This window comes from Periophthalmus magnuspinnatus, chromosome 6 (genome assembly GCF_009829125.3).
Source record: "Periophthalmus magnuspinnatus isolate fPerMag1 chromosome 6, fPerMag1.2.pri, whole genome shotgun sequence".
Lineage (NCBI taxonomy): Eukaryota > Metazoa > Chordata > Actinopteri > Gobiiformes > Gobiidae > Periophthalmus > Periophthalmus magnuspinnatus.
The window spans coordinates 9,964,754-10,107,455 of record NC_047131.1 but is presented as its reverse complement, the minus strand read 5'-3'; the positions used below and the strand labels follow the sequence as shown (position 1 = coordinate 10,107,455).

The 142,702-nt window shown below is 41.4% G+C and overlaps 7 protein-coding genes and 1 gene segment (V, D, J or C); 2 read left to right on the top strand and 6 right to left on the bottom strand.

Moving 5' to 3' along the window:
- Positions 1 to 1,867: 1,867 nt before the first annotated feature.
- Positions 1,868 to 3,233, bottom strand: LOC117372533 (Ig kappa-b4 chain C region-like; the record flags this gene model as incomplete). The annotated part of the segment is given in 2 exon segments: positions 1,868 to 2,268; positions 3,077 to 3,233. Coding segments are annotated over 2 exon segments (486 nt in total), but the record flags the coding sequence as incomplete, so codon positions are not given.
- Positions 3,234 to 6,219: 2,986 nt separating this feature from the next.
- LOC117372532 (high choriolytic enzyme 1-like) lies at positions 6,220 to 11,440 on the bottom strand. Its single transcript, XM_055222654.1, has 8 exons — positions 11,369 to 11,440; positions 10,415 to 10,457; positions 9,416 to 9,568; positions 9,163 to 9,280; positions 8,367 to 8,545; positions 7,915 to 7,996; positions 6,706 to 6,859; positions 6,220 to 6,287 (listed from the first exon to the last, which is right to left on the bottom strand). Exons 1-7 carry the CDS (start codon positions 11,438 to 11,440, stop codon positions 6,733 to 6,735), a joined length of 774 nt encoding a protein of 257 aa, XP_055078629.1. The 3' UTR covers positions 6,220 to 6,287; positions 6,706 to 6,732.
- Positions 11,441 to 12,315: 875 nt separating this feature from the next.
- nup160 (nucleoporin 160) lies at positions 12,316 to 33,779 on the top strand. Its single transcript, XM_033967869.2, has 34 exons — positions 12,316 to 12,423; positions 14,328 to 14,433; positions 15,329 to 15,539; positions 15,991 to 16,213; positions 16,667 to 16,854; positions 17,386 to 17,622; positions 17,846 to 17,943; positions 18,014 to 18,098; positions 18,599 to 18,667; positions 18,796 to 18,879; positions 19,218 to 19,388; positions 19,960 to 20,059; positions 21,014 to 21,179; positions 21,712 to 21,842; positions 22,098 to 22,255; positions 23,324 to 23,457; positions 23,757 to 23,827; positions 25,115 to 25,268; positions 25,777 to 25,846; positions 26,279 to 26,377; positions 26,578 to 26,697; positions 26,942 to 27,037; positions 27,196 to 27,290; positions 27,993 to 28,089; positions 28,168 to 28,273; positions 29,165 to 29,325; positions 29,667 to 29,727; positions 30,064 to 30,174; positions 30,261 to 30,384; positions 30,861 to 30,962; positions 32,081 to 32,219; positions 32,736 to 32,861; positions 33,091 to 33,186; positions 33,475 to 33,779. The coding sequence occupies exons 1-34, from the start codon at positions 12,333 to 12,335 to the stop codon at positions 33,586 to 33,588; spliced, it is 4,194 nt and encodes a 1,397-aa protein (XP_033823760.1). The 5' UTR covers positions 12,316 to 12,332; the 3' UTR covers positions 33,589 to 33,779.
- Positions 33,780 to 36,753: 2,974 nt separating this feature from the next.
- Positions 36,754 to 49,121, bottom strand: LOC117372400 (fibroblast growth factor receptor substrate 2-like). Its single transcript, XM_055222644.1, has 7 exons — positions 48,720 to 49,121; positions 47,416 to 47,505; positions 45,475 to 45,565; positions 42,609 to 42,795; positions 40,397 to 40,540; positions 39,982 to 40,142; positions 36,754 to 38,348 (listed from the first exon to the last, which is right to left on the bottom strand). Exons 3-7 carry the CDS (start codon positions 45,538 to 45,540, stop codon positions 37,305 to 37,307), a joined length of 1,602 nt encoding a protein of 533 aa, XP_055078619.1. The 5' UTR covers positions 45,541 to 45,565; positions 47,416 to 47,505; positions 48,720 to 49,121; the 3' UTR covers positions 36,754 to 37,304.
- Positions 49,122 to 52,945: 3,824 nt separating this feature from the next.
- Positions 52,946 to 89,010, bottom strand: LOC117372525 (receptor-type tyrosine-protein phosphatase beta-like). The gene is made up of 32 exons (XM_033968343.2): positions 88,851 to 89,010; positions 84,818 to 86,322; positions 81,248 to 81,617; positions 80,622 to 80,903; positions 79,878 to 80,147; positions 78,974 to 79,086; positions 77,948 to 78,095; positions 76,758 to 77,024; positions 74,901 to 75,164; positions 73,677 to 73,940; positions 72,764 to 73,027; positions 72,069 to 72,332; positions 71,494 to 71,763; positions 70,570 to 70,833; positions 69,996 to 70,262; positions 68,808 to 69,098; positions 67,993 to 68,271; positions 67,327 to 67,473; positions 66,312 to 66,615; positions 65,861 to 65,961; positions 64,707 to 64,812; positions 64,050 to 64,127; positions 59,497 to 59,514; positions 59,085 to 59,166; positions 58,391 to 58,481; positions 57,737 to 57,813; positions 57,258 to 57,392; positions 54,972 to 55,094; positions 54,178 to 54,341; positions 53,962 to 54,097; positions 53,321 to 53,438; positions 52,946 to 53,193 (listed from the first exon to the last, which is right to left on the bottom strand). The coding sequence occupies exons 1-32, from the start codon at positions 88,900 to 88,902 to the stop codon at positions 53,171 to 53,173; spliced, it is 7,137 nt and encodes a 2,378-aa protein (XP_033824234.2). The 5' UTR covers positions 88,903 to 89,010; the 3' UTR covers positions 52,946 to 53,170.
- A 5,065-nt stretch (positions 89,011 to 94,075) lies between these two features.
- On the top strand, positions 94,076 to 96,165 carry LOC117372524 (hatching enzyme 1.2-like). The gene is made up of 4 exons (XM_033968342.2): positions 94,076 to 94,179; positions 95,061 to 95,239; positions 95,768 to 95,849; positions 95,991 to 96,165. The coding sequence occupies exons 1-4, from the start codon at positions 94,076 to 94,078 to the stop codon at positions 96,112 to 96,114; spliced, it is 489 nt and encodes a 162-aa protein (XP_033824233.1). The 3' UTR covers positions 96,115 to 96,165.
- Positions 96,166 to 101,693: 5,528 nt separating this feature from the next.
- alx1 (ALX homeobox 1) lies at positions 101,694 to 107,165 on the bottom strand. The gene is made up of 4 exons (XM_055222653.1): positions 106,967 to 107,165; positions 105,020 to 105,306; positions 103,818 to 103,937; positions 101,694 to 102,106 (listed from the first exon to the last, which is right to left on the bottom strand). The coding sequence occupies exons 1-4, from the start codon at positions 107,145 to 107,147 to the stop codon at positions 101,744 to 101,746; spliced, it is 951 nt and encodes a 316-aa protein (XP_055078628.1). The 5' UTR covers positions 107,148 to 107,165; the 3' UTR covers positions 101,694 to 101,743.
- A 2,281-nt stretch (positions 107,166 to 109,446) lies between these two features.
- Positions 109,447 to 125,141, bottom strand: lrriq1 (leucine-rich repeats and IQ motif containing 1). Its single transcript, XM_055222566.1, has 11 exons — positions 125,077 to 125,141; positions 123,469 to 123,550; positions 122,100 to 122,225; positions 120,896 to 120,979; positions 119,537 to 119,643; positions 119,072 to 119,143; positions 117,928 to 118,028; positions 112,932 to 112,974; positions 112,165 to 112,225; positions 111,947 to 112,013; positions 109,447 to 109,635 (listed from the first exon to the last, which is right to left on the bottom strand). The coding sequence occupies exons 1-11, from the start codon at positions 125,139 to 125,141 to the stop codon at positions 109,493 to 109,495; spliced, it is 951 nt and encodes a 316-aa protein (XP_055078541.1). The 3' UTR covers positions 109,447 to 109,492.
- Between the last annotated feature and the right edge of the window lie 17,561 nt (positions 125,142 to 142,702).

Below are 142,702 nucleotides of genomic sequence, written 5' to 3'. Positions count from 1 at the left end.
AAAAAAATAGCAACAGAATAAAATAAAATTTTAGATGCAGCTCATTAGTGAGTTGTGCTATTTTTAGAACCGGTCTGTGGGCGACTCATGTGGGGCTTGGGGGCGACATGGCGCCCGCGGGCACAGTGTTGGGGACCCCTGCTCTAAAGTGTCCTGTACAACACTGTATTCTCAGCTGCTGAAAGGCAACAATGCAAAAAGCAGTAGGTGAAAACATATAGTCTTCTGGTAGTCTAAGGTTAAATCCAGAAGGGTAATAGTTTTGTTTTGTTTGTTTTTTTAAAAGATAAAATATTGAATAATGCATAAAAAGTGGTATTTTCAAATGACAGACCACAAAAATAGCACAACGAAATCATATCTTAAAGAGTACTGCAAGAAACACAAATGTTCAAATAATGTAGTACTGTCAACAAAAGCTTGTAATCTTACTCACAGTGAGAAGATAAAGTAGCCAAAACTTTCACTCAAGTAAGAGTACTGTTACTTCAATAATAGGTAAAGTAAAAGTAAAAGTATGCTACTAGAAAAGCACTGTGAAATAACTACCCCGAACGTGAATGTGGAAAGTCACAAACCTCACGTTTTTTTCTCCCAGAAGTCTTGTAGTCTAGAAGTCTAGGTGAAAATGTTCAGAAGTGTAGGTGAAAATGTTCAGAAGTGTAGGTGAAAATGTTCAAAAGTTATCTCTCTTTCCGAAGAAAATGTCGAAAAAAGTTCGTAAAAACAGTTTTCTGGTTGCAGCCGGTTTGCAATGTTTGCATAGATACGAGAGTGTTAGAAACACGTGCTTGGCAACAACAACACGCATGTGCGCACTGACGTCAGCACGCGCGCATCTTTGCGTCATCTATAACAGCCTGTAAAATATGATCTAGCGATTTAGCGGTTTTTGTTTTTTTTAACCAAACTAAGATTTCATTTAGTTATCACAGGATTACTGTCACTACTAACTGCTTCTAGTCCACTTTCATCTAGACTACTGCTCTTTGCTCCAGTAGGCCCAAGTGAAAGTGGCGCAGATACATGCCCTAGAATGGAATAAATATAATAAGGATAATAAATAAACATAAATCAGGAATAATAGTACCATAGAGTGAATGATAAGAGGATTAGAGCTGTGACCACTGTTCCCTCTAAACTGCGCGCGTGCGCAATGGCGCACTGCTGACACGGTCTCCTCGCACAGAAAATCTGTGCTGCGCACAAACAAATCGAACCGGAATTGAAAATAAAATAAACACACAACGATTCATTCTGCGCTATTTTTAAATGTGATTCAGTGAGTGTGACCGGGGACGAGCTGCTCCAGCCAATTATGTGATTCACATACGTATTTGCGCAGCTTATCCACGTCATTGACAGGCTCCTCATGTCCCGCTACCAGAGTTTTAGCCGATGTGGAGTGAAGACTCGCTAATGATGCTAATGATGCTAAGTGTTTATCCCCTTAAAACGCACACTCCAGGTCCCATGTGTGCAGTGTGCGTTCAAAATAAATTACAAGCCTATTTATTTATTTATTTATTTTGTAGTTGTAGTTGCGTAATACCTTTATAAATGTTAGATCTGCACTGCTCGGGGCTACAACGAAAAAATCTCTTATAAATCTATTGATAGGTTTATTCACAGCATTCAGGATTTTGTAAATACACATATGAACCAAGTAAATGAAAAGTCAACCCTCATAACCTGACTTCAAACCTACATTTATTTAAAAGACTAAAGTCTGTGATAGAAAAAATGAACAATTACAGTAAAATAATGTAAAGACACAAACATGCTTTTGATGCACAGCTCTTTATTTACAGCAGAAGCTCCAGTTGGTCCAGTTGGGACAGAGGGCTGTCTGCTGTGCTGCAGGAAGTGAAGTGTAGCAGTGGCTGTAGAGGCGTGAGCTAACAGCAGAGGGCGCTCTGTAGGCTGATCCCAGTGACTGTCAGTCCTGAAGACACTGCAGTGTGCTCAGTGTGTGGGACACTGGACTCTGGGAGCCCTGGCTGGCCTCACAGCTCACAGCCACGCCCCCCTCCCTCCACTGCTGTGCGGGGAGCGTCAGGCTGCTGCTCCAGCTGTAGTGGCCGTCCTTTTGAGGCACCGCGGGGCTCTGGCTTTGCTCCCCGCCCACACCGCCACCGGACACCTTCCAGGACACTCTCCAGTCTGAAGGAAAGCCCTTGTCGGCCAGGCACATGAGAATGGCCTTCCCCTGGGCCAGCTCCTCTCTGGAGGGAGGCAGCACCCAGAGGCTGGGCTCCACTCGGCCCACTGTGGACACACAGCACAAACACACACTTACACACACATACTGAAGGTTATACTTTTAATCATACTTCACTGGCTCTATGTAACTTTTTCTGAACGCAATTATCCAGAAATTGACAAAAAGCTGACTCCACCAAACCCAGTGTTTTATTGTCAAGAAAAACTGAATAAAGATAAATATGTTTAAATCACACTGTGGAACATTCCAGGCAAAGCAATAACATTTTCAGGTGACAAGCCTCACACCAGAAATCTTGGACTTGGCGAGTCAACAAACATATAAATATATGTATTGTTCTAACATATTAACCACAAAGAAAATAAAATCTTGTTTTCACATCAGTAGAAACTGAAATGACTGAAAACAGAACTGAGAGGCTCCACTGAAGCTGAACGACAGAAACGTTTCAGAGCCAAAGATAAACTTTTACAAAATCCCCAGAGTTTAACTTAAAAAAAAAAGATTTCCATTTATATTTTCAAATATCGATACAAATATTGAAATGAAATAATTGAAAGAAATGGTAATTGATTTATGTAAAAAAAAAAAAAAAAAGAAAGAAAAAAAAGAAAAGAAAAGAAAAGCATGAATAAAAAAAGAAAAATTGTTTTTCTAAAAACCTTAAACCTCAAAAAGTCAGATGTGAATAAAATATTCAGGGGATGAAAAGAAGACATTGCTCACCCAAAACTACAAACAATATAACAAAAAAGAATACAATAAAATGACCTCAGGCTTCAGAAATATAAACAGACAAATGACAAACAAAACAAAAGTATAATTTAAAATAAACATAAAGAGAGGACTTACAGTTGAGCTCCAGTCTGGTTCCTCCACCGAACGTCCACCACAGTGATACAAAGTCATGGAGTGGTCGTGCAAAAACCTGCAGCCGTTCAGAGACCGCGACAAAACCATTCAGCTGTACAGAGACTGATAAACAACTGAGAAACAGCTCACATTTATATATTTAAACTGGACACACTGTTCAGAAGGACAATGAGCTCACCAGGAAAGAGGACAATTAATCATTAATTTTATTAATCAAAATACATTTACAACATAATAATAAGACCAACATACTAATACATAAAGATTGAATTATTAAAGAAAAACTAGGAAATACAATATACTAGGAAAATTTATCAAATTTTGCATTTAATTTTAAATACAACAGAGGAGAAAACACTTCCCTGGGGTCTTTCAAGAAACAGTTAAAATGTAACCCTAAAGTGGAGACAGTGTTATTCTGATTCTGATGATGCAGACCCTGCAGTTCAGTCTGCTCCATGTCTCTGTGGGAGTCTCATTTCCATAGACACACTTTGCATGAACTGCTGCATGGTACAGTGGGACACTTTATAGTCCTGAGAGGTGCACTCTGGAGCACTGGCAGCTGTCCTTCATGACAACACAAGCCACATACAGCCTCCTCATCACCAACATGATTTGGTGTGCGTCCTCATTTGGACTGTCCTCTGCTGCTGCTTCACAGGTAAAGTCCAAAGAGTCCCACTGCTGTCCTCTGTCCACATTCGTCCCTCTGAGACCAACCAGACTAAACCATCAGGTGTTTTGTGTTTGTGTGTTCAGAGTCCAGAGGACAGGTGACAGTGAGGTAGGCTGGAGCAGTGAGAGCCGCCCTGGGGGACACCGCCAATATACGCTGTACTGTCAGCCAGAATGTGTACTATCAAAGGAGATATGGGCACTACTTCAACTGGTACCAACAGAGAGGTGGAGAGCCTCCTAAAGCTCTTATATATTATACGTCTACTCGAGCCTCAGGTGTCCCCAGTCATTTTTCAGGCAGTGGATCTGGGTCTGACTTCACTCTGAGCATCAGTGGAGTTCAGCCTGAAGATTACACTGTGTATTACTGTATGAGTGTTCATGTCATTAACAGTCAGGATGTGATCACATGGTGAAAAAGACTCGTACAAAAACCTCCTCTGAAACTGACTCACTTCAGTGAACCCAGACTGCACAGATAAAATATGACTGGATAAAGCTGTGCACATTTTCTCAATTAATTATTTTAGCACATTTTTTAGCAGAAACAAAACGTAGTATAACAAATTCAGATTTAAAGTAATATAATATGATATATTTGATTTAAGAGTGGAACAAAACAGAATATATATATATATATATATATATATATATATATATATATATATATATATATATATATATATATATATATATATATATATATATATATATATATATATATATATTATTAAAGGAGCAAAACACTTACTTGGGGTACCCCACAGGAAACATGTGATCCTCAATCAGTTACAGTGTTGGTCTGCTGCTGTGCTTAGTTAAATGTATTTTTAAAAGACAGATTTTATTATCTTTCAGAATTTTTTGTTGTACATGAGAAAATGATTACCGGTAATATTCATAACAAAGTCTGTATTTGACCTCATTTGGTTTAGTCAGACATTCATAATTAAACAAACTGTATACAGACAAGAATATCTTCAGCTATGTTTATTTTTCACTGTATATTTGTATTTATTTTGTTTACATTAACTTACAAGTTTTTACTAAAACTCAAAACTAAAAGGCCTAAATCTAAAACTACTGTTTTCAACTCATTATCATGCATATAACATATAGTTTGGTTTAATGTGGATTTGATTGGTAATATTATTGGTAATGTATGTGAGTACAATTGGTACTCACATGAATGTAATTCAAAGTGCTTTACAGAATAAGAAAGACATTAAAATCCCAATACAGACAAATCAAAACATAAATAATCATCATAAAATTAACATTAAAACAGAAGGGTGCAGAATCAAAACCTTTCAGTCATATGCACAGCTAAACAGAACTGTTTTGAGCCTGGATTTGAAGATTGTTCCTGGTTTTAGCTGCATAAAACTTCCCCATTTTAGTCCTGACTCTGGGCACCAGCAGTCCATTATTATCCCTAGATTTCTAGCCTGATTTGAAGGTTTTAGTGAGAGAGACTGGAGATGTCTGCTGACACTTTCGCTATGTTTTATGACTTCAGTCTTATCTAAGTTTAGCTGAAGAAAGTTGTTTTGCATCCACACACTGACCTGTTGGATGCAGAGTGAATCCATTGGTCCATATTTACCTGCTGCAGTGAGACATAGATCTAAGTGTCATCTGTATAATTGTGGAAAACAATCTGTTGCACCTTGTGATGTCATATGATAACACAGGAAGTGAATCAAACAAAACATAACTCCAGGTATGTTTTGAAGAGGTAACAACATTATATCATGGCTTAATGCTCACAAGAGTCAGTTTTGTGTAATATAGGGCGATTAAAGCACATTGTGTCATCCCTTTACTTTTGTGAGATGCTAGAACGGCGTGTGGGAGCTTTCTTTTTCTACAGTGCTCATCATCCCCAAACCCCAGTTTGGGAACTATTACTATTATACATCAGCTTCATTTGTACAGCAGTTTTTTTCAGCACTTCAAACAAACGCCAAGACAGTGTGAATTAAAAATAATAAGAATAAATGAACAGTAGCTAAATGCTGTACTCAAAGCTACGTTTTTTACACTGTCAGGGACAAACTGAAAAGTGCTTAGGAGTAGCAGTAGTAATATTTGCCTTTTTGGATGTTGGACGCTGGTCTGTCTGATCTGCACTATATGTGGGTGTAGTAGTAGTAGTAGTAGTACTAGTAGTAATAATAGTAGTAGTAGTAGTAGGAGTAGAAGTAGAAGTAGCAGTAGTAGTAGTATCACCGATTAAGAAAATAAAACTGGAGTGTGTATGTGGGCGTGTACCAGTGAAGGGGAAAACCGGGGTTGATCTCAAAATGCAATCCACTTGATTTGGCAGAATAGGTCTGATTTAACATTTGAGTGTCACATGGTCAGAGGTGGTGTATTTTCAAATTATCATATTTATAACAAACAGAAGAGTCTCTCACATAAATGGGTTCAAATAGTTTATTCAGGACAAGTTACATTCATAAGTTTGTGATGAACCTTTGAAATCTCCAGACCTGGCTGTTGTTTGCTGTAAAAAAATAAAAAATAAAAATAAATAAATAAAGACTTAATTAATAATGACTTCAGTGCAAAGACCTCCATTTGAGATAAGATAAGCTAGCCCTGGTTTAGTTCTGGTTTAGTCCTGGTTTAGATCCGGTTTAGTCTGTGCTCAATGGTGATTTTGGATTAGGCCTAGATAAATTCTTGTTTAGTCTGGGTTTGGTACCAGTGCAGTCAGTCTAGACCTGATTGAGTCCATATCTAGAATCAATTAATTCCAGGCTCAGTCCTGGCTCAGTCCTGGCTCAGTCCTGGCTCAGTCCTGGCTCAGTCCTGGCTCAGTCCTGGCTCAGTCCTGGCTCAGTCCTGGCTCAGTCCTGGCTCAGTCCTGGCTCAGTCCTGGCTCAGTCCTGGCTCAGTCCTGGTTTAGTCCTGATTTGTACCTGATCCAGGTCTGACCCAGTCCTGCTCTAGCACTTGTAGAGGCGGTTGACCCTCAGGATGTCGTTCTTGCTCATCTGGGAGGCTTTTCCGAAGCTCACATTGGCGTTTGGAATGGGCTGCATGGTGGGCTGGTTATTTCCACTGAACGCATATCTGCAACAGATAAACCATCTGAAACTGCGGACCCCACAAATATATCACATGAGAAAAAGCACATAAGCAGTTGTAATGCTTATGCTGCCACACCCATTTTTTCACACTGGGAGGATTTTTACTATTGCATTTGCACAAATAATGGCTTTGATCATTTACATTATTTCAGCTTTTTCATAATTGTATATAAGATCTTTTGGGGGAGGGGGATATGCATAGTCTGTATAAAGAAGTGGACTAAGGGAGTGTGATGTCACCCATAGTGTGCTCCAAATGAAATATAGGGGCGAATTTGGAGACGTGTTACATATTTGGAATTCCAACCATGAGTATCACAGCAACCAAAGAGCCAATCCAGAGCCAGGCTGTTGAAGGTAATGCCTCTTCCCTCCCGCACCGCTGGTTTGTTAGGAAGAGGATGCTTAACAGCGCTGTCAGTCAAACCTGTTGCTAATGCTAGCAGGAGCAACCTTGGTGAAAGAAGATTCCTGATTTATCAGTTTTTAACATTCATATCTCGAGCTACAGACACAATAGCAAAATTTAAAAAAAAAACAGAATCATGTAGAGTTAACGTTTTAAGTGAATTGGAGTGAGTTGATGGAGCCAGAAGCACGCCCACGCTCACTAACAGGTTAGCTATGTCCATTTATATATGCAGTCTATGGGGATGTGCCATAAAAATTCATATGGCAATTTTTTTAGAGCCAGATTATGATTTTGATTTGATCACAATTCATGTTTTGTCACTTTCTTATAAATAGGAAACTAAAGCTGCATCAGTTTACTCTGATCTGATTGACAGATAGTCTAATGAATAACCCAGTCAAAAAATGATGTATTAATCACTTGATAAAACAAATGTTAACTGCAGCCCTAAAGTAAAAGTACTCACTTTGATTTGGTACTGCCTAAAGTAAAAGTACCCACTTTGATTTGGTACTGCCTAAAGTAAAAGTACTCACTTGTAGTAGTAATAGTAGTAAAAGTACTCCCTTTTGGAACTGGCTTAAGTAAAAGTACTCACTTGTAGTACTAATAGTAAAAGTACTCACTTGTGGTACTGCATGACAGAGTTGTAGTCATACGGTGTGTCCTGGTTCAGAGTGTTCATCTTATCGAAAGCGTACTCCCAGCCTGAGAAATCAACAGGGGCAGTCTTGGTTTAGTCTTGGTTTAGTCTTGGTTTAGTCTTGGTTTAGTCTGATTTAGTCCTGGTGTATTCCATGTTTAGTTCTGGCTTAGTCTTGGTTTAGTCCTGGTTTAGTCTTGGTTAGTCCTGGTTTAGTCTTGGTTTAGTCTTGGTTTAGTCCTGGTTTAGTCTTGGTTTAGTCTTGGTTTAGTCTTGGTTAGTCCTGGTTTAGTCCTGGTTTAGTCTTGGTTTAGTCCTGATTTAGTCCTGGTGTAGTCCTGGTTTAGTCCTTGGTTCGTCCTGGTTTATTTCTGGTTTCTTTAGTATTAGCAGTAGTAGTAGGAGGAGCAGCAGTAATATTTGCAGTACTAGTACCTTTCTGGATGTTGTGCCAGAGGATCTTGATGTGGTTGTCTCTGTCAGATCTGCACTGCTCGTGATTGAAGCCGAGTGCGTGGAGCAGCTCGTGTTGGACTGTGCTGTGGTAGAGACAGCCGCTTTTGGCCAGAGAGAGGTTCTGACCATTACCACGACGACCCACAAACGAGTAACATCTGTGGAAAGAGGAAAGACCAAAGTTAGACCTGGCAGAGTAGTTTTGTCCTTGTTTAGTCCTGCTTTAGTCTTGATTTACTCCCCATTTAGAGCTTCAGTCCTGGTTTAGCTTTGGTTTAGTCCTGGTTCAGTGCTGGTTCAGTCCTGGTTTAGTCCTGGTTTAGTCTTGGTTTAGGCTTGGTTTATCCCTGGTTTTGTCCTGGTTTAGTCCTGCTTTAGTCCTGCTTTAGTCCTGCTTTAGTCCTGCTTTAGACCTGGTTTAGCCCTGGTTTAGTCCTGGTTTAGTCCTGGTTTAGTCTTGGTTTAGACTGTTTAGTCCAGGTTTAGTTTTGGTTTAGAATTTGTTTAGTCCTGGTTTAGTCCTGGTTTAGTCTTGGTTTAGTCCTGGTTTTGTCATGGTTTAGACTTTCTTTAGTCCTGGTTTAGTCTTGGTTTAGTCTTGGTTTAGACTTTGTTTAGTCCTGGTTTAGTCTTGATTTAGTCTTGGTTTAGTCTTGGTTTAGACTTTGTTTAGTCCTGGTTTAGTCCTGGTTTAGTCCTGGTTTAGTCCTGGTTTAGTCTTGGTTTAGTCTTGGTTTAGACTTTGTTTAGTCCTGGTTTAGTCTTGGTTTAGTACCCATTGTCAGACTTGATGTAGACGTAGTCCCTTTGGTTCTTTCTCTTGATGAAGCGGATGCAGGTTGTCTCTGAGAAAGAGTTCAGTCCACGCTCAATGATAGAGCGCTCCCTAGAGGCTGCACACAGAATTACAAAAAACTACTTAGAAAGAGGATGCACAGGAGCGGGTGCAATGGTGAAGAGGATAGAGGGAAGAGTCAGAGGAGGACAGGAGCCAAGGAGAGAGTCAGATGGTGCAGAGGAGGACACACAGTAGTGACTGGCGATGCTGTAGGGCACATAGACTTTTCCGTCAGAGGACTTGGGCCATAAACAGCCTCTGGAGGTGCAGGAATCGGCATTTCTCTCGGACTCAGAATCATATGCGATGTCATCAATCACCAACGGCTCATCCTCCCTGTGAACTGAACACACAAGATAAACACAATGTAAACACAATCTTAACACAATATAAACACAACATAAGCACAAGATAAATGCAAGATAAACAATATAAACACAATATAAATGGAATATAAAAGCAATATAAATATGATATAAAGAAAATATAAACACAATATAATCACAACATAAACAAAATATAAACACAATACAAACACAATATAAACACAATATAAATGCAATATAAACACGGTATAAACACAATATGATTAACATAAACAAAATATAAACACAAGACAAACACAATATAAATGCAATATAAACACAACATAAACACAATATAAACGATATAAACACTATATAAATACAATAAAAACACTATATAAACATGATATAAGCGCAATATGGTTTATGGTTATTATCTCTGTAATTACTAGGCCTATTCACATCAAACAAAAACTGGCACAAAGTTCAGTGTCTTCTCTGTCAGTTTAAATAAACAAAAGTCAAATGATTTTTTTTTTTTTCACAATATCTTCAGGAAGCCCAAAGGACTTCTGGAGCAGAGGTTTAGAGATTTATTTCAAAAAGAGTGTATCTCCCATAGAGTTATATAGAGTTATATAGGACCCTGCATAACATCTGAAATTATGATATTGTTTTCATCAGTTTATTTAAACTGACAGAGAAGAAGCTGAACGTTGTGCCAGTTTTTGTTTCATGTGGATTAGTAATTACGGAGTTATCAGTAATTACAGAGATATAATCCTGGTCCACACATCTGCAGTCACCTGTTTCCAGCTCAGGTTAAACTACAGGGATTCTCCAATGTGCTGATGTCATGTAAAAGTAAAAATGTAAAAACTCACCCACATCCTTATTGGCCTTCCACAGCAGTTCAGACACAGAGAGCTCCAAAGAAAAAAAAGAGACAAACCAAACATGTGAGCAGGGCTGTGCAATGTATCAACTCTGATTATGATGAGAGTCAGTCCTAAAAGTCAGTCATCAGCTCTTTGTAATAGAGATCTGCAGAGGTCTACAGCCAGTCCTTGTGTGGTTTGGAGCAGATGCAGGACTGAAGGTTTAGCCATGGTTTAGTCCTGGTTTGGACTTGGTTTAGTCCTGTTTCAGTCCTGGTTTAGTCCTGGTTTAGTCCTGGTTTAGTCCTGGTTTAGTCCTGGTTTGGACCTGGTTTAGCCCTGGTTTAATCCTGCTTTCGGACTCACTCCTGACCCTAACCACTTTATTAAGTAGTTACTAAAGCCTGAATCATTCTCAATAAACTGTTTGTTCATAATAGTATAGTGCATTTATGCTTGATCAAGGCTGCAACAAGTTAGTGTTTAACCTAATTAACATAATTAAAACATGACCTCAATATTAATATTTTTAATGTTTAGAGAAATAAAAAAAATACATGTAATTATAAGACATAGGCTGCATTAGAATTGTTAACTAATCAATACTAAAACTAGTATTGAAACTAGATACCAAAAAAGTCCCATTCACAAGACAGAAATGAACCTTTCCTGAATAGCTTTAGAATGATTTTGAGCTGAATCTTAACAAGTATAAGACACATAGACTAGTATATGCCTGTCGACCACTATGGGAACTACCTGGGCCACTGAGGGATTACACAGATATAATGACAGATGGAAACAGAAAAGAAAGTACTGCCATTTAATGCTGAAAATCACATTTTATCTAAATAAAGAGAATTATCATCGTGGTACTGGAATTGGTATTGACTAGCGAGTCTATTCATTACTATCGAAATCGAGTTTGACAAGTTTTTTTTTTTTTTTATTCTCTCTCACCTCTGCATCCTCTTCAGCCCAGGAGCCCACAGTGAAGAGCAGGAGCAGGCACACACACCTGAGGGTGGCCATTTTGGATCAAGTTGCACAGCCCTGCCCCTCTTCATTTTATAAGCTCCAGTGACTGTGCTTCACAGAGACAGATAAGACAGGAGGCCTTGAAAACATCCTGTCTGTTCCCACCAAAACTTAAATTATAACTCAGAAAAAACAAAGCGCTGACGGAGCAGAGGAGGGCAGTATACAGGCTATAGATCTGAGAACGAGGCAGGTGTTTCAATGTTTCCTATAGGAAATGCTGTTTCCACTATGTTTATTCATCATCTCACATACATCTGCCCCTAATCTATATATTTACTTTTACAATTTATTTTAGATTTCCTGACCATACAAGGATTTGCAGTTCTTTTGCAGTCCTCTGGCTCCTTATTCATGATTTTAAGGATTTCTGCATAATCAATGAGAGAAGCACTAAACTCTGTTCATCTGAGTTGATTGGAGTTTGGACAGTCATGTTTGGCTCTGGCTCGAGACGCGACTGAGGGAGTGAGGACACAAAGCAGTCTGGATTTGCCAAGCAAAGTTACAGGCTTTTTCATCCAAACAACAAATTAATCGATAGAATATTTGCCAGATTCATTGATTACCAAAGATAATTGTCAGTTAATAGCAGCCATGATCTAGAGACAGGTTAAATTTGGACAGTTGAACTAATTAAGATTATTTAAGAAAAACATACTTTTGTTTTTGAGTTTCCTGTTTAGCCCAACAAGCCTCACATTTCATAAACAAATATGGATATTTACATTTTGACTTTGAGGTCAGGACTCTCCTGTTAATCTCGGACGTCATTTATTCTGCTTGTTAAAAATCCCTTTTTCTTTAAAAGTTTGAAAGTGGACCCCGCGCGTGTCTCTGCGCTCCTCTGACGTCACCGCGCACGCACTTCCATGAGGAGGGCAAGATGGCGGCGGCTCTGGAGAGGAGCTTCATCGAGATCTGCGGCTTTGAGAGAGAAACGCAGCGCCGCTACCGAGAAGTAACAGTGAACCTGGGTACGAGACAAAACTGCCGCTGTCAAACTGTCCATCCGTGATGTTAGCTCAGAGACAGGTGGAAAAATAAGAAATATACAGGCTAAAGTAGGTTTTGGCGGCTAACCGGGAGCTAACACGCTTTTAGCCGCTAGCTGTAAACTCTAATGTCTCATCAGGTGTCAGTCAAAGCATGTTATAAACAAAACACAAACACTGCTTAGTTTATGTTTCAAATCTAAATAATAATAATTCTGTAGTTATTTGTTGGAGCGGAGATGTTCACGTTTAGCCTTCATTTTGTATTGCGTACAGTCTGTTTAACTGTCAAAGTTGTTCTCACCTTTACAAAGTTGTTTTAAACTCTGGCACTGTTTTTAGTGTCAGAGTTTGGGATTGTTGTTCCAAGGAAAGCCAATAATTACAGAGCAGTGTTTCCCATAAATTTGTTAAGACTCTTTCGACACAATTGCTTTCTCTATTAAGAAGTTTCATTCATATTTGTTTCAATGGCACTTATTGTCTATATTTCATATTTAAGCAGTCTTTTTGAACAATGTAGTTACTTTTTATGTTAATGACAATACAAGGAGCAACAAAGTAGGAATGGGACAAAAACAAATAATATCGTTTATCGTGATAAAAAGGGTCGACAATAATCATTCGTGCGATTTTATATAATCTTGATAATCGCCAACAAATATAATCGTCATTACATCTTCAGAATGTGCAGAAAAAGCTACTTCTCGCTGATTATTTCTTCTAGAGCATTGTATTACTGCATTATGCAATTTTCTGAACTATGTTATAATGTTGTTTCCTCATCACAAACAGACCTGGAGTTGTGTTTCATTTCAGTCACACATGTTTAAGGTTTGAAGTGGAAGGGCACACTTCAGTAAAAGCTCTATCACTTTTGCCACCATAATCTGGATCCTCAAAAGCATGTGTGTGTGCACGTGTGTGTGTTGTATGTTGTCCTGTGTCGTCCTGTGTCCATCTGTCCTTTTGTATCAATGTACTCTTTAGAAAGTATTTGTGAAAAAGAATTTCCCCTTTGGAATAAAGGTCTATTTATCTACCTTAACACAAATTAAGTCAAATCCTGCATTCTTCTCTCAAACAGAAAACACTGTTCCACCTGGTCATGTCACACAGTAAGTGGTAATGCAAGAAGTGTTTTCAGACTCTGTACAGCTTCACTAAAATCATTTGGATCTCTACTGGACTTAAAATAAAAGATAGCTGTTAACTTGAAAACTACCGCTTCATGACATCACTAGGTGGAACAAAGCATTTTGAGCTTTGGAGATGTAGACAGACTAATAATAAAGTGTTACTCAAACATTTGTAAATGAAACAAAACACAACTCCAGGTGTGTTTTTGAGGAGGTAACAACATTACAACTTGACTGAAAGCTCACAAGAGTCAATTTTGCGTAATATAGGACCTTTAATCTGAGGACTTCAGGGACTGGCCTCCTGCTGGTGCCTAGAGTCAGGACTAAACGTGGGTAATCAGTGTTTCAGTTTTATGCAGCTAAAACCTGGAACAGTCTTCCTGAAGATGTAAGACAGGCCTCTACTTTGACAATATTCAAATCCAGGCTCAAAACGGTTCTGTTTAGCTGTGTATATGACTGAAAGGTTTGTGTTCAGCACTCTTCTCTTTTAATGTTAACATTATTTATGTTTTGATTTGCTGCATTGTGATTTTAATGTCTTTCTTATTCTGTGAAGCACTTTGAATTACTTTGTGTATGAATTGTGCTATACAAATAAAGTTGCCTTAATCTGACCAGCATACATAAATAGTCTATGAGAGAAATTGTTATGATTTTTAGCCTGTGTTTTGCTGTAATTGATCCTCTGATCCATAGAAGTACAGATCTCCACACTGAACCGTGTATCCTGTCTCTGTTCAGGTCTGAATCCTCTTCCTGGTGGTAAATTCTCAGACAGCGCCGGAGCGTTTCACTACGAAGAGAGCGGAAAACTCCTGTCAGTCACAAGCAACAGGTTCATTCACTGGTGAGTCACTTTTAAACACATTTACACAGAAACCAGGTAGAGAGGCTGATGGGACAGAAGGTAGGTCACGTATCTATCAGGCTGCCCCAGGGCGACTGTGGCACTGAAGTATCTCACCTCCAGAGAATGACCCAGAAGTGGAGCAAGAATTAACCACACTGTGAAAAACAATATAAACCTGAGTCATTTTTACCATTCTCACATTTTAGAAGAATTTAAAGCTGCAATATGTAACTTTCTGGAGGTGGCATGTCATCCCACTGCTCCAGACCTTTTTCCCAAGAATACAGTAGCCCCTGACTGATGTATTTTAGGGCTGAAAAAAGCCACTTGCTCAGATACCAAAATTAGGTGCTAAATGTGAGCACTTGGTCACAGTCTGGAGCCCTGTATGTTTCCATGGAAACAAATGGTTAAACCAAACTTCAGAATGTTATCCATGGAGATAGATACATTTTATACCTTACCTTGGAATATTATAGCCAAAGAAACAACATTTCCATGGAAACCAGCTGTATCAGTGCAATAAACATACGAACATCATGCTTTCTTGTTAAAAAGTTACACTATGGGGCTTCAATTCTGATTTAAAGGTTTTAAAAGGATTTATGATCTGAATGGCTGCTCTTTGTTTAGTTTATGCATTTGTTTGGGACATACAGCTTAAAAAAACATTGAACTATACAAAAGAGGAAATATGTTCGTACCAGGTTATAGCCAAATTGGTAATTTCCGCCTGCAACTGTATGGGGTCTTTTGTGTTAAAACTGCCAACCCTGTAGTTTAGACCTCTGCAAACATGTTTTGAAATACATGGGTCTCTTGGATTAATTTAAAGCTCAGATTTTAACCAATATATAAAAGTCAAAAAATGTACCTTTCTCTGTGTCTTTAGGTCGACATGTGGAGACAGCGTGCAGTTCGTGGAGCTGTCTCTGGATATGAACCTCCTGAACAATGGGGTAAAACTCAAGTTCAGTCACTGCTCTGTGCTGCCAGGAGGGGTCGCTGTCCTGGAAACGCTCCACAACGTCGTCATCCTCATCTGCACCAATCAGAGTGTCCATAGACTGGTCCTGCCCCACCCCACACGCATGTACCGCAGTGTGAGTGCACATGCACCAAAACATGGCTCATCTACTTTAAATCATAGGGCAAAAAACAATCTGCAGATTAATCTGTTTATCATAAGGACATTACATTTAAAGATGCAGTGTGTAACTTTCATTTCAGTCACTTCTTTGTCTCCATGGAGATGTTATTGCTTTGCCTTAAATGATGCACATTATGGCATTACTCTTGTTTGTTTTGTATTTATTCAATTGAACAGGTGTAATCATTGCCAAGGGGAAAAAAATGCATTCTTACTGAGCGGGCTTGCCTCTTCTGCAGATCTTACCTGTAACTTGACCTGAGGAAGATGTGAGGGCAGGTCATCTGACACACAGGAATACAGCAGGATGGGAGGGCATCTGACACACAGGGATATAGGATCATGAGTGGGCATGCGGATACAGGATATGAAAGGGCATCTGGCTTAAATCTGGTCTCTTTCAGGAGCTGGTGACCGAGCTCCACATGCAGTCCATCTTCACAGATGTGGGTAAACTTAGCCTCCAGGAGGGACCTCACAGCGCCCCCATCCCCAACGCAGTGAACTACACCTCCAGTCCCAGCAGCGCCACCTGTTGGATCAGCCACACAGGAGAGGCTCACTATGCCCTGGCCTCTCCAGCAGGGGGCATCACAGTGGTCACTCTGCCGCCACACGACGTACAAGGTAGAGGCAAGCGACACATCCAAGCACCCTACTGGTATTAAAGGGGACATCAACTTTTTTCATCATGTTATAGTTGTTCATGCATGTTTGAGTAATCTTGATACTCCTGAATAGCTCAGAAAATCTCAGTTTTGCTTAAAGAGGGGCTAAAGAGGGGTTATTTATAATATTGTTTCCTCATCAAAAACACCACCACCACAAGCCTACGTCACCCATGGTCCCACACACAAATTCTCCATAAATAAACAAAAATATGATACAAAATTACACAGCAACTTAGCAAACCTGATGTGATGTACAGTTTAATTAGTGGGATGTACGCTGATTGTGTTGTGATAGCGCTCTGAAGGGGGATTGACTTAGTGTTAGGGTAGACTCGAACCATCAAAAACGAAACAAGTAAACGTGAAAATGGACTTTCTTTTTACCTCTCTTGTCTCTGTCTCTCTGTAGGTTCCCTCTCTGTGGTGGACCTCAAACGGTCCTCCATGATGCGTCGTATCTCTGGCTGGATGCCCTCGGCCATCAGAGGAGAGCAGCCCTCAGACCTGGTGCTGAGTCTGGCTGTGCGCGAGCTGGAGGACGACTGCTTCATCTATGCTCTGTGCCAAGACCATAAGCTGCGCATGTGGTCATTCAGGGTTAGGAGAATTTTATGTCATTTTAATGCACCTGATGTTATCAACATTCCCTAGGGGTGTGATGCCAACAGTAGGCACTGCTCTGTCTGAGGCATTGTTACACTTTAATCTGATCTTTGTTTTAACACAATTTGACCATAAAGAACTGACTTAGTTGAAACTACAATAGGTGAGCTGATTTGTGCTGTTAAACAAGTCCCTCTCAAATGGCATTACAGTCACAAGCTAGCTAGCATAAGCGATTTCAGTTAGTCTCTCTCACCTTTTTGTTGAAAATCAAACTCCTAAACAGGACCATGAAAGGTCGAATTGATCAGTCTCCAGAAAATGTGCTGTTTGAATCTATTGTATTTTGTGAGTTTTTGTATCTGCTAAAAACAGATCAGGCTTTGTTGGGCTGTGTCACCATGGTAACTGCTGAACTTTCCACCATACACATACTTGCAGAACACCCCTAGCTTGATGTCACTGTAAAATATTAATGTCACTGTTGTTCCTTCTCTATATTTCTGACCCCTCTCTTGTTTCCAGGATCAGCTGTGTTTGCTGGAGGCGGACATGTTGGAGTATGTCCCTGCGCGTAGAGGAGTGAAGCGCCTGTCAGGACAGGGGCACAGGGTGCGACAGGTGTTCTGCCCCAGCACAGGGGTGTGCCTCTGTGTTTACCTGGCCTTCCCTCAGAGCGGACAATTCACCGTACTACAGCTCGTTGCCACCGACAACCAGCGATACAGCCTCGACCACATCTCCACTGTCTTCTCCACTCAGGTTAGGCCCGCGGACTGGCCCATGGACAGGCCCATAATAAATTGAAAAGTGGTGTTGGGCTGGGTTTGGTTCCAGTGTCCAGAGCCGTGTGTGCTCCTCTATCACATTCTTACAGATGATTGACAGCTGACATCAGCCTTCACTGTGTTCTTGTTTACTCAGTACATTATATTGAATATAGGATGTTATTGTTAATTTGAAATGTGTTTCTGGTGTTTTTCAGGAGACTTTGGTGGACTTCACTCTGACCCCCACAGAGGTCTGGGGTCTGTGGCTCGACGACACAAATTCTACTATTGTCAAATACATCAACTTTGAACAGTAAGTTAAATCACAACCTCAAACAGTAAACATTATAAACATTATAAACATGTAAACTCTCTCTGAGCAGTAACTCAGCTGGACAGTGGAACCAGGTCTTCACTCATCCTTCGCCTGAAGATGAAGTCCACATTGGCATTGACCAGGACCCGCGGGTAAAGAAATGATCCAAACATTATCACATCAACTGATTTAAAGCTCAAATACAAAACTTTTGCCCCCATTGAGTAAACTGTAAAAGCAGCAGTTCTATACAAAGAATTACCTGCTCTAGTCTGCGCATTAAGATTTGTGTTTGTGTACGTGCAGTGTAAGGGAGGTTTTTAGAGGGTTTGATGGCACAGATTGGCAGTATGGTTTTAACCATTGTGCCAGAGCAGCTGTGGCTACAGTAACTCACTTTCTCCAAGTGTGGGAAGTGAATACATGTAAAATGAAAATAAGACAGAGGCTGTCTTAAATGCAGGCCAAAAGTCTGATTATATAAATGTAAACAGTTCTATCTGATGTGTGTAATCTGATCTTTCTGACACATCTCCTGGGAAAGTAAAGACAGATGCATTACTGGGTTATTAGATTTTTCAAGTTATGGTATTTTTTATTTATTTATTTTACTGGCACTATTGTTGTTAATTTATTTTCATCTTTACCACAGGAGACGTACCTGGATGTGCTGTTCTCTCCTCTGTGCTTCACGGCAACAGCAATCGTCAAAGCTCTGCAGGTCAGACTGTGTTGAGCTCTAATTCTGATTGTTGATCTCAAACTGTGACTCATAAGCATTACTCTGTATAGTCCATGTAAAAGTTAAACTTTAAACGTACATTTACTTTTTTTTTTTTTTGTTGCCAGATTTTCAGACGAGGCTCTGAGAGGATCACAGACCTGAGCTGGGAGTCTTTGAAGAGAGAGGTGACTGTAGCTGTGGAGACAGAGGTGATTATTAAAGATAATATGTGGGGAGTTAGGACCCTCACTTATGTAATAGTCCTCTGGTTCAGATGTAAACTACAGGCCTGTAGAATGTTATGTTTTCTATACAGTCCCAGGTCCAGACTAAACTGACTGTGGGTCCATTTGAGTTTCAAAGAGGTGCAAAAGCCATAGTCTTCTGAGTGTCATTATTTTACCTGCTTCAAATGAGAGACCTGGGCCTTTTTCTATATCGTAATATCAAAGTCTTAGACATTCTGATTTTACACTTGAATATGATTAAAGTGTTTTCTACTTGGAAAAATTAAATTGGTTTATACGTTTGAACCCTGTTGTCTCAGCTCCAGAGCAGTGTGACAGAGTTGGAGTTCTCTCAGGAGGAGTATCGTCAGCTCCTGGTGGAGTTCTGGTCTCGGTTCTACGCCTGTGTGTTGCAGTACCAGGAGGCTCTGTCCATGCCTCTGGGGTTGAGCGTGGACCCTCACACCGGGATGGGCTGTCTGCTCAAGAAGGTGCCTCCATCCTCCTCCACCCATTGCCTCCACCCACATACAGATTCATACAGAGAAGTAGGACTGTATTCGACTCAAAAATATGAACATTATAAGACCAAAATAACAAGGCTCACTGCAACAATTCAATGTAAAGTGAACTGTAGCCAGAGTCAGTGGAGCTGTGCCATGATCACTTCCTATTTGGAATACAAGTGGCTAGCGCTTTGGCTATGTCCATTTACATATACAGTCTCCATCTGACCCAAACTGCATTCACAAGACTACACCTGCAGAGGGGGCTACCATTAATGCAGAAAAAAAGTACTAGGACATAGTATTTACATAAAGACAGATTAAACTTCACTCACTCCTCCTTTCTGCTGTTGTCCCATATAAATTCTTATCTAAATAACCACAGCTCTACAGAGAAGGACCTGCTCCATGATGCATGTACTAAACTCCACCCATTCGTAGGCTTACACATAGGAACCCACTGATTTGGATCTTATTGACTGTTTACATAAAGCTGTGGTCGATGTACAGAAGAATGGCACTTTCAAAATGATAATCTTTATTCTAAATTTCCCAGGGTTTTGTGTCGTTCTTGTTGCCCTGTTTCGCTGTGGATCATCTGTATCTGTCCTATGATAAATACATGTCCATCGAGGAGGAGACGCCCATCGCAGAGGGTCAGTGAATCTTTAGAAAACTTTTTAGTCTTTTACCCTCAGAATACCTGGGGAAAAAGACGAAGTTTAAATCTGTCAACTGGACAAATGGTTTTAGGAATGAAGATGTTTCGCTGCTCATCTGTTTGTCCAGTTGACAGATTTAAACTTCGTCTTTTGCTCTGAATCAGACCTGGACGACCGAGAGATTACATGGACATCTTCTCAGAGTAACTAGCAACTTAATATAGGCAGTGATGGATGAAGTACTCAATTTTGTTACTTAAGTAAAAGCATGGATAGAGGTAAAAAGTAAAAGTATCAGATGAAAAAAACTACTAAAAGTATGAAAGTGCCTTTTTTTAAATATACTTTAAGAGTAAAAAGTAGTATACATATTTGTAGCAGCACAAATCATTTTCTTCATCTTTCTTATGAATTTTGTGTATTTATTTTGGTTTGCTCAAAACCAAAGCTGAACTCGAAAACTTAGTCAGGATGTTACCACGAACATGGTAAAAATAGCCTTTCAAATCATATGAAAAGTACTTTTTACTTTTCAGTCCTCGTCAAAAATGTAGTGGAGTAGAAAGTACAGATACCTAATATCAAATGTAGTGAAGTAAAAGTAAAAAGTATCCACTGTAAAAAGTACTCAAGTAAAGTACAGATCCCTAAAATATTTACTTAAGTACAGTACTTTACTACTTGTACTTTGTTACCTTCCACCACTGAATATAGGAGAACCTTTTCTTCTTTCTTGACTTCAGACTGAATATTTAGTTATTTCTCCTCTCTTTTCCCTCAGGCTCTTAAACAAAATACTACAATTACTTTAACATTTATACATGTCTCCTTTCCTCAGATCCTTTTTAAAAGTATTTCATTTGTAAACCCCTGTACCTGTCTCTCCTTGGACCCTTTAAAAAAAAAAAAAGAAAGGTACACGTGTTTAGAAATACTATCTCTTCTCAGACCCTGACGTGGCCCGGGACGTGCTCACCATCGCTCAGTGTCTGCGTTTGGTCAGTGACATCGTTTCAGGAGAGATGTCATACGAGATGGAGAAGGCTCTGGACCAGCTTGAGTCTCCAGAAAGAGCCGCCGAGCTAGTGCTGGACAACATGCTCTCCAACGACAGGTGAGAACAGCGACAGGTGCGACCGGGGCTAGAGGGCATAGAACATGGGTTAGTCCTGGATACTAAGTTCATATTATACGGCTAAACCAGGGTTAACTTGAAAGTGCCTTGTACTGGACCAGACAATACAAGGCACTGGTTTAGAGTTTTAGTCCTGGTTCAGTTCCCATGTAGTCCGGGTTTGGTAAATCAAAAATATTCAAACATGTTTAGTTCCATGTACAGTCAAAGGATGATATTTTTTCAGCAATGTCTCTTGACGAGAATGTGGTGCACTAGCTTTATTTTGCTGAGCACTTTGACTTGAACATATAAGACACATAACTGGAAATACAGTGGTTTATCACAAGATCGTTTCAGTGTTTGCTCTCTCCTGTCCAATCATTTGTCTGTGGTATGTGTCTCCTCACGTGTAGACCTCAGACCCTCAAACAGCTTGTGCACTTTAGACAGTGGAAACGGACTGAGCGGGTCTGCCCTGTATCGAGCTTATGGAAAGTGGGTTATAAGTGATTGAGATGTTTATTTTCAGTGATAATGTGATCGAGGACATCCAGAACAAACTTCAGGACGTGAGGAGCCCTGTGTCGGCCATCAACATGCTTCTGAGAGAGATGGACCTGGAGACGGACACGGAGACATCAGAGAACCCCCTCAGCTCAGGTACAAAACGGTTTGCAGCGGTCAAAAGTTATTCCTCACTTTCCTAATGCATTTCAAGTATTCTGTTCACAACGATGAGAACGGAGTTTTGCTGTTGCATAGAAAAAACTGAAACAGCCACTTTAATTTGTTGGAGAGAGAGAAGGATCATCAGCCAAATTCTGTCTCTCTCTTTCTCTCCCTCTTTCCGTCTCTCCTCTTGTCTTCTCCTCTGTCCTCTTTCTCTCTCCCTCTCCCTCTCCCTCTCCCTCCTAGCCCAATCCCTTCAGACTCGCCTGAGCCTCTCTCAGCTCTACGGCAGCTCCACGGCCGTTGCCATGGTTTCCCAGGCCCTGACGACCATTGCCATGACGAGGGCTCACTTCTGTCGAGACCTGCTCATCCTCCAGAAACTCTACCTGCGCTTTGGCGACGTGAGTACACCTGTCACAATAATATGATTACAAGTGCGATCTACACGATCTAAAGGCAAAGGTTTGGACACACATTTAAAATCATCCCTATTGTGCTTGTGTCTGCTCTATAGTTACAATCTCTGACACCCGTCGATCATTATATTGTAATTTGCACATTTTAAATCACAATATTCATCTAAAACAACAGGTCTGTTGATTTCTTGCGTCAGAAAACTGCGGTGCCCAATGGGAAGTGACGTAGCCGTAAATGTCATCACAACAAAGCGGTGCATGCTGTCGGCGCCCCTTATGGGTAGGTGCACATAACACTAGCGAGCCCTTTTTTTCTACTTGTCATCAAAATGACTATGCGACACTGCCGAATCCTACGAGTATCACCGATTAAGAAAATAAAACTGGAACAGGAGGTGTGTACGTCACAGTGGGCGTGTACAGATGGGGGTAGAAACTGGTAGTCGACAAAATGGCGGCTTGATAATAAGCGATTAAAGATTATTCAGACATGAATCACTCCAAATACAACTTCAGATGAGTAAAAATGGTGAGAAGGAAACAACTATAACATACTTAAAGGCTCTGAAAAATCAGTTTTGCAGAATACGTTTTACGATTTAAAATGTCAAATTTATTACATAATGATTCAGGCATGGCATAGATATAACTATGATACACAAGCACAATAGGGCTGATTTAATTGAATGTTCGTGGTTTTGTGATGTTTCATTGCAGTTATAAAATGACTCAGATCAAAACTTAAAATACTTGTTAAAGGGGGACATAAAACTTTGTCCTTCCTTTGACAAAATGTTTGCCATAAAATTATTTAATGTTGCAATTAATATATTCTAGACCATTTTATTAAATAAAACATGAGACGAATGTCCTGTAATAAAGTGATTCATTTGTTTAATCAAAAATCAGGAGATCTGCAACTTCGCCGTTTTTGGACAAATGAAGGTTTTCTTGTCTTATTAGGATTTAATTAATTATATATTTCTCCGGTATCTTCTTGCTCTTTTCTCTCACCCTCTCTCCTTCCACCATCTCTCCTCCTCTCTTTCTCAGGTGTTTGGGGGTGGAGCCTGGTTGTTGCAGTTACAGCAGGACTTGATTCCACGCAGTTCTCACCTGTTGTCGTCATATCACCTTTTGAAGAACATCTCCCAGACTCTGGCTTCTGCCGTCCCTGTGGACATCATGTACGTACTACTACTACTAGTAATAATACTGCTACTGCTATTACTATTAATACTACCACTGCTGCTACTTCTACTACTAGTACTACCTTACATATTACTATGACTACTTCTTCTTGCACTACTGCTGCTACTATTACTGTAACTAATACTACTACTATTACTGTTACTGCTATGACTACGGTCACTACTACTACTAATTAGCACTATCATACTACCACTGCTAATGTTAACATGTTACAAGAATAGGTCAGCCTAGTTAAAGACATAATGTCCTTATTTAAGTTTCATTTTGTCCTCAGAGATGCAAATCTGCAGCACCTCACAGTCCTGGAGCTGTCGGATGCTCCAGCGCTCTCCTCCAACAGAACAGGTCTGAACACAACACAGCATCTATGAACTACAAAATATACGTTTTTATTCATTATTTAAACTCTCTGTACCTGATTTTTACTGTTTTAAAAAGGTGAAAAACATTTATTATTTATTTTAAACAGGTTGCAGTGGTCCAAAGTCATTCCTCACATAACTTATGCATTCTGAACATCCTAGTTATTCACCACGAGGAGTTTATAAGCTCTTTTCACAACATTACACAGTAATGCTTACAAACATTACCATGTCAACAGTGACCTGCCTGGTTTTCAGAGGATTAAAAAGCTTTCCATTTAGATGCAGACCGCACTCAGTGGACTTGTTTCTACTAAAAACTAGTTTTACTACATAGACAAAAAGATGTTTTCTGATGTATCAGTAAAATGTGTCTTGATTCTGTACAGATATAAGCAGCTCTTGAAGACAATCTGGATGTGCATTGTTAACATGCTAGATGTTGTTAGCATTACCATAATGGCAAAGCTCTGCTCTTTTCTCTGAGAGTTGTGAAAAGGGCTTATAAACTCATCATGGTGAATAATTAGGATGTTCAGAATGCATAAGGTAAGTGAGGAATAACTTTAGACCACTGCAAACCATTTAAAATGAACTAGTTCTGTTTTTAAGACAGTAAGACGGAGTCAGGTACAGCGCCTTTAAATCTTGAATATTTGAATCTCTTATTTACTGTCCAAGGTTAAACTGCAGAGGAAGAACAGAAATGTCTCACCTCTGTTTTTGAGTATTGTTTTAGTGATTCATGTTTAAACTTCTATATTACACGAAATTGACTGTTGTGAGCTATAAGTCATGTTATAATGCTGTTAGCCCCTCAAAAACATATGTGGATGTTTGACCAACCCTTTATTTATGTTTTTTTTCTACAAAGTTGAAAATGCTCAGTTCCACCTTGTGATGTCATGAAGTGGTAGTTTTCAAGTTAACAGCTCCTTTTACCTTTAGTTCAGTAGAGATTGGCATTGCCAGGGCTAATATCACCCAAATGATTCTAGTGAAGGTGTGTGGAGTTTAAAAACACAATGGAGCACTTCCTGTATTACCACATGACATCACGCAGTGGAACAGTGGGTTTTCTGTTTGAGAGAGGAACTCAGCCTAAATATGCAGGGTTTGTGTGTTAAACATGTGTGAATGAAACAAAACACAACTCCGGGTCTGTTTGTGATGAGGAAACAATATTATAACAGATCAGAAAAGTGTAATATGGGGACTTTAACAGATGACACATATTTATAGAAAACTTTATATCTTTCTTTCTGTCCAGTCCTGAGCCCGCAGACAGTGGTGGAGCTGTTCTATCAGACCACGGCTCGTAAAAACATAATTTCTCAGATTTATTCTCAGAGAAACAGTGAGGCGGAGCTGCTGCAGTGGAGCCACATGGTGTCCAGTGTGGTGCACCTGCTGGGACAGATCCTGTATCCTTCAACATAAAACAAACCTTTATCATTTAACCTTCAAAATAAGAGACTGTATAATGAACACACAAGCTGGGACAGAGCCTGTATTCTTCACAATAAAACACACACAATCATAAACATTGAACCTTCAAAATAAGACACTATAACAATCACACCTTCTTGAACAGAGCCTGTATCCTTCAAAATAAAAGTAATACTTAAAAAATGCACATGAGGTTTAGTGGTCTGGATCCTTCTCAATAAAACACCCCCCCTTTTATTATAATTGTAATTAGTCAGTATCCTTCAAAAGAAATCACGCAATATTTAATCATAAACATTTATCCTTTTGAGTAAAAGTTTATAATGAACACACAAGCCGGGACAGAGCCTGTAGCCTTCAAAATAACACAAAAATTAAACCTACAAAATAGGAGTCTATTATGAACACGAGCTACAGGCGGCTGGATCATTCAAAATAAAACACTCAATACACCTGAGCGTTCTTCCTGATCCAGTTTCCCAGTTGGCCCAGTAACCCTGGATTCCAGTTCCCAGAGTGTCTGATGGCCAACTGTCAGTATACACAGTTACAGGTGAGTTTCACTTTAAAGCTACAGTATGTCACTTTCTGTACCAACTCTTAATATATTGGAATATTTATAAATGAGATGTGAGATTTTCCACCAGCAGCTGTATCCCTCAGTTTTGCTCTGGTTCTCCTCAGGCTCTATCCTTTCCTCTGTCCATTTGTCTTTTTCTTTCCATCCCTCTCTGAGTTTGTCTCTTTTTCTGAGCCTCTATCTTCCTGAACCTCTCGATCTCCTCCTCTCCTCCTCTGAGTTCCTCTCTTCTCCTCAGCTCTAGTTCTGTCTCTCCTTCCTTTCTCTGGATCCTTCATTCTCTTTCTCTCCCTCCTCCCCTCTCTATCCTCCCTCCCTCTTTTTCTCTTCCCCTCTCACCCCCCTCTCTCTCCTCCCTCTCTTCCACTTGTCTCCACTCACCTCTCTTCTCTCCCTCTCTCTCAGGAGTACGTGCGTCTGGTTGGTCCCTGGTGTCAGGTGAACATCGGTTCCTGCAGGTTCATGCTGGGACAGTGCTACCTCGCCACGGGAGAAGGACAGAAGGTACTACGGGAAGGCATCTGACACAAGCTGAAGCACAGGGAGGGCACCTGAAACAGTCTGAAACATAAAGAGGGATTCTGACACACAGATATATAAAACAGATGGAAGGGCGTCTAACAAATGGTGTACAACAGGATGGAAGGGCATCTGACTGTTTTGTGTGGCAGGCTGGGAGGGCAACTGACACTTTTTTCTCGTAGGCTCTGCAGTGCTTTCAGGAAGCGGCCAATGAGGTGGAGAAAGAGGAGTTTTTGATGAAGCTCACGGGGACAGAGGATGAAGAGGCGGCTCCAACGGCCAGACTGCAGTACTACAACAAGGTACTTATACTACTACTGCTACTACTGCTATTGTAGTATTACAACAAGGTGCTATTAATACTACTGCTACAGCTTTTACGCCAACGACTGTTATTGGACCGCAGTACTACTACTGTTACTTCAACTATTACTACTACTAATATTATTGCTTCTCCTTTTACTCTACCCTTTTTCCTTCTGTACTTTTGTATTTGTGTGAATTAAGTTTTCTTAATATTTAATTTCATTGTTTTATTTCTTGCAGGTTTTGCGTTTACTGGAGGACGTGGGACTTCCTGAACTGGTTATTCAACTCTCCACTTTGGCCATCACTGAAGCCGCCACTGATGCAACCTCTCAGGTCAAAACAATAAAAACAAAATGCAACTCTAGTGTTTGGACTTTGACAGTGGACATATAAAGTAAATGTTTAATAATGAATCTCTGGACTCAACTAAAGCTGATGTGTTATCTCAATATATGATCTGATCTAACTGTAGTTCTGCTGTTCCCCTACAGGCGGCGCTGTGGACCCGTATCTTCAAACATCACCTGGACCTGGGTCATAACAGTGAGGCGTACGAGGCTCTAACACAGAACCCTGACGCAAGCATGTACGGGATAAACTATACACATATATATACTGTTCTGTATACTATATGACTATAATCGAGCTTTAAACTGTAGAAATATCAAGTTTGAGTTGAGTCTTGACAAATGTGGACATAGTTTTACACCTCAGAGTTTTGAGTGATCGGCCCGAGTTCTGGGGCACTAGCTTAGCCTGTAGCAACTCGGCACTGCTCCCTCAGAGTAGCTAGAGTGGAAGCTAAGAAAAAGTTTATGATCAGAAAAAAAGGAAAAAATATGACCTTTGTTAAAGGTGTCGGCCGAACATGAGCAGTTTGTGTTTAAAATCTTTTCTGCTGCAGAGGATGTTTCACTGTCCCTCTTCTCTCTCCTCATCCCTCTCCTCGTCTCTCTTCTCTCTCCTCGTCCCTCTTCTCTCTCCTTGTCCCTCTTCTCTCTCCTCGTCCCTCTTCTCTTTCCTCGTCCCTCTTCTCTCTCCTCGTCCCTCTTCTCTCTCCTCGTCCCTCTTCTCTCTCCTCGTCCCTCTTCTCTCTCCTCGTCCCTCTTCTCTCTCCTCGTCCCTCTTCTCTCTCCTCGTCCCTCTCGTCCCTCTTCTCGTCCCTCTTCTCTCTCCTCGTCCCTCTTCTCGTCCCTCTTCTCTCTCCTCGTCCCTCTTCTCTCTCCTCGTCCCTCTTGTCCCTCTTCTCTCTCCTCATCCCTCTTGTCCCTCTTCTCTCTCCCTGCAGGCAGCTGGATTGCCTGCGTCAGCTGGTGGTGGTCCTGTGTGAGCGTTCTCAGCTTCAGGACCTGGTGCAGTTTTCCTATGTGAACCTTCATGATGAGGTGCGGACTCCTCTTTACTTTCAAACATGTTCTCTTTCTCTTGTTTTTAAGTTTATTTTATATTTTTGTGTTTTCCAGTTGGTGAACATCATTGAGTCTCGCGCTCGCAGTCTGGATCTTCTGTCTCATAATTATTACGAGCTGCTTTACGCCTTTCACATCCAGAGGCACAACTACAGGAAAGGTACACAGTCCGCACAAAATACACAGAGACGCAACGTTTGCTTTTACATGTTAAATCCAGATACCTTTGAAACTTTAACTTAAACTGTCATGTTTCCAAGTATTCCTATTCCTATTTGAACCATCCCTACAGTCAGCTGTAAGATTTGTCAGCTGACTGAAGCCTATGTCACTCCATGTGCCCACACAACAATTCTCCATAAATATACAAAAATGTGATACAAAACTGTACAAAACAACTTGACAAACCTGATGTGATGTGCAGTAGTTTCATTAACACAGACTGTAATGTGATAGCTCTGTGAAGGGAAGAGACTTTTGACTCAGGGCATCAAAAACAAAAATGAAACTTGTAAAACATGTCAAAACTTGTTTTTAGGCGAATATAGCATTTTCAAAACAATACAATGTAACATAGTGATCTAAATATGCTATGTGTTGCAGTTAATACCCCATAGAAGTAAAATATCCCCTCTTTAATACCCCAGAGAAATAAAATACCTCACAAAAGTAAATACCCCCCCTTTAAAGAATAGTTTTGACTCACATGATCTTTGTCTGGTTTTATGGGGCACCACCCAACAAATGTTTATTCAGTTAATTAATGTGAAGTCGGGAATTCTTGTACCAAGACATTGACATGCTTTTTGTTTTGTTGCTTTTTGCCTACCCAAAAAATGTCTTTTGTAAATGTACAGGATTTTTTATTTTTTTTAATACCACTAAACTTGTTATTGCTGGCCACTTTCTGAAAGCTGAGTGGGGAGAATCATGGCAAAAATCCAAAGGGGGGGGACATTACAATAATCTGACTGAGCGATGTCATGATTCTGTTGTTAACCTACTTTTAAGTCTTTTCTTGTGCTCACCATGTTTTCATCTTCATTCTCAGCGGGCACAGTGATGTTCGAGCTGGGCATGCGTTTGGGCCGGGAGGTGCGGTCAAGGGCGGGGCTCCAGCGACAGGTGAACTGTTACCTGTCGGCTCTGAACTGCCTCCGTCTGATCCGCCCTGAGTACGCCTGGATTGTCCAGCCGGCCGCCGGAGCCACGGTAGGGGCCAGATTCAGGCCTGATTTATTCTGGACTAAAACTGCTTATTAATAGAAACTGGTTCATTTACTGCTTGTTCAAAATTGTAGAACTTAAAGCCCCCCCCTGAGCTGAGCTGTAGCAGCAGATTTTTATTTATACATTCATATTGTTTAAAAGGTTAAGTGGCATTTTATAACCCCGCACGTATCAGCAGCAGTCTTGAGTTTTTACAATGTTCTTAAGTACAGAGCAGGGGGTGGGGCTAGGGGGTAGGTGAAATTATTCTATTCAGAGCACATTCAAAGTCTCAAATGCAGAACAATAAAAGATTACTCAATCAAACCTCTGTTGTATTTCAGTACGAGCGTCCGGGAGCATCTCCAAAGAGGAACTCTGATGGAGAGTTTACCCCTGAACCAGGTACGAGCAGAGCACAGAACACGACAGGTTTACAAGATTTAATACAACTTAGAATAATAATGTTCATAATGTAATCTTTTCTCCTCTCACTCCTCTCCCCCTCTTTCCCTCTTTCTCTTACTCTCCTTCCCCTCATTTCCTCTCTCTCTCCCTTTCTCTCTCTATTCCCCCCTTTCTTCTCTTTACCTTTTTCTTTCTTTTCTTTTCTCTTCCCTTCCCTCTTCCTTCAACCTCTCACCCCCCCACTCCTACACTCTTTTTTCCTTTTCCTTCCCCCCTTCTCTCCACCTCTCTCCTCCTCCTCTTCCTCTCCTCCTCCCCCCTTCTCTCTCTCAGTGCGTCGGCAGGTAGACATCTTGGAGCTGCGTGACTTGGAGAGAGAGTACATTTTGTCTAGTAGCCGTCTCACTCTTGCTCAGCACCACCCTCCATCTGCTGCCATAGCCGGTACCGTCCTTTGCCCTGTAACCACGAGCTGTGCAGATCCGGTCCTGATCTGTCACTTCTTGTTCCCTGCTTTGTGTTTCCTGTAGGCAATGCTTCGGCCGTAGAGATGGTGGCCCTGTTGGTTCAAACTGGACTTTTTGACACGGCTCTCTGTGTGTGCGAGACGTTTAACCTGCCGCTGACCCCGGTGTTTGAGGGACTGGCCTTTAAGTGAGTCAAATCTATCGTCTTTTTTGTCATGTTTTTAAATGTGATAATGGCTGCCTGAGTGTCCACACAATTCCCTACAGGGGGAACAGTTTAAGGGTCACACCATTTTTAGTAGTGTCCGAATGACCAATGACTGAAGAAGTAGTGCACTCAAAATTTCCCATAATGCACTTTGAAAAACAGTGGGAGTCTGAAAGAGTTTTTTATTATTATCGTGGTATCAGAATCAGTATCAAGTCTGTTCGAGTTTGACATTTTAGTATCTTGACAACATTGATGTGCTGCCCCTCCTGGCTCTTCAAGATACTTAAACTAGAAGTAAAACTACCAGACACTCATTTGAATATTGGTGTTGCATTGTGAGACGGAAACACGGGCCTATTTTTTGTTTTTATTCTTCTAGAGATATTTTCTTGTTTGTCCCTGTTTAATGCCTCAAATAGAAAGTATTTTTCATTAATTCTCTTCTTTCTCAGATGTATAAAGCTGCAGTTTGGAGGAGAGGAGGTTCAGAATGAAGCCTGGAGCTGGTTGGCTGCAAATCAGCTCTCAACGGTTGTCAACACCAAAGAATCCAGGTGAGGGAGGAAGAATCCAGGTGAGGGAGGGGTTAATGCAAAGAGGGAGGGGCCAAAACAGGTGTCCAAACGTCTGCTCCACAAATGTTGAACCTTCTCATTATTTTGGGATTGGTTCTACAAACGTGTCATTAATCTTATGGCTTAAAGTCCTTTCAGATGTCAACAATCAATTGGGGTTGAATAATGGCTCCACTTTCACTTTTTTTTATTTAAACTGACCGAGAAGATACTGAACACTGTGCCAGTTTTTCTGGGAACCTCAAATACTTTTTGACATCTAAAATCAAGATAACACTGAATATATTTTTTTCACGCTTTGTATAAACAACTATAGTGTGTTGCCTATGAAATCTATGAAGTGCTACAGAGAAAATACAATTTTATTTATGTAATGAACACATTTAAAAAAAATTAAAAAAAACACGCCAAGTTGAAGGTAAATATTAAATATAAATATTAGCTAAATATCTGCATAAATATTTATTGTACCTGGTTAATGGGACTTCTGTGCCTGAACCTCTGCACACAGCATCTGCAAATCGAGGCTGTATAAGTCACTTTCATCTTTACACAGGACTGTGAGTGCTCGTCTGTAAAAAACAAACACTGCTCACGCCTCACATAGTTCATGGTGGAGAATAGCAGCTCACATACCTATGTGGATCCAAAGATCAACAGCATATTTCTTCATGTTTATGTCAGTGTCTGAGATGACATTCTGTTTTTTAAACACGAGTTTGTCCGGTCTTGGAAGGTTCTAAATATCACTCCAATTCTGAACAAGAGTGGCCTTTTGATGGGCAACATCTTCAAGATCCTCTGTCAAGCGTTTGAATTTGGACACCCACATATCTTTGTCAGCCAGCTTCAGATCAGGTTGACTTACACCTGCAAATATGTTTTGGCGTTTTATACCAGCTTACGGGAGTGTGGCGCTTATTTTAAGTGATGAAATATTAAAACGATATTTTATAATTTTTCAAGATCACAATAATCTTCTAATTTAGAACTACAATTCGACAACCCTCCGGAGCTGTGAGTTGCCGACCCCTGAACTAGAGGGACTCTAGAGTGTTGTGATTGTGATTAACCTTTTGTTTACCTCTCTCTCTCAGTGCCACAGATGAGGCGTGGCGGCTCTTGGCTTCGTACCTCGACAGATTTTCGGGTCAGGGGCAGCACCACAAACATGTCATTACCAAACTACTGTCCCACGGAGTCCCTCTACCAGACTGGATCACCGCTGCATACAAGGTACTAACACCTCAAACACTTTGAGGGTTAGCAAAAGTACAAAATTAACATAAAGGTACTAAGATTAGCAAAAGTACTAAACACACATAGTCACTGGTACTAATACTGACAAGTCCAGAATATCTGTCTGTATTTTATCTGGTCACCACACCCTCCTACAACTGTCCAATCAGATTTGTTTTAGTGAGCTCACTGGTCACCATCGTTTTGAACAAAATTACATTTCTCTCTCAGATGAACTTTTTTTTTCCTCATAAGCATATTTGTTTTGTATTGATATTAATGCACCATGCATGTTCCTGCTGATCCACCTGTCAATCATCTGAACTCTGTGAAGATGTGAGTCTTTTGAATCTCCCAAAGTATTAGACAAGTGTATTCTGGATCCCAGGCAAACTATAACTAATATTGATTTGAAAATTATCACAAAAAAAAACATTGTGATATCACTACGTTCTGTTTACCCAGAATGCCTTTTGTTATAGTCTATATTTTTACTCATAATGCCTCTTGTAGTCAGTAGACGCAGCCTCTCTGCTCCGGCTGTACCTGAACTTTGACCTCCTGGAGTCTGCGGCGGAGCTGGTTCTGGAGTATGTCGACGCAGTACTGGGGAAAGGACACCAGTACTTTGGCATTCAGGTAAGACTAATTTGTCAGATTTCCCTTTTCCTGTTATGTTGTCAAATATAACTGACAGTTTAACAGTACTCAAGTACTTTTACTTTAATAAAGTTTAAAAAGTTGCTCATGTTAAAGTGCTGGTCACTACTGCCTCGGATCAGGCCGTTTTAAATCAGATCAAATGATAAACGCATAATAATAATTTATAATCAAACCTAACCTGTGGCTTCCTGTATGTTTTTCACAGAAGCCGCTCTCTGCGACCGGGCCTCTGGTGTGGCTGCCGTACACCGCCATCGACCAACTTCTGCAGACTCTGAGCTCCACACAGACCAACACTAATGTGAGTGCACTGACACCAGGGGGCGCTAGAGGGTTACAACTACTGCCTCTGAAAATGTCAGTTTTTGGCCTATTTTCTCACTTAAAACAGTATATGGATGTAAAATTTTAAATGAGCTTTACATTGTATTTTCATTATAAAAATCCACAGTTCAATTTGTACAGATGTTGAACCTGATTATTCACTGTCAAACCACAAACTGTCAGTCGAGGGGCAGAGGAGGAGAGGAGTAGAGGATTTCCTGTGGACTGTGTAAAATGCTATTACTAAAAAACTATCTTTTTTCAGATTTATAACAAACTTCGGGACAAATTGGACGATTATCAGAAGACTGTAGAACAGGCAACGAAACGCAGACTTTTGACACGAACGAGCGCTTTTCCAAACCTTGGCTCCAGCTAACAATCTACACCTCATTTAAATTGACTCTGAACAGGAACATGCTCTTAAAGGAACACCAGGTGGTGCTGTTTTGACCTGTACATACTTGATAATGACTGCTCTGTGTGAATGGGAGTTTATGTAATGTCGTCCTTTGTACTTTTTGTTTTTGTATCAAGTTTATGTAAATGTAATAAAGTCTTTTTCTCAGACCAGTTTCAATTAACTCATTTTTTATGATAGTGCTTTTAATGCTGCAGTGTCTGCCATTATAATAATAATATAATGAAAACTACTGTTCTCTTTGAGCACCAATCATATAATAAATAATATATAATAATAATATAATAAACAGAGGGATTAGTCTGGTCCATAAACTGTACAAAGTACATACAGTTAGGTCTGGTCTCCACTCCTGTCACGTCTCAAGCCAGAACCAAATATGATCGTTCAGTCAGATTTGTTTATTTCAGTGATGCATGTGAAATGAAGCAGCTCATTGGTCACCATCGTTTTGAACACATTTCCCTCTCCTCAGATGAACAGTTTAGTGCTTTGCTCTTTGATTCTGCAGAAGTCCTACATGTTTTTCAGTTCTGTGATATTTTTGTCCTTTGTTCTTTGTTAGTCCTAAGCAGCCATATTTGTTTTTATACAGACGGACCATGTGTGTCCCTGATTGGCTGATCCGCTGCCTATCTGAACCAGACTCACAGCTTCACTAAGTATTGGAGAAGTGTGTGTGCTGGATATCAGGCAAACTATAACTAATATTTAAAGTAGATACTGACTTGAAAATACATCAATATTGTGACATCACTACATGGTACTGGATAGCAAGTGCACTTGTCTCACAGCAAGAAAGTTCCAGGTTCGAATCTCAAGCAGATCTTTGTAAAGCACTTAAGTTTTTATTCTGGATCCCAGGTGAACAGGGATCAGTGATATCGAAAATTTTGCCTATATTTGGCACAGATTTTTTCTTTAACAGACTCTTGAGCAAAGATGTGGCTTTATGTTTTCAATACCATGCTAATTCATTTCTGTGTAAACTGAACATCTGACAGCACGACAGGTGTGGTGCTAGAACAAAGGCACTTGACTGAAAGGTTTTAAGAAGACTCCCGCTCACTGTCTCTGAGATCACTTTCATTAGTACAATGTTTCAGTCTCACCTGAAAGAGGTCAGAGGGACCAAAACATTGCTAATAAAAATGAGCTCAGAGTGAGACATTGTACGGGAGTCTTCTTGAAACACCTTTGTTGTTAAGTTGTGAACTTTACTATAACTTATTTCAAATCTTTTGTTACACTAATAAATGTTTATTCAGTTTTTATGCTTTCAGTCTCTACAGTGTAAATAATAAAAACATTTAAGATTCTAATAACTCAAAATTGACAACTGTGAACTTTAATCCGTGTTATGTTCCCGCCTCAAAAACAAATGGAGTTGTTTTGTTTCATTCACATGTTTGAGTATCTCTTTATTATTAGTCTGTCTACATCTCCCAAACTCAAAATATTCTGTTCCACTTTGTGATGTCATGAAGTGGTAGTTTTCAAGTTAACAGCTCCTTTTACCTTTAGTTCAGTAGAGTTAGGGAATTCCAGTACTGAAATCATCCAAATGATTCTAGTGAAGGTGTGTGGAGTTTAAAAACACAGTGGAGCACTTCCTCCACATGACCTCACAAGGTGAAACAAGGTGTTTTATGTTTGAGAGAAGAACTTAGCCTAAATATGCAGGGTTTATGTGTTAAACATTGTGAATGAAACAAAATACAACTCCAGATATATTTGTGATGAGGAAACAACATAACATAGATCAGAGAAGCGTGTAATATGAACCTTTATGAGTCCATGAACTGATTGAAGCATGTACAGAGAGCCGTTCATAATGCTCAAAACTGAAACTATATTATTCTGGGCGTTCATCTGCCATTTCATAACTTCAAATGATGTCACTACTGATGTCAATTTTCAATCAATAATTCTCTGAATTTGGGCTGAACTAAACCAGGTCTAAAAGAGGCCTAACACTGAACTAAATTAGGTCCAAACACTAGAATACACCTATTTTAAATAATCACATCTCATAACAGATAAAAACAGTACCACGCCCTCTGCTGGTAAGAGTGAAAATGAACCATGAAATAAATGGTTAAGATGCTTCTGTATTTCACCCAATCTACAGCATCACCTCTACATTTGACCCAACCTACAGCATCACCTCTGCATTTGACCCATCTTTCAGTGTCTGTGGAGGAGTGCAGCACCTGGAGACCCATTTCCAGATCAGGAAGACCTTGTTTTGGGTTGATGGAGAACACCAGGATGACAATAAAAATACTGTATTTAGACAATGGGGTCATCTATGTGGAAAACGGTTATTCAACAAAATTGATACTATATGCAGTGACATCTTGCTGGGGGGTTCTGCATGTATGTCTATGGAGGAATGTTCAGCAGTTACAGTAGATACAAAATGGATTTAAATAGCACATTTTCAGGAGCCTGTGATCAATCCGAGCATTCATGGTCCTGTTTAGGAGTTTGATTTTCAATAAAAAGGTGAGAGTGACTAACTGAAAAGCTAATGCTCGCTTGTGACCGTAATGTTATTTGAGAGGAACTTGTTTAACAGCACAGATCAGTTCACCTGTTGTAGTTTCAGTTAAGTCAGCTCTTTATGTTCAGAGTGTGTTCAAATAAAACTCAAATTAAAGTCTAACTTGAGCAACAGAATTAATACCATTATCATCCAAAGAGGGCACCTGGACATATTACCATTTAATTTGCAGAAACAATGTTTTTGATAACCTCACCCAGTTTGGGAACCAATGCTGCAATTTTAAAAAGGTTTTACAATCACAAATGAACCTGGGTTGAGCCTTAACCTGCAGATCAAGCACACATTTATGGAAAACTGTCCTGTGGGAGCACAGTTTAGTGCCCAGGAGAGATCGTTAGATTACTCAAACATGCATGGTGATGTCTAAAAACCTCTTCAGGAATTTTGATGAGGGAACATTATAACAGGTTAGAAAGCTCCAAAGAGTCAATTTGGCAGAATACCCTCTTTTCAAAATCAGGTACTGGCCCTTTAAGAAATAAATCACCATACACAGACACCAACCCCAGTCACTGCGTCACACAAATAAAGACAAAAGTGATTTTTTTTTTTCATTTTTTCCGAAGTACAAATAAAAATGAGCATTTATTGTGGCGAGTTTTACAGTTGTACCGTGACACAGCAGCGTGAGTATAAAAGATATAACTGGAATGATCATTATTATTAATACTGTCGAGTACCTTTCACCTTTGACCCCAAAACATGAACCTAAAATCAGAGAAAACGTCCGAGGAGGTGGAGTCCGGCGCTCCGAGAGTCCGAGGAGCGAGCAGCACCCAAACACGATTGGACACTTCATAGAGGGGGAGGGAGAGAAAGAAGAGGGGGCAGGAGAGAGAGGAGGTGAGAGAGGAGGAGAGAGAGGAGGAAAAGGCACATTTCTGAAGAGTCCTGTTTTTTGGAGCATCGTCGTTTTTGTACCAAACTCATGATTTACTCTGCTGCCCCCTGGAGGTGACGTTGTGCTTCGTTTTACATCGTACTGCCCCCTGCAGATGAAGTGTCCAAACTGCAGTGCTGCCATAGTGCTCTTGGTCCCACCCCCATGTCCTTAGGCCACACCCCCCGCAGAGACTGAGACCTGGCCTATACCTGTGGTCTAGCCTCAGGCCGTGGCCTTTGTGGGCAGCTCGGTGCTGTTGTGCCGAGTCTTCCTTGCGGTGCCGTCGTCCTTGGGGCGGGCCTTCTGCAAAGACGACATGGCGGCCGTTCGCTGGATGTCGATGAGGGCATACAGCTCGGTTCTGCGAGTGGGCGTGCCAGGGGCGGGGGAGGTGGGTGTGCGCGGCGTGGGCGGGCTGTGGTTTGTGTCCGTCTCCACCTCCACGTAGTTGAGGGTCTGTCCCTCCAGGGGGCGTCTGATGTCAAAGTTAAAGACGGTGGGAGCGTCAGCTGCACGACGCGAACGCAGAGCCACGTGAGCACTCAGAGGAGCCGTCACGTTCTCCGTGTTCACGTAACAGTGTGCGCTGTGCGACACCGCACTGAGTGGCGCTGGACTGTAGAGGGCGCTGTGCGGTGCGCAGCTGAAGCCGTTGAGGGCGGAGGGCGGCTCCTCCGGCCGAGCTCGAGCCTCCCACACCGGAGGTAGAGGAGGCAGATTCTCATAGTCCAACAGCGCCGTGCGCCGCAAAGCCGAGTTATTCACGTTTGGGTCAGGGGTTAGGGGCGGTGGCCTGTGGCGCCGAGAGGCGGGGCCACAGGAGGCGGAGCCGTTGGGCTGAGTCCCCGCCTCCTCTACCATACCAGCCTCCGATTGGTCCTTGTCCAGTTTGTCTGTCTCTGATTGGTCCTTTTGTCTCTGCTGCTCCATCTGCTGCCGCTGCACTGGCGTAGGCCCCAGGACGAAGCGGACGGCTGCGCCCTCCATCTGCACCACGGGCTCCGGGGCGGGCACAGGCGTGGGTACGGTGGGCACAGAGGCGGGTACAGCCATGGGTACAGAGGCGGGCACATCCATGGGTACAGAGGCAGGCACAGCCATGGGTACAGGAGGGGGAGAGGAGGGAGTGGGGGGCACAGGAGGTGCTCGGGGCGGGGGAGGAGGTGTTGGGGGACAGGAGGGAGACGTGGGACTCTCCAGGTGAGTGATGACGGTCAGGGGACTGGACGTCTCCTCCAGCCCCGCCGTGTTCACATATGTGTGCACCTGCAAACGGAGAGGGGAGAGTTAGTACAGATAGAACAGATACTACAAACACTAATACCACTACTAAGAACACCAACTACTTACTATACACCGCGTTCCAAATTATTATGCAAATTGTGTTTAAATGTCATTAAGGTACAAATGTTTTGTTTTCCAGTGAAACTCATGGATTGTATTGTGTCTCAGGGCTCTTTGGGTCAGTGAAATCGATCTCAGACACCTGTGCCAGTTAGCCAGGAAGTCCAATTAAAGGAAAAACTACCGTACTTCAGAAAGATGTTCCACATTATCAAACAAAACACCATTATCAAGCAATATGGGAAAGAAAAAGTATTTCTAGTGGCAAAAATCGTAAAATAGTTGAATATCTTGGACAAGGTATGAGAACTTTAGATATTTCATAAAAACTTAAGCATGATCATCGTACTATTAACAGATTTGTAGCTGATTCAGAACACACACGGATTCATGCAGATAAAAGCACAATGAGGAAGGTTTCTGCCAGACAAATACATCGGATTAAGAGCAGCTGCTAAAATTCCATTACAAAGGAGAAAATAGGTATTTAAAGCTGCTGGAGCCTCTGGACTCCCACGAACATCAAGGTGTAGGATCCTCCAGGGGCTTACAGTTATGCATAAACCCTCAATTTGGCCACCCTTAACCAAGGCTCACAAGCAGAAATGGCTCCAGTGGGCCCAAAAATACAGGAAGACAAATTTTCAAACAGTCTTGTTCACTGATGAGAGCCGGGCAACCCTGAATGGTACAGATGGATGGAGTGGTGGATGGTGACCATGACCATGCCCCAACAAGGCTGCAACGTCAGCAAGGAGGTGGAAGAGTCATATTTTTGGCCAGAGAGAGAGCTGGTCGGCCCCTTTAGGGTCCCTGAAGGTGTGAAAATGACCTGTGTAAAGTATGTGGAGTTTCTGACTGACCATGTTCTTCCATGGTACAAAAAGAAGAACTGTGCTTTCTGTAGCAAAATCATCTTCATGCCTGACAATGCACCATCTCATGCTGTAAGGAACACCTCTGCATCATTGGCTACTATGGGCAGAAAAGAAGAGAAACTCATGGTATGTCCCTCATCCTCCGCTGACCTCAACCCTATTGAGAAGCTTTGGAGCATCCTCAAGTGAAAGATCTATGAGGGCAGGAGGCAGCTCACATCCAAACAGCAGCTCTGGGAGGCTATTCTGACATACTGCAAAAAAAATTCAAGCAGAAACTGCACAAACTCATAAGTTCAAAAAATTGTGAAGCTCCTATCAAATAATGGGCTCTATGATAAAATGTAACTTAAGCTATTTCAACCAAAACAGCTTAAGAGCTCTTGATTTCAGTGATATGGTAATGCCATTTTCAGCTGTTTACAACAACACGGTTTGAAACTCTAATAAATTGGAACAGTGCATTTTAAGTGTTTTATTGCAGAAAAAATACTGCTATCATTGGGATGTTTGTTGAATAACATTCAAATTGTACTCTAAAGGGTGATGACTTGAAAATTATGATGACTTATTTATATTGCCAATTTGGGAAAATCTGAGAAAAATATAATTTGCATAATAATAAGGAGGGGTAGTGACTAACACTACAAAAGTATAAAGAGTACAGTAGGATGTACCTGGTCGTCGGACACGAGGAGAGGGTGTGTGGACTCCTCGCCCACAGAGGGCAGACGGGTGCTGGCCACAGACGGGTGCCGCGTCGACGGGTGAGACGTGTCACCCACCGATGGGAGACGGGTGACACCATTAGGCACTGTGGGCACAGAGTATCCTGGAGCTGAGAGAGACACAGGGGGGAGAAAGAGAGAGGAAGACACAGAGAGAGAGAGAGAGAGAGAGAGAGAGAAAGAGAGAGGGGGGGGTTAGAAACATATTACTGTTCCTCTATCAGTGAGGTCCAATCTACAACCACACCACAACATCTGCAGATTAACAAGAGACATTGGACCTGCCCCAGCTCAGTCTAATATTACAGGAATAAAGGATGGGAGGGCATCTGACACACAGGACAGGGACACAGTAGTGCTGTACCTGCTGGAGTGTTGGTGTGCAGCGCCCCCTGGTGGGTGGGCTCCAGTACTGCCTCCTCCACCACACTGATGCTGTGGCTGTGCATCACCTCCTGCAGCAGGTTAAAGATCTCCTCGGCTCGGGCGCATTTGAACGCAAAGATCCCTGAAGAAAACAGATAGAGGTCAGTGAGGAGGGTCAGAGGTCAAAGAACTGAGAAACACATTTCTCAATCTTAGACACAAGTTTAGAGGAAAGAGCAAACTCACATCTTATTTCTAGTTTTATTATTTCTTGTATGTTATATTCTTATTTTCTTTTACTTATTTCTATTTTCAAACTTTCAGGGCTCACTGTGTAACCAGGAAAACTTTCCATTAATTTTTATCATAGACTTTTCCACATTTCAAATATTAAGAGTCTGAAAGCTACGACAGAATAATCAGCTGTGTGGATACTACTGTCCATAAGGCAGATCCAAAAAATATATCAAATAGTGAAATATTTTAATAACTTGGCATTTTATGAAGTTTCAAAAACAGTTTAAAACCAATGATGATATGTTATTTATCAATAATTCAAATACTACGGTCCAGTACACTGTATGAAATGCAATTAAATTTTTAAATCGTGAGAACTGTAAATATTACAAATAGATGTTTTGTAAAAAACATATGATCAGGTCAGAAGATCACACACCAATGAGCTCAGGCCACTGAAATTAACATGACGCCTCTTGGACCCATTTCGGGGCTCATTTTGGGCTCATCTACAGACCTGAGTGCACTGCCATGGTGAATGGTCACTGTTGAGCTCCACATTTCTCACTGAGAAAAGCTGCACTCAAACATATGATCGTCCCCTGGTGGAGAGACCAAGGCTGTGCAGGTCTGACAGTAACTGCAGTGTGTTTTAAACCCACTGCTGCTTAACTCCTCACTCCCTGTTCAGAGAGGGTCAGAGGGAAGGACACGAGACACAGGACAGACCAGACGAACACATCTGGACCAGACGGGGGACTTAAACATGGATTAGAACCAGGACTACAACCAGGATTAGTTACTTTGGTGTCACATCACACTAGTCACTTACCATCCAGAGTCATCGTCAGAAGCACAAACAGAGATACATTTTAAACAGAAATAGAACAGAAACATCAACAGCGTTCGTTAATGCCGTGGTTGCCATGGTTGTGGTTGGCTCCTCCTGTGGCTGACTGGCACGCAGTTGTTGTTTTGTTTTTTATCTTAAATTTTTAACTTAACATTTGGGGATTTTGGCCAACGAAGAAGTGCAGCATGTGCAGTTGCAGGAATACAAGTTCAAGACTATTGAATTATGTATTTTGAGCAGTTCTAAATCCATGACGATGCTGTTTGAAGCTAGCTATGCTAACCAGTTAGCTCTGATATGCGACAGACTTTCTACACTAAATATGGCAGAAGATGTGATGTCACATCTCATCACCGACCAAAACAACAGACCCTGGCGCCCTCTGGAGGCTGCTGTGATACTGCAGGACACAAGGGAGGAACACTTTTGTCCTGAGGGCTGTTACTCACCTCAAACTGCCCTGATGACTTGACCTGTTTAGCTGTGTTGACTTTTGTTTGAGCTCTTCTGCTAACTGCACTCACAAGACAACACCTGCAGGGAAGTTCATGCAAACTCTACTATTTATGCAGAACAAAAGTACTAGGAAACAATGTATTTATATAAAGACAGATTAACCCTTTAAGGACTGAGCACACTATGGGCCAGTATAGCTTACCTAGACCTAGACTTTTATTCTTTTTTTAGCCATAAAAATCATCTTAAACGAAGTATCAGAATTTACTGCATTTTTTCACACAACTACTTCTATTTTACTCATCCATCCGTATTTTTTCTTTTACGCATTGAATAAATGACTGGGAAAATCCCCGCAGCCCCCGCGCTCTCATTCGTCACCTTCGAGGGACAACAGAGGCAGATTACAGTAATGACGGTAAAATATTTATATAGCCCCATGTCTCCGCTTTGAGACGCCGTTTGAATTTACATGAGAGCACGACTGGGTGCGGAGTTACGGTGCTGGAAAGTCCGCAACCGCGCTCTATCGGCGACGATAGGATCCGACGCTATAGGGTTAAGACTCCATCAACCAATTAATTGACTTAAAGACCACAGCTCTAGATCACTGTATTGTTTTGTATTTTATTAATAACTAGGTAAATATTAGAACAGTTTTTACCTTGCCCGGTCTGACAACGGCGTCCTGATTCGAAGCTGAACAGGTTGGAGTCGTATCCATAACGACGCAGGCACAGATACGGCCACCGCACGTCATCGCGGCGATGAGTATGCAGCACAAGCTCCGCCTCAGTCAGCTCCATCACACCACACCCGAGCTCGTTCCCATCGTCGTCCACGTTTATCACCTGAAAACAAAACACGCATGTAAACAACCTGTATGTAAACAACCTATATGTAAACAAACAAACACCACACATTCACATTATCACACAAAGTAAGTTAATTATAATCACATTTTAATCGAAATTCAGTCCTGACCAATGGTGAAAGATCAGCTTGGGTGTTATTTGTTTGTTTTGTGTGTCTCCGTGTGTGTTTCTGTGCGTGCGCATGTATCTGTGCGTGTCTCTAAAGCATGTTGAAGTTGATGAAAGAAATAGAGAGTGAGAAGGGTGAACTCACGTGAAAAAATGAACAAAGGAGATATGAAGATAAAATTTTAAATAATAGTGAAAAAAGTGCAACGTGTTTTTAAAGGAGAAGTCCACAGCCATTTAAAGGAGAGGTCCACAGCCTGTCCTGTGTTAGTAAAGGAGCAGATTAAAAATAATTAAATCTATATTCATGTTTTGTTTTTTTTAATCAAATTGAAAATCATGACTGATCAATATGACCAAAATCAATTTTAGAGACGGACTTATATACCGGGCCAATATTCAGACTCTTTTGCGTATAGGGTATCGGTAATCTCCATCACAGGCCTATATTTTGGTTTAGGCAATCTGGTGCCTAGAACACACACAAGGCTTAATTTTAACACTTAAATACAAAGAGAACTGCATTAAATGTGACACACAGCTCTCTAGGGATTTGTGGTTAAAAAAAAAGGCTGTGGGTCAGTTTGTTGTTTAAATGACATCAGTTGGGGACAAGAATCAATATCCGTCCAACATACCAACAAAGCTCATTGGCCATCAGCTGCTCTGTATTCTAAACAATCAGTATCAGCCATAAAAAAAAAACGTATCAGTTGATCTCTAATCAATATGCCCTAAAAAAATAAGTCAACAAACACTACATAGGGGAGGGTATCATTAAGAAGTTACGATATGATATCTGGATACTGTGCACTTTCAATTCGATACGGTTCAGTTAAAAATAAAGTCTTTGTTAAACCACAACCTGTGCACAGTTGTTTCTGCTGTTTATTTACTTGAGCAGAATGATTTTTAACAATATTGTAGAATTTGAATAGTTTTTGTGGTTTAAATCTGCTCTTGGGTTTTTGTGTCAGAGGCTTAAATTTGTTTCAATATTATCGTCATCTATATTTACGAAACATCAAACTTCGTGGGGCAACAGTGGCTCAGTGGTTAGAGTGTTGGTTCCCCAACCCGAAGGTCGGAGGATTGAGTCCCGCTCGGACCAAGTTCTGTCGTTGTGTCCTTAGGCAAGACACTTCACCCAGTATGCAAAGTATTGCCTAGTATGAAAGTGGTGTGTGCGTGAATGATAGGTGGTCAGTCAGTCAGCCCCAGGGCAGCTGTGGCTGCTATAGTAGCTCACCATCAAGTGTGAAAATGAATGAATAATGACTATAGTGTAGCGCTTTGACAAGCCTGTAAAGCGCATTACAAGTGTAAGCCATTATTATTATTAAAAAAGTACTCAAAACAGCGGCTCATGATATCGATACTCTATCATCAAATTCAACATACACATGACATATTCATGTCAAACACCACAAACAGGGCTGGATGTCTGAAATCATAGCACAGACATTTTTCCGATTAGACTTAAATATTACACAATTTTTCAATCTATTTTACAATGTTTGGCCAGCTTGACTGTTGTAAAGTGCTCTATAAATAAACGTTGATTGATTGATTGATTTTGTTTCGTCATCACAAACATACCTGGAATTTCCCATCTCTACTGAACTAAAGGTAAAAGCTGTTAACTTGAAAACTACCACTTCATGACATCACAAAGCGGACAGAATAATAAAGACTTACTCAACCATGTGAATGAAACAAAACAGAACTCCAGGTATGTTTCTGAGGAGGTAACACCATTATAACATGGCTTAAAGCTCACAAAGTCAGTTTTGTGCAATATAGGACCTTTAACCAACACTGATCAGAGTTTTGCGCGGGCACAAACTTTGGTCACATCTTTTTGGCTAAAATCTGCCTGACAAAATGGCCCCAAAATATCACTTAGATCTGGTCCCCTGCTCCTCACAGGTTTAACCTAAGCCAGGATCCTGATCAGGACTACTCATCTGGACCATAGAGTGACAACTAATTTAATCTTGTTCAGTGTCCTGGGTGTTTTGAAAGGCGCTTATAAATAAAATGCATTATTATTATTATTATTATTATTATAAATGGACATGGAATATGAATGGACCGCCATGTTCAAAATAGGAAGTGAGCATGAGCGTGCTTCCGGCTCCATTGACTCAGTTTAAATGGAAAACTGTAACCTCTCTCTCTATAACTGCTGCTGTCAGGCTTCTCATTTTGGTCTTAAATATTCATGTTTGTATAATAACAGACAAATCAGGTGGCTTCTTTCCCCAAGGTCACTCCTGCTAGCATTAGCAACAGACTTGATTGACAGCATTGCTAAATGCCTGCTCCCTGCCAAACAAGCAGTGCATTACCTTCAACAGCCTCGCTCCAGATTGGCTCTTTAGTTGCTATGATACTTGTGGTCAGAATTCCTAATATGCAACTCGGCTCCAAATTTGCTCCTATAACTGCTAGCTTCAATGAGCTTCAATTCACTGGAGCCGAACTCTATGGGTGACGTCACACTCACTTAGTTCACTTCTTTTTATCTGGACCTTATGAACTTACCTTGAATTTGCTCTGATGATTATCTGGGATGGACTCTTTCTCTGGACAGCTTAAACAGCCACCCATGGTTCTTCACAGCACCATCTGATGTCTGCAAATAGCAAGAGAAACTGTTAGGCACAAAACAAGAACAAGAATGTTTCTGTTTTATTTTCAAATCATATCCCGTATTTTCTGGACTATAAGTTACACTTTTTTCATAGTTTGTCTGGGGGTGCAACTTATACTCAGACGCGACTTATATGTGAAATTATTAAAATATATCATTTCACATCTTCATTATGGTCACACCTGCGTGAGGGCACTCTAGGCTTGTGTACCAGTATAACAGCCACGAGTAAGCGGCTGTCATACTGTCATACTTCATCTACTTCCAGAAGAGACGGAGTTGTTCAGAAGCGACACCGAGGATGAAGAATTCAATAGATTTAGTGATTTGGAGTGAGATCGAGAGTAAACTTGTTAGCTTGTTTTTTATGCTTTAGTTATTGGATTAACTGTTAATATCTTATGTTAACATACCAGACATGTATTCAGTTTGCTGTCTATGCTTTATGTACGCGTATATGAATGTGTTAGGGATCAGTTGATTATACATGTTACAGTTCACTTGTTTGACCATTAGATGGCGGTGGTGTATTTGTAATACCTGTAAAAAAATGTATTTGACTTATTTTCTTTAATACATTTCATATTTAATTTCCACCTTATTGATTTCCCCTTCATTTATAAGACCATAAAGGTGATAATTTTTCATTTGGAACAATATTGTAAATGTTCAGTTTATCCTAAGTCTAGTTAAAGGTTAAGAAAAATATGTCCCGTTTTCCGGTTCAGCCTTTTAGATTAATGTGAAGTCTTACCCGACAGAGCACTATTTAAGAAACAATTGAGAAATAAAATATTAAGTTTTCGGTTCACCGGTTTGTTTACTAGCAGGCCAAAGTGGTGTGTATATTTTCCATTCATTCATATGCAGTTTTGTGTGTATATGTAATATGAGCCAGCGCTTATTTTATATTTGATGTGTTTGCTAGTTCTAAGGTTTGAACTGTGATGAAGAAGTAAGACCACAGTAAACATCAGTGAAAAGAACCCACATCTCTCGTGTTTGTGGACAAGCTGGCATATGTTACATTAGTGTAGCGTATCTGATTAACTGTTAATATCTTACGGAAACATACCAGACACATATTCAGTTCGTTGTCTATGTGTTATGTTAGTTACTGCTATTCAGCCTGTTGTTCTCTATTTTGTTATTACTATAACTTGCCTTTAAAGATAAAATGTTTGTTCTTTATCTTGGATTTTGTAAAATAAATTTCCCCAAAAACATGCAACTTATACATGTTTTTTTTCTTCATTATTACAATTTTTTTTTGCTGGTGCGACGTACTCCAGAACAAGGTATAGTCTGGAAAATACGGTGTGTGTCTGTGTGCATATAGTTATATATATATATAATTATATATTAGCGCAACATTTTTTTCTTTGTAAACGTGGCATCAGTGGAAGAAATTAGTTTCAATATCATTGTTTATGGTCTATATTTACTTCAGCAATATATATCAAACTTTAAATGTGTTATTGTGATACTGGGAAATTCAGGGTAATTTTTGGTCTATATGATCATACATAAGCCGTAAAAGTTTAAATTAATAACTTGTCTGACTCATTACAGACGCGAACTAATGACTTAAGTGTTTCATTCGGATGTTTATTTATTGCAGCTCGTGATTTTTAACAAAATTATTTTTTGTAGTTTAAATTTGCTCTTGGGTTTTTGCGTCAGTGGCATAAATTAGCTTCAATATTATCGATTACCGTCTATATTTATTACAGCAATTCTAGATTTATTGTCATGCCAGGCCTACTGAACACAAAGACATTACAGATGGTGACGTCTTTATTTAAAGTGCTCTGGACAGTTGTTGTTCAGACCTAAATCGAGCCTCCAGTTGCTCCGGTTCCATCTTCAGAGTCGCACAGAACGACATTATTTTGGTCCAAACTCATCAACGGCTCTTCGGTCTGAGGAGAGAGACAAGACATGTCATGTTCATAAAATCAACACCTTTTTGATTTTGAACAAAAATTGTATTAAAAATTGAGAAAAAAATCAGGATCATATTTTTGTCTTACTGATCAGCCCTACTTCTATTCTCGTATAGATTAAAAGGTCCTATATCACGTAAAACTGACTCTTGTGAGCTTTAAGCCAAGTTATGTTACCTCCTCAAAAACATACCTGGAGTTTTGTGTGTTTCATTCACATATGATTGAGTAACCCTTTATTATTAATCTGTACATCTCCAAAGCTCCAATGCTCTGTTCCACCTTGTGATGTCATGAAGTGGCAGTTTAAGTTAACAGCTCCTTTTACCTTTAGTTCAGTAGAGGTTGGCAATTCCAGAGCTAAAATCATCCAAATAATTCTAGTGAACGTATACAGAGTTTAAAAACATAGTGGAGCACTTCTTGTATTACCACATGACATCACAAGGTGGAAGAGGGTGTTTTCTGTTTGAGAGAAGAACTCTGTCTGAATATCCAGGGTTTGTGTGTTAAACATGTGTACATAAAACAAAACACAACTTCAGGTATGTTTGTGATGAGGAAACATTATAAGATAGATTAGAAAATAGAGCAAAATGGGCCATTTAAAGAAACAAAATGACAAACATCAAACTAAAAAATAAATCTAAGCAATAGATGGATATGACATATTATTACGATGAGACTATAATTACAATCACTATTCCGCCTAGACTAAATCAGGAAAACGAGTTAAAGTTGTAAAAATATAAAATACTATTGTTTATTTACTATCCTGGCGCTTAAAAAATATGTAAACACGACTAAAATACCCACAAAGAATGTTACGAATACTGTATGAGCCTAGTTTTAGATCATTTTAGTCAGTGTTTTTTGATCCAAGGCGAAACCAGGAATTGTGAACCAAGTTTTGAACCAGAACTAAACCAGGATTGAACTATAGAATCAACAGAACTTTAACACAAGCTTTAAACTTAAAAAAAACTTAGATTTGAAGCAGAATTTGTGCGTTTGTATCGCGTTAAAGCGGAGAAAAGTGTTGGATCCGTGTTGATTGGCTGAGTTTGGGGCTGAGAGTGTAATGGCAGCTGACCTCTCGCTAACTTGAATAAGCTAACTGTGATTTGGCTCTCTAATTAGCTTTCACCGCATTCCCATAGGACTCTTGGCTCCCACCGCGTCTCAAATACCTCCACAACTGTCCTCACGCGTCTGCGCTGGTGTCCCCGATCCAAATGTCCAAGTCTCCGCGCATTCACACACTTTTTCAGCTCCTGGTGGGTGAAAGTAAACCCAAAGCGATCCACAGCTAGCCGCAGTTAGCTACAGCAGCCGAGGCTCCACCATCTTTCCGCGGCGCCAAAAAAAACAATTCTTTCAAAGGTGTTCACGGCTCATTTTCGCTCAAATAAAGCCACAAGTCGCAGTTAAAATCCATGAACAGTCATTTCTGCTTGTGTACGTGCTGAAACGTGGCGTCCGTGTGTGTTTTTAAGGCCGAAAATCAAAGTTTGAAGCGCTTTTCTGCCGCTAGTCTCCGAGAGTTACGACCAGCGTTTTGCCACTACCCGATTTGCGTCAAAAGTTGTGTGCGCATGCGTAGTTTCGGCTGCCATATTGACAACGGAAACTCTACACGGACAAATGTTGTTGAAACGTTGTTTGATATATTTATTTTATTAATACATTTGCAGTGTAGTTGAAAATGTTGACTTTATTTTTGACGTGAATAAACAACAATGTATTATAGAGACAAGCATATTAAGACTAAACGAAGTAAAGTATAAAGAAAAGCATTATTAAAAGCGGTGTGTATAGGAATCTATGGGAATTTTCGCATAGCTTCGCATAGCTTCGCATCCGCATTGGACAAACGTTGGAAATACAGCTTTATTTGTTGTTATTTAGAAAACGCCTTCCTTATACATCAAATAAGAGTTTAAGTAAAGATGAGACGCCATCTGGGGGTTTGTTTTGTATTGTTTGGAGAAAAAAGAGCAGTGAGACGCATCAGGCAGCAACTTTTCTTTCCAATGTGGTAAAAGCTGCAGGGAGGAAGGGCGCATGCGCAGGACGTGTGGTTTGGGAGGGACATGAGTAACAAAAGTAATGGTATGTCAGTCATCCTAAAAGCTTAAAATTAAATCTTTTATTGAGACATCCGCAGAAATGAGTCATATTCTAAAGGCTTAAGGGGCAAAACAGTGAAACTCTAAACCAAACCTGGATACAATCAGGCCCAATATCATTTATTAAAAGAGACTTACATTACACCAAATACTAAACTTCAAACACTACTACTACTACAATAACTACTACTACTTCTAAATGTTCTTCAAACTTTTTGCTACTTCTAATACTACTACTACTACTACTACTACTACTACTACTACTACTACTACTACTTCTACTACTACTATTATTACTACTAGTAGTACAACTGGTAGTATTACTGCTGCTGCCTCCTTCACTGTTATACAGAGTATTAAAGTATAATTACTTCCCTGTAATTATAAATATTCTCATAGAAATTAACAAAATGTACATGCTTCTTTCTCTTATGCCTATTTAGATTCTGATGATAATCCATTTGATCTGTAATAGTTTTTAAATGTAATGTTTTAGGCAGTAACCAAGTCATTAGTCCTGGTTTAGTCCTAGTTCATACCCGGTTTAGTGCTGGTTTAGCCCTGGTTTAGTCCTAGTTCAGTCCTGCTTTGGTCCTAGTTTAGCCCTGATTCAGTCCTAGTTTAGTCCTGCTTTATTCTTGGTTTAGCCCTGGTTTAGTACTGGTTCAATCTTGGTTCATTCCTGGTTCATTCCTGGTTTTGTCCTGGTTTAGTTCTGGTTTACCCTTGGTTCTGTCCTGGTTTAGTCCTGTTTTTCCCTTTTCCAATTATTGATATTCTTTTGCTGTTGTGTTCATTTTAATCATTTCTTTTACACAGTGGTTTAGTAAAAGTGTGTACTGTGAGTAAGTTCTTGTAGTAAACCTATAATAAGCCTGTAGAAAACTGTAGTAAAGCCTGTAGCTTGGTTTAGATTTGGTTTAGTCCTGGTTTGTAGCCTGTAGTAAACCTGTAGTAAGCATGTAGTAAACCTGTAGTAAGCATGTAGTAAACCTGTAGTAAACCTGTAGTAAACCTGTAGTAAACCTATAGTGAAGGTGTAGTAAATGTGTAGTCAATGTGTTGAAACATGTAAAAATATTGTACATAAACGTATAAGTGTGTAGTAAACCAGTACTAAACATATAGTAAACCTGTAGTAACTCCATGGTAATGCTGTAGTAAATATGTAGTAAATCTGTAGTAAACATATAGTAAACCTGTAGTAAACTTGTAATAAACCTACAGTAAACATATAGAATAAGTGTAGTAGGCCTGTAGTAAACTTGTAGTAAACCCATAGTGAACGTGTAGTAAACGTGTAGTAAACATTTAGTAAATGTATAGTAAAGGTTGTGCTGACTCAGCCCTGAGCGTCTTGTGAAATAACAGTCAAACATGCTTTTGTTGCGACTCCCACACGAATGAGTCAGGCTCAGACAGAAGGGAGAGTCCACAGTCTGAGCTCTTACCAGTACTCTTGTTTCTAATGTTTCAGATCTGTCGCTCACAAACTATTTGAACTTTTAAATGCCCTATATTACATGAAAATGACTCTTGTGAGCTTTATGCAGCATTATAATCATGTTATAATGCTGTTTCCTCACCCAAAACATACCTGGAGTTGTGTTTTGTTTCATTCACACATGTTTGAGAAACCCATTATTATTAGTCTGTCTACATCTCCCAAGCTCAGAATGCTCTCTTTCCCCTTGTGATGTCATGTAGTGGTAGTTTTCAAGTTAACAGCTCCTTTAAGCTTTAGTTCAATAAAGATTGGCAATTCCAGAGCCAATCATCCAAATGATTCTATTGAAAGTGTATGGAGTTTAAAAACACAGTGGAGCACTTGTATTACGTGACATTGCAAGGTGGAACAGAGATTTTGTTCAGTTTGAGAGAAGAACTCAGCCTAAATATGCAAACATGCAACATGTGTGAATGAAACAAAACGCAACTCCAGGTATGTTTGTGATGACAACATTATAACAGAGTTGTTGTTTGTTTTTTTAAGTGAATATGGACCCTGATCTAATGTAGTTTCTTCATCAAAAACTATCTGGAATTGTGTTTTGTTTAGTAATCCTGTAAGACCTTCCCATATCCCCCATGTGTTAGATGCCCTTCTATCCTAACATATTTGGCTTGCCTCTAGTGCTCAAAACACTCTGTTCCACTCTGTGACATCATAAAGGTCTAGTCTAGCTTTAGTCTTGGTTTAGTCCTGGTTTAGTCCCAGCTTAGTCCATTCCTTGTGACTGAAGTTTTGTGACAGCTCTCTCTGGTGGTGATCAGAGGTGGTTGCAGATATTTAAGCCTGGTTTAGTCCCGTTTAGTCTTGGTTCAATCCTGGTTCAGTCCTGGTTTACACCTGGTTTAAGATAAGATATGCCTTTATTAGTCCCACAGTGGGGAAATTCCAAAAACAGCTGTTCTCGCCCGGTTTTTAACCTGGGACCTTTCGCGTGTGAGGCGAACATATTAACCACTACACTAACAGACCTACTCCTGATGTTAAGTCTTAGTGTAGTTCTTCCTGGCCTGATAAGTTTTGACCGGTTTAGTCCTTGTTTAGATCTTCTTTAGTTCTGGTTTAGATCTTCTTTAGTCCTGGTTTAGATCTTCTTTAGTCTCGGTGTAGTCCTGGTTTAGTGCCCATTTAGTCCTGGTATAGTCCTGGTTCTGTCCTGGTTTAGTGCCCATTTAGTCCTGATTCAGTGCTGGTTTAGTCCTGGTTAAATCTTGATTCAGTCCTGGTCTTAAGTCTTAGTTAAGTTCTTGCTGGCCTGATTAGTCCTTGTCCCATTTAGTCCTTGCTTAGATCTTCTTTGGTCCTGGTTTAGATCTTGTTTAGTCCTGGTTTAGTCCTGGTGTAGTCCTGCTGTAGTCCTGGGTTTAGATCTTGTTTAGTCTTGGTTTAGTCCTGGTATAGTCCTTGTTTATTCCTGGTTTAGATCTTGTTTAGTCCTGGTTTAGATTTGGTTTAGTCCTGATTTAGATCTTGTTTATTCCTGGTTTAGATTTTGTTTAGCCCTTGTTTAGTCTTGGTTTAGACCTTGTTTAGACCTGGTTTAGATTTGGTTTAGATCTGGTTTATTCCTGGTTTAGATCTTGTTTATTCCTGGTTTAGATTTTGTTTAGCCCTTGTTTAGTCTTGGTTTAGACCTTGTTTAGACCTGGTTTAGATTTGGTTTAGATCTGGTTTATTCCTGGTTTAGATCTTGTTTAGTCCTGGTTTAGATCTGGTTTAGTCCTTTAATCTTGGTTTAGTCTTGAGTCTGGTCATTCATTTACATAGAGGCAGTTTTGATTTAATACTGTATTTGTCCAACATACAAAATGATAATATAAATACATTTACATAAATATATATATATAAGACAAATTATTTACAAGATACTTCAGTGCTTTGGCTGTTTGTACAATTCTGGAACAATATCTGTAACATAAATATTATAATGTATTTTGCATTTAGATAAAAATGAAATGTAAAAAGATCCCATGTGTTTCCATGTGGTGGTGGCAGCAAGTCTCTAGCGTCTAGTACAAAGCATTTCTGTGGAGAAAAAGACCATTTTTAGACCTGGTTTACTCCTGGTTCAGTCTTGTTATAGTCCTGGTTTAGTCCTGGTCTAGTTCTGTTATGGCCCTGTTATAGTCCTGGTATAGTTCTAGTTCAGTACCTCTGTGGGGGCTGTAGTGCACGTTCTCATAGATCGGACACAGAACATTTTCCTGCTCTCTAAGTTTTCGAGCTCGGAGAACATCGCGGACGCACTGGTGCAGGTACGAGTACTGGACCTGAGACAGGGCAGAAGACAGGGGTCAGACTGGAGACAGGGGTCAGACTGGAGACAGGGGGTAAGCTCCTATTGCAGTCACAGCTGCCCTGTGGCAGACTGACAGAAGTGAGACTGACAATCTGCACCTTTGGCCCCTCCCACCACACACATTCATAGAAGGCAACGTGGGTGAAGTGTCTTGCCAATGGACACAATGACAATTTACACTAGAGCCACTGTGCTGTTCCCAGTGGTCTCCCATCCAGATCCTGACCATTCCCAGCCCTGGTTAGTAAAACAGACTGACTAGATCAGGCAACAAAAAGGATCTTTGGCCACATAGGAAACAGTAATGAAACTAGTACAGGTTTATCTGGAATGACAAATAAATCTGAATTCAAATAAAGGTGCATTATTTAACATTTATGTTGGGGGGGATCTGCCATCTTCTTGGAAATGTTATTGCTTAGCTTGCCTAGCAGTAGTAACAGTAGTAGTAGTAGTAGTAGTAGTTCTAATAGAATCAATACTTGTAGTAGTACCTCAGTCTGGACCATGTACCCTCTGTGTAGCCTCAGGTCAAACACACAGCCATAGATGTCCACACATTCTGTGGAGTCAAGCTGCTGCAGAACTCTGTCCAGAACAATGAAGGTCCCAGTGCGACCCACTCCAGCACTGTACAAGAGAAAAGATACTATTACTACTACATCTACAATTAATACCGCACTGTAGGCAGAGAAAAGAGTTCTTCTCACCTGCAGTGTACCACTGTAGGTCCAGACCCAGGGCTCCGGTTCACGTAGTCCCTGACAGTCCGGACAAATTGGACCAGGCTCTGCGTGGTCTCTGGGACCCCATGATCCGGCCACACGGTATAATGAAACTGCCTCACGACCCGAGAAGATCCCAGCTGGTCCTCCTGAAGAGTAAGGTTCAGGTTAATGTACATTTTACTGTTCTTGTAGGGAAATGTGTCATGGGTATTTGACCCATCCTTCAGTGTCTCTGGGTTAAACCTGTCAGGAGCTTTGGGACCGATCAGAGTTAGTCTCAGTCAGGACTACATTAGCTGGAGGAGTTAACCTGTTTTGCATGTTTTGGGTTGATGAGGGAAACCAGAGGAAACCCACTCAGACACAGAGTGAACATACAAATTCAACAGAGAGAACATGCAAACTCCACACAGACACAGAGAGAACATGCAAACTCCACGCAGACACAGAAAGAACATGCAAACTCCACACAGACACAGAGAGAACATGCAAACTCCGCACACACACATTAAGAACATGCAAACTCCACACAGAAATACCCAGGAGTCAAACCTGGAACCTGCTTGTTGTGAAGCATTAGTGCTAACCACAGCCCCCATGCTACCAGCGACAGACAAGACAAAAAACAGGATTAAACCAGAACTATACCAGGATTAAACCAGAACTAAACCAGGACTAAACCAGGACTGAACCAGGAAAATGAGTTCACATATGAGAATCCATCTAAATCCCTCAGGTTAGGACATAGATCAGGACTAAAGCAGGTGTGGTCTTACACTGCAGATCCTGAACTCTCGGATGGTCCATTCTGGCAGCACAGACTCGGAGCTCATCTGGACGATCAGGTCTCCATAGTACAGAGGCTCCTGGTCCCGTGGCCAGTAGAGGTCACACTTCACCTGCACACAGAGATAATACAGGGAGTCTTCTTTAGAACACAGTGCTACAGCTGCTAAACATCCATCCATCCATATTCTTCCGCTTTATCTGGGGTTGGGGAGGCAGTAGTTTCAGCAGGGAGACCCACACTTCCCTCTCCACACAACACTTCTTCCAGCTCTTCTGGGAGGATCCTGAGGCATTCCCAGGCCAGCCGAGAGACACAGTCCCTCCAGTGTGCCTCTCCACCTCTCCAGGGAGGTGCCCAGGGGACATCCGGAATAGATGCACGAGCCACCTCAGCTGGCTGCTCTCGATGTGGAGGAGCAGGAGAGATATTTGAACACCTCCACTTGAGGCAGGGACTCTCCACCCACCCGGAGAGGGCAAACCACCTTTTTTCTGTTGAGGCTTCGGATTTGGAAGAGCTGATTTTCATCCCAGCTGCTACACACTTGGCTGTAAACTGCTCCAGTGTCTACTGCAGGTCCTGGATTGATGAAGCCATCAGGACAACATCATCTGCAAACAGCAGAGATGAGATCCTGTGGTCTCCACACCAAACAAACCCTGGCCCATGGTTGTGCCTAGAAATTCTGTCCATAAAAACAATGAACAGAATCAGTGACAAAGGGCAGCCCTGGCGGAGTCCAAAATGCACTAGGAACAGTGCATGTCTGGTCATACAGAGACCGAACAGCTCTTAGCAAACCCTGTGCTCACAGAGCACCTCTCACAGGACACCACAAGCGACACGGTCTAATGCTTCCTCCAAATCCACAAAGCACATGTGGACTGGCTGGGCAAACTCCCATGAGTCCGATGGAGAGTATAGAGCTGGTCCAGTGTTCTACAACCGGGACAAAAACCACACTGCTCCTCCTGAATCTGAGGTTCGACTATCGGTCAAATTCTCCTCTCCAGTACCCTGGAATAGACCTTACTGGGAAGGCTGAGGAGTGTGATTTATTTATTTTGCCTCTGCGACTGTACAGGCTGTGGCATGCTTTGCCTGATGGTACCTGTCAGCTGCCTCAAGAGTCCCAAGAGTCAAGCCAACAGGGCCTAATAGGACTCCTTCAGCCTAAAGGAGTCCACTACTGGGTTCGAGGATTGCCACTGCGACTGGCACCAGAGACCTTCTGACCACAGCTATGAGTGGCCGCATCGACAATGGAAGTGGAGAACATAGCCCGCTCGGACTCCATGTCCCCAACCTCCCCCACGATGCGGTACAAGCTCTCTCGGATGCATGAGTTGAAGACCCTATGCTTGGGTCTGTTGGGTCTGACATGATGACAAACTCAATCATCGAAATCCGGCCTAGGGTGTCCTGGTGCCACGTTCACTGATGGACAGCCTTGTGCTCGAACATGGTGTGGACAAACTGTGACTAGCCCAGAAGTCCAATAAAAAAAACACCACTCGGGTTCAGATCAGGGAGGCCGTTCTTTCTGATCATCCTTCTCCAGGTGTCACTGGTTATCCACGTGGGTGATGAAGTCCCCCAGTAGAACAATGGAGTCCTCGGTTGGTGAACTGTCTAGTTCCCCTCCAAGAGACTCCAAGAAGACCAGGTACTCTGCACTCCTGTTTGGCCCATAGGCCGACACAACAGTGAGAGACCTGCCCCCAACCCGAAGGCGCATAGACGCGACCCTCTTGTTCACCGGTGTGAACTCCAACATGTGATGGCTGAGCTGTAGGGCTATAAGCAAGCCCACACAAGCTTGCCGCCTCGCCCCATGTGAAATGCCAGGAAAGTGGAGGGTCCAAACCCTCCCAAGAAGTTGGATATCAGAGCTGTGCATGGAGGTGAGCCTGACTATATAGCTGGTACCTCTCAACCTCCTGCACGAGCTCAGGCTCCTTCCCCCCAGCGAGGTAAACATTCCACGTCGCTACAGCTAGATGCTGTGCTGTGGACTGCATTGTCGAGACACCCGTCCTCGACTGCTGCCCAGTCCTCTGCACCCCCGAAACCTATGAAATGGAAGGGGCGGACCCACCCTTTTGGGATGAGCCTGGCCGAGCCCCGTGGGCAAAGGCCTGGCCATCAGGCGCTTGTGTGTGAGCCCCAGCCCCAGGCCATGCCGGGTGACATCACGGTCCTTGTTTTATTTCTTGTCATAGGGGTATTGCTAAACATTCACTTCAAAATAAACTAAAACTCAAATACTGACCCTGCCCTTCTCCACACACTGTGTCACCATAACAATGTTGTGAACGTTCTGCTCCCAGACCATCCTCCAGAAGTCGTCTTTAGTCCCAGGCAGAGGCCCCTGAGTTGCTATGTACTCACGACGGAAGTTATAACCCTGAAAACATACACCATTTATATTATCTATCAATCAACCGCAATCCCACCTTTACTTCCTCCCAACCACCCCCATAACTACCTGAACCCACACAACCATACACATGCACAGTCTAGCACATGCACACATATGGACACGTACACACACAACCATGCACAGTCTCACCCCCATGTACACACTCTCGCTCTCTCACACAAACACACACACAATGCTACGTATAGTAAAAGATGAGGCTGGACTAGGACTAAAACACAACTGAACCAGGACTAAACCAGGACTAAACCAGAACTAAACCAGGACTGAACCAGGACTAAACCAGGTGTTCTTAATGGACAGAGACTTACGGGGATGTAGCTGGCATTGATGTAGTCAGAACTTGGGTCATCGTCTGTGTGGGACAGTTTCACACGCGTTGAGTCATCTGGAAATAAAACAAAAATAAAAATTAAACTCACTGAAATTCATTGATAAAATATTGGTAAAAATACTGGTTTGAGTTTTTCAAACCAGGAGGGTTTAAAAATGAACATACATATATGGTATCATGTTTTATCAGTGGTGGAAGCTCTTATAAAGCTTCAGATGTAATGATTTTGATAAAGATTTGTGCTGAATTTGGTTCAACAAAAACAACTGAATTTTTTAATTCAAATTATGATCTTGATAAAAATAAACCCTCAGCCTTTTCAGCGGGTCTCAAACTATAATAAAAAATACTTACTTTTCAGTTCAGTTCAAAAATAGAAAGTAGAAAGTACCTGCTCTCATAGGTAGTGGAGTAAAAGTAAAAAAAAAACAAAAATCCACTGTAAAATGCACAGTGAAATACAGAATGTATACTTAAGTACAGTACGTTCCTACTTTTACTTGGTTAGGTTCATCCAGTGAGTCGTATAGAGCAGCCGTTGCCCACATGTCCATATAATAATAATAATAATAATAATAATAATAATAATAATAATAATAATAATAATAATACACACTGTAAAGATACTAACAGGGCAGGATGTTGTTGTACCGGTTCTTCCCTCTGTTCTCTGGCAGTAGAGCAGTGTCCAGAGGCTGGTTCCTCCCCACGTCCTTCAGGTCCTGCACTCACCACACGGGGGCAGAGTGGTCACATATCAACAGCTACAGTACAAAACACCTGATATTCATTTTTATATTAATAATTTGTTCTACATGTATTTCTATGGCAGAATGTTCAGCAGTTACCATGGTGACACAATGCACACACTAGCAAATGCAGCCAAAAAAGTTTCAAGATAATCTAAAACTAAATACATTTAAAGAGAACATTTTCAGGAGCCTGTGAACAATCCGAGCATTCATGGTCCTGTTTAGGAATTTGATTTTACACAAAAAGATGAGAGAGACTAACTGAAAAACTGTTGGCTAATGCTAGCGAGCTTGTGTTATTTGAGACGGACTTGTTTAACAGCACAAATCAGCTCACCTGTTGTAGTTCCAGCAAAGTGCGTTCTTTATGGTCAGACTGTGTTTAAACAAAGCTCAGAGTAAAGTCTAACAAAGCCTCAAACAGAGCAGTGCCTTCAGTTATTTTTCACTATATTTTCAGAAAATTGGAACCATCCCATAGAGTTCTATAGAGCCCTGTATAATATATCTATGTTATATGGTGCCATTATGAGGACTTTTTTTCCCCTAATTGCAGTTACATGGCTGTTTTACCTCATATTCCTCGGACAGCAGGTAGTGGGAGTCAGCCTGGAGCTTCACCAGGTGAGTCTCGAAGTTCATGATCTTTATCGGACTGAGAAACAAAACAAAAAAACAATACAATACTATCAGATAAAACTGTAGTAGTAGTAATAGTAGTAGTAGAAGCTGCAGTATTATTAGTAGCAGCAGCAGTCACAGTAGCAGTAGTAGAAGTAGTTTTAGCAGTTTAAGAAGTAGTATCAGTTATAATAGTAGCCACAGCTCCAGTAGTACAAGTAACAGTAGCAGCAGTAGTAGCATTAGAAGTAGAACTTTTAAATCCACTATATGTCATTTAAATATAAATACTCTCTGCTTGTTTTAATTAAAAATATGTGAAATGATGAAAGGGTGCATTTATTCAAAGAGGGCGAGGCATTACCTGGAGATGCGTCTGTGTCTGTGGAGAGAAGGCGACACCTATTAGAATGAATCTGCTTATATGAGGCTCACCAGCTAATCAGAGCACTCAGTTTAGTCACATGACACACAGATGACCATAAGAGACAGGTGAGGTATTACCAGGATGGAAGAACAGAACACAAAGAACGAAAAGAGAGAGGAGGAGGAGGGAGGGAGGAAAGTCTAGGACAGAGAGAAAGGAGAGGGAGCGTTTGGTGTTTGGCTGTGGTCCAGGGACATGCTTTTGGATCAGCTGATCACAAAACACACTGACTCAACAGGAAGTGATGCTGTTTGAAAACAAAGCACAACATGGAGAAGTGGAGGTGTGTTTCATTAAGAGTTAAAACACTGACCTGTATTCATTGTATTTATTTAAGCAAGAAAAGTTCCACACCGCAAAAAAGTACCAATTTAAAGATAATGAGTTTGAATAGTTATCTTAATGTGAGAGCCTTACACTGAGATTTGCCAACAGAACAGCCATAACATGTCTTTTGTTTTACCTAAAATAAAAGTTGAAATGAGGACACATGTTACTGCACTTGAGAAAGGAAAATACTATAGTCAAATACACATCAAGATTACTACGACTTATCAAGCAGTTATTATCTTATGAAATCAGCCCTGTTGTGTTTGTGTTTTAATCGCTGACACCCCTGGATCATTACGTTATAATTTACACATTTTAAATCACAATATTAACCTAAAATGACTTAATAAAAGAAACAAATCCGCTGACTTCCATGTTAGAAAACTGTGGTGTCCAATGAGAGCTGACGTTGCTGTAAAAGTCATCACAAGTGTGCTGTGATGTTGTCGTGCGCACACACTAGAACAGCCCTTTTTTTTAACATTTGTACCAAAATGACCAAGAGACACTGCCGAATCCTACAAGTGCCCACGATTAAGAAAATAAAACAAGGAAGTGTGTATGGCACAGTGGGCGTGTACCGATGGAGATAAAAACAGGGGTAGATCGGCAAAATGGTGTCTTGAAAATAAGCGATTAAAGATACTCAAACATGAATCATTCCAAATACAATTTCAGAAGCTCAATGAGAAGAAACAATTATAATATGGATAAAAGCTCTGAAAAGTTCTGGTTGCAGATTGTATTAAGACCTCCTATTCGTATAAAAATATCCCAAGCTGTCATTCTCCACCACAGCATCACAATAGAAGTAGAATTAAAAACAATAAAAATCTAACTATGTTTTATAGAACACTTTTCCAACTTCAAGGCACTCAGAGCTCTTTAAATCAAGGAACCACTCACTCATTCACACATACATTCACACACACACTGGGGATGAGGTGGGTTAAGTGTCTTGCCCAATGACACAACAACAGCATTCATCTGTGGGAGCCGGGATCGCACCGCCAACCAGTGGATCTGATTGCTCTACCGATGATATCTATGTCGAGAGCAGGATTCAGCCAACCTTCAGATCAGAGGATTAACGCTCTACAAACTGAGCCACTGCGGTCCCCTGTTTAACGTGGAACTGTGGAGTGTGATATATTTGAATGAAAAAATGGGAGAGTGCATGTTTGGAAGTAAATAGGTGAATATTTGAGTGTATTTTAATTGTCTGCTAACCTGCCCAGTGCCTGCACATGGAAATGAGCTTTATCTAACGCTGGTGTAAAGCATCTTTTCTGTACTACAACTAAAAACAAATATATATATATATATATATATATATATATATATATATATATATATATATATATATATATATATATATATATATATATATATATATGCATGAAAGGTTTATATCCTATAGACCTTATAATGTTGGTTTATTCTTTCTATTTCAAACTATCAAACTGGAGGAAGTCTAAGGAATAGACTCAATAATACCACAATGATAATAAAAACACTCTTTCTTTAGACAATAGAATGTGATTTTCCACATTAAATGGCAGTACTTTCTTTTCTATTCCCATATGGCCTTATATCTGTGTAATCCCTCCCGTCGACTGGCTCCAATTCACTTTACATTGAAAAACTTTCGCCCCTCTCTCTGTAACTGCTGCTGTCAGGCTCCTGATTTTGGTCTTAAAATGTTTGTATTAAACCACGCTACATGATCCTTTTATTTATCCATTTTATTTCATGATTTTGTATGAACATTAATTAAGGTGCCTGATTTGTCATGTATGAACATGACAAATCAGGCTAGGTCGCTCCCACTAGCCTTAGCAACAGTTTGACAGTTTTACTAATCTATGTGTCTTATACTTGTTCTGATGCAGCTCAAGATCATTCTAAAGCTGTTCAGGAAAAGTTTCAGTTGACAACCCTTCCCACAGTGCATGTTTTATAATACTAAAATGTCATTATTTCATTGTTCAGACCAGATGCCCTTCACACATTCTGTTATAATGACTGTCCCCATGGTTTGTTTATATCCTGCCTCTAGTGAAGATCCAGGGCACGAACCATTTTAATGTTTTACTAATCCTTTATAAATGTGCTGTCCTGTGTGCTCACGTCAGTTACGGTGCAGAAGGGGGTGTGGACATGTGTTCTTCGCACATAAGGGGGCGTGGCCATCATTATTTAGTATTAGGTGTGTAATTATAGTATTACTAATCCTGTGTGACCCCGATCTGACCACATAGTTTAAATTGCTTTGGTGGACTGAACAAAACAGTGACAGGACAAAGTTTACGTAAGACCAGAACTGGTTTAGAAAAATAAACAGGTGCCAAACAAGGAGCTGTCTGGGTTTAAAATGGCGTCACGACATTAAATAGATCTATGATCATTAACAGAAATAAAGGGTAAAGTCTAATTACTATTGTTCAAACTTTAAAAGTTGCTTATTTTTTCCTCCTCCAGGTGTGACAATATTCAAAACAATATTATTAAGTCAACTGGATTTTTTTAAGCTACAGTGTGTAACTTTTTGGAGGTGGCATGTCACAAAGTTAAAACCATACATTCTCCATGGAGATAAATACATTTTATGCTATACTGTGGAAGATCATAGTCAAAGGAATTACCTTTCCATGGAAACAAGCAGGAAGAGGACCTCCTCCAGGCCAAATAAGAGTCAGGTTTGTGGAGATACAAGCCCCCCGTGACAGTTGTTCTTATACATTTTTCAGGGCAATAAACCCAACCATATTGCATACTGTGGCTTTAATATGACAAGTTTGTGAAGTCAATCCAAAACTAACAATAAGACGGTTCAACATTTGTGGATCAGAAGTTTGGAGATTTCTTTCAGAAACAGTGAATCTCCCATAGAGTTATATAGAGTTATATAGAGTTATATAGAGTTATATTGAGTTATAAAGGCTCCGCCCTCTGTGTGACCTAATTCCTGAACATCATGAACTAATGAGGTATTGTTTGTGAGCAAGTTGGTTCCTTTGAACGATTCCTTAAGGTGAATGGTCAGAAAATCTTTGTCTTTATGTTTTGTATGCACTTTTACACTTAAACATGTTTTATTGTGACTTGGCTCTGTGTTTTTTTTTCCCCCAATGAAACAAAAGCATTTATCATTTATGCACCAATATTAATAAGAAGTTACAGCTTTGTCTGGAACTTTCCACAGTATGGCATTAAATTTGGTTGGTTTTTATTTAGTCTTGTCAAGACATAATTTGTAAAACATAATCTGATAATTTTGCATAGCATTTCTTAGATAATAACTATAGACTGTATGAAGAAGTGGACGAAGTGAGTGTGACGTCATCCACAGTGTTCGGCTCCAGTCAAATGAAGCTCATTGAGGCTAGAGCAGTTATAGGGGCCAATTTGGAGCCAAGTTCCAACCATGAGTGTCAAAACAACCAAAGAGCCAATCCACAGCCAGGCTATTGAAGGAGTCACCCCTTCCCACCCACACCGCTGGTTTAGCTGGGGGTGGGTGCTTAGCAATGCTGTCAATTAAACCTGTTGGTAACATTGGCAGGAGCAAACCTGATGATTTGTCTTTTATTAATGTTCATATCTTGATTTACGAGAAATGCTAAGACCGTGTAGAGCGGGTTAATACAAGCATTTTAAGATCAAAATGACAAGCCTGACAACAACGTTTAGAGAGAGGTTTTCCAATATAAAGTGTATTGGAATCGTAGAAGCTGGTAGCGCCCATGCTCACTTCTTGTTTGGAACACAAAGGCTAGCAGGTTAGCTGTGTCCATTAATGTATACAGTCTATGGTAATTAATTAACACAGAAGCTCCATTCAATCATGTGCATTGCTATTCTCTGTCATGGTGCATTTTCAAGAGCAACAAAAAAGCAAAACGTAAGAAAGTAGTAAAGATTTGAGACTACATACATTTTATATATTTTATATATTTTATATATATATATATATATATATATATATATATATATATATATATATATATATATATATATATATATATATATATATATATATATATATATATATATATATATATATATATATATATATATATATATATATATATATATATATATATTAAGCATTAAGCATTGAACATTGTCTCTTAGTTAAGTCTTAAGTTAAGTCTTACCCTCTGACCCCGAGGTGGACCGCAGATGTGGGCCTCTCTCTCCTTGAGTTCCTGCGTACGATCGGAGTCTCCTCGATTCTGGACAGACAAAGACCCAAAGTTTGATTCAAAAATATGATCTGATGACTATTATTCCCCAAAATATATATATTTTTTTTTAAATTTTATTTTATTTTTGTGTATTTTTATTTGTTTCCATCAGCCCTACTCCACCCCGGTTTGGAGCATTTCCACTGGCCATTCTTAACTGGTACCAGGTATTATTTTAGTTCCTGCTCAGCCCATGCTCTAACCAGGCCAAGCAGGTTCTAAACTATTCTGTCTCTGATTGTGCTGGTGGTACTCATTGTTAGCACAGTGTTTCTATCAATATTTAATTGTTGTGGGCAGTTTTCATGGACCAGATTCAACTGCATAATGGAAACACTACAAGGCCCAGCAGGACTGAGTAGAGTCGAGTAGGGCTGGTGTTAAAGGGGACTGTAGTTAAAGGTGCACCATATAAACTTGATCAAGAATGTGGCACAGTTGTGCATTACTGGCATTACAAATGTCATTTTCTCCATAGTGATCAGAAGACACACCCTCCATCAGTTCCATCAGTGCATCTTTAATAGTCCCCATTAGCCTGGAGTAAACCATTTTAGTGTCTCTTACACTTTAGAGGCTTTGAGTCGACACACAAGCAGAGCCGTGACTCCGCCCAAAACAACCACGAGGAACAGAGCAGCGCCAATGCCCTCCACCACACCACTGTACGGCTCTAAATACGCAGAGATACATACAAAAACATTATATAAACACTCCACGGTTCTATAAACAGAACCATACAATATAAAACATAAAAAACCCCATTACAGAACAGATATTATACTAGCATATTTTGTTGTTGGCCTTTAACCAAGGACTCAACAACAGCCTTCATCCTTAAGAGCTGGAATCGCACTGCCAATCAGTGGGTCAGTGGATCTGATCGCTCAACCAGTGATGTTTATGTCGAGAGCTATTTTGGATTATGCCAGCAGAAATTCTTTGAACAAGTCTTATTTATAGACATTAAAACTGAACAAGGTTTTCTACCTGTGATGCAACAATCGTGGGACATTTCAAACTGTATATTTGATGAGGCTCAGAGGCAAAGGACGTTTAACAGAGGATTACAAAAAACAGTGTGAATGAAATTAAATACAACTCCAGGTTTGTTTGTGGTGAAGGGAACAAAATTATGACTTGGCTAAAAGGTACGGATATATCCACTCCACTGTACATACCACTGTACGGCTCTAATAAATACTAACAAATAATAAATACTATAAATACTAACAAAACTATAATAAATACTAAAATCTATAATAAATACTAACAAAACATATGAAAAACATGAAAATAGAGCTGGGTTTTGAAACAGCTGGAAGTGTCAGGGCCATAGTACTTTAGAACACTCAACTCACTGTTTCTAAAATGTTGTTTAAAGCTGCACTACAGAAACTTTGTCTACAGATGTTGCACAATATGTCATTAAATATATCTGTCTCTATGGAAACAAGCAGGTGAAGCCCTGAGACCATATTACAGGTCAGATCTGTGGAGAGCCGAGCCTGCATGTAGTAAGATAGCATGTATTTCTATATAAAGCAACTGTAATTAAATCAATGTTTGACAGATACGTTTAATGACATATTTTGGAACATTCCATGCAAAGCATCAGAAACGTTACGCAGTGCATCTTTAAGGACAGTAACAGTTTTATTTCACTGTGGCTATCTGCGTCATGTGAACATGTTTGAGCAGAATCCATGGCAGAACCTCACCAGCCTCAGTGAGAACAGGAAGAGACAGGAACGTGTCCGAGAACAGAGAAGAAGAACCTGAGTCCTCCGCCGACAGGTGAGTGAACGCTCGAATACTGACCCTGCAACAAAATACAACCATCAGGCGTCCTCTGCTCCGTCTGCTCATCCTCTGCTCTGTCTGCTCATCTTCTGCATACTCTGCTCATCCTTTGCTCTGTCTGCTCATCTTCTGAATACTCTGCCCCCTCTGCTCATCCTCTGCTCCCTCTGCTCATCCTCTGCATCTTCTGCTCCATCTGACCCTCTTCTCTGCATCCTCTGCTCCATCTACTCCTCTGCATCCTTTACTTCATATGAACCTCTCCTCTGCATCCTCTGCTCCTCTGCTCCTCTGTCCCTCTCCTCGTCTTGTCCACTGCTCCTCCTCTGCTTCTTCTCTGCTCTATATTACAAGGTTGGTTGCTGTTACCTGTATGCAGTCTTTGCTTTGAGCGGTCCATCGCAGTAGATCTCTGTACTTTCTGAGCAGGGTCCTCCGAGCAAACCCATCCCAGTCCCCAGGCTAATGTTGAACCCCTCTCCAGACCGGTCCAAAACCTGGTCCAGACCCAGGTCCAGACCCAGGTCTAAACCCAGGTCTGGTCTTGGGTTCAGACCTCCGGAGCATACACTGGGGAAGTAGCCGGTCTGGTAGGAGCGCACGGAGCTGTTTGAGATATAGTCCCTGTAGGAGGCCAGAGGGTGGCGCTGCTCTGGGTGCACACTGGTCACGTCTGAGGAGAGTGCGAATAGTTATCACATTTATAATTTGTATAAACTTTGTAATGAATAAAATCATGTTATGTAATTTTAAAATATGAATGTGGCCCTATTAACGGAGTCTGGATCAGTGAACCAGGTCTGAACCAGAATGTTTGTATAAAACACATAAGATTTAAATATGAATGCTTCATATAATTGAATTTTCTTTTTGATGTTTAGAAGTTTTGTTTATGTTTCTATTCTATGAACGCGACCAGTCAAAAGTCACACCCTCTCCTTCAGTGTATTTCTTTCTTTACTACTTTCTACATTTATATACCACAAAAGACATCAAATATATAAAGTAAGATATATGGAGTTGTAGTTGGAGTGTAGTAAAGAAAAAAAGTGAAATAACTAAACACGTTTTATATATCATATTCAGATCCTCTCTTTGCTTTTTTGGACAGCTCAAACCCTTGTGCTTCTCTCAGTGAGCTTCATGATAGTCCCTGAAATGATTTTCACTTCACTCCTGAGCCTCAGGGTCAAGAAATGACAAAAGACCAAAACAGGGTCAAAGTAAAGGGTAAAGGATATTTAAAAAAAATCTAAAACAAGTTATTTTGAAAATGTTTTTGTTCACTACATTCATATGTGTCATTCATAGTTTTGATGCTTCAGTGAGAATCTACAGTGTGAATAAACAAGAAACCTTAGCAGCAGTACTGTAGTAAAAGTACCATCAGACTCTGAGACCACCACAGTGAAGAACCTCACAGCTCCATTCACATCACTGAACCAGCTGCAGTTAAACCCAAACAAAATGGAGGACGTGGAGACTTGAGAGACTTCAGTGACCCGAGTGGAGAGGGGAGGGACAGGAGGACCTGAGGAGAGAAGGGAGGTACATCTATAAAGACCCAGGACTAAAGCAGGACTAAACCAGGACTAAATGTGTCTAAACCAGCACCTGAGTGGAGAGGGGAAGGACGGGGGGCCTGGGGAGAGAGAGGAGGTACATCTATACAGAACTAGGATTAAACCGGAGACTAAACCAGGCCTAAACCAGGAGTAGGTCAGGAATGAACAAGAACTGAACCAGGACAGAACCAGGATTAAATCAGGGCTAAACTAAATGTGTCTAAACCAGGAGTCAAGTGGAGAGGGGAGGGACAGGGGGACCTCAGGAGAAAGGGGAGAGGTTTCAGATCTGGGTTAGTCCTGGTTTAGTTCTGGTTTAGTCCTAGTCTAGACCTGATCTATAGTCCTGGTCTCTAGTCCTGGTCCAGCCCTGGTTTAGTCCTGGTTTAGTTCTGCGTCAGTCTTAGTTCAGTCCTGATCTAGTTCTGGTGTAGTCCTGATTTAGTCCTGGTTCAGTCCCGGTCTAGTCCTGGCTCTGTACTCACGGTCGATCATGGTGACCACACTGTCTCTGGCTGGCTCACTGGTCATCCTATCAGATATGACCTTCACTGTGACGGTGTAGCGTCGGTGTGGTTCCAGACCGGATATCAGGTAGAAGCCGGACTCGGGACCAGTCCTTCGGGAATAGACCAGGATTTGTGCCTCCTGCAGGACGCACTCAACTGTGTAGGAGTCGTAGTCGGCCTCTGGGGGTACCCACGAGCAGGAAATGGAGGTGGAGCTCTGAGGGCGGCAGTGAAGAGAGTGGACACGGCCAGGCTCTGAGAGAGAAGAGAGAAGAGACAGGTAGGAGAGAGGGCGAAAGAGAGAGTGGAGAGAGGAGAGATAGAACAGAGAGGGAGGGAGAGGGAAGAGAGAGAGGAGAGAGTGAGAGGGAAAAGAGAGAGACAGAGGCAAGAGAAGAGAGGGAGAGAGACAGAGGTAAGAGGAAAGAGGGAGGAGAGAGAAAGGCAGAAGAAAGATAAGAGAGATAGAGCGAGAGAGCAAGATAGAGAGGGGAGAGAGAGGGGAGAGGGAGAAAGTTTGGAAATTCACAGGTCACATTTTAAACCCGTCCAAGAGCGTTCACATCTGAGACAAACTGAAATCTGAACTTTAAACTCGTCCCAGAATCCCATGCGTTTCAGAACATGTTTATAGAGGTCTAAACTACAGGGTTAGGAGCTTTTACACAGAAGAAGACCCCATGGACACATTTGCAAAAACAATACTATTTAAACAGGGCCTGAATCCAGAACAAATCCTGGCTAAAAAATCTAATAAAAATAGTAGTTGTAGTGAGTGGTTGTGGACTCACTGGTCCTGATGCTCCTCGTGATGCTCTGGCTGTATGTCCTGTGGCCCTCTCCCTCCAGGGCCCCGCTTACTGTGCTCAGCCTGAAATGGTACAGCCTCCCTGGGTACATGCCCCGGAGGATCCTGCTGCCGGAGGTCCTGCTGTGGTAAGGGTTAATGACGGACAGCGGGTCCTGTGGTATCCACTGCAGGTCAAAGTCATCATAGTCACAGTGAGTGGGCACGGTCCAGGTCAGCTCCAGAGACGTGTTTGTGATGCCGCCGAAGAGGAGGGAGGAGGGGGGCAGGGGCGCTGAGGAGACAAGATATAGATTTAAAAAAACTTTTTTAAAGATGAGATATTTAATTCTATGGGTTGTTAAAGAGGGGGTATTTTACTGCTATAGGCTGTAATACATATCCATGTTGCCTTTTATTGTTATGAAAATGCTGTATTCACCCAAAACAACGTACTAACGTGTTCAGTTTTGTTTCTGACGCTCTGACTCTCCCTTACCTTTGCTCTTCAGTCACACCACCTTCAGAGTGCTATCACAACACAATAATAAAACTACTGCACGTTGCATCAGGTTTGTCGAGTTTCTGTGTGCAGTTTTGTATCATGTTTTTGTATATTTATGGAGAATTGTGGTGTGTGAGTATGGATGATGTAGGCTTGTGGGCGGAGCCTTGTTCAGAATCTTACAGCTAACCATAAGGAGGGTTTGAACAAGGCCCAGGGGAGATTGCTAAAATACTCAAACATGCATAGGTGACATTAAAAACCTCTTCAGGTATGTTTTTGATGAGAAATCAACATTATAACATGGAAGAAGGCTATAAAAAGTGCATTTTGCAGAATACCCCTCTTTAAAACTGCACTATGTAACTTTTCTAGTAAGGGGTCTTGCACCTGTTTGTCTCTATAAGATAAGTTGGCTGGAATGTTCCCCAGTATAGTGAGGCATTAAATGTATCAATCTCCACAGAGACAAACACGTGATGCAAATCAGGCCAAGTTACAGGCCAGATCTGTGGAAAAGCGATCTTGTCCAAATATTAAAAAGGATATTGTTAAACCTTTCCTGTTGTATTTGTTTGAGTCCTGGATTAGTACTAGTTCAGCCCTGGTGTCCTAGAGTTCTAGTCAACTTTTTCCACACAAACTAAGTCAGAATTAGAAATATGCAGTTTAAATCATAAGTCATACCGGTGCGGGCCTGTATGGTGGCGCTGTTTCGGAGCTCTCCGCTCTTGCTGGTGACCACAGCTGTGTACTTCCTGCCTGGTGTGAGCTGAGAGAAGGTGACCTGGGTCTGGTCTGGTCCAGTCTCCTGCTCTGATCTCATAGTCCCGTTTGGTTCCAACAGAACCAGAGTGAACCCGCTCAGGTCTCCCTCAGGCCGAGTCCAGGTCAGATCCAGTGAGTCTGTAAGGTTCGAGCTGTGAGCCGTGAGAGCGCCCACTACAGCTGGGACTGAGGAAAGACAGGGGCAGAGGTCAGATAATGAAACACTATGATGGCACTGGGCCAACCTTATACAGTAGAGTTTGGGAGAATGTTCTTTTAAGATATTTTACATCTGACTGACTTCTATAAATGTTTTCATAATTATATGCTCATCATGAGCAATAAAAGAAAATAAACCACAAGCGGCATCAAACAACCCTCAGTTTTCCTCTGCATATAATCATGTTCCTCTCGTCCTTTTCTCTCCTCCTCGCCTCTTTCCTTTTTCCTCCCTCGTCCACCTCTACCCCCTCCTCCTCCCCCTCCTCTGTACCTGTTCTAGCCCAGATGGAGGTTTGGTTGCTCCTATCTCCGCTCTGCGTCTCCAGCACCAGTTTGTACACAGCTCCAGGTCTCAGCTCAGAGAAGGTGCAGAGGAAGACCGTACTGCCTCCTCTGCGTTGCTCTTGCACAGACTCATCCTCTCGGTACAAACGCATCTCAAAGCCCTCGAACACGCCCTCCGGCGGCGTCCAGGAGAAGGACAGGCTGGAGGACGAGGCGGAGCGGAGGGCCAGGTCTGAGACTGCAGCTGGACCTGAGACACATAGAGACTCAGAATATCACTGTCAACTTTTATAATATCAAATTATATACACCCCTTGTGTCTAAAATGCAATGTTTTGCTCTAAAAATCTTTTGTGTAGAAATTATATTAATAACTTTGCTGAACTGCCTCACATATAAATAGTTATCACCAGTGAAGAATTGGCTACTATCCCTAACCAGTGGTGTGTTTAGCAATCAAACCTGTTGCTAATGCTAGCAGGAGCGACCTCATGGAAAGAAGGCGCCTGATTTGTCTGTTATCAATGTTCATATCTTGACACAAGACAACAGTGAAATAAAAACACCAGGATCATGTAAAGTGAGTCAATACAAACATTTTTAGACCAAAATGACAAGCTTGATAGCAGCAGTTATAGAGAGAGGGGCCACAGATTTTCAATAGAAAGTGAAATGTCGAGTCGATAGAGCCAGAAGCACGCCCATGATCACTTCCAATTTGGAAAGCAGTGGCTTGCAGGTTAGCAATGCATGTTCATATGTACAGACTGTGGTCCCCCCATAAACACTGGTAGCTTCACTCCTCTTTCCTCTGTTCTGTTCTATATATTGTTTTATATTAAGTGTCTCTATTCCTGTATGTTTTAGATATTATCTTATATAAAGTGGCTCTATATAAAGTCTTTCTTACTTGTCCTTCCTTGGACGCTGGTGGCTTCACTCCTCTCTCCTCCACTCTGGGTTTGGACCAGGATTGTGTACCTCTTTCCCGGACTCAGCTCTTCAAACCTGTGCTGCGTCTGGGAGCTCGGGACAGAGGCATTCATCACTGCAGTACCTCCGTCATCCTGTAGGGTGAGACTGTACCCGTCTGCCACGCCCAGTACCCTTTCCCAGGACACCTCTAGAGAACGCCACAACGGAAGAGGAGAGACCCGGAGCCCAGAGACACAAGAGGGGACTGAGGGGACAAAAGAACAAAATGTTTTATATATTCTCATCTGATCTGATCCCTAAAGATGAATGTAAACTGGTGGAGGAGTTGACGGAGGTTGAGCTGTCCAAACTTTAGAGTGTGATATTTAATAAACATTGTTAAATGGGCAGAAACAACTGTCATGTTTAAAGCTAACTTTATTTCCATAGCACAGTTTGGCATTAAATGTATCCGTCTCACGTTTCTCACCTGTCTTAGTCCTTTCTCACCTGTCTTAGTCCTGTCTCACCTGTCTGAGTCATGTCTCACCTGTCTGAGTCATGTCTCACCTGTCCTGCCGGTGGCTGTGCAGTTGTTGTCTCTCTCTCCGCTCAGAGTCTGCACTACCAGGTTGTAGGTCTGGCCTGGCTGGAGGGACTGGAACTGGACCTGGGTCTGGTCTTTGGGGACCGGTCTAGAGTCCAAGAGCCGGGACTGTCTGAAGAGGTAGACCCAATAACTGTCCACGTCCCCCAGAGCCGAGGACCAGGACACACGGAGACTGCTGCTGTCTCCTCCATTAGACACGTGCACATTCCTCACCTGCCCAGGGACTGAAGAAAGCAGAGTCAGATGCCCTCCCAGAGCCCTTATATATGTGTGCCAGATGTCCTCCCATCCTCCTATAGCCCTGTGTGTTAGATGCCCTGCCATGCTGTTACTGTATATTCAAATGAGTCAGATGCCCTCCCTGTGTGTCAGATGCCCTCCCAGCTTTATATATCCTTTTACATTATTGCTGCCCTTCAAAGCCAGTTTCTGGTTTAATCCCTGGTTTAGTCTTGGTCTAGTCCTGGTTTAGTTTGGGTTTAGTCCTGGTCTAGCCCTGGTTAGTCCTGGTTTAGTCCTGGTCTAGTCCTGGTTTAGTTTGGGATTAGTCCTGGTCTAGTCCTGGTCTAGTCCTGGTCTAGTCCTGGTTAGTGCTGGTCTAATCCTGGTCTAGTCCTAGATTAGTTCTAGTTTACTCCTGGTTTAGTTCTGGTACCTGTGCGTGCTTCAATGTAGACTGCTCTCTGGTTTGGGCCACTGAACGTGGACACCAGAATCTTGTAGCGCCGCCCTGGTGTTAGCGAGGAGAGGGTGCAGTGGTCGACGGCGCCCCCCAGAGTCTGAGGAGGGAACACTTTTATGTCGTTATACACAAGCTGAACCTCGTAGTGATCCACCTCCCCTGGAGCTGAGAGCCAAGAGACCGAAAGTGAGTCTGAGGAGGAGGAGGAAAGGGAGAGGGAGCGCACCGGAGCTGGGACTGTGAAGAGAGGGACAGGATGGAGGGAGAGAGGGAAGGAGAGATGGTGGGTATTACACTTAGCATTACATTAAGACAATTAACCTGAATTCTAGGCATTTATCTGGAACTGCTCTCACTGAAAGTGGTTAGGAAAAGGTGGAACGCCATGATAAATATTTGAATCTGATTGGTCAAAGCATCAGAACAATGACATAATATGCACATTAGCAAACACTGTCAAAAAGTTTTAAGGTAATCTGAAAACAAAAAACAGAAAAAAAACAAAATGGATTTAAACAGCAAATTTTCAGGAGTCTGTGATCAATCTGAGCATTCATGGTGCTGATTAGGAGTTTGATTATACACAAAAAGGTGAGAGTGACTAACTGAAAAACTATTGGCTAATGCTAGCTTGTGACTGTTTTTGAGAAGGACTTGTTTAACAGCACAACAGGTGAACTGTTGCAGCTGCAACTCCAACAGCTCACCTGTTGTACTTCCAGTTAAGTCAGTTCTTCATGGTCAGATTGTGCTAAAATAAAGCTCAGGTTAAAGTCTAATTTCAGTAACAGAGCTTCAGACAGAGCAGTGCTTAAAGTTAGCATCACACCCCCAGCGAATGTTGATGACATAAGCTGTGTGTTGTATGTGTGTGTATTAGACTCACGAGTGCGTCCATGTGTGGAGGCACTGGTCTCGTAGTCCCCACTCCGTGTGTTTACCAGGACGGTGTAGAGTCTGCCAGGCTCCAGTCTCTCAAACACACATTCGCTCAGGTCTGGGGGCACAGACATGTTGAGCACAGACTGGGAGCTGTGTTGGATCGACACCTCGTAGGAGTCACGGTCTCCGTGGGCATGGCTCCAGTAAACCTTCAGGTACTTGTCCCGTGCTGCATGCGTCGCCGTGAGCAACTGCACTGGAGCCGGCTCTGTGGAGGGGCAGATACAGTTTAAGGACAGAGATTTATAATTCACTGACTCAAGTTCATAGATAAATTAACTCACTGTGTCCCCAAATATCAGGTAAATATGTTCAAATCAAATATGACTTTTACTGATAACTACTGTAATGCTAATTTATTCTTAATTACAAAAACATTGGACATGATGGGGACCTTGTTTATGTTATAATTTGGTGTTTTGGTTCAAGACGATTATCCAATCAGATATCAGAATGACCCTCACATGACTCTCATTTTAGTTGCCAGTTCCAATGTTGAAATCGAGGTGGTTTAAACCTTACAGAACTCTCTCTGATCTGAATGGTCACTCCCTAAACATCAGCACCTGCAGCTGATCAAGAATCGTGCTAGTGCAGCCTCTGTAGCTCAGTGAGTGAATTCTAGAGGTTCTGAGCACATGAGGTCTGTCCATAAACTGAGAAAGAGACACATTTGTATGTGTCTCTATCTGAATATATAAGTGTAAGGGCCAATTTGGAGTGTAGTTCCATATTAGGAATTCTGAGTGTAAATACCATAGCAAACAATGAGCCAATCCAGTGCGAGGCTATTGAAGGTAACACCCCTTTCGCCCGCACCATTAGTTTAGCAGGTCCGGCAGCAACACTGTCAAGCCTGTTGCTCACGCTAGTGGGAGTGACCTCAGGGAAAGAAGGCACCTGATTTGTCTGTTATTAATATATCTTGATTTACGGACACAATAGAGAAATAAAAACACCAGGATCATGTAGAGCGGGTTAATATGAACATTTAAGACCAAAATGATGAGTCTGACAGCAGCAGTTACAGACAGAGGAGCCACAGTTTTCCAATATAAAGTGAACTGGAGCCAGAGTCGATAGACCCAAAGTTCACCCATGATCACTTTGCGGCGGGTAGCAGGTCAGCCATGTCCATTTATATATACAGTCTATGGTTCATACTCACGTGTCCTCCCCTGTACTCTGGTGCTGTTGTGGTATGCTCCGCTCCTGCTGCTGATGGTGATGTCATACAAACGTCCCGGAACCAGAGACTTAAAGACGCACTCAGGACTGGACCTGGACTGGACCAGAGTGTGGACAGTCCTCTGACGGTCTTTGAGCACCACCATGTAACTGTCCACATCCCCCACGGGAGGGCGCCACGACACGCTCAGGAAGTCCATACGGCCATTATTACTGACAGAGACCTCACCCACTGCAGCCGGGACTGAGGTGGGCAGGGGGAGAGAGGGGGAGACAGAGAAAGGACAGAAAGTGAGAGAGGAGGGGAAGAGAAAGAGAGAGAAAGAGAGGGGAGGAAAGAAATGAGACAAAGTATCGAGAGAGGAAAAGAGAGAGAGAGGAATGGAGGAGAGAAGGAAGAGATTAATGAACTGAATGAACTGTACTAAAGACTCTAATCACAACAAGAGGCTGAGGAGACGTCTGCTCCTGTCGCTCTCTGTCCTGCACCTGCCATTTTGTGTTACTCGTCCCACTGAAAATCATGTGCTTTTATTTCAATTACCTACTACTACTACTACTACTATTACTACTACTGTTGCTGCTAATACTACTACTACTACTAGTACCACTACCACTAATACTACTACTGCTGCGACTGCTACTAGTCTACCTGATTTTTTCCATGTATTTCTGCAAAATGTGTCTTGACCCAGTACAGATATATTGCATAAACGATTCTTGAGGTTAAAATAAGTCTGCTGCGTATTGTCTGCATCTAAATATAAAGCATTTTATTATCTAGTAATCAGGAAGTGCCATTAGCTTGCTAGTTGTTCTTAGCTTTATTGTGAGAGATGTGAAAAGCGCTTATAAACTCATCATGTTGAATAATTAGGATGATCTGAATGCATAAGTTAAGTGAGGAATAACTTTGGACCACTGCAAACTGTTTAAAATGAACTAGTTCTGTTTTTTGTGTTTTTAAAGCAGTAAAAACCAGGTCCATCTCCTTTAGGTCCTTATATATTCTCTTAAACTTGTGTAACCCTCCTCATCTCTTCCGTAGCCTATTTTTTCTTTAAACTTTCATTCCTCCTGGTGAGTATTTCCACTTCCTGGCCAAACAGGAAGTGTGTGGACGCGATGTTGTGGTGCGTTCGAGTGCTTCCTGTACATTCCAGCGTTGTCCAATCAGATAAAAGCAGGTACATCCTCCGTTTGTCTCAGGTCACAATGGCCTGTCCCTGTGTTTATCATCGCTTATATAACCAATGCCAAAGGTTTCCAAGAACTGAAGCAGCTGTGGAAATGAAGCAGATGTGGAACTCATCTCTCCTCAAAATATCACGTTTTGTTTAATATTTCTATATATTTTCAGAGCCACTCACATTAAGTTAGTGCATGAGACTATATTCTACCTATTCATTAGTTGCCAGGTCAAAGGCTCGTCCATCCTTTGTCCCTAACAAAAGGCACTGACTCACGCTGCTAGGGTAACGGGTTTGGTTGGCGTTAGTTACACTGATGTCACCCAAACATGACAGATATGTAATGCACTGGGTTTGGCGGCATAATGCACTGAAATATAAGCTTATCCAGACTTGGTGCCATCACTGGAAATACAGCAGTTTGTCACATGATCAAGTCAGTATCTGGTGACTCAGGTCTGGTCTCACCTGTCTGCCCCTCCCTCAAGGCCGTCAACACAGCCCTGAAGTGTACTCTCCTCGCTCCTCTCCCTCTCCTCCTTATGTCCTCCCTCTCTCGCTCTCCTCTCTCCCCTTCCTCTTCTCTCTCTCCTCCCTCTCCTCTCCTCCTTATGCCCCCCCCATCCCCCCCCGGTGTGGTCACTCACCTGTGCGCCCCTCCCCCACACTCTGCCTGCCCTCCCTCCCCTCCCTCACGGCCGTCAACACTGCTCTGTACTCGGCGCCAGGCCTCAGTGCGGTGAACGTGAGCCTCGTGGTGTTAAACGGGACGCTCTGGTTCTTGATGATGGTGCTGCCCTGGACCAAAAGCACCTGGTACCAGTCCACGCTTCCCAATGGCGCCTCCCACTGGGCCAGCAGAGACTCAGTGCTGCCCTCGTTGGACAGGAGGAGGGAGGACACCTGGGCCGGAGCTGGGAGACAGAGCATAAAAGAGGAGACTCAAGTTTAGGACATTCTAAAATATAATGTCATAATCCCAGATGGAGAGCAGGGGACTATCTATAGAAAGTGATGAAAATTAACAATTAACAATTCAAATCTAATTGTCAAATGAATGGCCTGTCATATGCACTTTATGGTTGTTTTAATGATGTCTGTGTAATCTCTCATTTGTCCAGATCTAATCCATAGTAAAAGAGAAATTCATATCTGTCAACTGAGCAAAAAATTGTAGGATTGAAGACATTACGCTGCTCATTCAAGACGTTTTTTCAGTTTTGGTTAGATGACTGGTGGACACTGTCTTATATCTATCTGAAGGGGGGAGCTAGCTACACTGAAACTAACACATGTATTGCTTACAGTTTCTGTTTGTTGGCTAGGTCTATTGAGCTACACTAAGGTTAAACTGTGCCTGAGTCATATTTAGCTAAATCATTCATGTCCCTAATGGTTGCTCTGGTGTGCCGTATTGTTTTCTTTGTTTTGATTTGGGTCTGAGGATGGAGTTATAAATAGGAGATAGATGATGTCTAAGGCTCCCATTCTTATTCAAGAATAGATTGTCTTTCTTAACAAAAACTTAACAAAAGTCTCTTTAACACCTCTCTCAAACCATGTATTTTCTTTGGCTAAGATCTGTACGTCACTATCTTCAAAGGAGTGGTTGGTGGCTTTGAGATGAAGATGTACGGCAGATTGAGGTCCTGAGCTGCTCTCTCTGTTTTCTTTCAGTTCTTTTGGGCCCAGTCCTTTCCCAGTGCATAGTGGTCTACTCTACGTCACCCCTGGACATTACTTTTCAAGGTGCATTGTGAGAATTTTGCTGGACATTCAGACCCCTAAATAGTGCCCTAAGAAGAGAATAGTGTGACGTTGGTGTAATAAAATTGACCTGTTCTAGCTGCCACTTTGGCAGAGCAGCTCTGGTTCCCCCTGGTGGTGATCACAGACACTTCGTAGGCCTGTCCCGGGGTCAGAGAGGTGAAGGAGACGGAGGAGGAGTCTGGAGAAAGAGTCTTCTGTGAAACTACAACGTCTCGCTGGAAAAAAACATCACAGATAATCACCACCCAATGTACGGGAGGGTATCAGAGTCAAGCAACAGTATCATGGTCATAACTATAACACAAGCTTTCATATAATACTTTTCAAATCTGTAAGTAACTGATGCTACGTGCAGATCACAACAAATGCCTCTAGTTGGAGCCTAGACGAGCACCCTCCATAGACTTTACATGTAAACACCACGGTCTGATCACAGTGCTAAAGGTGCACTGTGAAACTTTTCTGGACGAGGGAGGGCACATCATTACAGCAAATGTAAACGTTTAAAACCTCATTCAAGAAGCTTCTTCAGTTCTGACAGGATTCTGTAAGTCACTGCCTTATATCTGTGTGACGAGAGGAGCTGAGTACTGTACACCAAAACTAACACACCTCAGAGGTTTGCAGTATCTCTTATTAGTCCACTGAACAACTCTATGGTGTGAACCACAAGTATTTCCTCTTTTTTCTCTGTAGATTTCTGTACACAGCAGCACCCTAGCTAGCTCACTGTGTCTCAAAACTAATAGTCACTTTTATTAAACTCTGAAAACATAAAATAAACAACATATTAACATTAAAATTAATTAAAATAAAGACTAACCAGTTATTTTTATATGTAGAACATTTTATTTGTGATGTTTTAATACTTGTTATGCCTCAAAATTAGCATTAGCGTTAGCACTGAGAGACAAACATCTCTCCTTCTAAACTGTTTTCTTTTTATTTGTGTAGCGTTTAACGTGCTGTATTCATTTTAGCATGATTTGGCAAAAATAAAACTGAACAAGATGTAGTGATGCTAACAGTGAGGTTGAGGTCGCTGTTGTGCACAGACCCTATTTATTTACTGTATTTAGTTGAATATTCAAACCTGAGACAGAACAGCTGTGAGGAGGTCCCACTCTCCATCAGGACGACTCCACGACACGCTCAGAGACGCTTCACCACTGTGACGAACAGAGAGAGACTGAACCGGAGCAGGAGCTGAGGGAGAGAGAGAGAGAGAGGGATGAGTATACAGGTATGAAAGAGGAGAAAGAGCAGGATGAGTATACAGATATGAAAGAGAGAAGAGAGGGGGTAGTGAGAAAGAAAGGGAGAGAGAGACTAGAAAAATAGTGAAGGAGGGAGGGAGAGAGGGAGAGTAAAGAACAAAAGAGGGAGGAGAAGAAACAGAGGAACTAAAGGGGGAGAGATTTTTTTGTGATTTCTTGTAACTTACGTTGATTTCAGCAGTGATAAGAAGGAGATTTTTTCACTGAGAGATCAAACTAATGCAGTCTAAGTTTTGTCTTGCATGGGATCAAGATCAAAGTTCTCTAATACTTTATGAAGATGTTTCTGGTCACCGCTAAATCTCCTAGAGTTCAGATGGGCGTGATTGACAGGTGGATTAGCTAATCAGAGCAAAAAGCAAATATGGCTGCTTACGAGGAAAAAAAGAAAGGACAAAATAATAAACTCTGTTCATCTGAGGAGAGGGAAATGTGACTTTGTTCAAAATTATGTTGACTAATGAGCTCCTTTGTTTCACATGAATCACTGAAATAAACAAATCTGATTGGATGATTATGGTTTCCACAGAGGGAGTGGAAACCAGACTGATCAATTTATATTAAAAATAAAGATAGAGATAAGAGTGAAGTTTCCTGGCAACCTGGTCTAGTCTTTGCTAGAAACAAAACTTTTCAAAAATGTATTTGGACCAAAATTAGATGCTAAACCTGATTATACTTGTAAGTCGTAGTTGTCTAGTTCTGTCTGCAGTGTCTGACCTGTTTGTCCGAAGCAGAGGCGTGTGTTTCCCAGAATGCCGCTGTGCACCGTGACCTTTGCCCTGTAGATTCTTCCTGGTCGGAGGCGGAGCGTGGAGGTTGTGAAGAGGTGCTGAGTCCAGAGCTTCGTCACAGTCTCGTTCACTAAAATAGATGAAGAGTTCCACAGAGACACGGTGTAGTACTGCCAGTCTCCACCAGGGGGAGTCCAGCGCAGCAGCAGACCTCCATCCACAGGAGAGAGAGAGAGGGAGGACACGGGCTCTGGCACTGAGGAGAGAGAGGCAGAGAGAGAAAGAGAAAGGGAAAGAGTGGGAAATATGAGTTAGAATGTACATTGTATTTCATATTATTTATTATTCATTTATACAGTGGATCAGAGCAGTTGGACCAATCACAGGGCAGCATTGTGGCTAGGGCGGAGCCAAAGGTGAAGCATCCAAATAAACTAAAACAAATATGGGTGCCGATGGATGTAAATAGGCTTCTACCATCCACTGCAAATGGACATAGCATATTCACTTTCTACTGAAAAACTGTGGCCCCTCTCTATGTAATTGCTGCTGTCAGACTCATCATTTTGGTCTTAAAATGTTCGTATTAACCTGCTCTACATGATCCTGTTTTGTAAATCAAAATATGAACATTAATAACAGAAAAATCGGACGTCCTCTTTGCCCAAGGTTGCTCTCACTAGCGTTAGCAACAACTTTCTTCCGCTTGATTCTGCAGATTTCCCCTCACCTGTCTGTCCTGTGGTACTGGTCTCATTGCTCTGGTCTCCTGCTCGCGTTTGGACTTTCAGCTTGTAAACTCTTCCCGGGATCAAACCGTCAAACCGCGCCCGAGTGATGACATCGGTGACATCATCAGTGGGGAGGAGCTTCTTCACCTGAGAGAGCGTGCCCAGTGCGGATAGCGTGAGCTCGTAACTCTCTACTCCTCCTGCAGGACGCTCCCAGGACACACCCAGAGAGTCACAGCTGCCATTTGAGTCGAGTCTGAGGTTTGACACCGCGGCCGGGACTGAGCACAGGGACACAAAGGGTTAACATAGAACACACAGTATGTTCAAACCCCATATGACAAAACTTTGATAGAACCAATATGGCACCACTGCCTCAATATCCGTGACTGTCCTGTGTGATGTTATTGGGCAAAACGCTATTCTTTTCCACAGACTCACTGAGCTCGAATTTTATAACCATGAGCAGCGCCATTCGCATCATGATGCAGGATTCATTTACCTTTTCTCATTTATTATTTGCCTCATTATTATTAAGAACTATATATTTTTTTTATTTTTTTTTTACTAAGTTTTTGACTCCAAAGAGTAGTGTAGTTTAGTCCTTCAGCAAACTGCTCCTCACCAGTGTGCAGTTGTCCTCGACTCCTCTCTCCGTCCTTCCCTGACACCACCGTAAAATTGTACCGGGTCCCAGGCTCCAGCCCAGAGAGGAGACAGCGGTACCGGACTAGAGGAGGTCCTCCAGGGGGTTCTCCACAGGCTCTCCCAGGGGATCCAGAGTCCTCAAAGCCTAGAGGGAGGTGAGGGAGGCCTGGGTCCAGCTCACACCTGTGCCCCTGGCTGTGGTCCTCCTCCGGTCTGCCCTCTGCACTGAAGAAGAGGGTGAAGTTACAGAGACTGGACTTGGACTGGACTAGAACCAGATCGGACTCGGATTCACTGTGGACCACAGAGAGGTTTGAGGAGCAGGGCACGGCTCTGGTGGTCAGGATCTGGAATCAGAAAACACAGGGGAGGTTTGGTTCAGTTACAATAAAGAAATAACATAAATGTATGATGCCTTGTCTGATCGGCTGAAAACTGAAAAGCTTAAGGTCCATGTTATTATCCTCATCCTCTGCATTTTATCCACCTTCAGTGTCTCTGGATTAAACCTGCATTTGACCCATCCTTCAGTGTCTCTGGGTTAAACCTGTCAGGAGCTTGAGCTAGTCTTGGTCAGGACTACCTCAGCTGGAGGATTTGACCTACTGTGCATGTTTTATTTCACTATTTTGTCCCTAAATCAAGATATGAACATTAATAACAGACCAATCAGGTGCTCCAACCTTTACTATGCTATGGGATGGGCTGAGTAAAGTAAACAAATGACTGCATGGAACTAAATACCTTTAAAAACCTGATTGTGTTTTACCTGTTGTAAAATGGAGCACCAGGAAAGAATGAAAAAGCAGATGGAGCATTTCAGCATCTCTGAGGATCCAACGGTTTAAAGTGATGGAAACAAAACATCCTCCAAACAAACTCTGTTCTCTCCACTTTAAGAAGAACGACTGGAGCCTCAAACAACAGTGCTAATCCACAGCAGAGGGACAGGGCGCAGGGTCAGTATTCACATTTGACATCTCGCTGGTCACTTTGGGCCAGTTGAATTTTAACTAAGCCATATTAGATCCTTATCCAGACAATATAAAATCGATTTAATATTACCTTATATATATTGCAAATTCAGTCAGATGTGGCAAATTAAACCCTGTATTTATTTATTTTAGGGAGAGAGCATCCCCTAAACAAGTCCACTTTGAATTCTCATTAAACCCTTATAATAATTGAAGAAAAAAAATAAAAAATCCACATTGATTTATAATGTGTTTTTGTAATCCAGCATTAAATCTTCATAAAAAAGGCTGAAAAACATATTGCTCCATTTTCATTTCTTCAAATGAGTTCAATACTTAAGCAAAAAACAGCCCCTTTCCTGTTCTTGAATCCAGTTCCGTGCTAAAGGATGGCCATCTTTGTCATCATGTCAAATCTCCTCTTCATTTCATTTTAAAATCTTCAAAAATGAGGTTAAAAATGCTAAAATTCTGTTTTTTCAGTGCAAAAATTGAATCAAGCTCAAAAATGATCAGATATTTTGAATCTCTTTCCTAAAAAATATTCCACAAATAAATCTCAAAAGAAACTGAAAATGTCTGCTCAAAACATGGCAGACATTTTGAGAATTTCCACTATAAATTATTCTACAAATATTCATAAGGTTTTTTAAAATCTCTAATGAGGTTTAAAAAAACAAAACAAAACAACAACAAACAAATACAAAAACAAACAAACAAACAGTTAAAGAATGTAAGGTCAAAATCTCTATGATGGATAAAAAAAATAATAAAAAAATATTTTGGGACAATTTGAATCTTTATCCAAATTATTCCACAAATATTTACAAGGTCCTTTTGCAATGCAGGTTTTAATCTCTGATAAGGTCAAATAAAATAAAACAAAAACACACAAACACACACAAAAACAACACAAAAAAACACAAATCAAACAAAACAAAGAAAAACACGAAACAGCTAAAAAATGTAAGCACAAAAACTGGCAGACATTTTGAATTTTTCCACAGTAAGTGAATCTTAAGGTTCTTTTGCGGTTTTAAAGTGTCTATGATGATGTTAAAAAAATATTCCTTTGTTGGACATTTTGATTCTTCCCTGATTTTTTTCAAAACTTCCAGTGTTAAAGTCCTCTCAGTTGGACCGACCCGTGTCCAGTCTCCAGACCGCTGGACCTTCTTTTCCTCCCCCTCCCTCCACCTCTTCCTCCCCTCTTCCTCCCCCTCCCTCCCTTTCCTTCCTTTGGCCTCTGAGTCCTCACAATCACACTACCGCAAAATAAAGCATTGTTGGTCTTCAGTGAGAGTGCCCCCACAGGACAGAGAGGGGATACCGGCCTAAATATAGACTCATCTGTCTAAGAATATAAATTTTACCATTTATACTTTGCAGTGACATCGCACTGGGGGTGTTCTACATATATGTCTATGGTGGAATGTTTAGCAGTTATCATGAAGATACACTGTAAAAAAAAAGTTTTAAAATTAAAATGCAGGTTTAACCCAGACACACTGAAGGATGGGTCAGATACAGTGGATGCATTATTAGAATGGTACACAAAGCAAATATATATATATATATATATATATATATATATATATATATATATATATATATATATATATATATATATATATATATATATATATATATATATATATATATATATATATATATATATGCACACACACCCCCACACACCCCACACACACACACACACAGTGATATACAAGTGAACAGCATTACAGGCAGATTAAATTGTAAAGTCTCTTAAACTCCAGATAAGTCACTCCCTGTATTAGCTGTGAGTAGAACTGGTCAATCAACATTTTGTTAAACTAAGACGTCTTCCATAGATGAATCTACTAAATGACGTAAATGGCATTTGACAAGACAGACAGCAGCTCACATAATCAGATTTAAGATTTGACTCAAACATACTTCTACATGTTACCTAGCAACCACAGGCCAAAACCAAGTTACACAACAGTTATGATTAAACTAATATTTATTTATTTAGTTTTAGTGTCTTTATTTAGTTAAATGAAGATTTAAAATGTCAGAAAAATGTCCCTCCAGAGGATTTCATTTGGCTGTGAGGTGGTGCTGAAGTTTCAAAAATTTTACAGTGAAAAGACTGTAAAATGCCTGTTTTAGTTGTTTCGTTCTGTTTCAACATCCAAACACTAAGTAAAGACCAGCACATTTCCTCTTCAGTTCAGAGTTTATATTTGTTCCAAAATAAAAATAGTGGCCTTATAGATCACACTTTACAATGCCATGTAATCACTTTCTTTCTACATTAATGTCCTGTACATAAAGAGGAAGACTTAAAGTAGTTCAATCACTTCCTCCAAATTCTGAACTCTGCTCCAAACCACAGCTTTTACTGACAGAAGATTGACTGTACAGATGCACTATGTCATTTTTCTGTTGAAGGGTCTGCCACCTGCTTGTCTCCATGGATACATTATGGTTTTGCTTGGATTTCCCACAGTATGGCATTAAACATGTCAGTGGAGACAAGTTACATATAGCGCAACTTTAACACGCAGTAGCTTCACAGCCATACTCACAGGAGGTGCTGTTGTCGTCACCGCTGTCGTCGTAGCCGCCATCTTTGTAGTTTTTAGCACTTCTCCCTTTGTTGTAGCTTTAGCCGTGCTGGTCCAATCTTTTGTCAAACTAAATGCAGGTGTAGTGTTGGTATTTTCAGTCGTAAAAGCCTCTGTAGTCTCTTTGGTGCGAGATACTGAAATTTTTGTTGAAGATTTTAACATTGTTGTGATGTTGGGCGTTGATGTTGCAGGACTAAAGACAGGTGAAACTGTGGACGAACTTGGAATCACAGGTGGTTTGTATGTAATTGTTGGCATAGTTGGATTATCTGTGGTGGTTGCACTAGCTAACGTAGTTGGATTAGCGAACGTAGTTGGATTAGCTAATGTAGTTAGATTAGCTAATGTATTTGGATTAGTTGTCATATTTGGATTAGCTAACATAGTTGGATTAGCTAATGTAGTTGTATTAGCTGTCGTATTTGGATTAGTTAGTGTAGTTGGATTAGCTAACATAGTTGGATTAGCTAATGTAGTTGGATTAGTTAGCATAGTTGGATTAGCTACCATAGTTGGATTAGCTGTGGCAGTTGGATTAGCTAAAGTAGTTCTATTAGCTAGCATAGTTGGATTATCTGTCATAGTTTCTCCCATCGATGTTTTTTCTATAAAATTTGAATGTGTGGCACTATTTGCAAATTCTGTTCCAGCCGTAGACCCTTGTGTCGTCGGCTGATCAGTCTTGAAATGGGTTGTTTCAAAATTAGAAATTGATTCATTTTCAGTAGAAGGGTTAAAACGATCGCTTCTAGTTTGCACTGTCCAATCATCGCTAACGTTTGTATGTTCATTTAAATAAGTGCTAATCTCAGGGATGCTAGTGCTACTTGTGAATCCTGATATTTCAGTTGTGTTTTCCAGTGTTGAAGTTTGAAAATTAGCTGTAGTAAGAACTTCTGTAGCTTCAATGTCATATTTATTAGTTTGTTTATTCAAAAATGTGCTCATTTCTGTGCTGTTTATAATATCTGTGGTCATATCTGATTCAAAATTGTTAGCCAAATTTTCGCTAGTAAAGATTTCACTATCAGTTGGTATTGAAGTTGCTTCAGACACAAAACTGGTAGAATTCTTAGTTATAAATTTAGTAGAATTCTGTAAAATTTCTGTATTTTCAATCAAATTTGCTGCCTGTGTTAAACTGTTTGGCTCTGTTGAGGTTGTATCAGATTCAGTTTTCCATTCAAATCTTGTTAATTTCTCTTTTTCAGTTGAATGTTTGGAAAAATGTGGAGAGGATCTGGAAACTGGCTGAGTGGTAGATCCAAAATGACCGCCGTCGGTGAAAACAGGAAGTTCTGTGTTCCTGGAGGCATCGTCTCCGTTGGTTCCTGTTCGTTGTTGTGATTTAGTGAGTTTATTTGTCGTATCGTGCGACGTTTGGGTGAACATTTGGTTTAAATTTGTTGTAGAAATGTCTTCGGTTGTGGAGGAAAGGAGCGGCCGCTGAGTGGAGGAGGAGTCTGCAAAGAAGAAATATACATCAGAAAACTATATATTATGTCAGATGCCCTCCCAGTGTCTCCATGGGGTTTTATTCTATGTAAAAAGCTGTCGACCTTGTAGTTAAAAACTCTACAAATATGTTCTGCAACATCCCTGTGTATCAGATGCGCTACCTGTGTGTCAGATGCCCTCCCTGTGTCTCCATGGGATCTTATTCTGTGTAAAAGCTGCTGTCCCTGTACTTTAGACTTTTTTTTTACATGTTTTACAAACATGTTCTGAAATGTCCCTGTGTGTGTCAGATGTCCTCCTAATGTGTCAGATGCCCTCCCTGTGTGTCAGATGCCCTCCCTATGTGTCTGATGTCCTCCCTGTGTGTCAGATGCCCTCCCTATGTGTCTGATGTCCTCCCTGTGTGTCAGATGTCCTCCCTGTGTGTCCAGTGTCCTCCCTGTGTGTCAGATGTCCTCCCTATGTGTCACATGTCCTCCCTATGTGTCACATGTCCTCCCTGTGTGTCACATGTCCTCCCTGTGTGTCCAGTGTCCTCCCTATGTGTCAGATGCCCTCCCTGTGTGTCAGATGTCCTCCATGTGTGTCCAGTGTCCTCCCTATGTGTCAGATGCCCTCCCTGTGTGTCAGATGCCCTCCCTGTGTGTCAGATGTCCTCACTATGTGTCAGATGCCCTCCCTGTGTGTCCAGTGTCCTCCCTATGTGTCTTATGTTCTCCCTGTGTGTCCGACGTCCTCCCTGTGTGTCAGATGCCCTCCCTGTCTCTCCATGGGGTCTTATTCTGTGTAAAAGCTGCTAACACTGTAGTTTAGACTCTACAAACATGTTCTGAAATACATGATTCAATGTTTAGATTTCAGTCTTTCACATGTGAATACTCCTGGACGGTTTCAAAATATGACCTCAAAATTGAATCCTAATTTTAAAATATAAATCCCAAATTTAACCACAATTGTGTAGTTGCTAGAAAAATGTTAATGAAATATTTTCCCTTCAGTCCTGTGTGGACATGTCCAGGACCATAGACCCAGTGCAGTCCTGCTCAAAGTGTAAGACCACTGCACTGGGGATGTTAGAGTCTAGTCCTGGTTTGGTTCAAAGTCATAGTTTAGACCCGGGTCCTGGTTGGATCTTCAGTCCTGTCGGGAAGTACACTGCTGACGTACTTCCTGTTTGGAGTGATGATGTCGTTAACAGGTTTTTCCTGTGTCAGTCTCAAGGACAGAAAGTGAATGAGACTCTGCTGCTCCAATAAAACTCAAACTGTTTTATGAAAAACTGTGGGTACTGTTACTACTACTACTATTATTACTACTACTACTGCTACTACTGCTACTATTACTACTACTTCTACTGCTTCTGCTACTAGTAATGGACTAGTTGTAGGGGTGGCAGAAGCTCAGTTGGTAGAGTGTTCGTCCACTGATCTGAATCCCATTCTCGACATAAACATCATTGGTTGAGCGGTTGGTGGTGTGATTCCAGCTCTCACAGATGATGCTGCCATTGTGTCCTTGGGCAAGACATTTAACCCACCTCGCCCCCAGTGTCTGTGTACTGTGGTGTATGAATGTGTGTGTGAATGGGTCAGTGGTTCCTTGATGTAAAGCGCATTGAGAGTCTTGAAGGTGATCATTTACTACTACTGCTACGAGTACGTCTGCTGTCACATACTACTTTTACTCCTGCCACTACTGCTACTACTATTACCTCTGCTGTGAAACTACTGCTACTAGGACTACTGCTACTGCTACCACTATTACCTCTCATATTACAGCTACAATTGCAGTAGTTGTTGTAATCACTATCACTTGTTTATATAGGTAACAGTAATCATCACAATAAAATCTAAATTGCCATTTGAATGGTTAAATCCCAATCCAGACAATCCACACAACACATTTAGTTATTAGCAAATGTCTTGCTCAAGGACACAAAGACAGTATGCACATCAGACCTTATATAAACTCAACATCCAGGAGACAAGACTGCTGCTGTGTGATGTGTGAGACGGGTCGTACAGACTGATTCACTTTCAGATCAAAATGATAAAAGTCTGCAGAATCCCACATCCACGTTTATGTTTTGTCAGTTGATTACATAGCTCTAGTTAATGTCATCTCTCATGTTATAATACAAAAAAATACAGAAATGCAAAACATAAAATAAAAATACATCTTATTTTTATTACAGAAAAAAAAGTTTTGTCACTTGAGAAATATTTTCAACTTTTGTCTTTACTCTGATTCCAACAATTATTTGGATCATAACTTTTTCCTTGTACTTGAGTAATACTGTTTGAAAGTACTATTACTTCAGTCAAACTGTTAAACACTTTATTCCTCTGATCATTTTAAATAAAAAATATTATATATATATATATATATATATATATATATATATATATATATATATATATATATATATATATATATATATATATATATATATATATATATATATATATATATATATATATATATATATATATGTTGTTGAGAAATGGGATAATATTGAAACTGAAGCACTCACAGACAGAGCAGGAGGTGAGCAGCAGAACCAGGGTCCTCCAGTGTATATCCATGTTTAGAGAGAGAAGATGTGGAATAGACCATAGACCAGGACTAAACCAGGACTTGACCAGGACTTGACCAAGACTAAACCAGGACTAGAGCAGAACTAGACCAGGACTGTGGCGGTCCCTGTCTCTAAGTGTGAGAGATGTCCGTGTGTATGAGATTAGCAGGAAGTGGGACTCACTCTTGTTTCCTGGTCCATTGTTTCGGTTCAGTCCAGATCTGAACCAGGAACTCTCCCAAATACCTCCAGTCCAGATGGTCTAGTCCTGGTTTAGTCCTGGTTTAGTCCTGGTTTAGTCCTGGTTTAGTTCTGTTTTAGTCCTGGTTTAGTCCTGGTTTAGTCCTGTTCTAGCCCTGGTTTAGCCCTGGTCTAGTCCTGGTCTAATCCTGGTCTAATCCTGGTCTAATCCTGGTCTAGTCCTGTTTAGTCCTGGTTTAGTTCTGATTCAGTCCAGATCTGAACCAGGAACTCAACCAGGAACCACACCGAAATACCTCCAGTCCAAATGGTCTATTCCAGATGGGTTAGTCCTTGTTTAGTCCTTTTTTAGTCAGGGTCTAGTCCTGGTCTAGTCCTGATTTAGTCCTGATTTAGTCCTGGTTTAGTCTTGGTTTAGTCCTGGTTCAGTCCTGTTCTGAACCAGGACTGAACCACCTGTTTCATGGTCCAGATAGTCCAGTCCACAAGAGACAGAAGAAGACTAGATTTAGTGGTTTGGTCCTGGTTTAAACTGTGTTTAGTCCCAGGTTAGCCCTGGTTCAGTCCTGGTCTAGTCCCTTTTTAGTCCTGTTTTAATGTAAACATTATTAATTCAAAAGCTTTCCAAAGATGAATACTGCGGCAGAGTGGTTATCCTCTCCTCCCTTCATTGAGGAAGTTGTGGGTTAGACTCCTCTCTGTCCTTGTATCTTGAGTTTGTTGGATTCAGACCAGACTCTCAACCCTGATCTCTACTTCCTGTTCACGGGTGCAGTTTCCTCTCAACCAATCAGAATGCGGCGTGGTGTTAACAAGGGGTCAGAGGTGAAGGATAGACTGCTGCCCACACCAAGATGGCCACGGTGTCCTGTCAGGTTTATGGTGTGGTTTATGATCAGGATGAGGAAGGGAGAGGCTCTTCACACCACAGGACACCTCTGCAGCTCACACAAGACAAGACAAGAGAATTCAACAAAAGAAGAAAAAAAGGGATGAAAAAAAACTTGTTATATTAGGTGAATAAAACAAAAGTGTACTAAAACTCCTATGCCTCTTTGTGTCGTGTGTCTGAGCAAACTGTGTCTAACGGGCCCCAGTACAGATAAGTGGTATAAGCAGCTCTTATCAGTCGTCAAAATAAGTCCGCTGTGTACTGTCTGCATCTAATTATAAAGTGTTTTACTGTCTAAGATTCAGGTGCGCTGTTAGCATGCTTGTTGTTGTCATTACCTTTACCATCAGGGCAAAATGCTGCACTAGTCTCTGTAAGTTGGTTCAGTCTTGGTTTAGTCCACGTTCAGAACATGGTTTAGTCCTGCTCTAGTCCTGGTCAAGCCCTGTTCTAGTCCTGGTCTAGTCCTGGTCCGGCCCTGTTGTGGTCCTGGTCTAGTACTGGTTCAGTTTTAGTTTAGTCCTGTTCTAGTCCTGTTCTAGTCCTGGTTCAGTCCTGGTCTAGTCCTGGTCTTATCCCTGTGCTGTGGAGCCTACCTGATTACTGTTATATATGTAGATGTATATAGTTACATAAATACAGAGAAGAGAGAACGGACTTCAGGTCAGGCAGGTTATATTACTGTTTAACGATGTATCCACAATGCATCATGGGAATGTGCTGTACATTTAGGAGGCAGAAAGGGTGGTGGCCCAGAAGGGACAAACTTAATGTCAATATATCATCATTACACAGAAGGATCAGATTAAACATTGGCACAGGATCAGTTCAGTTTAAATGAGTCATTCTCTCAAGAAGTCACTGACTCCACTTTTAACCAGGACTAAACCAGGACTAAATCAGGACTAAACCAGGACTGAACCTGGACTAAACCTGGACTAAACCAAGACTAAAACTGAACCAGGACTAAAACAGGACTAAACCAGGACTAAACCAGGAATAAACCAGGACTAAACCAGAACTGAACCTGGTTTAAATCAAGACAAAACCAGGACTAAACCAGGGCTAACCGCGACTAGATGAGGACTGAACTACTACTACCACCACTACCACTACTAGTTCTACTACTACCACTACTACTAATACTACTACTATTACTACTACAGTACTAGCTCCCCTTGCCCGCGTGGTGTGCCTGTATCTGATTACAGAGTGCTGGTAGAATACAGACTGTATCCTGAGTAAATATGTTGATGTTCTGGTCGGCTGAACTCTCTGAAACTCTAAACTTAAATAAATGATTTGAACAAACTTCAGAATAATGATCTTTACAAACTTTTACAAACCTAAAACTGTGTCAACAAAGATGAGCTGACATGTCATCTGCTTTAAAACAAGAACAGAACCAAGAGCCATCACAGAACTGCAGGTGAGGAGCAAGACCTCGGCTAGACCTGCTTTACTCCTTGTTTAGTCCTGATTTAGACCTGGTTTACACCTGGGTTAGTCCTGGTTTAGACCTGGTTTAGTCCTGGTTTTATCCTGGAGTATACCTAATCTAGTGCTGTTTAGTATAGTTGTAGTATAGTATAAATATCATAATTGTATATATTTTGCAGTTGCCATGGCACTGGTGAGATGCATGCTGGGAGTGGTAGTCCTGCTGTTTGCCTCAACTTGGACAGAGACTGTGGTGAGTCCTGTTTTCCTCCTGTTCTCTGTAAAAGTGTAGCCTCATATATAGACTGTTGATAGACTGTAAATAGACTGTATATAGACAGTATATAGACTATACAGTGGTGTGCATATATGAGGCTCCCAGTTCCACATTTCTGATGTGTTTATATCATCTCTGTTCTCAGGATTTTGGAGCTGATTTAGGACCAGAGAATGTCCCAGAGGCACTGGAGCAGGTCCACTCAGGTCTGGGTGATGACACTATACTACTACTCCTGCTACTCCTACTACTACTACTGCTACTGCTACTACTACTGCTACTGCTACTACTACTACTCCTACTACTACTGCTACTGCTACTACTACTGCTACTGCTACTACTACTACTACTACTCCTACTACTACTGCTACTACTACTGCTACTGCTACTGCTACTACTACTGCTACTGCTACTACTACTGCTACTGCTACTACTACTACTACTCCTACTACTACTGCTACTACTACTGCTACTGCTACTACTACTGCTACTACTACTACTGCTACTGCCACAGGGTGGTGATGAAAGTACAGAAGGATGACATCTGATTTAAAAAGAAAACATAATTCTGTCGACTAGAGAAAAGTTTTTGGAGTGAATGTTTCTGCTTTCACTTTCAGACGTGGACCAGGCTGGAGCTTGCCTGAATGAAGACAGCACAGAGGAGGAGAGGGGGGACCTGAGGCCTGAGGAGGACACCACAGAGGAGGAGAGGGGGGACCTGAGGCCTGAGGAGGACACCACAGAGGAGGAGAGGGGGGACCTGAGGCCTGAGGAGGACACCACAGAGGAGGAGAGGGGGGACCTGAGGCCTGAGGAGGAGGACAGCAAAGAGGAGGAGAAAAACCTAAAAGAGAGGGAGAAAGAGGAGGAAGAGGACAATGGTCTGAGTGTGTCCGAGCAACTGGAGCAAGTCAACAAGGGCCTGGGTCAGAACACACACACTACACTAAATAATGTGAAAGTTTTAGGGAAAACATACACACAAATTAAAGCTGCAATTAGCATTGAACGGCCCTCGCAGGCTGTGCTTCATACTCACTGCCTAACAACTCCCTCAGGATGGCGATAACCACCCCATTCTCTGTATTATTTGGCACGAAGCGCTGATGTGCTTTATCACCATGGCAACATAGTACGAAATACAGCATGGGTCCCATTGACTTTAGTGACTGTTACTGATACAGTTATTATAGTGTTTTTGATATTACCTGTATTTCTGATTATATTTCTTCTGCTATTTTTCAGATCATGGTTCAGTCCTGGTTTAGCTCTGGTTTAGTCTTGGTTCAGTCCTGGCTTAGTCCTGGTTGACTCTGTTGTGTTCAGATCATGATGGGGACACTCTCCTGGAGGACGGGGACATTGCGGTGCTCAGGTCTCAGGTCCAGAAGAGGAATGCAGATCTGTGTGTGAGGAGTGGATGCAAATGGCCCCAAGACAGAGATGGGAAAGTGTACGAGCCCTATGTACTCGCTCCTCACTACTGTGAGTAATACAAATACTACTACTACAACTACTACTACTATTACTACAAATGCTGCTACTACCACTATTGCTACTACTAATACTAGTACTGCTACTACTATTACTGCCACTGCTGCTACTGCTACTATTACTGGTACTCCTACTCCTACTTCCTACTTAAGACAGAACAGTACATCCAGAACACTGCTGCTCGGGTCCTGACTAGAACCAGGAAGTATGAGCACATAAGTCCTGTGCTCAGGTCTCTGCACTGGCTCCTGTGGCTCAGAGAAAAGACTTTAAAGCAGCTCTGCTTGTGAACAAGTCTCTGCATGGCCTAGCACCAAAGTACATCTCCCACATGTTAGTGCCATATGAACCATCTCACACTCTGAGGACTTCAGGGACAGGCCTCCTGCTGGTGCCCAGAGTCAGGACTAAACATGTGGAATCAGTGTTTCAGTTTTTTGCAGCTAAAACCTGGAACAATCTTCCTGAAGATGTGAGACAGGCCTCTACTTTGACAATGTTTAAATCCAGGCTCAAAACAGTTCTGTTTAGCTGTGCATTTGACTGAACATTTCTTATTCTGTTTTAATGTTAATTTTATGATGATTATTTGTGATTATTTATGTTTTGATTTGTGTGATTTTAATGTTTTTTTTATTCTTTAAAGATACAAATTGTACTATACAAATAAACTTGCTTTTCCTTGACTTCCCTTGCCTACTACCACTACTACTGTGAGTAATACTTTACTACCACTGTGAGTACTATTACTACTACCATTGTGAGTGCTGCTACTACTACTACTTTTGCGGATACTACTTTATGACTATGTAATTTAAATGCTACTACAACAAATACTATAACTGCTCCTCCATTTCAGCCCCGTCTCAGGTGATGAGTATCACAAAGGTCTTCAGGTATTTTTCTGAGGAGTCTTGCATTAGGTTCATCCCCCGAACCAACCAGAGAGACCACCTGTATATACACAGCTCTAATGGGTATGTACTACTGCTACTACTACTACTACTACTACTACTACTACTACTACAACTACTACTACTACTACTACTACTACTACATGAGACATAGCTCTGAGTTTCATTTGCATAGTTGTGGAAGGACACATCATTGCTGCATATTTAGTAGCCTGCAGGGGGCACCGTGTAGAGACTGAACAGAAGGGGTACCAGGAGTGACCCCTAAGTAACCCCATAAGTTTTATTTTCAACTAAAGGCTCATTTATACTCCACTTATGTACGTAAACAGATCTGTGTGTTCCAAGCGTGATCCCTGCATTTATATCTTTAAACACGTCTAACATTAAGGCTGTGCTCTGTTATAACCACCAGAGGGCGCATAAGGTCAGTTAGAGATTTGATCAGAGCAAAAAAGAAGAAATAAGAAGAATTGAAGTAACAAGAAAACCGGTAGGCGCCCACGAAAGTTTTTAGATTGTATGTGTAGGACAGAGCCAAAAAAAAGGAGAGAAGGGTTCATTTTTTTAGCAGTTTGTTCTAGTCACTTATGTTTAGCTCATACTGTTGAACTGTGCTCACTACTGTCCCTAGTGGTAAGCGTATGTACTGCTCAGTTGCTTAGATTCCACATGTTCTGAGGAGATAGACCAGATTACAGACAGAACAACACAGAGGACCAACTGAAGTCTGCATTTGTATCTGTATGTGTTTAGAATGTAGAGCATAAATGGACCTCAATACTACCACTACCTCCTCTTGGATCTCCTCCTCCAACCCTCCTCTAACTTTGCCTCCTCCTCTGACCCTCCTCTGACCTTACCTTCTTTGGTACAGGTGCTTCTCCTCTTTTAACTTCTCCTCCTCTTGTAACTCCTCCCCTGACCACGCCTCTCTGCCGTAGGTGCTGGTCGTTCATTGGGCGCACTGGTGGAGCTCAGAAGCTGTCTCTACAGAGCACTGGATGTATTATTAAAGGGATAATCCAACATGAACTCCTCCACGCGCTTGGCTTCAACCACGAACACATCCGATCAGACCGAGACCAATTTGTCAGGGTGGAATGGAAGAACATCATCAAAGGTAACCCACCACAGAGGTCCTCCTGGCTCAGACCTGTGTCCTGACCATGGACTGTATGTTTACATAGACAGTGCATATATATTTGGAACACTGTTAGCCACCGCGTTGTAATGGGGAAGTGAACATGGCCGCAGTTACGGCTCCATCAACTCCATCAACTCCATCAACTCCATCAACTCCATCAACTCCATCAACTCCATCAACTCCGAGTTCCATTTCACTTTACATAAAAAAAATGTGACTTCTCTTTTTGGTCTTAAATTTTCCAAATTCGCCTACTCTACATGATCCTGGGGTTTTTATTTTGCTATTGTGTCCATAAATGAAGATATGAACATTAATAACAGATAAATCAGGCGCCTTCTTACCCCAAGCTTGCTTCTGCTAACGTTAGCAACAGGTTTGATTGACATTGTTGCTAAACCAGTGGTGCGGGCAGGAAGGGGCGTTACCTTCAGCATCATCACTTCCGATTGGTTCTTTGGTTGCTATGATTCAGGATCCTGGATCAGATCTTGTTTTTTTCAGGGAAGGAGCATAACTTCCAGAAACTGAAGACTCTGAACCAGAGGACTCCCTACGACTATGGCTCCGTTATGCATTACAAAAAGTATGAATACTACCACTACAAATAATATTAAAACCATTACTACTACACCTGCTACTGCTATTATGAGTGAGCATGCTTTTGGACCATATACAAGTTTCAAAAAATATAATTTATTTAAAAGAAAATTGTGTTTTGTTTCAGTGCGGCATTCTCTAAAAACGGCTTGGCGACGCTGGTGGCGTGTAACGGTTATTCCAAATTTGGACTTGCCAAAAAGATGAGCCAATGGGATAAATACAGGATCAACAAACTTTACTGCAAATAAACTACTATTACTACTGAAACTTAAAGTACTACCACTACTGATGTACTGCAACTACATTACCACTACTATAATATTGTGACTGAAATACTGTCTTGATAGTACTGCTACTAGTCAAGTCCTACGACCAAAGTACAGTATCTAGGCCCAATATTACAATATCAACTTGTTCAACACTGTCAATAAAAGTATGATGTTAATAAATATGTGTTGTGTGAATGCTTTAGTTTCAGATGTATGTGTTTAGGTCTTCAGTTTCAGATGTGTGTGTTTGGGTCTTTAGTTTCAGATGTGTGTGTGTTTGGGTCTTTAGTTTCAGATGTGTGTGTGTTTGGGTCTTCAGTTTCAGATGTGTGTGTTTGGGTCTTTAGTTTCAGATGTGTGTGTGTTTGGGTCTTTAGTTTCAGATGTGTGTGTGTTTGGGTCTTCAGTTTCAGATGTGTGTGTGTGTGTTTGGGTCTTTAGTTTCAGATGTGTGTGTGTGTTTGGGTCTTTAGTTTCAGATGTGTGCGTGTGTGCATGTGTGTTTGGGTCTTCAGTTTCAGATGTGTGTGTATGTTTAGGTATTCAGTTTCAGATGTGTTTGGGTTTTCAGTTTCAGATGTGTGTGTACGTTTGGGTCTTCAGTTTCAGATGTGTGTGTTTGGGTCTTCAGTTTCAGATGTGTGTACGTTTGGGTCTTTAGTTTCAGGTGTGTGTGTGTGTGTGGGTGTGTGTGTTTGGGTCTTTAGTTTCAGATGTGTGTGTGTGTTTGGGTCTTCAGTTTCAGATGTGTGTGTTTGGGTCTTAAGTTTCAGATGTGTGTGTGTTTGGGTCTTCAGTTTCAGATGTGTGTGTTTGGGTCTTCAGTTTCAGATGTGTGTGTGTTTGGGTCTTCAGTTTCAGATGTGTGTGTTTGGGTCTTAAGTTTCAGATGTGTGTGTGTTTGGGTCTTCAGTTTCAGATGTGTGTGTTTGGGTCTTCAGTTTCAGATGTGTGTGTGTTTGGGTCCTCATTTTCAGATGTGTGTGTTTGCGTCTTCAGTTTCAGATGTGTGTGTTTGGGTCTTTAGTTTCACTGAGGGACATAGTTTTATCATTTGAGTTATATTAAAGGTCAATCCAGTAAAGTTTGTTTTTTATTTTAAGCCAAATTAGAGCCGTTACAATAATAGCAATAAGCCCCTCCCACCACACACACTCACACACCACATTCTAATTAGACCCGAGCCCATACAGGGGGTAGGGCCTATTGCTTCCGCAACAAAGCAAAGCGCGCAACTTTGTGGGAGCGCCGCACCGTGCACAGACTCCTGTATCCTAGCAACCCATACCGTAGGCATGGGACATGCATATTTGTTCTTACTAGCATGTCAGCATCAACCTCCACCTCCAACAGTCTTTATAATGGTAGGCAAAATACTAATATATTTACCAATGGTCTATGAACCCCTAGTTGCAATTGATCATATCTTTTACAAAAGCCCTTTATAGTTAATCACACATAGTTAGAAACAGATAAATTGTGAGAAAACACAAATTACATTATTTGTAGTTATGGTTCTATGAATGAGTTACCAAGGCAATGGTTCTGAAATTGCCGTCCACTTAACATTGATGATATGAGAGTATTTTAGGAGGTGACTGGTACATTGAGCCACAGTCATACGTCATTACACAGTCATTATATTAGTGTCTCATCCAAAACATATATTTTGACCTGCTGTGTCAGTGTGTGCTCACTGTTTCGTTTATGCTTATAATAACAACCAAGAGCAAATATATCTATGTACAGTACAGAGGCACATGATGGGAAGTGGGAGAAAAAAGTGTGTGAGGCCGTGCTTAGATTGTGGTCAATTGGCATGTGCATGTCCAGGTTTAATCAGAATCCTTTTAATCCTTTTTTAAAGTTCCCATTTAAAATAATAGAGCCAATGAAAAAAAAAAGAATAAAATAGAAGACTGGGACTGTGTCTGATTGTCCACCCTAGTCTCTAACCACTCATTCACTACATAACCCCACACTCTTTAAGCAGATTATATAGTGCACTCCTTTACAGAGTGATTCGGACACACAGTGCATTACAATCAGGTCATGTGACTCTGGGTCTGGGTGAAAAAAGTATAAAGGCGAAACTCTGCTAAAACTTGATCTCTGTCATAAATAATGATCAGATTTGACTGGCACACAAATAGTTATGGATTAATATTAATCATACTAGTTAGCCTCAAGCTGGACCTCACACAAATGGATTGGACTATTCATTTTTTTAAAATCTGAGATGTGGAAATTGTTGCTCTTTGAAAACAAAATGGTTTATTTAAGACTGTTTTAACCATAATTAGGATCAACAGTGTTATACAACAGCACTTCCTTCTGCTTCATTCAGTCGTATTGCAGCTCTGTTGTTTTTCCAACTCTCGCAGTGCATTGTGGTCTATATTGACCAGTGTAGTGACCACTGATGCCCGGTACTTTTCAAGGTGTATTGTGGGAAATTTTGAGTGCCCTACTTTTTCATCTACTGGACATTAGGACACCACTAAAAATGACGTGATCCCTAAATATTGTCCTAATTAGGGAATAGTGTGGATGTTTGGACAGAGTCTTGGAAATATGGCACAATGACTCTTCATGTCATTCTGATCAAAAAAGTCAATCAGACCCATGTCATATTTTTCACTGTGTTGCCATGGCGATGCATAAATGAGCCCATGTTATCCTAATGGGAAAATTTCCAAACTTTCGTACATTTCAAAGTCTTATAACGAGTTATTCGCTTCACTGAGGAATGTGAAATTTGGCACAGTAATTCTTCTGGTCGTCCCCGACAAAAAAGTCTGGGGGGGCCAAGTTTGTATTTTGCATGGTGTTGCCATGGCAATGCCTGGAAAATCCCATGTTTTTGCATTTTGTGTATCAGCACTTCCAATGTCTTTTCACTTTGTTTGATGACAAGTACAGCCCAAAGCTGCAATAACACAGACAAAACTGGCGCGTCAGCGCCACCCACAGGGAGTGCCGGTTCAGCCGAGTGCGAAGCACGGCCCGCGAGGGCTGTTCGATGCCGCTTGCGGCTTTAATTCTGCTTTAGTCCTGCTTTATACCTGTGTTAGTCCTGGTTGAGTCTTGGTTTGGACCTGGTTTAGTCCTCTTTAATCTTAGTCCTGCACTAGTTCTGCTTTACTAGACCTCCTGGTTGAGTCCTGGTTTAGTCTTGAGTTAGACCTGGTTTTGACCTGGTTTAGATTTGGTTGAAATCAGGTTGAGTCCTAGTTTATTAATAACAGCAGCAGCAGCAGCAGCAGTAGTAGCAGTAGCAGTAGTAATAGTATTGCCCTTGTTGTTCCTCCACACTTCAATGTAGCCTACAAAACGTTCACTAAAACACGGCGAAACAGCGCCCTCTTGTGTTAAAAAATACAAGAGAAACTCTGCAGCTAAACTGAGCTCAATGTTAAACTGTCACAAGAGTCACAAGAGTTCTTATGAGAGTTCCTCTGGTTCATCTTTAACAGTGGAACTGGTTTTATATTCACCATTTGCATCATAAATGTGGAGACGCCATAGTGTGTGTGTTTGTATATATATATATATATGTACACACTGTACAATATATTACTCAAGTAAGAGTACCGTTACTTCAATAAAATACTACTCAACCAAAAGTAAAAGCATACTGCTAGAAAAAGTACAACTGCTTTAAATGTAACCGAGCACACGTTCCAATTTGTGTGTTCTTTCATTATTGAGAAGAGAACTGGTTTGATGTTGAGTAATCTCATGCAGTCTCATTTCCTGTGTGTACTTTGACAAATGTACAGCAGTATTTCTCTGACCTGAGGGTTCAACTCCCCCCATTAACTACACACTCCCACACTCCATGCTCATAGGAGGGGGAGGGGTGAGGAGTCTAACCCACAACCTCCTCACTGAAGGGAGGAGTCAGAATAACCACTCTGCCACAGTAAAACAGGGAGTCGAACCCACAACCTCCTGGTGAGAGGGAGGAGTCAGGATAACCACTCAGAAACAAACTGTTTTTATTTCAACTCAGACACAGTCTCTTCAGTAGTGACTTTAAACATTATCTCATGATTTATTTTCAGTAAACCTTTAAATGATTTGAGAAGCCCCTAGTTTGTCCTACAGGGCCACCGTACACATGCAGGACCTTTACTTGATACTTTGCAGGTGATGTCATCAACATTTCCTGGGAGTGTGATGCTAACTGGAGGCACTGCTTTGTCTGAAGCTCTGTTAAGTTTTATTTTAAACTATTTGAGCTGATTTGTGCTGTTAAACAAATCCCTCTCAAACATTAGTCACAAGCTCGCTAGCATTAGCCAACAGTTTTTCAGTTAGTCACTCTCACTTTTTTGTGTAATCTCCTAAACAGGACCATGAATGCTCAGATTGATCACTGGCTCCTGAAAATTTGCCATTTTTTCTTAAGTTTTTAGACAAGCGTAAAACTTTGTGTAGTTATTGCTAATGTGTGCGTTGTGTCACCATGGTAACTGCTGAAGACTGCGCCATAGACATACAGGCAGAACACCGCCAGCGTGATGTCACTGCAAAGTATCAACTGTGTAAACAAAAAAAATACAACATGAAAAGCCTTTGATTGTGGGTCGCTAACAGAACAGATCTTAAAATGGCTTCACTTATAATGATTTTATTCAAATAAACTCAAAAAAGATGATGTAAGTTTCCTGATGCAGAGTTCATCAGGAGTCACCTTCTTGTCTCCATGGAGATGTTAGTCCTTTGCCTAAAATGTTCCAGGGTAATACATTAAACTTATCTCTCCATGGAAACAAGCACGTGACACAAGGCCAAGATACAGGTCAGGTCTGTGGAGAGACGACCCTGCTCACAGTATAAAAATGCTAATATTTGTAAGTGTTCTTTAGCAAAAAAAAAAAAAACATGTACTTGAATAAATGGCATATAGGTAGGTTTAACGCCATACTGTGGAAAATTCTAGGAAAACAAATGAAATCTCTATGGAGACAAGTAAATGGCGAACACTTCACCAGAAAAGTTCCATAGTGCAGCTTTAACACAAGGCGTTTGTGCACTTGACTGTCCATGTACATTGGCTTTACTCTAAATGTACCGAAATATAGATTTGTGGAGGTAAAAAGTTACAAATGTGCAAACGATCAAACAAAAAACTGATTTAAAAAAATAAAAATATTGTTTTTAAAAATAACTAAAAAACAAGTAGATTGTCTTCGGTAGAATCTGTAAACATTTTAAAGGCACCTTCTTGAATATTTCTGCTGTTCTCTCCAATCACAAGTCCTGATTTAGTCCTGATTTAGTCCATGTGAGGGTTTAGCCGGTCTGCTGTGGCCAGTGTAAGAGTGGTCCCTTAGTCCTGGTTTAGTCCTGGTTTAGTCCTGGTTTATTCTTGGGTCAGATATGGCACAGACCTGGTATAGTCCAAGGTTCCTCCTGGTTTAGTTCTCATTTAGTTGTGCTTTAGACCCACCTGGTGTAGTCCTGAGCTAGAACTGGTTCAGTCCTGATTCAGTCCTGGTTTAGTCCTCGGTCTCAGAGGTGGTCCATATCAACAGCAGTGACACAGTTCAGAATCTCTTTTGTAAATCTTGTTATAATTATTTCTGTTTTTACTTCCTGGTCACATGGTCCAGGAGATGTTTGCCGCGTGCTCTTTGGCTTTCATCCTCAGAACAGCGATACTCGAAGACCTCCTCTCCAGCTCAGGCTTGGTCTCAAACGCGTGAGTGCCGTGGGTGCCGTGAGTGCCGTGGGTGCCGTGAGTGCTGTGGGTGACGTGGGTGGGGTTATGGGTGCCATGGGGAGGGTGAGGGGTGGAGCTGAGCAGGGCGTCCGGGTTGAAGACGTTGAACTGGTTTTGCTGGGTGAAGTGGAGGTATCCGTGATCCGAGGAGGAGACGCAGGGAGGAGACGCGCGTGGCAGTACACAGGGGGAGACAGAGGGGGGTGCCACAGAGGGGGACGACCACAGGCTGTTAGGGATCTGCAGCACAGACACGGAGGTCAGAGGTCACGTGACATCAACACATTGTAGAATCCCTGTAATGTCCCAGTTTGAAACAGAGCCAAATCTGCATCAGTTATGCTGGTCGTTAGCTTTATTTTCATTATTTTACTCCAGAAACAGTTCCAGTATCTCTATCACTTTAAACCTTAGTTTGCCTTCATTTCAGTTAAAAGTTTTATAATGTCTATTTTGATAAAATCTCAGTTAAAATCCCATCTTTCTGTGAACACAAACACATGAAATATTAGCCTCAGGACAGAGACTCCATGTTCATCTGTTCTCATATGTTTGCTCTATGGGTGCGCTCACACTTAGTCCTGATATAGACTTTTTGGTTCTGGTCCTGATTTAGTCCTGGTTTAGTCCTGGTTTAGTCCTGGTTTAGTTCTGGTTTAGTCCTGGTTTAGTTCTGGTTTAGTCTTGGTTTAGTCCTGGTTTAATTCTGGTTTAGTCCTGGTTTAGTTCTGGTTTAGTCTTGGTTTAGTCCTGGTTTAGTTCTGGTTTAGTCCTGGTTTAGTCTTAGTTTAGTTCTGGTTTAGTCCTGGTTTACACCAGATCAGAGCCTCCATGTTCGTCTGCTCTGTTTACTCTGGCGGTGGGATCATATTCACCTTCAGATAAACACATGTAAAGAATCATACAAACAGATAGACTATTACATGTAGTTTGTTGGTGTGTGTGTTGCCGTAGTGTCACATTGTGAGGCATTTGAGTGTCTGCAGATCCTATTCTGAAGCAAATTCGGCTCTGGCTAAAACTGAGGAATGAAGCCCCCTGTAGTTTATCCTGAGTTGGAGACAGGTCAGATCCTCAGGTGGACCTGGTTTATGGTTAATATCTGTAATTACTGGGCCTATCCACATGAAATAAAAACTGACACAAGGTTCAGCGTCTTCTCTGTCAGTTTAAATAAACAAAAGTCAAATGATTTTTTTTTCTGTTGAAGTAAAAAGTGCTGCCATGTCCCTTATTTTTATTAATTTAAATTTTAATAGGTCATTTATTTCATGTTTTAATAAAAGTCACTGTTAGCTTTGAGACACACTGAGTTACTGTGCACAGAGCCTATAAGCTCCTCTCTGGGGCCAGGAAAAAATGAACTGAATATCAGTGGGACTTTCCTTGTTAAAGCTACAGTATGTAACTTTTTTTGGGTTGTTGTTTATTTGAATAGGGCCAGATACAACTAAATTAACAACTGAGTAAGTAATCTGATGCAGGTATCTCAGTGTTTACAGCCTCGGCTGATTCACACCAGTCCTCAGCACATGCATGATTCCATGGAAATAGAAAATTAAAACTATACTTCGGAACATTCTCCATGTAGATACATTTTATGCCATACAGAGCAATATTATAGTCAAAGAAATAACATTTCCATAGAAACAATCAGGCTAAATAAGAGTCAGGTCTGTGAAGATGCGAGCCTGCTCACAGTAAGGGTAAGTAAGTTATTATATGTTTTTCAGTGCAATAAAAATGTTTATAATGAAAAAAAAACATGCTTTTATTTTTGTCTTTTTTTTTGTTTTAAAAAGTTACATACTGTGGCTTTAAATTTATATTATTTAATATTTGTAATGTAAATAAATGAATAAAAAGAACATATATATTTAAAGTCAACATTTCATTTTGTGTGTGTGTGACTATTTGTTGTTGTTTATCTGTGTATACTGCTGTTGTTTACCTGGGCGTAGGCGTCGGCTCGGGGCAGCAGGTCATATGAGGGAGGATAGTGTGGTTTATTGTGCAGTTGTCCAAATCTCTCTCTCTTCCTCCATTTCGCCCTGCGGTTCTGAAACCAAACCTGAACACGCACACACACAAACATAGAGACACACATAGATACACACAGATGCACACACATACACAGACGCACACATAAACACACAGACACACACACACAGAGGAGGGATTCTGTTTTAGACTCAGAGCTACTTTCTGTATAATTTTGTATTTTTTTCCACAAACTGTCACTTCACTGATGTAAAACTCTGATAAATATTTAGCACAGGTTTTATCCACCAAAACAAGTCAGAAACCTGAAAACCTGTTGTATATGACCTTTAAATTAAGGCTCATCACAATCATCAAACAGAAACCGAGATTTCAAAAATCACATAAATCTAATCTCAAAAACTTGCTAAGATAACTTGTTCCTCATTGATAAATATTTCAATGTAAAAAGGCGACAGTATTGTCTCATGTGAACGTGGACTTTCAGTGAACAAAGAAAACAACATTTAAAAATAAGACTAATAAGAAACAAACAGAACAATAATAATCTTATTTGGATTCAATCATTTTGATTTGAAATAAAACTGTTGAACGTATTAGTTCTGCTGAAACTTCTTGCTGAATAACAATCATTTCTCCAGTTCCTTTAAGACACTTAAAGTGTTTTATGGAGCCTAATTCACTCTACTGTTGTTGGTGAGACACTTCTGCAGCCACAGCTGCCCTGGGACAGACTGACAGAGGTGAGGCTGCCAATCTGCACCATCAGTTTCTCCCATCACCAACACCTACACACCACATTCACACTAGTGTGGGTGGAGTGTCTTGCCTAAGGACACAATAACACTAGAGTCACTGCGGCCCCACTGTGGCACTCTGATGTTGACCTCTGTCTGTTTCTGACCTGCTCATCAGGTATAATACAGGACAGTGGAAGCACATATACAGTCTATGGGCCAGACTCAGGCCCAGCACTGATGAATCATGGGAAATACACGTCTTTGCGTCTGGTGTCTATGCACAGCTCTCTGCTCAGATTTACACAAACCACAAACTATTTGAAATTCAGATTATACAATGCTGAATGTGGACTTATTAAAAGAGACATTTTTACATCCCAAATTTAAAAAGTCATGCTAAGGTGACCTGTACCTGTACTCGTGCCTCCGTGAGCTCGGTGCGCGTGGCCAGCTGCTCGCGCACGTACACGTCGGGGTAGTGCGTCTTCTGAAAAACCTTCTCGAGCTCGTCCAGCTGCGCGCTACTGAACGTGGTGCGGTGGCGTCGCTTTTTGCTGCTGGTCACGTGACTGTCGCACTTCTCCGTGTCCGCGTGCTCTGTGTCCGCGCGCGTCCGGTGATGGTCGCTGGACACCGGGGAGCACGCGCCCAACTCCGCGTGCACCGAGTCCGCCTCGGGTTTGGCCAGTGCGTACGACGCTGCGGAGGAGAGAGAAAGACGGAGGGAAAGAGAGAGAAAGGGAGAGGTCAGAACATGTGAGAGATGTGCTCTGCTTATTTCTACAGATTATATTTTATTTAACAGATGAGTTTGGGACGAGGCACTTCATTTGTTGATTTGAGTTCATCATTGTATCAGGAGTGTTTCATTTTGAATATTTCTCATATTCTCACACACTCACATTTCTCCTTTTTAAGCATCATCTGTGAATAAATAGTCCCCATTTATTATGTTTAATTAGATATTTTATTTTTCCTTTTTTACTATAATTATTCTGAAAAGTGCGCGGCTTTTGTATTAATTCTCATGTTGATTTTCGTTGTTTTCTTTTCTATCTTTGCTCATTAAACCCGTGACTGTCTCCACTGTGAGATCAATAAAGTGATTTTGTCTTATTATGTTATTATAAAATGTTTTATGCTGCTTCTTTTTTAAACTTTCTTCTTGTATAACTTGTGTTATAATATAAGTGTTTGTGCTGCATGTCACACGTGAGCTGTGCCGTGTAGCTCACACTGGCGCATTTACAGAGGCGTTTATTTCATTCATTTATGACGCTCTGTTCTCAGATTCAGCGGAGACGGTTTTAAATGGTTGGTAAATGGTTTGATTTTCACATAAACGAGACAAAACGACTCAATGATTTTACCTCCAGCAACTCGACCATCCTCCCTATTTACAAATAAAAATGTCCGTTTAACTTTCTAAAAATATTTTTTTCAGAAGACCTGAATTCTTCTATCAATTAACAGTTTATTTCTTTGCACGGGGGAGATGTATTATTAAACTTTTACGCCACATAATCCAGATATTTAAAACAGGCTTTAATCGGCCTGTTTCTTAAACGTAAAGAGTGTTTGTGCTGTTACGTTTCTAGGCCGATCACGTGGGCCTTTTCCCAAAGATCCTGTCCGTCATTGTTTTATTTGTTGAATGTAGCTGTTTGATGTTCAGGCGTGAAAAGTGCGCGTATTTAACCGTCTCTGTGTCAAGAAGACGAAATGTCCCAAAGGAGGAGAGCTCGTGCGTAAAACACGTCCAGCGGAGACCTGTGCCAAAACAAACGGACCGTTACGCATAAATCATTACGCGCGCTCCGAATATTACAGCGCGAGGGTCGGGCCATTTTTCTCTAAAACTCCGCAAACATGACTCACAAGACGCATCGTGAGGCCGCGCGAAAAGGGCAAAAATATATGTAAAAACGCAAAAGAGCGCATAATTACTGACTTTAAAATTAGATTTTACACACGTTAGAGACAGAAAGAGTCCAAGTTTTTCATGTCAAAAGTAGAACGAGGAGTGTGATTTTTATCTAAACGGTTTGAAGACGTTATAAAAGTCTACACGAGAGCCTGCGTGTTTTATTATTATTATAGAGACATTCATTCATTTGTGTCCAATCATTTGTGTGATCACGTGCTATAATTGGACAAAACAGGTCAAATTGTGCAAATGTATTTACCCTAAAGCTGTAGTTGTGTTGTACCAGTGCGCAGAAGTTTTGAGCTCGTTGCAAATGCAGTTTCCTGTTGTTCCATAGCGAATTACGTTTGAAATATTTAGCTTCTATTGTGTTCAAAATGAAATCGAGTTAAAGAAGTGATCTGAATATTCACAGTGAGTGGATATACTCACCGTTATGTTCTGCGCACGGCTCGTCCCTCTCGCTCAGCCCGAAGCTCTGGGAACATTTCACCGGAGCCTTGGTGAAAAAGTGTCCACTCTCGAGGCTGTGCAGCACGGGCTCCAGGTAGAAGTCTGTCCCGGTCTTCAGTCCGGAGCTCTTCAGCGGGAACTTCTCCTCCAGGAACTCCATAATGCGTGTGCCAAAAGTGTGCCGTGCGCCGGGACGCAGGAGCGGGAGTGGTTCAGACATGTGGCCGGGGACAGAGCCTTATATTCCGCTGAGGCCCGAGCGGGAGCCGCCTCTCCTCCGCGTGGAGCTCAGGACACGCCCACAACAAACTAGAGGCCAGAGGACAGGACCAGAGACGGTCTAAACCAGAACCAGAGACGAGTCTAAACCAGGGACAGATTTCGCATCCTCTGGTCTCTTCATTTCTCTTTCTCTGCTTCATAAACCTCCTGCCTGGTCTTCCTCTAGGCCCCCTGACTCCTCCATCCTCTGAGCCATACAGGCCCACTCACGGGCCCTCCTCTGCACCATATATTCACTGGAACATTTCGGGGGAAGGACGTACCCGCTTCTCGTCTTCATGGAAACATTAAGGTTTCACAATTTATGAAATTAAATTGATCGTTTATGGAGACAACAAGTAAATGACGCCACCAGGCCAGGTTACAGGGCAGATCTGTGGAGAGGAGAGCCTGTTCACAATCAGAATGCATGTTCTCCTAGGTATTTTTTAGCAATAAAACCAGATAATGAATTTAATTCTAGATAGATATGTTAATGCCATATTGTGAAACATAATATAAGGCAGTAACATCTCCATGGAGAAAAGCAGCTGGGGGACCCTACAAGAAAAGTTACACAATGCAACTTTAATAATAAATGGTTTATGGCCTTTACTGTTATGAACTTTTCTGATCCAGACCTGGGTTTCAGTTCAGTCTGGGGTCAGACCTGGACCAAAAACTGGTCTAAAAACAAACCAGTCCAGAGTCCTGCTGAGTCCTGGTTCAGTCCCAGAGCTGAGAGAGTCTCATTTCTCAAACAAGAAACAGAAACTGGCTCTAAACCGGAGCAAAAGCAGAGGCACGTCAAACGTCTGGAGAGAAGTAATTTCAAAGTTTAAGGTCATATTGTGATGAAATGTTACGCAGTGGAGCTTTAACCCACTGGCCTAGTCCTAGTTCAACCCTACTCACTACTTAGTCCTTATTATCCATGGTTTAGTCCTGGTTTGGTACCAGTTTATTCCTGTTCTTGTCCTTGTTTAGTACTGGTCTAGTCCACACCTAAACCTTGTTGAGTCCTGGCTTTGTCCTGATCTAATCCTGGTGTAGTCCTGGTGTAGTCCTGGTTTTCTCCTTTCAGTCTTTGCAGACGTTTATAGATTTGGGTTCTTGTTGGCTTCAGACCTGTTCTTCCAGAGACCTCCTGCATGTGCCTTCATCCTGTCTTGCGGCCAGAGGTTTGGTCTAAAAGTGGATCCAGTTTCATACGAGTCAGATCCAGTCTATAGTCCGAACCAAAAGTAAACAGTTCTAACAAAGATGGCGGCTTCACGGGTTTAATGTCTGTGGGATTTAAAAGCAGAGAGACAGAACTCGACAGTCCAACTGCCTCCAGGACATGACAAGAACAGTCCTGGTTTAGTCCTGATTTTGTCCTGGTTTAGAGCTGCTTGGTTATTGTTTAACTCACACTTATTCTTCAAACTGGACCTTTCAGATCTTTAACTCTGTTATAGTCATTTCTTCTCATTGAGCTTCTGAAGTTGTATTTGGAGTGATTCATGTTTGAGTATCTTTAATCTCTTATTTTCAAGACGCCATTTTGTCGATCTAACCCTGTTTTCACCTCCACCAGTACACGCCCACTGTGACGTACACACTTCCTTGTTTTATTTTCTTAATCGGGGACACTTGTAGCATTTGGCAGTGTTGCATAGTCATTTTCGTACAGATGTAAAAAAAAAAAATGGGCTGCACAGCTATCCATAGGGGGCGCCAACACCATGCGGCGCTTTGTTGTGATGACGCTTACGGCATCGTCAGCTCTCATTGGGTACCGCAGTCTTCTAACACGCAAGTCAGTGGATTTGTTTCTTTTATTAAGTCGATCTAGATGAATACTGTGATTTAAAATGTGTAAATTATGACATAACAATCCACAGATGCCAGAAATTATAATAACTACAGAGCAGATACAATGGGGCTGATGTAATGAAGTCTATACATATGTTGGTGTTTTCTGACATACAGTCTAAACGTGTATATGAGAGTTTTCTTTAAATTGCCACTTCCTGTTGATCCAGTTTGGACCAGACTCTGGACCCAAAGACCCAAAGATCTGTCCTCTGTCTGAGTCTCTGGGTCAAATTCACAAAAAGAACGACTAAAAAGAGAACAAATATTTAATGAATATTTAATGATAAAAACAAAATGTGACAGAATCAAATGATTAAGTGCAATTTATAGCAGTCCTGGTTTAGTCCTGGTTCAGTCCTGGTTTAGTCCTGGTTCAGTCCTGGTTTAGTCCTGGTTTAGTCCTGGTTTAGTCCTCTTCTTGCCTGAGCCCCAACCTGAGCTCAGTTGAAGTTTTTTGTCTCTAAATGAAATTCTCTCTTTTTGAGTCGGAGCCGAAGAAATGCGTTTGGGACCTGGGAACACGGAGCCTGGAACAGAAAAGGGACAACTCAAGACATGGTTTAGTTCTGGTTTAGTCCTAGTTTTTTCTTGTTTTTAAATTCTGGTGAAGTTTATCATTTACTTCCTGGATGGATACAGCAGCAGATGTGACAAACACTGTTACCTAGCAATCATAATGTAAACAAATTACACAGTAGTTATGATTAAAATGATAAAAATAAAAACACCTTCCTTGTGTAAACTGTGTCTGTATTTTGGAGTTTTCAGTGTTTAACACAGAGGGATCCCCCTCTCTGTCCTCTGTCTCTCCTCCCACTCTCTCTCATTCCCTGATGAGAGAAGTCTTTCCCTCTTTCCCTCCTCTCTTTCTCTCTCTCTCTCGCTTCCTCATCCCCTCTCTCCCATTTTCTCCCACTTATCTTCCTCTCTCTCCGACTGTCCCACAAATCTCTCTCCCTTTCCCTCCTCTTCTCTCTCTCCTTTTCTCCCCTTCTCTTCTCTCATATGTCTCTCCACTCTCTTTCACTCTCTCCTTCTCTCTGGTTGTCCCACATCTCTCTCTCCTTCTCATCCCTCCTCTTCTCTCATCTCTCTCCACTCTCCTCCCTCTCTCTGGTTGTCTCACACCTTTATCTCTCTCCCTCCTTCCCTCTTCTTCTCTGATCTTTCACTCCTTCTCTGGTAGTCCCACACACAGAGGGGCCTGTGGTGCAGACTCAGGCTCAAATCGAGCTGTGATCTGTGGGTTTATCCTCACGGCCTGACCCTGAGCACAGCAGGACACCACACACGCCACTCTCTACTTTCTCTCTGTCCTCTCCTCTCTCCATCCTTTCTCTCCTTTCATCGTCTCTCATTTCTCTTTCTCCTTCCCTATGCTCTTCTCTCTCCTTGTCATCTTTCTCTCCTCACTCTCTTCCCTTCATCTCTGTCCTTTTTACCTTCTCTCTCAAAAATTTCCCTCTTAAAAATCTTTCTTTCTCCACTTTCCTTCACTCTGTCCCCTCTTTCCTTCCCTCCCTTTCTCCTCTCTTCCTTTAACTCTGCAGACTGTGCTGTTTATTTTCTTAAGGTTAAGTCTGTCTTTAGTCCAGATTATTTCAGTCTTTGGTTCAGTTCTTTTAAATCAAAAACACAAGTTTCCAGGTGGAGTTAGTTTTGTTCAAACACAAAGGAGCAAACTGTTTGAATCTGGAGGATTTCAGGATTAATCAGTGAATTCATAATCAGAATCATTCAGATAACAATATAATCTGAACAAGTCAAATATAATAATTGTGGGAATTTCAAATGTTAAACGTGTATCCTTCAGTGTCTCTGGGTTAAACCTGCAATGTGTGTCTCTTTTCTGATATTTCACTGACTGAAGGTGTGAAGCCTGTGCAGTCTCACTGTGTTCTATGAGCTTATCACAGCTTCATCACTAAACACATCTGCACAAATGTCCCCTACTAAAGCTTTAACTTTAGTAGCTTTAGTGTGTGCGTGTGTGTCCCGTGTGTGTGTGTGTCCCGTGTTTGTGATTTGGTCTGTCTCAGCAGACTCCACTTATCCACTTATGGGACAGAGGTCTATTTAAGCTCAGGATTCCTCTGGTCATCTGCTCGTCTCACAAACACAGGGTCATTACAGTGTCCGGCTTTAGCTCCAAACCTCATTTAGACTCATGATGCCACAGATCTGTACTCATTTCAACACGTTACAACACTTGAGTCTTTTGAATAAAAATAGATTTACTCAGATCACAATAAGAAAAATGCTACTTTAGCCATTCATAATGAGGTCCACTGAGCCTGTGACGGCTTCAGTCCAACAGAACATACAGTTTGTATTTCATCTTTATGGGACCTGTGCAGATGTGTCATTTTTATTTTGTTTTACTCAACAAAAATATGATGCTGACAAAAATTATGACAAGATAAATGTGCAAAATATAATTAAAAACAGAATTAAACTTATAATTAAAAATGAAAGCTAAACAAACAAACAAATATGACGAGTGGAGATCCAGCTCCTTCTGTTCAGGGGCAGAGCCTTAAACTAGAATCAAAATATATTTTCTGATTCACTTTAGATCCATTTAGTATGAGAAAGTGGGTGAAGTGTCTTGTACAAGGACACAACAACAGTCAGCGCTAGAGCCCCTGCCCCACTGTGAGTAGACTGGGGTTTATTATGGAGTTTGGCACTAACATACACATTTGTGGATTTTAATTTTGGAGATTTTGATGAAAACACCAGAGAATGAGACAGAACACTGGCTCTGCTCCACATGCACTCCCGCGCCTCATGAACAACAGAACAGATTAGAAATAAAAATATGTGAAGTAAACTCACGTGTTTTTGAAGGTAAACTGATGCTGGGGCAGGAGTGAGAGGTCAGACGCACACGGCCCGGGTCAGTCTGAGCACAGAGACAGGGGTTTATGTAACAAATACAACTTTAATAAAACACATTCAGAACTATTCAGAACATATTCAGTCCATTCAAACTGGTCAACCATTTTTTTTTATATTGTTTTTGTATTTCACTGAAAAATAAAAGTGGTCCTCACCACCAGCTGCACTCTGCCTCCCTTCAGAATGTCCCAGCTCATCTTTGGTAAGAAACTCTCACTGAAATCAAACAGAGAATCATTACATTCTAATTTATTTCATTTCATTAGTAATTTAATTAGATTTATCTTATATTCACAAATGAGCATACAGTACATTTCAACAGGCTTGGGACTGTTATTAAGTTTTGTGACTTAACTTTTCCGTTGTGTTGTCTCGATCATTTAAGAGGGAATATTTTACTTCTATGGGTATTAACTGTAACACCACATTGTTTTGAAAATGCTATATTCACCCAAAACAACACATTGACATGTTTTATAAGTTTCACTTTTGTTTCTGATGCTCTGAGTCCCCCCTCCCTTTGCTCTCCATGCTAAGTCACTCCCCCCTCAGAGCGCTATCGCAACACAATCAGCTACATCCCACTAATGAAACTACTGCACATCACATCAGGTTTGTGAAGTTATAGTGTACAGTTTTGTATCATGTTTTTTATATATTTATGAAGAACTGTTATGTGGGAGCATGTGTGACGTAGGCGTGTGGGTGGAGCCTTGTACAGAATCTTACAGCTAACCATCAGGAGGGTTCGATTAGGGCAAATTTCCTTTTTTTTTTTTTTAATAAGGCACAACGTTATAACATGGTAGAAAGCTTAAAAAACTAAACAAAAACAGAACACTGACTCCTTAAGTGACTTTTTAATTGATCTGTCAAGTCTCACCTATCAGAGTCTCACGTGTCTCCCCTGTCAGAGTCTCACCTGTGTATCTTTGAAGGTCTTCTCTGCAGCTCGGTCGCTCCTCCTGCACACAACAAGCAGACACAGAGAGTGGAAAAAGCTCTACCACAGAAAGACCGTCTGTTTTACAAGGTATTGTTAATAATAAAAACACCTGTAATTGATATTTTGCAGGGCCATGCATGTCTATGGTGGAATGTTCAGCAGTTACCATGGCAACACAATGCTCACATTTAAAACATGTTTGCAAAATAGTCTGAAAACTACAGATAAAAACCAAAATGGATTTAAAGGGAACATTTTCAGGAGCCCGTGATCAATCTGAATGTTTATGGTCTTGTTTAGGAGTTTGATTTTACACAAAAAGGTCAGAGTGATTAACTGAAAAACTGTTGGCTAATGCTAGCTATCTTGTGACTGTAATGTAATTTGAGACGGACTTGTTTAACTGCACAAATCAGCTCACCTGTTATAGTTATAGCTTCCAGTCAGTTCTTTATAGTTAGATTGTGTTAAAATAAAGCTCAGATAAAAGTCTAATTTGAGTAACAGTTTCAGACAGAGCAGTGCCTACAGTTAGTATCATGCCCATGGGGAATGTTGATGACATCAGCTGCAAAGTTACTTGGTTTTTTGGGATAGTACTTGTGGTTGTCATAGGTTTACATCAGTTAAGTGGCAGTTTGTGAAGAAAACTACAAAAATATAGGCAATATCAACACAAGGAAGGCATTTTTTATTTTTATTTATTTGTATGTATAACTATTATGTAATTTAGACCAGTGGAACTTCTTTACATTATGGTTGCTAGGTAACAGTTATGGAACTACGTCTATGTATGAAATGTGCTGCCCGTGTCCAACCAGGAAGTAACATTATGAACTTCAAGAAAATTTTAAAAACTAGAAATGATTTGTGAAAGTTAGTGAAATTAATCGTTTAACCTGTCATGGGCACTTTAAGCTCCTCTTTCTGTCAGACTGTGGCCCTGCAGCGAGGAGAGGCATCCCAAATCCAAACCAGATGAAGAGCGGTGAATGCGCACACAGCTCACGTTAATAAAGTTATTTTGTATTTCAGAGCCTAAACAGCAGCTTGGATTTCAGCGCACGTTTGTAGGAGCTCAGAGTGTGAAATTCAGTTAAGTGCTTAGGAGACAGGAGGCAGGAGACAGCAGAAGGAGACAGGAAACAAACAAGGAGCTAACCGGGAGAGCTTGGACGCGGATGTTTGGGGAAAAGCTGAAACAGGAAAACTGTAAACATGGAAAAGTATTGAAAGCTGGACGAGCGCTATGGAAAAAAAATATGAATGTGTCAATGTTCCTAGAGCCAAGGACAGAATTTGGATTTTATCTTGAGTCACAAAAATAAATATCTGTTACTTAAAATTGCAAAAAATGTGAAAAATAATTTATACCAGGTTAGACCACTCATCAGTATATTTACAACAGAAGATAGGTTTTATTCCACAAAACCAAGTTAGAATTAGAAAAAAAACCCTCATGTGCATGTGACACGTTTCCATGATTTTCTAGTTTAGAATTTGTCATTTTTAAGGTTAGATTTTTTGAGTCACTGGAGTAAAAAAAAAAAAAAGCTAATTCAAAAAGTTACAAACTGATCATTTTCCTTGAAACTATAAAAAACATTGGAAATACCCTGAAATGAATTTTAAAAAATCTAACCTATTAAACTTTGCTTAATGAATAGAGGAAGGAAAAGTTTCTTTGAGCATCTAGCTACATTACAGTCTCCTCTCGCTTTAGACTAAACCAGGACTGAACCAGGACTGAACCAGGACTGAACCAGGCCAAAACCAGGACTAAACCAGGACTAAATCAGGACTAAACCAGGACTAAACCAGGACTAAACCAGGACTAAACCAGGACCAAATGAGGATTAACTAGGACTAAACCAGGACTAAATCATGAATAAATCAGGACTAAACCAGGACTAAACTACATGTGTTTAATCATTAAGTTTAAAGTTAAGATACACTTTATTGGTCCTTTATGAAAATATGTGTATTTGACTCATCCTTCAGTGTCTCTGGGTGAAATGTGCATCTGACTCATCCTTCAGTGTCTCTGGGTTAAACCTGTCAGGAGCAGTGGGACCCCTCTCCAGACCTGAGCAGGTCTTGGTCAGGACTACCTTGGCTAGAGGATTGGTTGTTTTTGAAAATGCTAGTACAAAAAAGTGTGTTTTCAGTGGTCTGCTGCAGTTGGCCTGCTGGTCTGAAAGCTGATCAGGTTTGGAGTGGGTCAGTCCTATCCACGTGCCCCAAACATAAACACCAAGAGGCGGATATCTGAGCAGGGATCTCCCTGAGCTCTAATCATCTCCAGAAGGAGCACTCGGGCCTGAACACTAGCCCCAGAGAGAGGAGCCTAAAGCTGGGTACAGGGCACACGGCCGACTGGGGCAGGCCTGGTTCTGGTTGATTAATCGGCAAACTCCAAATGGATATCCACTGATGATAAGATAATATGGATGAAGTGTCTTGCCTAAGGACACAACAACAGTTTGCATTAGAGTCACTGCTGTCCCATTATGGCACGTGGTACCGGTCAGTCATCCAAGTACTGACCAGACCAAGTCCTGCTTAACTTGAGAGCTCAGACGTGATCAGGCTTTGGCAATAAAGGATATTAATTATAAAGGAAATACAAATCTGTTTTACTCCAGTCATGAAGTCTATTACATGTCACACTGACTTTTACTCATGAAGAAATAGTACACTGTAAAATAAAACATATATAGAGCCTCATTTTCACCAGTCCTACTCGGCCTGGTTGTGTTTCCATTGCTCTGTAGAATCAATCAAACTTTATTTCTATAGCACCTTCCAACAACCAAAGCTGCCCAAAGTGCTGTACAACATTAAAAACACGATTAAAAACAATAAACATCATACAAATCAACAGAGCACATTACACCATTAAAATAAGGAAAGAGTCACAGGGCCACTAAGTGCTGAAAGCCGTTCTAAATAAATACGTTTTCAGTTTGGCTTTAAACAGAGGCAGGTCAGAGATGGAACGCAACTCAATGGGCAACGAGTTCCAGAGTTCGAGACCGGCCACTGCAAAAGAACGATCGCAGCAGTGTTTGCACCGGGACCGGGGGACCTCCAGCAGATGTTGCCCAGCAGATGAGGGGTCAAAATCTCACACAGATAAGAAGGTGCAAGGCCATTTAGTGCTTTAAAAACAAACATTACAATTTTAAAATTAATTCTGAATTGGACAGGGAGCCAGTGCAAAGAGTACAGGACAGGGGAGATGTGGTCATGTTTGCGACTGTTCGTGAGCAGGTGGGCAGCAGCATTTTGCACGAGCTGCAGGCGGTGAAGATCAGCTTGGTTAATCCCTGCGTAGAGAGCGTTACAATTGTCTATGCGGGAGCTGATGAAGGTGTGGATGGCTTTCTCCAGGTCACCACGGTTCAAGAAGGGTTTGACTTCGCCAGGAGGCGGAGCTGAAAAAAGCTTGCTCTGACCACAGAGTCTATTTGTTTGTCAAATTATAGACCGCTGTCCAAATTCACCCCCAAGTTTTTGACAACATGATTAAAATGGGGGCCCAAAGCAATAAGACAAGGAGCTGAGATACTGGGCAGGTTGGATGTTCCAAACACAATGCATTCAGTTTTATCCTTATTCAAGCAGAGGAAATTCTGAGACAGCCAGAGTTTGATATCATCTAGACATCTTTTGATGGATTCCAGACTGTCAGAGGAATCAGGAACAACTAGCAGGTAGATTTGTAAATCATCTGCATACAGATGGAAGGACACATTGTGATTTGAAATAACTGCACCTAAGGGCATCATGCATAGAGAAAATAAAACAGGGCCCAAAATGGATCCCTGTGGCACACCAGAGATCAAAGAGAATTTTTCAAAAATGTGATTGTTTTCCAGAAAAGAATGTAACTGTAAGAAAACAATTTTCTCCAAGACCTTGGACAGGAAGGGCAAGTGGGACACAGGTCTAAAATTTGTCAAAATAGCCGGATCAAGGTTGGGTTACTGTAGGTTGGGGTACTGTATCCATGGAATCTGCCCCACAACAAATCAATATCTATGGAAACTCTGTGGTAAACATTGATCCCGCCAGAACTCTGACCAATCAGAGACAAAACTGCTTAGCATTAAACTAAAAACTACTTGGTACTGTTAAGAAAGGCTGGTGGAAATACTCCAGACATGGGTAGAGAAGAGTAAGGCTGGTGAAAACGTGCCTCTAGTTGACTTGCAGTTTAGAATAGTAGATGTAGTAATACTAATAGTAGTATTACTTTTATATTCTGTGGTTGCCACGGTCCTGGTTGTCTGCTCCTCTGGCTGAGAGGTTGGCACACTGGTCAGTTTTTAAACTTTGAATTTTTTTAGTTTTTGGCTTGTGTTTTGGGGATTAGGGTCAACTCAGAAGTGCAGCATGCACAGTTCAAGGGATGATAGTTAAATACTTTTCAGCAGTTTGTTTTTCCTGTATCCATGGCGACCCTGCATGGAGCTAGCTATGCTAGCTCTGAAATGCTACAGACTTCTTACAACAATGCAATGTGGTTCCTACACTAAATATAGCAGAACATTTTCCAGAGGGAATGGCCCGTCTCATCACCGACTGAAACAATAGAGCAGACAGAGAGAGGCTTAGAAGAGGACTTCTCCAGAGTTCACCTGGCGCCCCCACGAGGCTGCTGTGATGCTGCAGGACATAGAGGACACAGAGGAGGTACGCTTTTGTCTTCAGGGGTGTTACTCGCTTCACACTGCCCTGTCACAGATCTGATGACTCAACCTGTTGAGCTGCACTCAGATTTTTGTTTGAGATTTTCTACTGTGAGCTTAAACTCCCCCTTGTTGACACAGAGTGATATTGATTGATAGTTTCTTCATGATCAAACTGCGATCCCCTCACTTTTTAAAACACAAACGGCTCGTGCTTTAGCTGTACATGCACCAGAGTTCTCCTCAGTCAGATCAAGCACAACCCCCCTCAGACTCACCTCTGATCTTCTGCTCCTCTGATCTGATCTCCTCTGGTCTGGACCTCATCTTCCTCGCTCTCCTCAGCATAAGCAGAGCTGTGTGTCTGTCTCTGAAGCCCCTGAGTCACACACAGATAGTTAGAGCACACCCATCAACCAGAAGGTCAGAGGTTCCATTAAACCATTACATTGAATAATGACTACAGAGAGATATAAAGAGTAATACAACTGTAAGGCATTATTATTATTATTATTGTTATTATTATTATTATTATTGTTATTGTTATTGTTATTATTATGGGCTGAAATGGGCCTGTCCAGTGTCACACTCATGAGGCTGCATGTGTGAGGGACTTGTGTTCTCTGTCGTGTGCAGACAAAACCACAAAGTCAAACTTGAGTGGTCTGAAGAAGAAACATCAGAAGCTCATACAGGGAAACAGTGGCTCACCACCAATCAGGAGGTCAGAGGTTTAGACCCATCTCTGACTGGTTTGAAGGTCTATTGTTGGATTGGAATTGTTTTGTGGAGACAAATGTGTTAGCTCATGCTGCTGTGTCCTTGGGCAAAACACTTCCCTTCACACACCTGTAGTTATCCCAGTGTAATGTAGTGTAATGCTTGTGTATGAATGTGTGAGTGAGGAATTTGTGTCTTTAAAATAAAATAGTTTTATTTTGAAGGTCCTATATTACATTATATTAGTTTTAAACCATGTTATAATGTTGTTACCTCATCAAAAACAGACCTGGAGTTGTGTTTTGTTTTGTTTTGTTTTATTCACACATGTTTGAGTAACACTTTATTATTAGTCTGTCATATTTCCAAAACTCAAAATGCTCTGTTCCACCTTGTGATGTCATGAAGTGGTAGTTCAATAAAGATTGGAAATTTCAGGGCTGAAATTATCTAAATTATTATAGCGAAGGTGTGTGGAGTTTAAAAACACAGTGGAGCACCTCCTGTATTATCACATGTCATCACCAGGTGGAACAGAGTGTTTTCTGTTTGAGAGAAGAACTCAGCCTAAATATGCAGGGTTTGTGTGTTAAACAAGTGTGAATGAAACTCCAGGTCTGTTTGTGATGAGGAAACACCATTATAACACAGATCAGAGAATAGTAATAATAGTAATGTGGGCCTTTAAATACAGATATTTACCATTCTTCCAGAATCTTCTCAGATCGTTCTGAGAGCCCACTGAGCAGCGCTGAAGGGGGAGGGGATCTGCTCCTGAAATTACACCCACAAACAATTTGAAATATTTACCGGTAATAATCAACAGTTCAAATTTCACCTCAGTTCATTTGAAAACAACATGCCAGTTTTTGTTTCATGTGAATAGGCTCAGTGATTACAGAGATATTAACCAGGTCCACACATCTGCAGTCTGACCAAGTTCAAGATCATGTAGAGCAGGTTAATACAAACATTTTAAGACCAAAATGATGAGCATAACAGCATCAGTTACAGAGAGAGGGGGCACAGTTTTTCAATGTAAAGTGAATTGGAGCCGATGGAGCACGCCCTTGCTGACTTCCTATTTGGAGCGCAGCGGCTAGCAGGTTAGCTATGTCCATTTATATATACAATCTATGGGCTTTTATACATAAAAATGAGCCCCACCTGACAGAGAGGGGGGGTGGGGTGTCTCCAGCGGTGTCAGAGCTCCAGGCCTGTTTGGGTCTTAGGTCTGTCACTGAAGGAGGAGCCCAAAAAGAGGAGCCACGAGCCTGGGGACAATACACTGTTAGTCTGCCCCCCAATGGAGAGCCCCCTGTGTTACTGTGGCAGAGTGGTTATCCTGTTTAATTCCTTCAGTGAGGGGGTTATGGGTTAGACTCCTGATCTCTCGGAGTGGAGTGTTCATGTTCTCCTTGTGTGACTGTAGTAGAGTGGTTATCCTGTCTCCTCCCTTCAGCAAAGAGGTTGTGGGTTAGACTCCAGCTCTCTCGGAGGGGAGCGGGCTGAATTCCTGGGAGATTTTACCTCTGTTAAAACAATAGGCGATTGTTTTGTGAGGCGGTGATGGCGGACACTTGGATGAGGAGTTATGGCTCTCTCCAGACATGTTGCTGTTAGAGTTGTGTACATTACAAATATATGAAGCAGAAGACACACAGCCATGTCCAGTCCCTGCTCTGTTTTTCTTGGAGGATTTTGGAGTTTTTACGTTGAAGGAATGCTCATATTTAAGTCACATCTACACTTTAATTATCCTCAAGCTTATTTTCACTCAGTGTGCGAGCTCAGAGGTTCATCTGGGCTTTGAAGTGTGAGTGTAAGTCAAAAGAAGAGAGAGAGAGGGAGGACAGAGAGAAAGAGGAGGAGAAAGACAGAAGGAAGAGGGGGAAAGAGAGGGGGGGGACAGAGAGAGAGGAAGAGACAAAGAGAAAGAGAGAAGAAGGAGGGGGGGCAGAGAGAGGGAGACTAGAGAGAGAGAGAGAAAGAAAGAAGGAGGAAGGGGAGAGAGAGAAAGAGAGGAGGGGGTGAGAGGAGAGGGAGAGAGTGCAGGAAGACAGAAAGAGGGAGACAGAGGAGCAACAGAGGGAAAGAGGAGGAGGGAGAGAGAGGGAGAGAGAGAAAGAGAGAGGGGGTAAGAGGGGGAGAGCAGAATGGGAATGGGACACAAAGGTAGAAAGAGAAAGAAGAAGGAGGGGGAGGTAAAAAGAAAAGAAGAAAGATAGATGCAGAGAAAAAGAAAAAGGGAAAGCAGCAGGGGGTGGAGAGAGGGAGACAGAAGATAGAATGAGAGAAAAAGAAAGAAAAGGGGGAGAAAGGGAGTGAGAGGGGAGGATGGGAGATAGAAGGAAGGCAATAGAATGAGATAGAGACAGAGGAGAAGGAGAGAAAAGAGACGGGCAGAAGAGGAGCAGCACCCTCTTATGGAGGTGTAACACATCTATGTAGTGTCTCACTCATTGTGTTAATACAATGTACAGTATAACATATACTATATATAAGTGTGGAGAGGTCTTGTTGTACCTTCACAAACAGAGGCTCCAGATCAGGAACATGACTCTCACTTAAGTCTTCCCAGTCCAATGACCAACCGCTGTCTAGAGACGCCTTCAGGAAAAGCTCAAGTTAAAGCTACTATCGGTAATTAGACCATTGCCAGCTTTGGTCTGACAGAAGAAGAGTCTAAACAAAGGTCAAGTGAGGGGAGGGGCCAGGTGAGGGAGGGGAAACAGGTTTCAACATCTACTGGGGAAAAAAATCAAATAAATTTACAGGTGGTAGCTTTAAATCTTATGTTGATACATAACATCAATATTTCCTTGGGGGTGAAGCTAACTGGAGGCACTGCTCTCTCTGAAGCTGTTACTCAAGTTAGACTTTAATCTGATTTTTTTTTTTTTAACACAATCTCATCATAAAGAATTGACTTAACTGGAACTACAACAGGTGAGCTGGTTTATGCTGTTAAACAAGTCCCGCTCAAATAACATTACAGTCACAAGCTAGCTAGCAATAGCCAAAAGGTTTTTTCTGTCACTCTCACATTTTTGTTGAAAATCAAACTCCTAAACAGGACCATGATCGCCTGGATTGATCAAAGCCTCCTGAAAATGTGCTGTTTAAATTTTGTAAATTTTTTTTGTTTTCAGACAATCTTATCTTGACAGTGTTTGCTAATGTGTGCATTGTGTCACCATGGAAATGGCTGAACATTCCGCCATAGACATACATGCAGAACACCCCCAGTGTGATGTCACTGCAAAGTATCAATATGTATATCATTAGGCTGAGGCTATATATGCTCAGACAGTCATACTTTAGCCATTGATGATTCATAATTATATAAACATTCTTATTTGAGTTTGTTTTGTTTTCTCTCTCTTCCTCTTGGTGTTCTACATTGTCTTGTCTTTAAAGTCTTCAATTTAAGTGTTTTTGAATAAATCCTCAAACTTCTGCTCCACAAATGTTGAACCTTCTCGTTATTAGTTTGGGTTGGCTCCACAAACTTGTCATATTAATCTTATGTATATGTTAAAGTCCTTTGACGATACTCGTGTCTTTGGGGTTGAATAATGGCTGCACTTTCTGAGGATACTGTGAAAAAATCATGTGACTTTGGTTTATTTAAACTGACAAAGAAGACGCTGAACTCTGTGCCAGTTTTTCTTTCATGTGGATAGGCCCAGATATTAACCATAAACCAGGTCACTCTTTCTGTACAAACCTGATCCACGACAAACTCCTCCAGATCCAGGGCCTCTAGTTCGTCTTCACACCCAGGATCAGAGCTCTGTGTCTGGGCTAAAGCGAGTCGCAGCCTTCCCCTCAGACGGCACCCCCGCCAACACGCCTGAAACAGAGAGAGAGGGAAGAGAGAAGGAGAGAGAAGAAAAAGAATGAGAAAGAGAGGAAAGGGAGAAGCAAGGGGGAAGAGAGAGAGGAGGAGGTGAGAGGGTGGAATAATGAGAAGGAGAGAGAAGGAGGAGAGCCAGAGAGTGGGGGGAGAGGATGAGAGGGAAAGAGGGGAAAGGAAGGAGAAGAAGCAAAGGGGGGAGAATAAAGAGAGGAGGAGGAGGAGGAAGAGGAGAGAGAGTTATACCAGAGTGGTCTGTTCAGCAGGGTCAGAGATAATTTACAGGTTTGAGTACCACTGCAGAGAAAGTCATGTTGTATCTCCCTCCACACTGTACAGGACACAGGAGAGAACAGGGACACAACAACAACAGCAACAACAAACTGCCCCCTGTCTGCTGCCCACTGCCCATTACAAACCGTGTCTTAAACAACATCATTTTCTATTAAGAGATGAAACTCTTTAGGATTCTTGTGTTTAGTGAACTCTGAGTGACTCCAGGCTTAGAGGAGACAAAAGAAACAGCATTAAATCCTCTGACTCCCCAGGGAACAAGACAAGAGGAAAAGAGGAGGAGGAGAGGAGGAGAGAAGAGAGGAGGGGGGAGAGAGGAGAGAGGAGCAAAGGAGAGAGGAGAAGAAGAGGAGGTGAGGAGGTGGAGGAGGGGAGAGGAGAGGAGGAGAGGGGAGGAGAGGAAGAGAGGGACGTAGAGGAGGAGGAGAGGAGAGAGGACAGAGGTGAGAGGAGGGGACAGGAGAGGAGGAGAGAAGGAGATGAGTGGGAGGAGTATAGGAGAGGTGGCAGCAGGAGGATGAGCAGAGAAGAGAGGAAGCTGGGAGGAGGGGAGGACTGCAGTGGAGCATTTAAAGCCTCAGTATGTAACTTTTAGACTAAAAGAAAAGCATGTCTTTTTGTTTGTTTAAAAAAAAAAAAATGTTTTTAATGCAATGAAAAACCTATAAAAATAAAGATCCTTACTGTGGGTGGGTGTGTATCTCCACAGACCTGACTCTTATTTGTCCTGGACCTTTTCCTGCTTGTCTCTATGGAAATGTTGTCCTTTTAACTGGCCTCAAACTATCTCCATGGATACCGTTCCAAAGTATAGCTTTAACTTTCTATATCTATAGAATCATGCAGGTGACCACCAGTTACAGAAAGTAACGCAGTGTTGCTTTAAAAGGACTGGACTTGACTCTAACTTAAGTGTGAAAAAACATGATTTGACTTGACATGTTACCTGTATGACCACAGCCGCCCGCTCCCTCTCCTCTGTGTCTGGGGGGGGCGCTGTCCACTCCCGTCTTAGTGCCTCTCTTTCACTTTTCCATAAAAAAAACAATCACACAGAGAGAGTTAGCGTTAACGTTAGTATGATGTCACCGCTCCTCCGTCTTCCACAAACGCAGATTTACTCGTGGGCAAACATCTGGCTGTGCTCCCGGGGGTCTGGAGGAGAAGATGGAAGAGCATTAGAGATCTGCAGTGCTAAATCACACAGAAGAGGCTGAAATGATGACGAATGATTGCCGTGGAGACCTGTAACGCGCCGGCCGCTAAAATAAGACCCGTATCAAAAGTGAAGTGGGAGGAGGAGGGAGGAAAGTGGAGGAGGAAGAGGGAGGAGGAGGATTCAGGCATGTTCAGAGACGGAGCAGGAATGTGGAGTTTTATAAATATGAGACCACAGCGGCGGTGCTCACATGTCACTATTACCATGGAGATGTGTTCAACAATCTGTAAACGCTAAAAGAAAAGCACTTTTGAACATAATCACATCTGCTTATTAAAGGTATAGTGTTCATTCATCATGGCATAGGGATAAGTACTCGCCCCACAGCCAGAAGGTCTCAGGTTGGAAACTCAAGCAGTCAGAGCTGGTGTTAGTACACATACCTTTACAAAACGACAATGCCAGAGAGCTATGCAGAAGCAAAAAATTGAGTAAAAGTACCATAGCTAGCCTTAGATGGGGCACAGTTAGATGCCTATAAAACATAAACCATTGTTCATTTATTAGTCTACAAAGTTAGCCATCAAAATGATACATTTAGAGTGGTAATTAATCAATTTTTTGTTATTCCCGTACATTGCATATAATTCAGAAATCCTTTCTCAAGCTACTTGGAAGGGGCTGGAGAGCTACTGGTATCTCCCAAGCTATAGGTTGGAGACCCCTGGTACAGATCACAGACATACATAGATGCAAAACTCTCTGTCCATTGCTACAGCTCGAACACTTGGCTCCAATGCTAACTGGAGTTATGTCAAATCTAACGCTCCCTTTACAGACTATAAAGAAGTGGACTAAAGGAATGTGACATCTCCAATTTGGAGACAAGCCCCATATTAGGAATTCTGACTGCGAGTATCATAGCAACCAAAGAGCCAATCCGGAGCAGGTTATTGAAGGTAATGCCCCTTCCCTCCCGCACTGCTGGTTTAGCAAGGAGTGGGCGCTTCTGTGTGGGGCTCGCATGTTCTCCCTGTATCTGTGTGGAGTTTGCGTGTTCTTTCTGTGTCTGTGTGGACTTTGCATGTTCTCCCTGCGTCTGGATGGGTTTCCTCCGGTTTCCATCAACCCAACAGGTCACATTCTCCAGCTAAAGTAGTCCTGACCAATACTAAGGGCTCAAGATCTGGAGATGGGTCTGACTGTTCCCGACAGGTGCGTTTGACAGGTATGTTTGAGCTTTCACCTGTATTATGAAGTTGTTTTCTCGCCATAAACAAGGGTATAAGCAATGTTTAGTTTTGTGTAATACTTAAACCACCAAAACATGTACAGGGACCTTCTGCTATCCAATTAAAAATACATACATTTTTGTCAGAATCGTCTGTTCCTAACCTGAAGTCAGCCTCTCTCTCCTCTTGGGGTGGAGCTGTGGGGGTGTATCTGGTCTGCTCCTTCATCTTGACCTCCTCTCTCTCCTCTTCTTCCTCTCGCTCCTCCTCTCTTTGCTCCAGAGGGAGCGTTGTGCTCATCTCTCCATACTCGTGCTCAAAGCGCTGTTCTTGAGCCAGGTGAAACTCCTCGTCCAGGTGTCTACAGTAAATCTCTAGCTCCTCTAGTGGAGATGAGGCAGCACTGCAGGGAATAAATAATAAATATTATTATTTGCGTCGGCCTATTGAACAACTCAACATTTGGCATGAACATATTCAAAACTTTCATGCTGACAGTAAACATGGATCTAGAATAAGACCTGGACACTGCCCTCTGTCCTGGGGCAAGTTTGCTCAGTGGCCGCTCCAGGTACTGCATCGACTGGGCCTAGAAAGAATTCTCCCATAGAGCACAATGTATTTATGTGAATTCAAACTGTGTTCAGATGACAGGGCATCCCCAGATTTCACAAAGGGACGGTTTTGTAGAGATTCTTCTCTATTTTCATAACATGATATTTTCAGAATGTTTAAATCCTCAAAGCACATTAAATAGTGTGAGCAAATTTTTAAATGAAAAACTAGTTCACCCCTGGGCTGGTTTGGTTGGTAATAATACAGTGTGAATATAGAGTGTAATTAAGAATGTTATTCTGCACTTGCTCCATTCAGGACTCACACATCTGTCTCCAATTAATAATCTGAGAAACTTCAGTTGGTGCATTTTATTTTACCCATTTTCAAGCACAGTTTTCTGTATTTTGAAACAACAACATATCCACTTCTTTACTGTTGCTAGGGATCAAATTGGTCAAAAATATTTAATTTCTTAATTTCCTGTGTAAAACTGGGACAGATGGTTTTGTATAAATCCACGGGGACAGAGGACACAGGGCTCAAAACTGGGACTGTCCCTGATCAGCGTAGCCTAAATGGTAGCTCTGTAAAATTTAGGCTAGCCCCGCTTTGACCCTGCTCAAGTTAAGCTCTAGCAGCATCCATCTCCTCTCTCAGAACTGATCACTAGCCCTCAATGAGGAACTAATGCAGAATCTTTTTTTATTTTTTTGTCCAAATGACACATACCACTGAAAACAGCACAACGCCTGATTATAACTGACTTGACTATATATGACAATAATATATAAACTAGCTAAGCTAGTTCTGCTTTAGCCCCTGGTTTAGTATTGGTTCAGTCCTGCTTCAGTCTTGGTTCAGTCCTGGTTCAGTCCTGATTCAGTCCTGCTCTAGTCCTGGTTTACCCCTGGTTCTGTCCTGGTCTAGTCCTGGTCTCCCTGGTGGTCTGCTGCCTCCTGACCCTCTCCACAGAAGCTGGAGGTGGTGGGGGTCAGACAGGGGACTGCTTTGGCTCGGGGCTTTGCTTTGGCGCTGCTCTGGCTGGGATAGACCCCTCGCTGGGAGCCCTCTGCCCCGGAGCCCGGGACAATGAAGCTCTCTGAGGGGAGACCAGAGGAGGGTAACCCCAGACAGGGAGCTGGAGTCGGGGGGGTGGGATGGGGGCATTTAGGAGACCCCCCTTCCTCGCTGAGTCTGGGTCAGAACAGGCCTTTAATGAGATACCTACAATTCATCTGTTTGTGGGGTATTTTTGTGCTTCAAGGGAAAACAGAAGAACTAATACTAACCTTTTCATTCTCTGCTCCATCAAAATAGATATGCAATAATGTTCAAGACTGAAAAAAACATTGGCTAATGCTAGCTAGCTTATGACTGTAATGTTATTTTAGAGGGACGTGTTTAACAGCAAAAATCTCACCAGTTGTAGCTCCATCTAAATGAATTTTTTATGAAGTCAGATTGTGTTGGAATAAAGCTCACACTAAAGTCTAACTTGAGTAACAGAGCTTTAGACAGAGAAGAACCTCCAGTTAGCATCACCCACTCAGAGTATGTAGACAACATCAGCTGCAAAGTATCAATTGTGTATAGAGCCTTGTTTACATTATGGTTGCTGGGTAGCAGTTATATAATTACCTCTACCTATGTCACATCTGCTGCCCGTGTCCAACCAGGAAGTAAAATCATGAACTTCACCAAAACTAGGCAAGAATTGTATTAAAACCATGTAAATTACCTTTAAATGAGTCTAAGCCGTCATCTACACTTTAACATGCTAGCATTAAACCAGGAGTAACTCAAAGCTCCTCCTGTCTCAAAGTGCGATGGAAAGGTCATTCTAAAACAGCCTGCTCCTAAATCCTCCCTAAATCATGACATTAGAGGCGTCTCTCTCTGACACAAATGAATGAGGAATGCCAGCTAAATATTCCACATGTTTAGTTTTTTTTTTTAAAGAGAAGCCATTTTAGGAGCCATCATCTACGTTCAAAGGAATCACAGACGATCAAACATGACTGGATTCATGCTGCCGAGTTAAATATAAAATAATGTAAATAGAGACGTTTGGTCTGTGAAGAGGCCACCTAGCAACAGGGACTGGACTATAGGACTGTAGAGAGAGGAGGAAGAGATGAGGAAAGGAGGAGAAGAGAAGAGGAGGAGAGGAGGAGAATAGGGGGAGGAGATGAGGGGGAAGAGAGGAGGAGAAGAGGAAAGAAGTAGGAGAGGAGAGAGACATTTGGTCTGTGAAGAGGCCATTTAGCAACAGGGACAGGACTATAGGACTGTAGAGAGAGGAGGAAGAGATGAGAAGAGGAGGAGAAGAGAAGCGGGGGAGAGGAAGAGAGGGGAGGAGGAGGGGATGAGGTGAGGGCAGGAGGGGGGGTGTAATCCAGAAGTGCTCATGTGTGTTTTCAAAGGGCTTCAGTTGAAAGATATAAGAAATAATCTGCAGTGTATTTCAGAACAGGTCTAAACTTCAAGTGCCTCCAGAATGAGCTCTGCAAATATAAAACAATGTAGAGAAGGTTTCAGAGGTCAGAGGTCACCTGGACACTGGTTTGGAAATTGAGACAAAAGACCTTTTACATTGGTGCAGGCTCGATTTATAATTTAAAATGAAGGTGATTTGACCAAACATGAAATGTGGTGTTTTCAAAGAGACACAAAAATGAGCCGAACTAAATCATATCTGAAGGAGCTGCAAGAAAGAGTACACTTCGAAAAGTACCATTTCTTTAAAAAGTTACTCAGGTAAATGTACCTATTCTTGGTAGTAAATCCATTTGAATTGAATTAAAGCTGCACTATTTAACTTTTTGGTAAGGGGCCATGGCTGTCCTGTCTCCATGGAGATACAATTGCTTTAACTAGAATTTAATTAGAGTTATGTTCTGCCACCGGGTCACAAGTCAGATCTGTGGAGTGGCGAGCCTGCATGTTTGCACGCACACTGATCCATCACAATGTTCCAATCACAATGTCTTCTGATCTTCCTATTCATATATTAATCGGGAGGTTGCTAAGTGAGTGTGACATTATCCAAAGAGTTCTGCTCCAGTCAAATGAAGCTAATCAAGGCTAGCTGTTATAGCGGTAAATTTGGAGCGAAGTTCCATATTTGGAATTCCAACCGTGAGTACCGTAGCAACCAAAGAGCCAATCCGCATTGAGGCTGTTCAAGGTAACGCCCCTTCCAGCCCACACTACTGCTTTAACAGGGAGCAGGCAACATCAATCAAACCTGTTGCTAACGCTATCAGGAGTGACCTCTGGGGGAAGAAGGCACCTGATTTGTCCGTTTTTAATGTTCATATCTTCAAATGAACATTAAAATGATGAGCCTCACAGCAGCAGTTACAGATGGAGGGGCCACAGTTTGCTCACTTCCTATTTGGAATGCAGCAGCTAGCAGGTTCGCTATGAACACATCACACAATTGAGAAGCTGCTGGACCATCTCATGTTCTAAGGAAGCTTGTCCCGCTTGATGGTACCGTTCCAAACCCTCCTGGATTCAAACAGGATGTAGAATGTGTTGGAACTTAACGGGATCCTGTTTAAGCGAGAGTGCCACCACAGAGAGAATTAGACTTAGACAAGTTTGGAGGCAAAAGTGGGTGGGGCCAAATAAGGTCAATAAATAATCAAATTTTAACCAGTGACAAACACAAAAACATTCAAATGTCTTCCTCTATCAGTCCTGTGTCTGTTAAACCTCATGTTTTTACTCACAAAGGACTGGCTGTAGACATCCCCTTTAAAAACACAAACTGATCAGTGAACATCAGACCACTGCTGGTTAAAGTGTGATTCAGTTGACAGCCCTAGTTTTAGTGTTGTCACGATACTAACATTTTAAACACTCTTTCTTTAGACAATAGAATGTGATTTTCAATATTAAATGGTAGTAAAACAAACAACATAACTTGTGTCTGTGTAATCCCTCAGTGGTTCAGGTAGGTTCCATAGTGGTCCATGAGTGTGTACTAGTCCATGTGTCTTATACTTGTTCTGATACAGCTCAAGATCATTCGAAAGCTATTCAGGAAATGTTCTGTCCTGTGAATGGGACTTTTTGGGGAATGGGAGTTTTTAGTATCGATACCTTTTTTAGTATCGATACCTGCAAAAAGTATCTAAAACAGTATCTAGTTTCGATACAAGTGTTAGTATTGATTAGTATCAGATTTTTGGTACTTAGTTTTGGTCCTATTTTAGAGTCATGTCCCTGTATTGTATTGCACTTTCTGTTTGGGAGCGATCCATCTCTATTAGTGGAGTTTTTGTTCCTGTCGCGTCTCTAAACCCCATCCTGCTGTGACCCCACGGTGACCCAGCAGGTACAGTTCAGAAGTCAAAGGTCGTGTCTCTCATGGGGTCGCTGCAGTGAGAGTGAAGAGAGGGTCTTTGTGCACACGTGTGGCTGCTCCTCAGGCTATGGACCATCACTGTAGAATCAATACTTTCTCTAGAGGAGGGAGATGCAGTCACAGTGGACTATAGAGTCTGCACATATATCACAAGTGGGTCAGATACCCTCCCTGTGTGTCAGATGCCCTACCTGTCTGTCAGATGCCCTCCCTGTGTCTCCATAGGATCTTATTCTGTGTAAAAGCTGCTAACCCTGTAGTTTAGACCTCTGCAAACATGTTCTGAAACATCCCTATGAGTCAGATGTCCTCCCTGTGTGTCATAATCTTCAAAATAAGGGTGATATTTTTGCACTATTTGGTTCAATTTTTAGACACTGGCCTGTTTTCTGTGTTAAATGTGAGTGAGGAGGGAGGGGTAGAAAATCAGGTCTTATCTCTCCATTAAAGCCGCAGTGTAGGGTTTTGTGTCAGGATTATCTGTCCAATGAAAAGGACATTATCTGACAGAGACCCTATGTGTGAGAGACAAGAAACAAGAGGACAGGAAGAAGTTTCACCTGATCTCTGAGAGGTGGCGCTGCAGCAGATCTCTGCTCTGATGGAGCTGATTCTGACACAGAGAGAGAAAGGACCCTGAGACTGGACTCCACCTGCGACCAGGACCAAGACCAGGTCTAGAACCAGGATCTGGGCTGGAGCAGAGATTTGGTGCAAGGTCTGTGGGCAGTCCATCAATGGTCCTAAGTCCAGGGACAGACCTCTGCAGTTTGGACCTTGAGGAGACCAGAACAAAAATGAGCTCTACAGACAGATATTCAACATTTTGCATCAAGTAACTAAGAAATGAAATTTTGTCTTCTGAGCACCACCAGATCTAAACCAGGTCTAAACCAAGTTTAATCGAGGTCTAAACCAGATTTAATCCAGGTCTAAACCAGATTTAATCCAGGTCTAAACCAGGTCTAAAACAGGTCTAAAACAGGACTTAAACAGGTCTAAAACAGGACTTAAACAGGATTTAAACAGGATTTAAACAGGATTTAAACAGAACTTAAACAGTGTTATACTATTTTTAAACAAGGAATGTTGCATAGCAGGACAAAAACAATACATACATTTCCAAGTAATCTACATAATACCTGAAGGAGCTTGCGTACCACCATTTGAGAAGCATTGCTCTAAAACATGAGGTTAGGGTAAAGTACTGAGGCCCTGAGTAAGTTGGCATGTTCTACCTGTGCACAGCTGAGACACAGAGAGAACAGCTCCAGATCTACTGGGGTCCACTGTCAGAGCTACTGAATACAAAGAAAGAAACCAGCTTTACCCTCAGGGACAAGTCCAGTCTAACCTTCAGCCACAGTTACTTAAAAAGGGAGTATTTACTTCTATGGGGTATTAAAGGGGGGTATTTTACTTCTATGGGTTATTAAAGGGGGGGGTATTTTACTTCTATAGGGTATTAAAGGGGGGTATTTTACTTCTATGGGTTATTAAAGGGGGGGTATTTTACTTTTATGGGGTATTAAAGGGGGGTATTTTACTTCTATGGGGTATTAAAGGGGGGTATTTTACTTCTATGGGGTATTAAAGGGGGGTGTTTTACTTCTATGGGGTATTAACTGTAACACATAACATATTTAGATCAATATGTTACCTTTTATTGTTTTGAAAATTCAGAATTCCCCATATTAACAAAGTTAAACAAAGTTTCACTTTAATTTTTGACTTTGTTTATGACGCTCTGAGTCTCCCCTCCGTTCGCTTTCTGGGCTAAGTCACTCTCTCTTCAGAACACTGTCACAACACAATCAGCGTGCATCTGTCTAATGAAAATACTGCACATCATATCAGGTTTGTGAAGTTAGTTTTGTATCATGTTTTTGTACATTTATAGAGAATTGTAATGTGGGCACATAGGTGATGTAGGTTTGCTGGTGGAGCCTTGTGCTGGCTCGTACTGCTAACTATAAGGAGGGTTTGAATAGGGCCCGGTAGAGATCGCTAAATTATTCAAACATGCATGGATCTAAAATCTCTTCAGGCATGTGTTTTGATGAGGGTACAATGTTAGAACATGGGTGAATGTTATTTTGCATGTAAAAACCCAATATGTCTTCAAGCTGGTTTACTTTTTTGCTAATTTAAAAATTATTGTGGATAGCTGCTACTCAGTTCATAGTGGAGTTTGGACAAAAAATTACTGAAATATTTACAAATTAGAAATCAAATTAGTGAGACTTTTTTTTTTTTAAATAGAGGCATGTGTTAGACTCGACCCTCTGATTAGAACACATACTTGCTTTTTATGTACTTATATTTGAAGATCAGTCAGAACAGAGGGATTTAAAGAGTCTCGGATAGAACAGTGGACTTTGGGACTTTTGGGGTTTGGGGAAGATGTCCGATGCCTGAGGCCGTGGAAGTCCGAGCCGAGTCTGGAATTTAAAAAATCTACAGAAAAAAACAAAAACAAAACCAGAGAACAGCGGAAGAGAAGACCATAGACCTGCTATGATCACACTGCACAAAAGGCTCGCCCAGCATGGGTTAAAACTGTGTCACTATTTTTGATCTGTGTTTATAAATTTGCATTCTTCAAAAATATACTTGGAGATGTGTTTTGTATCATTCACACATATTTGAGTAACCCTTTATTATTAGTCTCTCTACATCTCCAAAGCTCAAAATGCTCTGTTCCAACTTGTGATGTCATGAAGTGGTAGTTTGCACAGCTACTTCTTACCTTTAGTTCAGTAGAGATTGGCAATTCCAGGGATGAAATCATTCAAGTGTTTCTAGCGAAGGTGTATAGAGTTTAAAAACACAATGGAGCACTCCCTGTATGACCACATGACATCACAGGGTGGATGTCTGTGTAATCCCTCAGTCGTCCAGGTCTGATCCATAGTAAAAGCCAAAAGTAAAATCTGTCAACTGGACCAATCTGACCAGATACATATAAGTCAGTGTCCACCAGCAATCTGACCAGAACTGAAGAAGCGGCTTGGATGAGCAGTGAAACGTCTTCACTCCTACAACTTTTTGTCCAGTTGACAGATTTTACTTTTGGCTTTTACTATCAAAAGGTGGAACAGAGTGTATTCAGTCTGAGAGTAGAACTCAGCCTAAATATACAGGATTTGTGTGTAAAACATTGCCTGTTAAACACATGTCGCTCCCCCTTCAGAGCGCTATCACAACAAAATCAGAACTGCATGCCACGAATGAAACTACTGCACATCACATCAGGTTTGTGAAGTTGTAGTGTACAGTTTTAAAGTTTATGTATATTAATGGAGAATTGTCGTGGAGGAGCATGGGTGCTCGATAAAGTCCATCTTGCAGAATACCCCCTCTTTAATGACCTGATTTCAAGTTATTTTTATATTGTTTGGATGTGTTTTTTCAGCTCTGCCCTGATGTGCCCCTGGTTCAGTGGGAAAATCTAAATCTGGTTCTAAACGGGACACCAGAGACAAAAGAGACACCAGAGACACCAGAGAGAACGAGGGAACGCCAATGAAAAAAACCACAAACTGCAGACGCCTCGAGCTAAAACATCTCAAACTTTCACTTTAAACACAGCGGCTTTAACAGCAGTGTTCCCAGAGACATTGCAGCCGAAGAATCCAGTTCGTGAGTCACAGAGGAGGAAAAACACAAGAGGCTGATGGGATATGGAAACATCTAAGCATTATTATGTGTTTAAAGAAGGGTAAAGTACTGAGGCCCTGAGTAAGTTGGCATGTTCTACCTGTGCACAGCCAAGACACAGAGAGAACAGCTCCAGATCTACTGGGGTCCACTGTCAGAGCTACTGAATACAAAGAAAGAAACCAGCTTTACCCTCAGGGACAAGTCCAGTCTAACCTTCAGCGACAGTTACTTAAAAAGGGAGTATTTACCTCTATAGGGTATTAAAGGGGGGTATTTTACTTCTATGGGGTATTAAAGGGGGGTATTTTACTTCTATGGTGTATTAAAAAGGGAGTATTTTACTTCTATGAGGTATTAAAGAGGGGGTGTTTTACTTCTATGGGGTATTAACAGTAACACATAACATATTTAGATCACCATATTACCCTTTATTGTTTTGAAAATTTGCCCAAAAACAACATATCAGCATGTTTTATAAGCCCCTCCCCCTTCAGAGCGCTATCGCAACACAATCTGCGTTAATGAAACTTCTGCACATCACATCAGGTTTGTAAAGTTGTAGTGCACAGTTTTGTATGATCTTTTTATATATTTATAGAGAGCATGGGCGATGTAGGCTTATGGGAGGAGCTTTGAACAGAATCTTACAGCTAACCATAAGGAGAGTTTTAACAGAGCCAGGTAGAGATCACTAGATTACTCAAACATGCGTGGATGACATCTAAAACCTCTTCAGGCAGATTTTTGATGAGGGAACAACATTGTAACATGGGAGAGAGTCTCTTTAAATTCTCTTGTCTCTGCTCAGATTCTGTGGTTCAGTCCTGGTCTGGGCTCTGTCAAAAAACAACCTCATGTTTTTTAATGTGGTTCTCCTTCACTCTCCCCCTCACGTACCCTTTCTCTTTCTCTACCCCTTGCTTTTTTCTCCCTCACTCTTCCCTACTTCTCTACCTCTCCTCTCTCTCTCCGCCTGCCCCACCTCTCCCCACTCTCTCTTCCTCACCTCATCTCTCTCTCTTTCCCCCCCTTTTTCCCTCCCCTCCCCGCTCTCTCCCCAATTTCTCTCTCTTCCTCCCTCCCTCTTACTGTCTCTTTCTTTCCCTCTCTCACTCCCCCTCCCTCTGTCCCTCTCTCCCTCTCTTTCCCGCTCTCTCAGGTCTAAACTCCAGGGGCGCTCCAGAGTCACATGACCTCATCGAGGAGTGACTCTAATTCAATAAAGTCCCGTTGGCCCTGTAACATTTGGACCAAAGTTTATGTTTACAGCCGACCACAAACCAGACCCGACCCAACCGCCGTTTACTGGAAAACATGATGCAAGACACGAGTGTGGCACAGTGGTTATCCTGTCTTCTCCCTCTCACCAGGAGGTTGTTTTACCTTCAAACAAACTCACTTTTTAATGCTCAAACAAATGCGTTCTAGCTGCCCTCTAGATGCCCTCTGCTGTCATTTTGCACATAAAAACATGCATTTCCAAAACACATATTTTAAACTCCAGTAGTGTTGTCATGATGCTAAAGGAACAGACTCGCTTCTCGATACCGATTACGATACCACGATACCACGATACCACAGCCCTAAATACCAGGAAATACCAAGGATAGAAGTCAGAAGTTTAAAGTCTGACCGGGCAGAATCTGGAGCTTTTAAAACATAGTTAAAATGTGCCACGTGTGACTAAAGCCTTTTATTCCACTTCCTCCTTCACTGCTCTGTTTAATCAGCCTGTGTGTGGAGCTTCAGGCTGCAGACCACACCTGCCAGAGACCTGCAGTGTCAGAGACCTGCACCTGTCAGGGACCTCACCTGTAAGGGACCTGCACTGTCAGGGACCTCACCTGTCAGGGGCCTGCACTGTCAGGGACATGCACTGTTGTACGCAAGCTCCTTCAGCCACTACTTGAACAGCTCTTCAGTTTGTGGGCTTGACTCATTTAGAGTTAATTTTATCAATTTATATTTCCTTCTTTGGTTTATTTCTTGATTAGAACTACAGTGAAAATGATGTAGTCTCTTTTTAGACCTAGTTTAGTCCTAGATTATGGCCTGTTATATACCTGGGTTTAGACCTGGTCCTACTCTGCCAGACACATTTTTTCCTTTCCTGCACAGCCCCACAGAGTCGGTCCCTGACAGCGGAGGTCTGCAGCCACATATCTGGACTGTCTGTGTTTAGTCCCTAATCGCAAAGTCCCGCCAGGCACCCTTCTCTGGATCTGGGGTGCTGTTCTAGTTCCTGCTTTGTTATGACTGGACGCTGATGAAAGGGGTGGGGTAAATCTCAGGCTTACAGATAGAGGTGAGTGAAAGGCCACTCAAACATGAAGCTACAGTTACACAGGCCAATGTTAGGACCCGGACTAACTCTGTTCTATCCTCAAAGGTTACAATTTAAAGGGACACAGTGTAACTTTTCTACTCGTCTGTCTCTATGGAGATGTTACTGGTTGGTATGGAATGTTGCACAGTATGGTGTTAAATCTATTTTGCATTAGGTTTATTTTTTGATGTTTTTATTGCTTGAAGCTGTTGAAAGTACTCCCACCTTTTCACCCACACCGCTGGATTGGCAGGGGGCAGGCACTTAGCAACATTGTCAGTCAAACCTGTTGCTAACGCTAGCGGGAGTGACCTCGGAGAAAGAAGGTGCCTGTTATTAATGTTCGTATCTTGATTTACGGACACAATTGTGAAATTAAAAAAGAGGATCATGTAGAGCGGGTTAATACGAACATTTTAAGACCAAAATGACGAGCCTGACAGAAGCAGTTACAGAGAGAGGGGGCAATGTTTTTTCAATACAACGGAAATGGAACCAGAGTCAATGTAGCCAGAAGTGCACTCATGTTCACTTTATATCTAGTACGCAGCGGCTAGCAAGTTAGATATGTCCATTTATATATACAGTCTATGGTTTAACTTGACCCCACATCTGATACACAGGCATATGGCATAATGTTTGTATGTAGAATAAAACAGTAGATTTAGTTGTTTGTGGAGGATATTATGGTACTTCTTTTCAAATAGTGATTTTGATTAAATTTGGATCTCACCTCCAGTGTGGCTCCTGATGCAGAGGATTCCCTTCCACACACACGTTTCTGATGAACACACAGCTCCTCAGACTCTCTGCCACTGCACTCAGCTCTGAGATCACACAGAATACAGTGATGTCAGTCCACAAATGAACCTACACAGAACTGCACTGGAACTTTTTATACTGGAGGCTCCACAGATGATGTTCCAATAGTAAATCTGATTGAATAATAATTAAAAAAAATAAGATTGAGGTTTGTTCAAAGTATAAGTACTATAGCAACTTCAGTGCTTGTGCCAAATCATCTAAGATATCAAACATGAAGCTACAGTTCAGAGAAAGAGAATTTCTACTTCTGGAGTTGATGTTACCACCATTTACTGGCAGTAGCGGGAAAGAACAGGATTAATGAAATGAGAAAATTCAGCATAATGGTACCTGATGTGGACATAGAGAAAGGGTTTGTACCTGATAAACAGTTGAAGCGTAGGTCCAGAGTCTGGAGAGACACGAGGTCAGACAGTGAGGGCAGCTCTGTGAGACTAAAGAGACAAGAGTAAATCTGCAGCTTCAAACACAGGAAGGATTCAAGATTCAAGAAATGTATTTTACATTTACACACAAAAGTCCAGACACATTGGAATTCATGTACAGGGAAACATACACACATTCAATACGTCATAGACCAGTTCTCCTCTCACAAAAAGACACTTAGTATTTACAAGTTTGTGGCTGTGAGATATGGATAAAGCTAAAGCTAAACTACTTCGAGCTTATCGTCAGCCATCTCGTGGTTCACACTTTGGCCCAAACGACCCAGTACGGTTCAGTTTAGAAGCACTTCTGGACTGTAGTGATATGTAGGTCTGTTATGATAATCACCATATCGACACTATATCGACTATACTATATAAGTTCAGGACATGACAGATGAAACAAGAATTCTTGGGGGTCAATATTTATCATGGGACTTATTCTTAGCACTGATGGGATTTTTTGGTTATTTCTTTTGCAATAAATAATAAGATGTGTGCTTAAGAGGGTTGACTTATGACCTTCTATGACTCATTACAGATGCAAACTAATTACTTAAGTGCTGATTATTGGTTTCAGTATTATCGTTTATCGTCTATATTCACTTCAAAATGTGTTATCATGATGGAGCTAGCGATCCGCTCCAGAGTGAACCAATGAACCTAAGCTAAAATAGTCAGACTAACACACTAGCATGTCTGAGGTAAAAGGTGAGAGTGTGAACCTGTTCTGAGCAACGCTGAGCTGGTGCATCATGGGAAGCCAGTTCTGGGTCAGGGTGTGGAGAGACAAGAGACTGTTCTCTTCCAGGTGAAGATCTCTGAGCAGCACCTGGTTCTTCAGGTCAGGAGGCTGAAAAGAGAGAGATTGCAACATCTGACCCTCTGACCATCTCCTCTATAACCTCTCCTTATCTGACCCTCTCCTCTGCTCCATCTGACCCTTTGCTCTTTCTGACCCTCTCCTCTGCTCCATCTAACCCTCTTCTCTGTTCCTTCTGACCCTCTCCTCTGTTCCATCTGATTCTTTCATGTTGCACCTCTGACCCTCTCTTTTTACTTCTCCTCTGCTCCTCTCTTTCTCTGCTCCAGTCTCTGCCTCCTCTGTACCTGTGTCAGGCTGTTTCCTCTTAAATCCAGACTCGACATCAAAGCGCATCGGTCCAGTCCCTCCACAGAGTTAAGGTGGTTCCAGGACAGATCCAGGTGAAGCAGGGAGGTCAGAAGTGAGAGGCCCGAGGAACTGGTGAGTTGGTTGTGTCTGAGGGAGAGCTTCTGCAGCTGCCTCAATGACTCCAGTCCACCTTAAAGTGCATGACAGTTTAGTATTTTTTCACTAAAACATAGTTAACATCATTATATTTAAGATTTTGCTGAAAAATATGATTTTTTTTTTTCAAATAAAAAAAAAAAAAGGTTGAGTTTATCATTTTATTTCTTGCTCGGACACAGGAAGAAGACATGACATAAGCATGTTACCTAGCAACCATAATGTAAATAAGGGCCAACCTGTACACAGGTTTGTACAGGAGGTGGGATACATGTCGTCAACATAAAAGCAAAATGAGATTATTAATATTGTAATTAATCCCCACAAATCCTGCCCACACTGTATATTTTGTATTTATAAGTCATATAAGTTATAAGTATATTTGATGAATACCTTTTTTATTTTATGATAATTTATATTTTACTATAATTATATATTGTTCTATGTTGCACCAAACTGCCAGAGCAAGGCCTAGTTTGGCAATAAAACTTTTTTTCTGATTCTGGTGTGATTTAAAAATAAGTGAGGAGACATTTCTGCACTTGTCTTTATTTATTTGTTTTTTTTTTTACATTGCAATCACTTTCTGCGTGCTGTTTAAATCCATTTTGTATTTTTTTCCTGAGTTTTCAGACTATATAAACAACTTTTTTGACTGTGTTTGCTAATGTGTGCACTGTACCACCATAGTAACTGCTGAACATTCTGCCATATACATACATGTAGAACCCTCCCCAGCATGATGTCGCTGCAAAGTATCAATAGGAATGTGAAATGTGGAATGTGTGATGTATTTATGAGAGCCCCTTTCATTTAAGTTGGAGCTCATGAACAGGTCTGAAGAGGTGTGATCCTGCCCTCTAGTGGTGATGAATAAACAAAAAAAAACAAACCACAGTGTGAACTTGAAGTAGATCTTAATACATGAACATTTTTCCTGTGTGATAATAATTCATCAAATTGCTGATAACATGAAGAAATAAGGCCAAAGTGTTCATGTTTTCCAACCAGACATGCAGCTCAGCCGTTATTTATTATCTGTCAAAACCATTTTTCATATGTTAATATTTTGTGACTGATCCCAATTTTTACATTGTTCTATTTCATTTCCTAAGTTAAGAATGGATTCCGTTAACAACTAAAAGGGCATGTAGGTTTAAAATGAAAAGTAAAAAATCATTCAAAATGTGATGATTTGAGAGTTACCGATGCGTGTGATGCGATTGTGAGATAGGTCCAGCACAGACAGGTTCTCTGCTCCTGACAACCCCCTGGTGGACCTCAGGAGATTGTGTCCCAATAGCAGAACTCTCAGACTGTTCATGTTTTCACAGTCCACACAAGAAATCTCATTCTCCTGAAACACAAACGTGACATCAACAGAGTCAACAGGACATTTAAAGCTACCATCTGTGAGTTTACAACAGGGCAGGGTCAGCCAGTCTAATTACACATGGAAGCTTTAAATTAGACACATTGTGCTTGTGTGTGCTTTGTAATTATTATCTATGACCCCCATGGATCATTATGTTATATTTAGCAAATTTTAAATCACAATATTCATCTAAAATGACTTAATAAAAGAAACAAGTCCGCTGGCTTCCACGATAGAAAACTGCGGCACCCAATGGGAGCTGACATCGCCACATCACAATAGCGAGCAGCCCATTTTTTTTTTTCATTTGTACCAAAATGACTAAGTGACGCTGCAGAATTGCATACCAACAATTGAAAAAATAAAACTGGATAACAGTTTTTAGGTACATGCCCACACAGTGGGCATGTACCTAAAAACATGAGTTGATCGGCAAAATGGCATCTTGAAAATGAGAGATTAAAGATACTCAAACACAAATCACCCCAAATACAACTTCAGAGGCTCAATGAAAAGAAACAACTATAATATAGTAAAGCTCTGAAAAGTCCAGTTTGTAGAACAGGTCTGATTTAATGGGAGTGTACGTGTCAAATATAGGCAAAACAAAAAGGAGTCATTGTATGACCCAGAACAGAACACACAGAAAATTAACCACAACAAGGTGAGCAAATAGATAAATACCTGAACATCGATGTAGCAGAGCTGGTACAGGTGGTTTAGATGTTCCAGAGCCTTAAGCCCACAGCGTCTCAGAGTGAGAGACCGAAGACAGGAACATAAGGACAGAGAGGACAGAGGAAAACTGGACAGGTCCTCCAAGTGTACTGTGGTCAGCTGAGGAGAGAGAGGAGACAGAGTCAGAGACTAGAGACCAGACCAGAGATCAGAACCCAGAGACCTGAGACCAGAGACAGGTCCTCCAAGTGAACTGTGGTCAGCTGAGGAGAGCAAGGCGACAGAGTGAGAGGTGAGAGACCAGAGACCAGAGAACAAAGACACCAGAGGCCAGAGATCAGAGATCAGAGACCAGACCAGAGATCAGACCAAAGAGGCCAGACCTGAGATCAGAGACCAGAGACCAGTGACCAACGACCAAAGATCAGAGACCAGAGACCAAATACCAGAGATCAGTGACCAGAGAGTAGAGACCAGACTGGAGAGACCAGACTGGAGAGGCCGGACCTGAGACCAGAGACCAGAGACCAGACCAGAGAGACCAGAGCACAGACTAGAGACCAGATACTAGAGAGACCAGATCAGAGATCAAAGACAGGTCCTCCAAGTATGCTGTGGCCAGCTGAGGAGAAAGAGGTCTAGCCCAATATAACCTGTGTTCTTACCTGTGTAAGCTCCATCAGTCCTGTGTTCTGGAGCAGAATCTGAGGAGGCAGATGGTCTATCCCACCTGCAGCAGCTCGTTTTATGCCTCTGCTGGCACTCGTTTCCCCTGGTCTGGTTCTTTTGGTGTGGACTCGTAGTCTGGACCAGGAGAGGCACTCTCTCATCCACTTCAACCTCTTCTGCTCTGTCTCTTCTGGCAAACACAAGCCTGACCAGCCAGAATCCTCCACCAACACGAACTTAGACGCAACTACTTCACTGCTCACTGTTCGGACATTTTGAAAAATATCACCATTTTGAGGACCTTTCAAATCTTCTTTGCTAAAAGTAGCACCAGACCTGGCCAATACATTGTCCTTGTTGTTTTGGTTAATCTTGTACACACTGGTTTTATAACTATTACCTGGAGCAGTGCTTTCTTTATCATCCACAGCCTTCAAAATGGCCGCCTCCTTGCTGTTGTGTTTGGAAGTACCTGTGATCATGTTTTGTAAAGCAGAAACAGTCGTCTCTACCAAGCCTTTCTTCTGTACATCTTCAGTTTTAATTTTGTCATTTTGTTCTTCAGTACTTTTTGCACTTTTTACAAAATGGGATAAATCCTTGCTAACTCCAGTTTCAGAGGAATTTTGGCTCAAATTCTTGTTGTCTGAAGTCCCAAAAATGGTGTCCGTTTTGTGGCTCTTGTCCCCATGTTGCACTGCATCTCTACTACATTCAAACACTGTATTAAAACCACTGCTGCATGGAAGTAAATTGTCTTTCTTTACTGTTTTGGTCCTCAAAATGGCCATCGCACTGGAATTTTCCTTTCCGCCATCTTGTCCAGAAACTTCACTTTCTTCAGACACGTTTTGAGAATCCATGCTTGACAATGTAATATTATTTTTTACCTGTTTTGTATTCGAGGACACTACATTAGTAAGATTCAATGATTTCTTATTTGAATCAACTTTGTTACTACTACGCAAAAGTTCGCAACAGGTAACACTGTCGCCATCTTGTTCAAAATGTTTAGTTTTTGCCACATTTTGTAGAGAATCTAAGTTTCTGGGCAGCTGGTTTAACAGTTTTACATCTTTATGCAAACTTTGGCTCGTATTATCCTTATTCACTGAAGTCTTTTGACTTTCTGTGGCAAAATTGTCAAAGGAACCACTTTGTAATATAGTTTGAACTGCATCTACATCTCTTGCCTCAAACATCATCTTCGTCTTGTTAATACCATTGCTGCTAATTCTACTACTACTACTACTACTACTACTACTACTACTACTACTACTACTACTACTACTACTAGAACCTTGTGTGCTGGGGTCTGTAATCACCATAACTTCACTGTCTTTATCCTTCTTGTCAATTATGTTTGGCCCATATATTTTGTCTTGAAGACCTGTAAACATATTTTCAAGTTTATCTGCATATATCTGATTTGTCAAACTGACTTCTCCATCCTCTGCCTCCAAAATGGCTGCCCGTTTTTTGTCACCATTGCAGTCATTCGTTGGAGTTTCTGGACAAACTGTTGATACATTTAGGGAAGCACTGATTCTAGACTCTGAATGGCATTGTTCTGTTTTGCTAACGCTAGTTGTAGTCGTATTTTTACAACTATTCTCTTTCGTTTT

Coding starts and splice junctions, on each gene's coding strand:
- LOC117372532 (XM_055222654.1), bottom strand. CDS start 11,440: ATGGCCACCCTCAGGTGTGTGTGCCTGCTCCTGCTCTTCACTGTGGGC. Junction 10,458..11,368: donor GGGCTGAAGAGGATGCAGAG/GTGAGAGAGAAT, acceptor TTTTCTTTGGAG/CTCTCTGTGTCTGAACTGCT. Junction 8,546..9,162: donor TACATCAAGTCTGACAATGG/GTACTAAACCAA, acceptor CTCTTTCCACAG/ATGTTACTCGTTTGTGGGTC.
- nup160 (XM_033967869.2), top strand. CDS start 12,333: ATGGCGGCGGCTCTGGAGAGGAGCTTCATCGAGATCTGCGGCTTTGAG. Junction 20,060..21,013: donor GGAGACGCCCATCGCAGAGG/GTCAGTGAATCT, acceptor ATCTCTTCTCAG/ACCCTGACGTGGCCCGGGAC. Junction 26,698..26,941: donor GACTGCAGTACTACAACAAG/GTACTTATACTA, acceptor TATTTCTTGCAG/GTTTTGCGTTTACTGGAGGA.
- LOC117372400 (XM_055222644.1), bottom strand. CDS start 45,540: ATGGGTGGCTGTTTAAGCTGTCCAGAGAAAGAGTCCATCCCAGATAAT. Junction 42,796..45,474: donor ATCATCAGAGCAAATTCAAG/GTAAGTTCATAA, acceptor TTTTGTTTTCAG/GTGATAAACGTGGACGACGA. Junction 40,143..40,396: donor GCACACCAACACTCCAGCAG/GTACAGCACTAC, acceptor TGTCTCTCTCAG/CTCCAGGATACTCTGTGCCC.
- LOC117372525 (XM_033968343.2), bottom strand. CDS start 88,902: ATGGATATACACTGGAGGACCCTGGTTCTGCTGCTCACCTCCTGCTCT. Junction 79,087..79,877: donor CCTCTGCTTCGGACAAACAG/GTCAGACACTGC, acceptor TCTCTCCCTCAG/CTCCTGCTCCGGTTCAGTCT. Junction 58,482..59,084: donor TGCTGTCCGAGGAATATGAG/GTAAAACAGCCA, acceptor TGGTGAGTGCAG/GACCTGAAGGACGTGGGGAG.
- LOC117372524 (XM_033968342.2), top strand. CDS start 94,076: ATGAGTATCACAAAGGTCTTCAGGTATTTTTCTGAGGAGTCTTGCATT. Junction 94,180..95,060: donor TATATACACAGCTCTAATGG/GTATGTACTACT, acceptor TCTCTGCCGTAG/GTGCTGGTCGTTCATTGGGC. Junction 95,240..95,767: donor ATGGAAGAACATCATCAAAG/GTAACCCACCAC, acceptor TGTTTTTTTCAG/GGAAGGAGCATAACTTCCAG.
- alx1 (XM_055222653.1), bottom strand. CDS start 107,147: ATGGAGTTCCTGGAGGAGAAGTTCCCGCTGAAGAGCTCCGGACTGAAG. Junction 103,938..105,019: donor TCACGGAGGCACGAGTACAG/GTACAGGTCACC, acceptor GTGCGTGTTCAG/GTTTGGTTTCAGAACCGCAG. Junction 102,107..103,817: donor GAGCCGACGCCTACGCCCAG/GTAAACAACAGC, acceptor TCTGTGCTGCAG/ATCCCTAACAGCCTGTGGTC.
- lrriq1 (XM_055222566.1), bottom strand. CDS start 125,141: ATGAAGGAGCAGACCAGATACACCCCCACAGCTCCACCCCAAGAGGAG. Junction 112,226..112,931: donor AGACCTTCAAAGATACACAG/GTGAGACTCTGA, acceptor GTTTGATTTCAG/TGAGAGTTTCTTACCAAAGA. Junction 109,636..111,946: donor CAGTTTACCTTCAAAAACAC/GTGAGTTTACTT, acceptor TTTCTGTTCCAG/GCTCCGTGTTCCCAGGTCCC.